Below are 135,142 nucleotides of genomic sequence, written 5' to 3'. Positions count from 1 at the left end.
TACTTTAAAAATCATCTAGTTTATGGATAAAGGTGTGAAGATAGGGACTCCCGTACCAATCTGCAATTGGGGCTTATCTCATCTAGGTTTAATAACTCGCGTATCTTTTACTACTCCTCAATGACTGTTGTTGTTGTTTGGGTTTTGACGTATTCGACCAGTAGGTCATACGCGTTCGCATAACTTGATTTTTCTGGGCCTTCTGCAATCACTAGCTTGCTTGGGTGTCACTTCGGTCAATATTCCCTGAATTCGTATATGTATCATTTATCTTACTATTGGTTGGGGGATATTCACCTGCAGCAATTGCCTGTGTTGAAAAACAAGAATCAAAATAACACGTTCAGGCTTTGTCATAATGCAGTTATAATACAAAACTTTTTTAAAATAGTGCGTTTGTACTTTATAACCTGTCGCATAATTCCAGGTATAAAAAGTAAACAAATAAAATACAAGTAAATAAGATAACTCTAAAATAAAAATATAGGAAGTGAAGCAAATACAGGTAAATAAAAAAAAATACTCTAAAATAAAGACATGTAGTGAGGGAAAAAATAGTCTTATAGGGAGTGTTGTCTATGTCTAAACCGATGCATGTGTTAAATGTTTCTTCTTCTTTGAATGCGTAAGGATTACGTAGACCAGAATCTAGAATTTTTTATGTTTATCCTTTCAAACAATGAACACTTATTCCCACCCCAGCGCTTCATCCCCAGTACTTGACTGTACCGTATTATATTTCTCTTCCTTTTCCTCTTATTCTTTATTTATTATTGCTCTGTTCGTTAACTTAAGTTTAAAAATGGGAAATAAATGTTAATCATTCATTCAGTAATATTTATAAAAAATATAATAATACTGAAGCAAACTTTTTATTATGGAAGTATAGAAACAGCAAGCGTCCTTTTTCTATCTGGCTTTTGTATAAAGCAATTCATTAATCAAATCAATTAGAAGTCGTTAAGGCAATGTGTTTTTACCAGCCGATTTGGTATACTCAAGTAACCGTATCAGTCTCTGTGAAACAAGTTAAAGTAGATGATCTTTTTTAGTGTTTTGTGTTTTTTTTTGCGGATTAAGCCGCCAAAACTAGCAATAAGTGAGGGTCAAGAGGTGAAGATTAGTAACGAGAAAATTGGTTCTATGGGCAGCTTTACTTATCAAAATAGTATTGTTATTAAAGATAGTGGGTGCAGTAAAGATGGTAAAAATAGAATAGCCGAGGCCCAAGGTGTTATTTAACAGTTAAAATAAAAAAATTGGAAGAAAAGGAAGATAATTCTGCGAACCAATAATAGAAAGTTAGAAGCTACAGCGATGATAGTGGTTAAGTGTGGGCACTCCGAAAAACGGAGGAGGATTTGCTAGGTTGTTTCCAGAGAAATTGTCTACAGATTGTTTTTGGTACCCAACTGACTGACCGTATTTTAAACAGTAAGCTGTGCAAAAAATGTGGTTCAATCCCACTTTCTAGGGATACCATGAGAGAACCGATGAGGTGGCTAAGACCTGTTTTGCGAATGAGGAATGACAGACTACCAAAAATTGTCTGTGTCCGGCAAAGGAATAGCAGGTTGTCCCCTAATGGGATAGGAGAATGTCATACGAACAATTTAAAGGAAATTGGAACTTCTTCGTAGGGTCTAAAGAGCTTTGAATATATTGGGGGCAGAGGAGGATCATGCATAGCTTTGTTGGCCTCAGTCGACTTGGTACTGCAGTAAGTTGTTGGTAGCAGTAGTTGTAGTAAGTGCAAAAAATTAATAATCAATTTTACAGATCTAAAACTAAAGTTATGGCCTTGTGTTTTGAGCAGCATTATTTTTACCGTGGTAAAATTCTTCACAATAAAATTCGTAGCCCACTCAATGCAAGGGTACATCTTACGTTTACCGTTCCATATTTTTGTTTTTGAGCGATTACTAAGGTCCCTGAACGATTACGTCACTGCCCCCAAGAAACGGTTTCTTGCAGTGTCTGAGGCATGCGAAAATGTTTTTAGCTCTGCTTCTACATTATCGTGGATTAACCCCCCATCTTGTGAAGCTTCGTGGGTATTTACCTGCTCGTGTTTTGAAATTTGTTCTTTATCATCTGGTATCTATTCAGCAAATTGATATATAAGGGATACTGCTTTAGAAAACTTCCCGTTAAAAATCTATTTTATATACACTAAATAAGCGAAAAAAAACCTAAGTGTTTGGTACCAACCTATATAGAAACAAGTTCAAAATATAAAAAATACAAGGATTTAAATTCCATCGAAGCCTAAAATTCAACTTCATAACCTTTGACTCAAACAGTGACTTCACATTGCTGAAAGTGTTTGTGTTAACGAACTTAACTAAGGTCCTTTCACACTAGAATATCCCCTTTTACGTGTTACACCTATTCTTCAGCATGCTAAATATAGTATACTAGGTTAGTTTGGAATAACAAGAATAACAGCCATTCAGAAGCAACTTGTTTAATGTATAGTGCATAAAATTTCAAGCGTTTCCTTTTAGATATTTTAATTACAAAGTATCAAGTATCAAGCTCATTGATACAAGCTCAAGTATCAAGCTCATGAGCTTGATTACAAAGTATCAAGCTCATCTCTCCCTTAAATTTTGTTTTTTAAAAATAGACAAATGTTTTTTCAGTAGCCTATGCAACAGTGGCGTAGTTTTGTCAAAATCCTGCGGGGGGGGGGGAGTTAAAGCCAATTTCCACTAATCAAGCGAAAATGACAGTAAAAACGAAAAATAAGGCACTTTATAGTGCTATAAACGTAAATGTGTACTAAAAAAACTCATCTGTTTCTGTTGATGCTTGAATTATGCAGGTTTATCTTAGTTTTGACAAGATTTTGAAAGAAACTAAATTTCAGCTGGGGGGGACTGGGGTCTGGGGGGCAAGTTGAGTTTCTCTGAGGGGCAGGTGCCCCCCTGCCCCATAGCTGCCCCCTGCTCTGAAACAAGAAACCGGATATTAGTCCTACGGAAGCCAAACGTGTACTAAATCAGAGAGAAGTTTTTTTCAAGCATCTACTATGCTGTTTGAATTAATCGAGACAACGAGGTTTTTCTTATCTAAGGTGTTTGCCATTACAAATGAAATTTCTAACATCCTCAAACCGGTTTTATTTTCCAAGTGGCTAGTTCCCTTGATTTACTCAATTGGTATTACCACTTCAGGTTTCAGAACTTCACTTTACTACTTCACTATCAATGCTTCACTTGGCCCTTTGTCAGAATCCAAGATTGCTTCAACCTTTTACGCATAAACATAGAATCAAGGTGGTTGATTGGCTTCACGCTTCATCTGAATCCTATTGAAGGCTTGTGGCATACCCTCAAGAAGTGTTTTGCTACAAAAAAAAAATATCACTACAAAAAAAAAATTGTAAAGTGTTATGCCATGTAAAGTATGTAAAGTCAAAAACTATCTGTGCTAAACTAGTGGTGTCAATGCCAAGCTTGAGGTTGTTACTGCTAAGGGAGGTCATGCTTTACAAGATATAGAGTTTCATCTATGTCAGGTTGCCATCCTCAAAAACATAATTTCCGGACCTTTCAATTACGTCGAACAAAAAGGCTATCTCAAAATTTTATTGGATGTTTTTGGGGAAATGATGTGCGTGGGAGGGGGGTAACTTGCCCCCTAATCACTTTCGACTATTAAAAAGGGCACTGGCCCTTTCAATTTTTAATCGAATGAGCCGTTTTGAAGTTTCTATGACAACAAACGATTATCTCGAAATTAAAATCAGATGCATTTCGGGAAAATACGAGATGTGTGAGGGGGGGAGCCGTATCCAGCCTTCGATCAATCTGAATCTTAAAAAGAGCACTAGAACTTCTGATTGCCATTCCAATGTGCCCCCTCCATAGGTTATACAATCACCCTTTCTATATATAACGTATATGCCCCCAAGGCATAACTTACAACCAACCACTTCTTAACATATTTAATTTTTAAATGCTTATTTTTTAGAACAACTTGTTTGTTTTTTATTTTTCCCAATTAATTTTTACAGCATAACATTTTTGAAAATCCGAAATACTTTGTTTTTTCTGAACATTTTTACATTTGCCATCGCAATTACAAGCAAAAATATCAAAAACAGAAACTGAAAATCACGCTTCAAACACGTCTCATTCGGTTAATAAATCTATTATCCTCACTTGATTCGACAACACTGTTTTCTGGCAACAATAAGACAAATGAGTCAAAATTGTCAGGGCTTAAATTTCAATTGTATAAACTATAATTTATCTACTTAGCACATTTTTAGGGGGAAATATGAAATTGCTGAAATGGACTTTCATACGAGTAGTATTAACTGGGGACTGAAATGGATTTAATTATAAGGTTTTATCATACCTGAGGTAAATTAAAGGCAATCATAATTTAGAATTTATCCCACAATAAAGAAACTGCACTGAACGTTTGAAAATGGGGACTGTTTTAACAACGTTTTTTCTTTCGGGATTATCATAATTCAATATGTACGGAATTCAACTGCGCGACAAGCGAAAGCTTTTTGCGTTGTAATAATAATAAATAAATAAATACTCTATTTGAAAATGCTCAAATAGTCATTTTTTAATGATAAAAATCTTAAATACCACTGAGTATTTTTGCCTTTAAAAAGTGTATTTATTGTTCTCTCCTCATAAGATAGATAGATAGATAATTTTATTCACCCACTCGATACAAAACCACAAATGGCACGAATGGAGTATAAAGAAGAAGAAAAAAAAAAAAAAAAAAAAAAAAAAATTAAATCCAAAAACAAAAAAAAACGTAAAGATACACCCCAAAAAAATAAAGAAATTATTAAAAAAACACACAACGGACTAATTGCAATTGCCAGACTACTAGGCCCAAGCGACCCCAAAAATTCAGAACGACGTTTCGTCACAGCAGCAATCGGATCTGTGATACCGAACCTTGCAGACATCTTGGAATTTTTAACCCACGGTGGGGTATTTAAAAGAAATTTTGCATATTTGTAAAAAAGTGATCGAAGGTTTCTTTTATCACTAACACTAAATATATGCCAAAACGGTGATAAAGCCAGAAAGTGTGGGATCACCAGTGCATTATATAGCCTAGCTCGAATTTGTCGATTATATTTCGCTTTAGTTGAAGATAGCGCCCCGTAAGCCTTACGTGCCTTTTCTGCGAAATTACTTATTTGGCGAGCACGTGTAGATGCCATGTTATGACCTATAGGCATTCCTAAGTACATTATGGAGTCAGACAGTGGAACCTCTTGAGCACCAAATTTGACAGCAAGATCTATACAATCTGCATTTCTCCTATTGAAAGCAACAATCTCGCTTTTACTTGCATTAAAAGATAGGCCAATCTCTCTATAAGCATCATCTAGAATCTGAAAATTTTATTCAATACGAGACAAACATCTACTTAAATTAAAAATATCATATGCGTAATTAAGTAATGTTACATCCAAACCTCGGAAAATGCAGCTCATTTGCACTAACTTTTGGGCCTCGAGAACACTATTATTATACAACCGGGGTGACGAAATTGCACCCTGCCTAATGCCCTTTCTAACCGTAATAGCTTTTGTTAATACAATCGGCCCGTTAGGAGACGGGACTTTAACTTGGACTCGAAGCTTCTTATACATATCCCGAAAAGGCAATATAACCGATCGGTCCACACCACGTTTATGAGCAGACACTAATAACTGGGGATGTATCCCAGAATCAAAAGCACGTCTAACATCGTGACTCGCTAGAATAAGGGATTCATTCAGTTCATCAGCTTCTATTAATATATTAGCAAGAATATAATGGACGTGCTCGCGACCAACACCTTTTTTAAATCCGAACTGATTATCGGGGGTAGAACATTGAAAAGCAATATGATCTATAACTAGCAATTCCATAAGCTTACATAAAACCGGCGAAACAGTTATAGGGCGGTAAGATACGCATTCAAACGGATTTTTCCCTTTTTTCAAAATAGGTGTAATTACTCCAGTACCAAAAACGTCGGGAACGAGACCAGAATTAAAGATAATTTGGAATAGAAGCTCTAAATGACTCAGGAGACCAGCAGTACCATGTACAAGATGCAACCCACACAACTTGTCGACACCTTTCGATTGTTTCTTTTTTAATTTTGAAATTGCACGAATCAGATTAGGAACAGTTACTATGTAGCCAACACCAGAACTAGGCAATTCCATGAACTTATCAAGTTCGACTTCATATTTATCTTCAAGATCTTGTTCGGGTGGAGAGAACTCAGAAGTAAAGTGGGACACCCAATCTTGCTCAGAGATCACAGGTTCGACACTATTCTGATCACCATTACGTTTAAGAAATCTCCACACAGCATTTGGATCATTACTTATCAATTGACTATGTTGATCGATCACTTCACATTTATGCTTAGACAAAATCTTAGCAAATCTGCGTTTGCTGAACAGCCGAACTTCATTTACAACACCTGATTTCGGACGACCACACTCGTTCCAGAGCCTAAGCCAAAATTTTGCACGACCACATGCTTCACTTAGAGCAGGGTTTTCGGACCACTTTGGAATTTCCGTTCCCACTCGGACTTTACGAATGGGGACCGCAGCGGCCTCGGCAGATAACAGTGCGTGAGATATTTCACTACAGTAGATGTTTAGTAGCAGCTGTTTCTCTTCATCTTGAATACATACACTCTGCTGTAGTAATTGGAACGGCACTTTAATCTTTGTGAGAATCTCATCCAATACGTAATGATAAGTAGCCAGGTCAATTTTACTCCAATTAGTTTTGATTTTCCACTTCTTTTCATTAGTTGGGGGGTTAGGAGAGGCAGGAATTACTCGAAAAGTGTTTATAATTGGAAAGTGATCAGACGCGCTTACGCTCAGATCTACGTGCGAATTGCCGCAAGCTGGAGATTGGATGGAACTTAACATGAAGTCGAGAGATGAAGTCGAGCCTGAATTATGGATATAAGTAAAACACAGATCATTGTTAGCAAGACGAAGACCGTCACAGGAAGATAGGAGGATCTGTGCTCGAGCGTTAGACTCATCAGTCAAGTCACAGTTCACGTCACCAGCGACTATACATACAAGGCCCTGGCTAGAACAGCTGCCCACCGAACTCGATAGCTTACTGCAGGCTTCACTAAATTTTTTTTCTGATTTACTGTCTCTGTAGTCTGTTGGCATGTACACAGAGTGGATAACAGTTTTGTGCACCTTAACAGCAACAAAAAAGTCTGAAGATTTATACAGAATGGGATTTAACCTGCTGCTAACAAGAATGGCGATTCCACCGGACGGCCTTCCCCTGCCCGATGACTTTGCAGGAGTAGCAAATACTTTGACGCCATCGTTTAGCTCAAGCAGACTAACGGCTTGATTCGAGAGGAAGTGTTCCTGCACACAGAGTACATCATTATAACATAACAATCCTTCTAACAGTGGCATTTTATCAACCACTCCACCATTTAAGTTCCATGAAACAACCCGTATAGAATCACCGATCATTGTTTAGAAATTAGCTTCTGAGCTACTGGACATTGGAAGCTGTAGCACGGGTGTCGAGAAGAACCACACAGAGCGCATTTGGGGGCATTTTGGCATGGATTGTCCCGAGAGCAGGAATGATCTCCACCGCACTTTGAACCTATCGGGTGATCTACACAAGATTTTGCTGCATGTCCGTAGGACTGACAGTTGTAGCACTGCATCGGTAAGAATTTAAATTCTGTAATGGGTAGTCGCTCGTAACCAAAAATGGGCGGAGAGTTCATTGCGATAAAGAGATGAGCTTTGCTTTCAAACTGTAATTTGAATGACCGAGTACTACCAATTTGTACGGCCTTAACACAGTTCGGTACAACTGAGCGCAGTTCGTCATCTGAAGTTTCAGTGGGAACGTGGCGGATTATTCCGAAGAAAGCGGGAGTTTTTACTTTAACACTTATAGTTGAGTCACTTTTACCCACTGCCTCAGCCAGGGACTCGGCAGCATTCTTGTTGTTCAAGACTACTCTCCATTCAGATTTCCTAGGTTTCAGCTCCACAATGTTCGAACTAGTATCACCACATACTCTGTCCAAATAGGATTTCCGAGCGCTAGGGTTCGAAAGATCTTTCGGGGGATTCTTCAAAACAACCGCATATGACAGTTTCGACATGATCGTGTTGGTTTCTGCCGCAGGCATAGCAGAGACAGAAGGAGAGGGATTAGAATCCACGTAACTATCGAACTTAGCACACAATTCGTTTACTTTCCGGGTTAGGGTAGCCGTCACTTCTCCCGGGATTATCGGAACTTCATCAGGTTCGAAAATCACAAACCGCGGCAACGAGATATTTTTATCTTCACAAACCCGAAATACTTTTAATATGTCCAGGATATCATCGGTGTTCTTCGATCGCGCAGTAACACGTGTGGTAATTCCTGCTAGGGGCCACAATAACTCCTTCGCCATTGCAATTGCGTCCTCTGAGAAAAACTCGACTGCTTTTTTCGCTATATCCTCCGAGCGATTACCAGCTTTTATCGCACGGAAAGCATAATTCAGTAACGCATTCCAAACCAATTTCTCATTACTCCCCATCGCTACAGCCACGTCACAATCCGTAATGCAAAATCAAAGTCCGAGGGGAGGAGCCAGTTCAATAAACTACGACGTAATACAGAGCTATTTAAGCTAATAAGCGAGGGAAGCGTAGTCTCTTGCTACCTGATCCCCGCAGTTTAAGGGAGTCACACTCCCGGCAGGTACAACGGCCCTTGCGACAAGAAACTCCCCTCTTCTGCTCGCTTATTAGTAAAATTTAATAATATGAACGCACTCTAGAATCCGCTATTAAGAATTATTATTAGTATTTCAAACTAAGTCACTGAATTAAATTCAAGCCCAAGCAGTGAATGAATGAATATCAATAATCAAGGTCAAGTTCAGGTCAATTCACCAAAAGTCGACTGTTATTTATTCCAAACTAAGTCACTGAATTAAATTCAAGTTCAAGCAGTGAATTAATGAACATCAAGAAACTAGGTCAAGTTCAAAGCAAATGAATTAATCCTGGTTGAGAGCACGCTTTAAAGTTCAAGAAATCCAAAAAAGATGTTTTCACTTGGGAGACTGAATCAAGACTGAAGTTTTCTTTTGGATTTATTTTATGCTTGAATAGAGCTTTCTGTGTGTAACTATTGTTATTACTATTCATTTGTTACACGTGAAAAAAAAAAAAATCAAAGGCTGTAAATGTATATAAAAAAAAGAAAAAAAGAAAAGAAAAAATTCACTACAGCAAAATCATACGAGTTCATGAGGAGTTACATTGCATCCATTTTAAACTGGCAAATCATCTTTTCACAGCTGGGTGCAATAGTTTAATACAGTACTTCATTGTGTAACGTTATTTATATGCCTCGAGAAAGACGCAAAACGAATTTGGCTTATATATAGAATGTGCTACTCGTGGTGTTGTTTTCTAGCGTAATGAAGGTTTTCTAAAAGGGAGCCAGATCTAGAAGATGGAGGACTGTAAGAGTATTAAATAGCGGATTAAGCAAGAAATAGTTAAAACGATTCTTGTTAAAAATGAGTGATCTGTACGACATCCGAAGACTACAACAGAAGTACTGTTTTACTCCAGAGTACTCTTTGGGTTTGTATTTATTATCAATGAAACCTCATTTTAATATCTGAAACAGTTTGCCACCTGCTAATCTTAAAACTTTAAGATATAATTCTACCCCATATAAACCATAGGTAATATAAAAACGTCCGACCAGTTAAGGGTTAAAATTAACATATATGAGCTGAACTAAAGTAATTGGAACACGTAGCTAATTTAAAACTGCTGTAAAACTACTCATAAAACTGTACGACATCCGAAGACTACAACAGAAGTCTTGAATCAGAGCTGACCATGTGCTCTTCAACCTGGACCCAATAGAAAAGTCCAGATATAATAGTAACTTGCGGGGTTTAATCATATTATTACCTATGTAGAAACAAAGCTACTTATTTTAGAGCCTTTGGTAAGAAGGAGCTCAGTTTCAGATTTATTAAATGAAAGTCTTGATTTTATTGTAGATCTGCAAATGATAAGTAGTTCTGCTGAAATACAGAATAGCTAATCGACTGTCCAAAGACATAACCGTGAATATCACTTTTTGACATTTTGAATTAGATATTGCCGGATACTATTACGACTACGCTCTTTCTACTGGTGCAGTCCAAATTTATCTATGGTGACTCTTCCTATAAGTCAGTTTTGTAAATCGTGGCAAAACTATGTATATATTGTCGACGACCTGCACCAAAACCGTGAATGTAGCCATAGAATCCATTTCATAACAGTGAATATATTTTCACCAATCATAAAGCCTCTAAAAATTACGATGTCATGCATTCACGGTTTTGTCTTGTAATATCCACAATTTATACCTAGTGATAGCGTTGAGTCTCAAAGAGAAACTGTGTGCCAAAAACTTTTCCTGTGTGCACTTGGGTACAAAATGACTCAGTGGTGCACGAACTGTAAAACGTTGTAGAGAAAGTTAAAAGTGAAGCCCCGACCATGACAAAAAACGCTGAATGGTGACATTACAGGTCAGGTATTGAAACCTTGCTGTGTGAAAGGCGCATATCAAATTCAAGAGTGCCCAAGGCTCTCTATGGTAAGAGGAAAGTATATGAACCGAGTAATAAAGAAAAAAAAATTGCGTTGACATGCAGAAAGTTCTACTCCTACCCATGACGCTACAGAAAAAGGACTGTTTTTTCACAAGTCGACTTGTTGTCTTCAACAAAACGTTTTCCATTTGAATCCAAAACCGAAAGAAAACTGTTTGCGTCGCTTGGCACGAAGGTGTTCAGAAACGTGACATTGACAATGTAGCAAGTGCATTCGTCAAGGTCATTGGGAAGTTCCCAGGTGTTGAAATGTATGAGTTCTGGACTGGCAACAGCACAGCTCAGAGTAAGAACTGTACCCTTTTCACAGCTCTTGCTTTACTTGTCAATGATCATGCCCACCCGGATTTGAAGTAAACTCCTCTCAAGTTTCTTACCAAAGACCATGCTCATACAGCTGCTAATGGTTTTTAATGAAATATCGAAGAAAAATATTATGTGCGGTTAGATCGATAGATGATTTTGAAAATGTTTGCACTGTTATCGAAGAATCATGACTCAAGGTAGAAGTACTACCAGTATAATTTGAAGATTTCTGAATATGGAAAAACGAAAAGTAGTTGGGCAAGCTCCTGTTCAAAGTAACTAATTCTGTGAAAGCTATTTTTTTCAGAGGGCATTTTTGTTGTTTTTTTTTAAACTTGTTTTCGGCAAATGAGTCTCACTCTAAGTGTGATTTCTTGAAGCAAAATGCGAAGAAATATGGGCCTTTACCTGAATGTACAAGCATGACCCGGGGTATTACAGTGGTGAAAAAGAAAAAAATTGTGGATACTCTTTTGCCGTATGCTCCACTTGAAAAGAGAGTTTTCTGGGATAACATATTGGGTAGTGTTGATTTTTGGGATTTGGCAAATGAAGAGAGTTACTACAATGAAATGTAATCAGCAATATGCCAAAGTAACCTTTACGTGCCAGTGAATTTGGTATATTTTCAAAGATTTAACTTTAAGTAGACTTTAAACTATAATTTTATCTTTCACATCACCGGTTCTTTCCTTCTATATTCAAATAATAAAACATCCATGGTTTTGCCATAGCTTCCCGAGGTAAACCCAGGGATCTTTCGTTTTCTCCGTTACATACACTGTTTTGATCCAACTTTCTTAGAAATTCCTCGGCAAAACCGTGAGTGTGATTCCTGTTTTTCTCAATAGCTCAGTGTGGGAGCAAATTTTCAACTTGAGAATAAAATAGAAAAATCAGGATTAAAACTACCAGCCTCATGGTTTAATTTATTTTTTCTTACAGATCGAATCAAGAAAACAGATGGGGTGACGTTTAGTTTTTGAAACTTCAAAACAGTTTTTTTAAAATACGCTTCTTAACGTAGGAATGCAAAGTGGTCTATGTTTTGTGAGTCACAAATCATTCAGCCGTCAGAAAAAAGTTAACTCTTAATTGGTCAGGTGGAGATATAAAATAACCTAAGCACTTTTTTTTCCAATCTATCTGTTAAACCCCTAATGCTACGCATTCAAGATCTCACATAATCTTTCACTACAGCATGTAATTCAACTCTTAGATAGTCATTTTTTAGCGTTTGGTATAAACAGAGGTAAGTTGGCTTTGAAATAATTTTTTACCCTACCCGACTACTAATGTAGGAGAATTATGGAAACTACCGTTGCCAAAATCATTAGAAAGAATATGTGGAAAGAAGCTAGGTCAACTAGAAAAGAAAAATTTGCAAAGCTACTTGACTACTCTGAGATTCCAGCATTTATAGGACTGCTTTACCCTGTTGGAATATTCAAAATGGCATGGAACGAGATTTATTTAGAGCAACAATAAGTGTGGAAAAGTTCTCATTCTCTGAAAGTTGTTTCCGATTTGATGACTTTCAGAATCAGTAGAGGTAGGATCTCTTGGTCTCCGTAAAAGATCTATATAATTACTCACCTTCAAAATACATAAACATCGATGAAATACTTGTTTTCTACAGAGATTCCTGTTTCTTCCATATTTACATTCCATCAAAACCAAATAAATACGGCACTAAATTTCAGCGTATAGCAGATGCAACAGCTTATTATTTATTTAACGTGTTCGTTTACTACGGTAGAAAAATGGAAATTTTCGGAGATTCATTCTATCTCTGCCAACGCGTACTACTCTGATACTAACTGAACCAATCTTTAATGATAGATGGAACGCAACTTGAGACAATCGGTGCTCCTTAATTTAACAGGTCGATGAACTACTGGAAATAAACACCGCTTACGCTGACACACTGTGGTAGAATAGCTTCCTAAAGTTTTATTTCAAAGAAAACCCGTCATTCTGGTTTTTAATCTTTGGATTCACAGCCAATATAAAAATAATGTCATGTGTCAAAGAAGAAAAGTACTATGCTACTCATTTTTTTGTGTTTGGTTCAGACACTAAAGACGACAACAAAGGAAAGCCTGAGATATTGGAGCTCTGTATTTCCACAGGAGTCGAGAGTCTGGACTAAAAGTGCACAAAATATTTAAGGTACATCAAAGTAAGCCATTGCCTCTGACAATCTTCTTTGCTAGGTTAGATATTGCTCGGTTGAAAGCTGGAATAGTCGTCAAAACTTTTAGAAAGATGTGATATAGTGAAGGAAAATTTTGATTAGTTTAGGCCTATCCCTCATCAAGCTACTCATGGGAGCCTGCATAACTGTCAATTTGCTGACCAAAAAACTTTGCTATCTAATCCATAAAAAGCTTGAAAATTCATCGGCTTTTAGTCCAGCTAGTACGTCATCAAAATTCGGTCGGAATTCCAAGCAATGTTTACTTTTTCCTTATGCAGTCGTTTGAAAAGTTCCGAGGATTTGCAGAATTTTCAAGAAAGTTTTTGCAAAGACTGTCTGGTGGAAAAAGTACTAAAGCTATATTTAGAAATTCTGTTTTACTCCAGAGTACTCTTTGGGTTTGTATTTATTATCAATGAAACCTCATTTTAATATCTGAAACAGTTTGCCACCTGCTAATCTTAAAACTTTAAGATATAATTCTACCCCATATAAACCATAGGTAATATAAAAACGTCCGACCAGTTAAGGGTTAAAATTAACATATATGAGCTGAACTAAAGTAATTGGAACACGTAGCTAATGCAAAACTACTGTAAAACTAAAACAGCCTGCTCCTACTCCTGGATATAGGCTTTTGAATTAAAAATCTGCATTTGTATCAATCTTTCCATGGTCTTGTTACAGCAAAGGGCACGGCTACTATATAGCTGCAAGTCAATGACAAAAATCTAAAGCGTAAAGGGCATTCTTTACTTGTAATTTGGCTGACTTTTCAATTGCTATTCTGCTGTTGTGCCGACAATGCTTATTAAAATTTATACATATTTATCTTATTTTATAAATTATTTTACTTAAAATTCGACGAAAGGTATTAAAAAGAGTAGATAAAACTAGAGTTGCAATTATTTTTTATAAAATAGTTTGTGTTCTTAAGATAATTTCACTTATAAACTCGTAAATATCGTTAAAAAAAAGAAAACTAGGATACGTCATTGAAAATATAATGGCCAGCAAAGTAGCCAAAGCTGCTGCTCAACAAGGTTAATATTTCCTTTTCCATTTGTTCAGGTAGTTTGTAAAAATTTGCATCTTTATAACCTCTGTTTGTGTAAACTTGTGTTTGGTGACAGTCAGAGTTCAATAAACAATAGCCTTACTAGGACATTCTCAATGCAATGCTTGAATAACTGAAAGTACATATTCACATGTCAAATTTAGTGCTTGCCTGGGTAAATGCCAAGCCTAGTGCATGGTAATTGACTATCTAGAAAGAAAGCATAGCAATAAAATCAAAACTCATAAAATTTAATAACCTAGGCTATAATTCTTAGATTCAGGTCTATCTGTTCCAGAAGTGGATTCCAAGGAGACAAAGCTTGTCAACTTTCTTTATAGCTTGTTCCAAGAATATGAAGTTGAGGTGCATATGTATGTGTGGTAGGCTAGGCTACTTTTGATTATGACATCATTACTTTACAGCTAATTTGACAGCATAGGCTATAGGCCTATATATATGCAAATCTTTAAATTAGCCAACCAGTATTATAAGCCTAGGGTAGGTGTGTAGTTGGACATAAGGAAACATGTAAAGAAAACAATTCTTACTCCATATTATACAGATTAATCGGGAAATTTCTTGGTGGCCCTATAATTTAGCTAGGATGAAAGTAAAAACATCATTTGATGCTCTTTCATAATTAAATAATTGCTTCTTTTGCAAATTGCATTTTGAGCCCTTAAAGGAACCCCAAAGGTATTTTATGTGAATTATGAAAGAGCATAAAAAAGATAGCCTATCAAATAAAGTTTTCACTTCCATCTCATCTAAATTAGGTAGGCTAAATTTTTTGTTATTCATATTATTGACTTATGAATAAAGTAAACATACCACTTGATGCCTTTTTTTATGCTCTTTCCCAATATAATAGCCTAATCATCTTTGTCAGAAATGAATTTTACCCCCACCCCTATATCACAGTTTATAGAATTAGCAGTATGATCATTCTCTATCTCACCCATTATAAAAACCCGGACAGGGGTGCGAGTGCTCCGGAGAACATTTTTGCTGATAGAAACATGTTAGACATGCTATACAGTTTCCGACTGTTTCCATCAAAGTGCATTGAAACAAATGGAAATAAAGCTAATGCAGAAACAGGCTAACCCTGAATTGGCATATATAGAGGGGGGCTGAAATTCATTTCCAATTGAAATGATTATTATATTTGTAATCAGCATAAAAAAAGGTATCAAATAGTGTATTCACTTTTGTCCTAACTCAATAATATGATTTGGTAGAACTTTACCTGTATTTGCACATTGAGGGGTGAGGGTAAATTGTATTTCTTATGTAAATGAGAGGTAAGTTTAAACTTTCCCTCATCCCCTAATGTGCAAATATATACCCTGAATTGTTATACATATATAGGGGTGGGGGTAAAATTCATTTCCGACAAAAATGATTATTATATTTGGAAAGAGCATAAAAAAAGGCATCTAATGGTATGTTTACTTTATTCATAAGTCAATAATATGAATAATGAAAAAATTACCCTAAATTATACGGCCCACCACAAATTTACCATGAACTTTTACCATAACTTCAAAGGTTGTGCCTGGTGGGTGGCTTTGTGATTCAGCCAGAACATGTGGTGTTGCATAGCAGCTGTCTTGGTTATGGGGTTAGGTGCAGAGGGGATTGTGGAGGAGACTCTGCCATGGCAGCATCTGCTATTGGGGTATTAAATCTTTTGGTGGGTGTTGTTGCAGCACAAGGTGGTGTTGGGAACTTTGTGGGACTTGATGGGGTGTTATGTGGATGTTTGATTCCTATTTGGGCTTGAGGAGATATGTGGGGTTGGTCTCCAGGCATGCTGGGTTCCAAGGATGTTGCTTCAAAATGCAGCTTGGTGGGCATACCTTGGTTTCTCTCTCTGATCTGTTGCTTGTTTCATCTGTAGATCTTTCCATTCTCTGTTTGAACAATGTAGGATCATGGCACATATTCATACTTTTCCAGTATCAGTGCTTTCTGCCACCAAGCATTGGGGTCAAGCTTTACCCAGACAGTCTGATCCTTGAGCAGTGGTTTTAGGTCCTTTGAGTGTCTATTATATGATTCACTTTGTAGTTTCTGTTGTCTTTGTCTGGCTTGTTGGAAAGATGAAGGTGGAACAACCTTGGAATCTAAGTGTTTGGGAAGAACTGGTAAGATGGATCTGAGTTGTTGGCTCATCAGTAACTGTGCTGGTGAGGCTAGCCCATCAACTGGCATGTTATGGTACTCCAGCATGGCCAAGTATGGATCAGACTGGTGTTCTACAGCTTTGGACATGATCCATTTTGCAGTCTGTACCACTTTTTTGCTAAATCCATTTGACTGTGGATAGTTTGGGCTTGATGTTTTGTGATCAATGCTCCATTTGTCTACAAATTTTCTGAATTCCTTTGGCAAAAACTGAGTCCTGTTGTCTGATATCAGTATTTTTGGGATTCCATGTCTGGGAAAGTGAGCCTTCAGTTTGGTGATCACTTGCTGTGATGTGCTAGTTGTTAACTTATTGACTTTGATGAACCTGGTGTAATAGTCAGCAGTGACTAAATACTGAGATCCCATGAATTTGAAAATATCAATTCCAACATGTTTGTATGGATGGGTGGGGATTTTGGATGTTATCATACTCTCTTTGGCTTGGTTTTGTGCCATAGTACAACAAGTATTACAGCTGCCAATCATGTTCTCAATGTTTTTTGTAATGTTTGGCCAGAACACTACTGTCCTGGCTTGTTCTTTGGTTTTGACTATTCCTAGATGGGAAGCATGTAGTTGGTTTTAAATGTCATTCTGAAGTGTTTCTGGGATTATAATTCTGTTGCCCTTCAGAATCACACCATCCATGTATGTTAGTTCATCTCTGTGATTTCAAAACTTGAGTATTACAGTGTTGCATTCATGGCGATGATTGGGCCATCCCTCAGCAATGGTCTGAACCAACACTTGTAGGTTTGGGTCTATCCATGTTTGCTCTATGATTTGTTTGATCTTGTTGTCACAAATCAGGACAGATTTGAGAAAACTCAGTACTGTAAATTCAGGGTCATGTACTGTAAATTCTGCAAATTCGTGTTTTGCTGACAACAGCTAGTTGGGCTCCTAACCCATGTTGAGAGGCATCTGCTATGAATTCCACATTTCTGCTCTTATGGTCAAAGTATGAAAGGTTCTTACAGATTGAGGCTTGGATTTGCTTACTTTCATTCTCATGCTGGTATGTCCAGTTGTAAGTCTTGGATTTAGACAGTTCACACAGAGAGTGGTTTAAAGTCAAGAGGTTTGTGATGTATCTTACTAAATAATTGTACATGCCAAGGAGCACCTGTAGCTGTTCGTGTGATTCTTGTGCTGGCATGTTCGCAATTGCATTTGTCTTCTCTGGATCTGCTTTGGTCCCTTCAGTGGTCAGCAAGTGATCAAAGTATGGAATGCTTACAGCATTAAAAATACATTTATCTCGGTTGAACCTTACTCCCTTTTCTCTGGCTCGTTGTAATACCAGCCTCAACTTGGCATCATGATCTTCTGTATTTGCTGCAGTTCCAGCAATATCATCTATTATTGAGTCCTTTGAAGACTTCTTCCATCTTCTGTTGGAACTCGTCCTGTGCTGACTTGACTCCAAGTGGATATTGCTACCAGCAATATCTGCCAAATGTAGTGCTAAAGGTGGTTAGTAGAGATGAACCCTCATCTAGCTCCATGGACCAGTATCCATGTCTTGCATCCAATTTGAAAAATGTATTAGTTCCTGAACATTTTGCTGCAACATCATCAAATGATGGTATTGGGTGGTAAGGATGATGCACCCATTTGTTTAGATCAATGGAATATAAACAAATCCTGAGAGATCCATTTGGTTTTTGGATGACTACAATTGAGTTCACCCATTCAGTTGGTGTAGTCGTCTTCTCAATGATGCCCTTGAGTTCCAGGCGATCAAGTTCTTCCTTGAGTTTTTCTTGCAGGGCAAATAGGACTCTTTTTGGTGGTTATACTGTCAGTACAGCTCCTTCTTTCAAGTGGATTTTACACTTTCTTGGGAGTTTTCCTACCCCTTCAAAAACATTTCCATATTCGTCAAGTATTCTGGCCGTTTTGGGTTTTACTGTGGGTGCAGGTTCTTTATGTACATTCAGACTGAATTTGATCAAGTTCATATACTGACTTGTCTTTCTGCTAAGGATTGGCTTGCAATCAGTGTTGACCACATGAAACTGGTGAACCTGTTTCTTGCATTCTTTGTAGCAGATGCATAGCTCTACAAGCCTCAAAACCATATATTGCTTATATAGCTGTCATTTGCCCTTGGGTTTCCTGTACAGATTCAATGGTGCAGCAAGTCTCTATTGCTCTGGCAAGGGTGAATGTCCCTCCTTCATTTAGCAATTTCCCTCTAATCCTGTCACTCCTAACCCCAAAGACAAGGCGTTCTCTTATTAGATCATCTCTACTAGTATCAAAGTCACAGTCATTAGCAATTCACTTGAGATCGGTTACATATTGTTTGATATTTTCATTACCCTGGTCTTGCTTGTGGAAAGTAAATCTTGTCACTATGGGGTTTGATATGGGTTCAACATGGGCTCCAAATTTATTAAGGTAAGTTTGAACCCTGCTTGTCTCAGCATTGGTTAGAGTCCATGTGCTGAAAATGTCTCTTCCTTTATCACCTACCCATATTAATAAATACAAGCATTGGACAGCCTGGGATTTGCCTTCCAGTGGTCCAGAGAACATTAATTCACAGTGTTGTCTGAACCTTTTCCAGGCCAATTTAAGGTTTGCTGATGCCCAGTCCAAAGACGGATGTGGTGTACTATCCATGATTACTGTTTTACTTCTAACACCATGCAATATCTTTGGTTTAGATTAATGATTTAATGGAAACCCAAGCAAGCACCTACAACAAAACGCATATATAAACACTCTAGCAATTGTAAGCACGGCACTAATTATATATAAGCAAGCAAGAAATTGCAAGCACCGGCAGTGCACTTATAAGTAGGGCGTCAGGCATAGCAGGTCAATATTCTTTAGGCCCCTTAAACTCTTAAGTTTAATACTGCACTCAACTGTTCCTGGAAAGTTTCTCTCAAATTCTCATCCTAGAGTCTACCAGCATTATAACTTCTCAGGAGGTAGTTATCCTTCCAAAATTTAAGCTTTAAGTTAACCCTAGACACTACTAGATGGTGCTTCACTTTTAACAGCACTCCTATATACCCTAGTATCTTGTATTGATCCTGCCAGCCTTTGGTTTACTATAACATAATAAATAAGGTTTGCTGTCTTACTGGCGTGTGAATATCATGTTAACTTATGGGCTATTTTATTATCAAACACTATATAAAACAAACATGTTGTCAGACTGAAGCAACTTATTGCTTCAGTCTGAGATTGCATTGTCATATCACCTCTGTATTTACTGTATGTCAGAGTTGGTAGCTTCAGGCTCTGCATTTGGAATCCATACTCTTTATCTTTGAGACCCTTTACGGATTTTGTTGGCCATCTTTGAACAGATTTGAGAGCCATCTGGTCTGTTTAATTAATTAGTGTGGCAGTGTACATTCCGTGCTCCAATTTAGGTCTCACTAGGCTTTTATAGAGTTTATTCACTATTGCTGTGGATCTACTAGGGATTGTGTGCTTGCTACTGCCAAGAGTCTGGTTAGCCCATGCTGCTGCAACATGGGCGTGGTGGTGAATTTGAGGTCTTTATCCACAACAATCTGTAAATCTCTATCTGAGGTACCCTTGAAAATCAGTTTTCTCACTGGAATTTGATAACATTGAATATTGCTATCATGGGTTATTTCTTCCAAAATGGAGAACCTTCCTCTTTTCAATGTTAGACTTGAGTCTCTATATATTGGCCCATTTGCAAAAGCAATCTAGGTCTGACATTATTTGGGTCAGGGTTGTTACTAGCCAAATTGTTTGGGGGGGGGGGGTGCTGAGCAAGAAATTTTACCAACTGGATGGTCATTTTTACTGACTGTTTTTGTCAAAAATCAGCCTAATGTCTGTTTTAAATGCAATACATAAAATCACTACACAAGTTGTTAAAACTGTTACCAACTGAGATCCAGATTTCAATATATATCATGTCACTATTTTAATGCTGTTTAATTTACCAAATAGAAAATTGTGGCACTATCTGTAAAATCATGGCAGGAGTCAGTAAAACTGCTGCATTTACTGACCAAGTTCAAAATTTCTGTAGATGACATGTCAGTATTTTTGTGGTATTTATTGAACTGAACAAAATTTTTAGCAGTGTTAGAAAAATCTTGGTTTTAAAGCACCATGATTTTACCAACTTCTTTTTTTTTGAGTGACCAAAAACAGAGACCCTTACATGACAGCCCTGATTGAGGCTACATCCTGCTGTCTGCCATTGGGACCAATAAGTTTTGAGTCATCAGCATATATGCTAAGTTTGTTTATTGAAAATTGTAGGTCCCAAAACAGTTCCTTGAGGTACCCCACTTCAGACATCTGCTATTTCAGAATAGAAAGCTGTACCACCTTCACAAAAAACTTTGACCTTCAAAGTCCACTACAACTTTCCAGTCCAATAGTATGACTTTGGTATCAATAGACTTTTGAAAGAGTCTTAAGAGTGGTAGTACTAATTAGGTATGAGCTTCTTTTAAGAGCCATGGATGATTGCCATCTGGCCCAACAGACTTATTTGGATTGACCTTCTTAAGCTGAGAATCAAACTCAGTCCTATCCACCATTATTGGAGACACTTAAGTGTTAATTATGTAGTGTGGTGGGGTTGAGAGGGGCAGTGTCTGCAGGTGTTAATACTGATGTAAACTGGTGATTCAAGGCATCCAGAACTTCTTGGGGTTGGTTTTTGAGGCTGCTGCAATGGCCTCCTCATAATTCTCTATCAAATTCCTGGATGGTCCTTGAACTTTGTTCCTTGCAGCTTTGAACTTATTTAGGTAGTCAGCCTTTTCTTTTCTGTTTCTTGTTCCTGGCAATTTTCATTTCTTTGGTCATAAAGGGGGAGAGTTTTTGGTTTATGTCTCCATGTGATAGTTGTGTTTTTTTTGTTTGTTTTTTTACAGTTTCCATCAACACATTTTTCATTGTCTCCCATGTCTTCTTCCTTCCTAAATTTGACAAATGACCAATCACACTGACTGAGTTCATGCCTGATTTGACTGTAGTTTGTATACACATATTTAGTTAGGTTTGATGTCTGTGGGTACAGTGGAAATTGGTGTTTTGTTTCAATGTGGTCACTATTTCCAAATAGGGGTTGTGAATTTATGTTAATGAGTGATAAAACAAGATCAAGGAGTAAAGGATTGTCTCCTTCTCACAATCTTGTTGGAAATGTCACTGCCTGGAATAGTGAGTGTTCCTCTAAGCATTACAGAAAAGACTGTGTTACCATATTACTTGTGTGGCCATATCCCTCAGCCCACTTAATAGCAGGTAAGTTAAAGTCACCAAATATGAATAAACTCTTATATTTTTGGGCAACGCTATCAATAGACCAATGAATAGCCAAGAGGGAGTCCTCTATACTTGTCAAAGTAGGACTCCTGTAAAGACAGCCAAGTACAATGGGACCCCCAGTTAGGTTAATATCTATATTTGTTCTACTGATGGCTCATAATATAACTTCAATTATGCCTACCTGGATCTTATTGCATACATATATGGCAATTCCTCTACCTCCATCCAAGGAAAGGCTGGTCATCAATATGTATCCTGAGATTTGTTTCTGGATTTCAGTCATGGGTAGGGAGGTTTGCTTTGGTTTGATTCCATAAGATGGATAAATATCTCCCTCATATGTAGAGAGGACGCATCTGATCTCCTGACATTTGAACATTACTGCAGTCACATTACTGTTGTTGTCAACATTACTAAAAATAACAGTAAGCACATCAATGTTCTTGCAATAGCTGCTGCCAGCATAAACACTAAGTCTGCAAGAAGACACAGAAGTCTCTTGGTTTGGCACACTACTATTATTACTTGTAAACACTAATTTGAAAAACATTACCATCTAACTGACTATTTACACTGGTTGCAATACAGGGTATATCATTTGCTGTTCCATTGCAGCTGGTTTTGCTGCCAGTTGACTGTTTTTTGGAACTATAGAGTTCCCACAGATAACCAAATCAGATTTGCCTGGTGTCTTGGAGACATCATTCTGGAACTGAATTGTACCTGATTGTATTCTTTTGTAAGGTTTTTGCAGAATCAATTTCCTAGTCTTGAAATCTGGGACAGAGAATAATATGGGAACAGGCTTTTCTTTGGCATTGGTGGTTGCAACTTGGCTTTGCTGACTGCTCAGACAATGGACATTAAAGATGCTTATGTTTGGGAGACCTTAATCTATCACAAGGTATCTTTTGATGTAAAGTTCATCACTTGTCTGAGGGGGGCCACCAAAAACAATGATATTTGTTCTTTTGATGCTGATGGTCTCTATCATCTGTAATCATCTGTTTAACTTTGGTTTCAAACTGTATCTCAAGATTGTTTTTCAACATTTGAATCTCTGAATCAACCAAATTCTGATTGCATTCTTGCCAAATGAGGGACACTGTTTAAGAGTTGTCAATCAGCTTTCAACATTACCAAAATGGTTGTTAATGTCAGTGGTTAGCTGTTCTTACAGTTAAGCAAAGGTTGGTTATTTATTAGTCCCTTTTTTGGGGCTCTGACAAGGTCTCTTTAGCAGCATTGTGTTACAGTTAAAATCTGTGGGAAGTGCAATGCACGAATCACCAGTCCAAATCAGCTATTTTGTTTTAGATGTATTGAATATGAGCATCCAGCCATCAGATCACTGTGTTTTTGAAAAGATCTGTCTGTTGTGGTAGGGAGGCTTTGATTGTTTGGGATGACTAAATGTGCTGTGGTATCATCAGCAAAGTCTTGCAGAGGGCTTGCAAGGTTATCTTCCATGTCATTGTTTAAAGAATGAAAATCATGTGTCCCAATATACTACCCTGGTGTACATCTGCTGGGTAAGGTTTATATTAACAGACTATTCAGATAGATAAGAAATAAATTTACCTCTACATTCAGAGTTTCATCTTGAATCCAAATTTAACATACATTTGCATCAGAAAAGAACTTTACCCACCCCCCTCTGCTAATGTGCAAATATATACTCTGAATTGGTATATATAGGAGTGGGGGTGAAGTTCATTTCCAATGCAATTGAATGTTAAATTTTGATCCATGATGCAATTCTGACAATAGGGGCAAGTTTATTTCTTAGCTACCTGAATAGTCTGCTAATATAAACCATGCCCCATCTGCCTCATTGGATATTTGTGGGAGATGAACCTGTCAAAAACAACCCACTGCAAAAAATTGGAAAGAAAGCTTTCAATCACCTTTAACTTATGTCCTCTGACACCATAAGCATGACGTTTCTTCATTAAGCCATGATGCCATACTCTGTCAAAAGCCATTGAAATGTCAAATGACAATAACCTGATGTCATATCCTTTTGCTGAAGGTTCAGTCCACTCCTGGTGCTGGGCCATTAAACAGTTAAGTATTGAAAGCTTATGGTGAAATTCATATTTGCAGTTACCTAAAAAATTCATTTGACTCCAGGTACTGATTGAGTGAATGATTTGAATCCTTTTTGTAAACTTAAAACCAATGCATGAGAGGAGCCTGATAGGCCTATATGAGCTGATATTCATTGAGTCACCTTTTGGTTTTGGTATAAGAATGACTTAGGCAGATTTCTGTATGCACAGAAAGGTTCCAAAGGAAAAACACAACCAGAAAAGTGATGTCAAAGGTTCAGTCAATTCAGCACTGCAGGTTTTCAAGAAAATCTTTGGACCCATGGATTTGGTCATAACAAAACTTTGAAGAATACAAAGGATCTTGGGAGTGGCATAGTTCACACAATCAAGGACAGTATTGGCTTGATCAGGGAAATTGAGAACTTCTTAACTATTATCTTCCAGATTTGAGAATTTGGCTAACACCTTGGAAAGAGCTTTGGTTTTTGCCTGCAGGTCTTGGTCAATAGTCTCTTCACTGATTTTTAGATAAGGAAATTGATCTCATTTAGATGAGAATAAGACCTCTTTGAGAACTCCATCAGTTTTTAGCAAAGGCATTTTGGAGTTTGGGATCAAATTTCTTTTTGTACTGAACCTGTGATTACTGAATGATCACCAGTTATTAGCAAAGGCATTTTGGAGCTTGGAAGCAAGTTTCTTTTTCTACTGAACCTGTGACTGCTGAATGATGTGAACAGTGTCTTTACAGGCTTTTATGAAATCAAGTTAATCGTTTGTGATTAACCTGTGATTGCTGAATGATCACCAGTTATTAGCAAAGGCATTTTGGAGATTGGAAGCAAGTTTCTTTTTCTACTGAAGCTGTGACTGCCGAATGATGTGAACAGTGTCTTTACAGGCTTTTATGAAATCAAGTTAATCGTTTGTGATTAACCTGTGATTGCTGAATGATCACCAGTTATTAGTAAAGGCATTTTGGAGCTTGGAAGCAAGTTTCCTTTTCTACTGAACCTGTGACTGCTGAATGATGTGAACATTGTCTTTACAGGCTTTTATGAAATCAAGTTAATCGTTTTTGCAGTGGACATTGAAACAAGGTCTGCCCTTGCTGGATACCTGGATCTGTTTTAATGAGATGCAACTTGCAATACAGTTGACTATTTTCTGCTGGGAGGTCCAGCTTTCTTGGGTACTTGCTGAAAAGTAAGTGTGTTTCTTAAGCCATCCCAAACTCCTGTTTTATATTGCCAGTTTTGTTGCTTGTGCTTTATTGGGGAGAATATAAAAATATCTGCATATAGTGATGGCAACATGGTTACTTGTGAAGGCATGAGTGTCAACCTTTAAAGAATCTAGGTGATCCATAAGGAATACATCTAGACAAGATGATCTGTTTAGACCATGGTAGGTATCAAATTCAAACAGTTTCTGAAGCCCATACAAAAGGGAAAGGTCATACGAGTCTGATGCCTCTTTATCAGTGTTTTTGCTATGGAGCCATATGCCATGACAGATGTTGAAACTCTGTGGAGGATAATGGCAGACCTGGCATGTTTATCCAAAATGTAATCAAGAGAAGTTACTGGGTAGCTACTAATCAGGTAGGTTGATGGGCTATATAGTCCCAATGACCAGTTACCTAATTGAAAGGGCCACCCTAACCCACAGAGCTTCTTTGCCTGCTGAGTTTGGTAGATTCAGACATGAACATGGTATATGATTCTGTATATAAACAGAAACATCTCCTCCTCCATATGTTGCACTGTTAGTGCAAAGAGATTGGTCTCAGTAATGCATACAATAGATGGTTTGGCTGAGTTCACCAAATATAGGAACTGGTCAAATTTGGTTCTAAGACCTTGTACATTGCAGTGGGCTACCAGAAGTGAGTCCAATTGGATTGTCTGTGGGCATGCAAAAGGTTATTGATCAGAGATCAGTTTGGTCTGTGGCTTGTTTGGATGAATTGTCACCAGGTAAAATACACCTTGTCAAAAGGTTAGCCCCAAAGGCAAAGAGATCCAAAGGCCAGTGCATTCCTTGGATGGAGTACCGGGCCAAAACATCTTTTGCTCATCCTCAGTATTGAAGGCAGTGCCCTGGCATAGGTTGGATCTATCAGTGGCGGATCCTGGGTGGGGGGCGCCCCCCCCCTAGCGTAGTCTAAAGTAGTGTAATTTACTTAATTAACTCAAGTTTGTGTTAATTAAAGATGCTCCTAATGCAAGTTTATCAGATCAACCTATTTTGCCCCCCCCCTAAAAAAATTCTGGATCTGTCCCTGCCAAGACACCAGGCAAAGCTGATTTGATTGTCTGTGGGAACTCTATAGTTCCAAAAACAGTCAACTGGCACCACAACCAGCTGCAATGGAACACAAAATGATATACCCTGTAGTGCAACCAGTGTAAATAGTCAGTTAAATGGTAATGTTTTTCAAAGTAGTGTTTACAAGTAATAATAGTAGTGTGGCAAACCAAGAGACTTTTGTGTCTTCTAGCAGACTTAGTGTTTATGCTGGCAGCAGCTATTGCAAGAACATTGATGGGCTTAATGTAATTTTTAGTAATGTTGACAACAACAGTAATGTGACTGCAGTAATGTTCAAATGTCAGGAGATCAGATATGTTCTCTGTGCAAATGAGGGAGATATTTATCCATCTTGTGGAATCAAACAAATGGAAACCATATTGGTGACCAGCATTTCCTTGGATGGAGGTAGAGGAATTGCCATATACATATGCAATCAGTGGCAGATCCAGGGGGCAAGGGCCCCCCCCTAGCATAGTCTAAAGTAGTGTAATTTACTTAATTAACTCAAGTTTGCATTATTTAAACTTGCTCCTAACGCAAGTTTATTGGATCAACCTGTTTTGCGCCCCCCCCTGATTTTTTTTCAGATCAACCTATTTTGCCCCCCTCCCCCCTAAAAAATCCTGGATCCGCCCCTGGGATCTATGATGGATTTGGAGCAGAGCATTTGCATGACACCCCCTGCCATTCAACTTGTGGACTAAGACTAGTATAAGCTGGGGCACCATGAACAGGTTTCTATTACATATATCTAGTAGTTTCTTTGACAGTCAAATCTCAAATATTGTCATCAAGGAAATGGTATAAGCTCTTGTACTCAGACATTTTGATCTAGTAAGTAAATTTATCAGGAGCACAATTTTTTCAACTTTTGCAACATCAGAATGAAAATTTTGAGATGTCAGCTTCTACAGCCTCATCATTTCCCTCTTCTTCATCCCTCTTCAGCCAATGTCAGGAGGGATATGGGACTATAATCATTTCAGTGGAGTCCTTGTTGTTGCCAGGCATATCTTGTTATGCAGCAAATAGCTTCCTGAATGTTTAACCTAATTTAGATTTAATCTGACAAGGAAAATATCTTTCAAGTTTATTCCAACCAAGTTTTTGCTTTTTGTTCTCAATTGGGAACTTGTTAGTAAATACACTGAGGTGTAGTTTTTTCATCTTAGAAAACTGAAAAACACTGTTCCATAATCCTACCTTTTAATGAACTGATTCTGCTGAAGAATATATGTTTGATGCTATTAGTTGAAACCATTGCTCTATTTTACCACAGAAGTGGAATCATCAAGTTTCTCAATCTCACCAGATAAACTTATTGTTTTTTATCCTTAATGTGAAAACTGAATCTTATGGTTGAGATTGTGCTCTTAATTATGAGACACTGGGTTTCTCAGCTATATAACAATGAGGTTGAAAAAAACTATGTCAAACTATTCCTAATTGGCAGCAGTGGGTGCTAATGGGCTAATTTGTATTTTAATGCCTTCTCAACTTCCCTTTCTTTCCTCTTATTATAATCTAATCAATCATTTAGATTTTTTTTTTTGTAGAAACCTCTTCTTTCTTCTACTGAGTTTATAGTGTTTTTGGCAATATTCCTAGCTGCATTCCTAACTTTCCTCTCAAAGAAATTTCTGCTACTTTGCTAACTCTTTTCCTAGTATTATTCCATCCATATTCTAAATTATCAGATTGTAATATCTCTGATTTTGTATCTAACTGTTCTTGGAAGTTTCTCTTAAATTCTCATCCTGGTGTAATGCAGCTTACCAAATGTATAGAAGCATATATCATAACAAAGAAACCCAGAACACAATCTGAAAATAAAGCAACTATAAGCAAAAGTGTAACAAATGAAGCAAATAAGCAATAAAGCTCATTTGAATATCACACTGGAGCCTATCAACATCACATCTGTCTGGATGGTAGTTATTCCTGCTGAAATTCAGTTTATTATCTGAAGTTAATCTGAAATTCAGATTAATTCTAGACACTACTAAATAATGATCTTAACATTTATTTTATTTGTTTTGTTGTTTTTTGCGGGACTGAATAACTTGTTCTTAGCTAGGTTGTTTATTATGGGTTGCTTTCTTGTTGCAATGGAGAGGATATTTAAAGAAAAATTAAACCATTTTGCTGTAAAACATACTTTTTTTTTGTTTTGAATCCCCGTCATTTACACCTGGATAAATCCTCTGATACTATCTTAACTATAAGATAGGTGAGTACAATACATAAAAAAACTTGACATTCTCTTTATTTTTAGGAAACTTCAAACAGACTTTGAGGAAATGGGTCTACAATACCATGGGCTTCCGTCAATATGGCCTTTGGCATGATGATTGCCTTTATGAAACAGAACATGTAAAAGAAGCCCTTAGGCGTCTCCCAACTCGTCTGCTTGATGAAAGACAATTTAGACAGCAAAGAGCAATGCAACTGTCTGTCTGCAAAGAAGTTCTTCCCAAAGAACAGTGGACTAAGTTTGAAGATGTAACCTTTTTTTTATACTCTAATTTGCAGCAGGAATTTTAGTTTGTGATTTATCTTAGAGGTCTTTTTGATCACTAAAATAAATTGTTTTGGGTTCTAAAAAAGAAGAAATATATGCTAGATATTTTTTATCATTCTTTGTTTAAGTGTATTGCTTTTTAGTAATGTCTTTTTAGACATTGTTTTGGTATAAATTTTGTAAATAAGTTTGGCAATGAGGCACTAAGAAGTAGCTTCTTAAATGAAATGGCTTGGGCATGCTCTACAGTTTGAAAAATAAATATATATATGTCTAGAATATTTCAGATGATTAAAAAAAAGTCTGGTTACTCCTTATTTGGTTAGGGTGGGCTATTTAGGATCAAAAATAACATAAAATCTTTCAATATTTCCTGGGAAATCAAGTTTATTATTTTGCCAAAATATCCAAAAGAATAGCACTGGCATATCAGAAAAAAAGAAGACATCACTGTGACATGTTATTATAATGTTTACATAAGTATGGCACAAAGGAACGATTGTATTGCACACTACAATTAGCCAGAGGGATCTTAAATTTTTGTTTTCTCCAGTTTGACCCCTGGGTGGGGCGTGGATTTTCAAGAGCTGGCATTAACTCTGGAAGGATGCTACGAAAAAGATCCGACGACAGGCAGGACCTTCCAAAAGTCATTAGCAACTCGTGTTGCCTGGCAGATAGTGTATTTAGGCCTACTGATGTCAGACTCCCTCAAAATAAACCAAAGTGAAATCTTAAACAGGGTGTGATAGGAGAGTGTCTACCAGTGTTGGCCCTCTGGTGTCTTACTGCTGCTAGAAGTGTATTGGTACAGCTGAATATTCAACAGACCTAAACCTGTACTAAATTAAACACTTAGAGCCAGAATGTGTTTTTTGCTTTGAATTTCAAATTTTGTTGACTAAATTTTGTGTTTTGGCTAGACTGAGAAGCCTCTGGCCTTCTATCAAAGGCTTTTCCTATGCCTCTGTCCCCAGTCTTTTAAAGTTATGTGGAAGGGAGGAAATCAATATATTTCATAATTTAGTAGAAATTTATTGTTTTAGTAGAAATTTGTAAGTATGCATGGGAATAAGGCACCAAAAGCAGTTCTCTAAATTAAATGGTTTGAACCCATTCAGATTAACTCAGGATTGAGCAAAGATATGAGTTTCAAAACACTTTCTTTGTGACTCATTTGTGCAGTAGGCTAAATCTTTGGTACTTATTAAGAAACCAGAAAACACGCAAGAGGTGAAGTTTCGTTAATGCTAATGAAATAAAGCAAAATAGGATGAAAATATAATAGTTTATGAACAAAATTGGGGTATATTTTTGCAAATTAGGAAGGGGGGAGGTAAAGCATAGCTTATATTAAATATATAACCTAACCTAGGTACCTTTATTGCCCCTTCAACCCCAAAAAACTAGAGTTTAAACATTTTTCACGGAATGAGCAATAACTCAAGGCAGTGGAAGCCTGCTTTTCATTAGGATTTTATTAGATTCTAGATGTAGTTCTTAGCGTTTTTTCTGGATTCTTAATAAGTTCCAAATCTTTTATTAAGGTTTAACTTTTATAATGCAGAGATTATAAAGGGTTTATAAGACGTAAATTATATGTTTTGTGTAACCAAATCTGTCACAGAAAAAAAACCATTAAGTCTTCATGTGATGGCAACAAAGCAAGAAAATATACGTTACAGCTTACTTATAAAACAAGTCTTGATGCATATATTAAATGGTAATCATAATTAATAAAAAAAATTGAAATGATTCACACAACAATTAAGCTTACATTCTACAGATATCTCTCTAGATTTTGAAAAAAATTTATGTTGTTTTTTTCTTTGGTATCTTCCTATAAATAATTGAAAAAACAAGAAAATTACCCCTCCCCTTTATTTAGAAATATATATCTTTGTTTCTCCCTACATTTCCAAGAATTGATGCCATTGTTCACTCTATAAATCACATTCAATGGCTTGGTTTTTGTTTTCTTCTTTCAATTTAAGCAGAAATACTGCTGATGTTTTAAATATATTCAAAATTCTGCAAGTACAGAAAATGTTGATGTCCCTTCCTTCTTTGAAATAGTTACTTTATTCTTCAAATAGGCAACACGCATATAAAATGTATATTTGTTAGCAATCAAGGAGTATTGGCAAACATAGTTTTATGACAGATAGGTTACTTGTCAAATCTTTGAGAGTGGTTTTTTTTTTTTTTTTTTTTTTTTTTTTTTTTTTTTTTTTTTTTTTTTTTAGGGAACTTAATATTTCTCACATAACCAATCAGGTTTTTCTTAGGCAGAGTTATTTGTCTTTTTCTTGTTAAAGTAGATTTTTTGCTCAGCATTAGTTAATCTGATTTAAAAGATTGGACTATTTATCTTCTCCGTAATTGGGAATAATGTAATATGCATGATGAAAAGGGTGGAAATCTTGTATTGGCTGCGCACAATCTTAGGAGAGCTTTTGACTCCAGCATACATGCGCAGCTCCTTTTAAGTGCTTCTCAGCATAGTCTGTCTAGGTCTATTGTAATAACACTTAGAGATCTTAAACATAAGTTAACAGTACAGATAAATTTTCCTAGATCATCCACTCCAACTAATAGGCCTGTAGTATTGATCCTTGTATAAAATGGTGCTGTTGAGATGCAGCTGACTGCATTACAAAGGTGTATGTTGTGTGGAATAGATATTACGCTGCTGAATTATACTGACAATATCTTGAGCCCTAGCAGATTGTTTTCCGAGGTTGAGGAAATTTTTCCTTGGCTGGCAAATGCATATTATATCACAAGATTGGTCTTTCGTTTAATTAGAGTAAAAGTGAAGTGCTTGCGTTTGACCTTTGTTCTCAACTCGTTTAGCTGTTGTTCATCATTTCGCAGGAAAAGGCCCATAAAATTAAAGACTCTTATTTATTTTTTTTATTTATTATTTTTTTCAACTGAACATTTAATAAATGATTTTAGAAGGCAATGTGATTAAGTCCATTCTCAAATAAAGTAAAGAATAATATTAACTCTCACAGACAGGAAAATGCCATAAAATTATAGGTCCATTATTTTTTAGGTTGTTTCCCTCTCCATGAAAAAATGCCATCTACCAATATAACCCTGCCCCCCAAACTTGATAACCTATTGGTTGGCAGTAACTTGTTGCTGAATCGTTTTTTACTTGCACGCCTTTATATTCTTTTTGTTATCCCACGCATCCTGTTGTTATCTCCCTTATGACCAATCCGATCAGACGGGGATGAAAGAGCTCTCTGTTCATGTTATTATAAGTATTGTAAGTACCTTTGTAATTTTGCAGCTTGGGCCAGAAATTCCAGAATAACTGCAAAATATGGAGCTAAAGATCCTCTTATTGCTATTATTGAAAGACAAAATAAATTTAGAAGTTTAGTTGATCTGAACCAGAATTATTACGTGTTATTTTTTAAACTGTATTTTAATTGTTTTTATTTTAGTTGTTTTGCTGGAAAATTTCGTTTTTCGTCGTTGTATTTGTTATTATGTGTTACATCATGTTTCTCTTTTCTTTTTCCTCTTTTTTCTTTATCTTCTTTTTTCTTTATTAATTATAGCTCTATTTGTTAACTCATGTTTAAAAACCGGAATTAAATCTCATTCCTTCGTTCAGCAATATGTTACAAAAAATAAACTAATGGTATTGAGACAATAACCTCTCTTTTTCTATTGGTTTTTATGCAGAGCAATTCATTAACTAAATCAATTAGGATTCGTTCAAGTAATGTTTTTTAGCCAGCTTTAAAAACAAATTGTGACACTCGAATAACCATATCAGTTGGTATGAAACATGTCAAGTTACATGATCTTTTTTTGTGTGCTATGACCAGTTTTTGCTTACCATTGCAGCCCTGTAATGTTACATCAGTATCAGCTTAAAAGACAAACTTAGTTTGGTGGAAAATTTAATTGAAATAGTCTGTGTATTTACACACTAGCCTATGTTACATCATTTATTTTGCATAATAATTTTTCTCACGTTCTTGTCCTATAATGAACCTCCCATTTTTTTTTCGTCTGACTTTACTGTGAAGGTAAGCTAAATGGTTACCAAAGGTGGGTCTATTTTGGAAGTGCCAGAATTAATTGCCTGAAGTTGCTGTGAAATTTTGAGCTTCATTCCTTAATTTATGCTTCTCAAATTGCAGATAGGATGGCCACTTCGTTAGAATCTTGCAATGAAGAACAACGAGCAGTGATATAAATTTGAAGTCGAAAGGTGTGCCAGGGACTGCGAACACCGTCGCTTGCTCTCTGACTCGTAATGGTGGATCAAGGTTTCGTCACCAATGGTGATTCCATCTAAGAAGTCGTCACTTTTGTCAGCTTTGTAACCAAATGATTTTTATGGATATCCAAGCGTCTTTGTTTATGGAACCCTTTGAGTTATTTTGGGACCCATCTTGTGCAGACTTTTATGGATTTTTTTTTTTTTTTGTAGACAGAACTATGAATAATTTCCAGACAATGTCTAACCATTTCACTTGCACTTTCATGCCAACATTTCCGCTGAATGTTGGCATCATATGTCACAGTAGATGGTCTTCGTTCGCGTATTGTGCCTAAAGCCTTTGATGAATTGTGGCCCTTGATGCACCTTCCGACCACAAAAACCGGATCACTGCTCGTTGTTCCTCATTAGTGCAAACTCTTAATGGGACGGAGGAGAAGCGTGCGTAACTATGTTGGCCTGTGAGGGATGAATTACGGAATAAGGGTCAAAGCTTCATGGCAGGACCACAACGTAACGATAAAATAAACGAAAACGAAGGTCAGCAGTAACAACGTAAAAAGAGTTAAGTCAACATAGCGAATAATTTTGACTTATCCTCGTACTAGGAGTTATAATAATAATGGCTTGTTTGTGGGCCTCTATGCGTACCGAAACACAGTAGAGGAGTATTTGAAAGGAACAACAAAAAAGAGATATGGCTAAAAGAAACTTATTTCTCTAAATTTCATAAACATTTAAATCATTTATCCAATCAATTCATCAAAAATCAGTCATTAGAGAAGACAAACCAACATACAATTAATAATTCTATTACATCAATCAGTAATCATACAAGATAACATTGAGAAATATCTGTTCTGGAACTTACATTTCCTTCCGCAGTTTGAGAACTTGTAATTTCAGTCTATTCTCTTTTCTAGGACATAAGGTATCTTACACCTTACCTTGAGGAAGTACTTCGAGAGAAGAAAGAAAAAGAAGAATGGGAACAAAAGTAGTAAAGATCAAGAGTCACTCTTTAGGGAATATTATCTTTTATGACGTTATTACAAATAAATATGTTTCATCGCGTTTGGGTACTGTTTAGAGACATTCTTTAATTCAAATGGTAATAAGTGGCAAATGATTACTGTAGGAAATTATCTAGGGTTTGGGGATAGTGCTGCCAAGAGCGTTGTTTTTACCAGAATAATAATGGACGTATTTCTCCTCCTCTTGGCTTGCTTTGTTTTATGTCTCATATTTTAATGTCTTCGTTGGAGTCCATGAATTAGCACCCAAGTAATCTTATGTTTAAAAAAAACAGATACAAGTTGAATTTTTAAAGCTAGATACAAAAAATAACGTGGCGGGATCTTAGCATAACATTACGGCTTTGTTGCAAAACATGTCTTTTAGTTGCAAATGTAAGAGAAAATATTCCTTTTAGAATATACAAGGTCGGTTGTTTTCTGCTGACTGTCAGGAATTTTGAATTCAAAATTTGAATTCTGTGGCTTACGGTAGTTGGTGTTAGTTTGTATGTTGTTGTTGTTTTCTCATGTTCGAGCATCATTATTTGCGCTTGAATAATTGATATTAATAAAAACCAAATTGAAATTTTAACCCAAAAATTATCCAAAACAGCTGTATGGCTCTTTTGAAAGCATAGATGTACTTGACTGAGAGATATCCTTCATGTACTTACCCAAGGCAGGAGGGGGGAGTACTAGTCTTACTATTACGCTGGCTGCGAGCCAATTAGCTAAGATTAATGATATAAAGATGCATACACAAACATTTCTTACTAAGATAGTCCTGGCTATGCATTACTTGTGTGAAATTAGGGCGTATGAAATTGCTACAAAGACGGTTGAAATTACTTGAAAGTGTTCAGGTACGGTAATTTAAAAACGTTCATGGGATATGTAGATTTGGTAATTCATAAGAACCTAGGACTGACATCGTTGAAAAGTAGAAGACTGGTAATTATCATTAGGTTTTGGGAAACGCCCTGAAGATCCCTTGGTTCTGTCTTGCAAGAGCAGGGTGTTCTGATGCCCTACGTGGGAATAAGAACGGTTTACGGTCAAGTACAATAAAGAGCTTAGTGGACGGTTTTGATCTAAGTTAGCTATGGAAAGATGATGTGGGTGTCGGTGTGATAGTGGGAAGACTGAAGGAAAGGCTACGGGGATAGGAGATTCAAACAAGGAGATGGCAAAAGCTTTGTTGCTAGATATGTGCGTACAGGTCAAAGAGGCGTCCGGGAAGAGATTTCTTGGTGAAAGAAAGAAGTATATGGCTGGGGTTATGCAGAAAAACATTCCTAACTTTTGCCCAATGTGTGGGAGAAAGCCTTTTTCATTTCTAGGGAGTGCAAAGGATTGAAAGATTAGGGGAAATGGTTTTTTGGGAATGTTTCCTTGATTGTAGTAATTGGAAAAGAAGAATGACAAAAAAATAATTTGGGGAAAATTCGAAAGCTGGAGAAATTCCTGAGACTAGGGCTGAACCATAGAGGTATTTTTTTTGGATTGCATTTATTTATTCATGTATTAGATATTAAGTTATGTCGTTTGTTGGTTGGTATCCCTCGTTTTATCACAGGCCTTGCTTACTTTCATAAAAATAAACTATTATTATTGTATTTCATGGTTCTTTGAATTAAAACAAGACAATAAAGTAAGATATATTTCTCAAAAATGACTACCAAAAGCCAGATGTACCACATTCACTCTTTAGATTCAATAAACACATCCGAAAAACAAATATAATAAAGCTTGACAGGGGAAAAGATATCAATATGGTTAACAGAAATGTCAGAAAGAACAAAAACTCGTAGAATTGAAAGGAAATAAACCGGATGAAAATACAAGAGAAACTTAATCTTGTGACAATGGAAAAGAATTAAGTAAAAGAAAAAAATTATACATAAAATGCTCAGGTTCTAAGGTAAAAAGGGAGGGAAACTCACTTATTTAACAGATAAACTATTAACGGGACGAAAGTTCCTTTAAATTTCTCAGTGGAAAATTTTATCTGGGTAAAAATAGGGCTGAACGAGGAAAGGGAGGGCAAGATAGATAAAACGCAAGGATTTTTTTACGGATGACTATATTGGCTATCCGAAGAAGGGAGATTTAAAGGACTTTGTGCTCGCTGAAGATAATTTTTACCAGGGGGCGTAGCTCCAGCATCTTTATTGGGGGGGGGGGGTGCGAAAGGGGTCTCTATCCGGATAGTCAAGAGGCATGGGCTGTATAATCATTTTGTTTTCCAAATTATTGGGGGGGGGGCACTGCTCCCTTCCCATCCCCCCTGAAATGACGCCCCTGATTCTTACGTATATCATATACGCTGCCAATGCCAAACATGACAGGCTAACTCAACAATCGGGCGCACAAACAGTGGCGTGATTTCGTCAAAATCGTGGTTGGGGAGGGGGGCAAAGTTGTAGCCAATTTTACCAAATCAAGTGAAAACTGAAAAATGAGCCGTATAGTACCATAAAGGTAAAGTATACTAAAGAAAACTGACTTGTTTCTGTGGATGCTTGAATTATGCAGGCTTATCTTAGTTTTGACATGTTTTTTGAAGAAGCTACATTTCAGTTAGAAGGGGGGGGGGGGGGCAAGCTGTGGTCCTGGAGCGGTAGATGTCGCCCCTCCCACTTCTCCATAGTAAATTACCCCCCTGTGTACAAATGTGAAGAAAATTGTCAAACAATGTGATTTAGGCTATTGAAATTTTGAGGAAAGTAAACGTTGAATTACCACGTTTTAAAGTATCATTAATATCGTAATCCCAGTTTAAATTGCTCGACAATAACACCCAGCATTATCACAGTACTAATTGTTATTTCAGGGGGGATTGGGCAGATTAAAGAAGGGGAGTTTTAAGGAAATTAATTCTTAACCTCTAAAGGATTGACTACTACTAATAACAACTCATTGCAGCACCAAGCGGCCTGAGGCACACACAGATACGCACGTTTACTCCTCCATCCTAATCTATTCGGAGCCTCTTTCTTTGCACCCTCCCAGGAAGTTCCCATTTCTGTTAAATCTTTCTTTACATCCTCCCACCCCAACCGCGGACGACCTGCTTTCCATTTAGCCCTAGACAGTTGGCCAAAAAGGACAATCTTTGGAATCTGCCATCCTTCATTCGCAGAACGTGCCCAAGCCATTTCAACCTTTCTCGCATTATAGACGTAGAGATAATCTAGTCCAGGAAAGTTTTTCCTCCCCATTTAATTTCGTGCTCTCCTATTGCCTTCTTGTGCTCCTTACGACGAAATCCATCAAAAGGATCCATGTAAAGGGGGATAGAACTCAATTCTGCTTAACTCCTGTTTTAATGCGAAACCAGCTACTAACCTCATTTCCCACCTTGACTGCGGCAGTATTATTCTCGTGCATAGCCCTAATCACTTTAATTTATTTGTCTGGTATACCATAAAAGGGTAAAACCTTCGCTAAAGCACTTTTATCAGCAGAATCGAACGCTTGCTCATAATCTATAAAACTGAGGACTAAAGGTGTTTGATGACTCAGGTACTTTTCAATTATTAAGCTAAGAGTGAAAATTTGGTCGGTATATCCTCTACCTTTCCTAAAACCGCACTGTTCTTCTCTTATAACTTTGTCAACAGGGACTCTCAGTCTAAAAAATGTAATATCACTAAATAATTTGCTACTTACAGAAACCAGGCTAATGCCTCCATAATTACCACATTCGTTTATCACCTTTCTTATACAGTGGTTTAATTAGATTTTCCTAAAATCACTAGGTGCTTGCCCTTTCTTAAAATCATATTTATAATGTTCAGTAACTTATTTCTAACCTCAGAGTCACCATATTTAAGAAACTCATTTACCACCTATCAGCACCTGGAGCTTTATTATTTTTTGATCCTTTTAGTACTGTCGCTAATTCTTCCTCACAAAATAAATCCCCCTTCACGTCAAAAGTACCTCAAACTTTTGCAGTTCCCTCTATATCTTTTTTTGCAACTCTGTCTGGATTTAGCACATTCTCAGAATGTTCGGCCTATCTTTCTTTAACTCTTTTCGTATCACTAATTGTGGCCCTGTTCTTATCTTTAACTTTGACAAGTCCGCATCGACAACTCTGTCTCAATTTATTTAAGAATATTCTACTACAGAGCTGACAAAATTCCATAATTATCTCAATTTTTTATACTCAAATACATATCGTTTTTCTGTTTTCATGTGCATTTTCAAAAACTTCGTCAGTAAAAAATTAAATAAACAAAGCAATGTCTTTGTACGCACATTGTTTTTTTCTTAGCAGTTTAATTTTGGTTATACAATATACCCAATGTCAAGTTCTTTTGATTCCTCCCTTCTCTTAGGCTTCCGAACTAAATTCCTCTGCACGTTTTGAGGAAACTTTAATCTTTAGCGTTACCTTCAATTACTCACGCCTAAAATGAGGTGGTTTGATGCTTAGTTCATAGATGGAGGTCGGGAAAATAGGTATGATTGTTGCTTTTCCGAAATTGCCCTATGGAGGCTGAAGCCCCTTCCCATTGCCACTCCCCATCAATCAAACGCGGGTGGTCTTAAAATGATCTATTGATGTATTTAGGAATAAGATCTCAGTAACCTGGCTGTTATAGGAATTCCTATCTTCCCTAAGTAGTCTTTTTACCTTTTTTCACTGAAGTTCTCAAATATTCCTTTTTGGACAAATATAAAAATTGATGGAAATCTAAAAAACTTTTGAGCTTTCAATGCATACACATAAATACTACCCTAAAATAAAAATCATTTAAAAAAGAGTTACATCTAAATCACGCTGTTTTCGCTTAAACGTGAAAAACAGCGAAAATCAGACTACATTTACCTTAAATAAAAAATTACCATTGATCAAGCTATTATACTTCTCATTTGATTCTACTTTTTCAATGTATTTTTGCTCTCTCCGGCTCTTTGGTTCTAGATAATTTATATTAAGAAACTAGTATTATAGACAATTTATTTCAATGAACTAGCATTATACGTAATTTAAACCATCGAAATAGCATTATAGATAATTTATATCGATGAACTAGTATTAATAATGAAGTCTCAAATTTGATTTGGCACTGTATTCAAAATACTTTTCATTTTATGAAGTTGTTTAAATACAAAATTCAAAAAAAGAAAATGTAGGTTCTTTAGAAGCCATGATTTTGGTATAAAAATTTGAATATTGACACTAAAAGTGACTAGACACAACCAATTTCTGCTATCGACTTGGATCCAAGTTCAAAGCTTTTTGAATTCTTGTTTGCTCGTGAACATCGGTCTGGCAGCTTTGTGCTGGCAGCCTGATGCGAAAAGCCGGCATCGTTTGCTCATCATATCATCTTGCCTTCTCATGGTTTGTTTACACATTGCGGAAATCCATGCGGAAATCCGTCCGTATCTGTTCGAACTACCGCTAAAATAACGCTGCGTTTTAAGGCAAAGAATTCAAATTATTACAACAGCATGACCTATGTTCTTACCTTCTTCTAAAAACTGTTGAACAATAGAGAGCCAAATGACACCGTTTTTCTTAGTTTTCTTATAGCCTGGGTGCGCAGGATCATAGAAGCTGGGCGTAGCCTTGAACCAAAGTTATAAGATCGTGTAGTTTTTGATAATCAATGCTCATGATTTTATTCATTTAAAAATCTTGCCAAGATTCCGTCCTGATTTGACCAAAACGTTGCGGAAAGCTAGAGATTTTTCTAGCACAAAAACGGACGGAATTTCCGCACGGATTGCTAAATCCGCATGAATTTCCGCAATGTGTAAACGAACCATCTTAGAGAGTTCTGAAACGGCAAATAATTTAATTTAAAATCATATGGATAAATAATGGATAGCAAAGGTGCTTTGCTTATTTTGCTCTGATAAATTCTAGATGCATGTGTGAAAATAGATATTTTTTAAACAAGCCAAGGTTTTCTATGTACGAAATTAGGTCTGTTGAGAAGGAAATATGTTAAGAAAACAACAAACACCTAGCCTACTGAAAAATTGTAGTTAATCCTTTCTAAAAGCCCTTTGTATAGGTCTAAATTAGAGACTATTGAGAAGGAAAAATGCTTAGAAAACAATTGCTACTTCATAATGCTCAAAATAATTACAGTTAACACACCTTGCATGCAGCTCTGCAGTAACATACCCTCCCCCTAATGTGAAAATATATAGCCTAGCCAAAATTAGGTATTCCCCATGAATTCTCCCAATGTGTTTCTCTTGTTTCAACCAGTGTACCTGTAAATTGAGTCAACTAGGATAAAACAAGAATCAGAAAAACAAGACTGGTAGCCTAGGTGGTGGAATGCATTTAGAAAATCTAATTTGAGCTATGTATTTGCACATTAGGGGGGAGTGGATTAAAGCATAGTGGGGTTGGATGTAAGATCTATTAGCTCTTATTATTCCGTATATTATGAAGTAGACCTAAGAATTGTTTTCTTAACATGTTTCCTTCTCAATAGCCCCTAATCTAGACCTATAGCCTACCAAGCCTTTCATAGTACTTTTTGTGCAACCCCCTAATGTGCAAATATATTCACCAAATTATATAACTCCCATGCATTTTGTCATATGTTACTGTTTTGTTTCCGCTTAATACCTACAAATCAAAGAAATATTGACAAAATCAAGATACAGGAAAGTACATACAAACAGGATTACCACTAAAGGCAAAAAAAGGAAATAATTATACAATTTTGCAATATAATATAAATAGAATTTTTATTATACAACAAAGGATACAGAAAATACAATTTAGTGATGAAAAACTTCAGTATGTATCAATAGGCCTATCTATCAAGCAAAGCAATGAAAGCCCTGTTTTCAGGCCCCCAACATCCAACATGGAGTTTGACATGAGTTGTGCAGGTTATTGCTTTGAATGCTGTGTTCAACATGGGTTTTGGTCTTATCTGAACCCATGTTCAACTATACTGTTCTAGCATGTTACATTTTTGAAAAACCCATGTTCAGCAAGCTTTAGAACTTGTAAGATGAAAACAATATAAAGTTTGGCTGGGTTAAACACAAAGAACCTGAAATTTTTTTTTGTCAAAACCACTCAAAACATGCTTCAAATTCAGTGCCTAAAACACAACTTAGGATTTTGGTATTTAGGCTAAGGCTACATCTAGTAACTGGTAGCAAATTGCACTTTATCAGACACTATTAGACACTAACACTATTTTCCCTCATTATATACTCCTCATTTAGTAAGGTCCAATAGAATGGAATGAATATTTTCATTTGAAAAAAAGATAGTATTTGAAAAAGACAGAACTTGCCTGTTGCCATGCTTTTAGGCACACAAACATCTACAGGAATGAGAGATCACACCAGTATCTCAATATTCTGACAGCTGTATGAAAATTTTTAACACTGGAAATTTTTGTTTTATGTAGAGGACATTTAAGGACAAGTATCACCCTTTTTTTTCTAATGTTAGGCTAATCAAATTCTAGTGCAAAAATGCATAAATGGAAAATACTGTGGTACTATCTATTGAATGTATTTTAAACCTATTCTTTAGGTGAATTTTTGCTTGCTATTTGTATTTACATGTTTAGGTAAGTTTATATGAACTACTGGTCTCTAGTGGTCTCCAGAACAAAGAAAAGTATTTGTCAAAACTCTTAAAAATGCCCCATTCACACAGATTTTGTCCACAGCACTAATTACAGTCCCCATTTTAAGTGTTCATTCCCACATACAGCAGATGTTTAGTCATGAAAGACAAAGGGAAATTAGTAAAAAAAAAAAAAAATCCTTGTCTAGCCTATGGTGTGTTTTATCATTATTTTTTACCCAAAGCTCCAAAAATGGCAGCTATTCAAAAAACTTTTGCCTTTAGCACCAGTTACAGTCCTTATTTTAAGCATGCATTTCAAATTACTACAGAGTATTAGGCAACAAGTGTCAGCCTTTTGTTTTAAGCCATGTCAATTTTTTAAGATTAAGAGTTTACTCTGTTCCCTCTCTCAGATTTAGATAAAATATTGGTCAGGTAATAACCTGAGCAGAAGACCCATACAGCCTTGGCTGCAACTGGTGTAGGATGTTATGTTTACAAATGTGCTTAGAAATAAGTATATTTAATCTAAATGAATATATTATCTTACATTGAAGCCACTTTTACCACTTAGAGTATCTTCTTTTTTTTTGTAGAAAAGTGAAAACAAAGGAAGTTTCTTCTTAGCAATAACTATTCACTAGCTGTATTACTGCTTAGAAGTAAGTCTGAAAAAGATCCTAAATAAGTACAGTCTAGCAAACATTCAGGTGTTAATTATGAAGGGATATCATTCTAACATTCTATCATTTTTTTTTATTGGCCAGAAAATCTGTCCTGGCTTAAATATAGAGGGATATCCAAACAACAGAATGTAGAGTTTCCAGAGTAATAACTCTCAAGCTAAGAGACTCAAACTCTACCAACCCCCCTATCCCAATATTCGTACCCCCTCCAAGGAAATAATACCTCTGATCTCCCCCAAAAAGGTATGGTGTGTACCCATCTATTTTTGCAAAACTGTGATGATTGTACAATTTACCTCTGGTAAATGCTTAAATTGCAGGTTTTTATGCAAAACATTCTAGAGTATTGCACTGACTACTTCTTCATAGACCATTATTATTTATATCTTATCTTATTTAGTGCAATTCTTATAGATTTGGAAGATATAGCTTCCAATGCTGATTTTTGGGATGAAGACCAAGGATCCTCATCAAAGCAAGCCTTCTCTACTGAAGTTACAGCAGTTATTGGTACAGCATCAACATCTGGGCATCAGTATCAAACAAGTGCTATTATTGTTAGCTCTAGACAGGTAAATTCTCTCTTTTTTTACATATAGAAACTGCTTTATTGCTAACTTTGATTAGGATAAATATGGAGATCAAGTAGTAAAAAAGTGGAAACCAACTTCATCTAACAAAAAGTGTATGTTCGTTTTTATTATTATGTAGTCTTCTATAATTCAACAGAATTAGTCCACCAAAATAATCCATATATAGGGGGATAGAAAACAACCCTGCTTAACACCCGATTTAATACGAAACCAGCTGCTAACCTCATTTCCTACCTTAACTGCAGCAGTGTTATTCTTGTATATAACATAAATCAATTTAATGTATTTGTCTGGTATACCCTACAAGGATAAAACCTTTACTAAAGCTCTTCTATCAACAGAATCGAAAGCTTGCTCATAATCTATAAATCTGAGGACCAAAGGTGTTTGATAACTCAGGCACTTTTCAATTATTAACCTAAGAGTGAAAATTTGGTCAACAGATCTTCTATCTTTTCTAAAACTGCACTGTTCTTCTCTTAAAACTTTGTCTACAGCATCTCTAAGTCTAAAAGGAATCATACTACTAAGTAATTTGCTACCTACAGAGACAGACAAATACCTCAATAGTTAACACACTCACTCTTATTACCTTTCTTATAAAATGGCTCAATTAAGGTTTTCCTAAAACTGTTAGGTACTTCCCCTTTTTCAAAAATCATATTCATAATTTTCAGTAGCTTATCTCTAACCTCAGAGGCACCATATTTAAGGAACTCATTTACCACCCTATCAGCACCTGGAGCTTTATTATTTTTTATTCCTTTTAGTACTGTCGCGAATTCTTCCTCACAAAGTAAATCTTCCTTCACATCAAAGGTATCACAAACTTTTTCATTTTCCTCTATATCTTTTCCTGCAACTCTATCTTGGTTTAGAAAATTCTCAAAATGTTCTGCCTATTTCTCTTTAGTTTTTTCCTTATCGCTAATTGCAGCCCCATTCCTATCTTTAACTGGGCCAAGTCCGGATTGACTACTCCCTCTCAATTTGTTAACATGCCAGTACAATATTTTACTGTTACGCCATCTAGCTGCATCTTCCAGATCCTTGGCAATTTTGTCTATGGCCTCTACTTCACACCTCCTTAGTTCATATTTTAATGCTTTCTCCACTTTCTTTACATTCCTTTTATTTTCATATGATCAGTCACTCAGATAATTCTTGTACAAGTCCTTTCTCCTTTCTATTAAACTATTAAACAGCGACTTGCACTCTATTTAAAAGCAAGTCTGGCATATTTGGTCACAATGACCTTCATCACGGTTGATTTTAGAATATGTTGAAAGAACTATTAATTATTTTCTTTCAGAGAGGCAATCCAGTACTACGGAGTATTAGAAGTGTGCCCTGGGAGTATGGTGATATAGTCCCTGACTATTTACTAGGCCAAACTACTTGTGCACTTTACCTTAGCCTCCGATACCATGAACTCAAACCAACTTACATCCATGAACGTTTGAAACAACTTGGGAAGCAATTCCAGTTGAGAGTCTTGCTTGTTCAAGTAAGTTTTTTTTTTTTTTGTAGAAAGCAATAAGATTTTTTTTTAGATATATACCAAAAGTTGAGGCGATGTTACCAGATGCCTGGTATAAGATAGCGTAGACAACGTCAAATAAAAAAGTACCTTTTGAAGAGAAAATTGTTACTGTTATCATAGGCAGCGCAATAGCGCTGCCTAAGTAAAGAGCAATGTGGGCACAATGTATTCTTTTTTTTTTTTTTTTTTTTTTTTTTTTTTTTTTTTTTTTAGACCAGGACACTTCATATAGAAGGAGTTGTAAAAAATTCGAAAGGTGCTCATTCGTTTGGAAATTGAAAGTGCTGGTGCACTTTTTAATTGTCGGAAATAATTGGAAAGTAAACAGCCCCCCCCCCCCCAAGCCTATCATTTCACCAAACACATACAATCAATATTTTGAGATAGCCATTTTGTTCAGCATAGTTGATAGGTCAGGAAATTATGTCTCTAAGAATAACACCCCCTCCCCCCCCCCACAGCCCTCAGGGCAAGGGTTGTAAGTTATGCCCTGGGGTTATATAAGGTTTGTATGGAAAGGGTTGTCGTATAATCTTCGTAGAGGACTCATTGGGCTGGTAATCAGAAGTTCTAGGGCCTTTTTTTAAGATTCAAAGGATGGAAGGGCAGCTACCCCCTTTTTTTGCTTTAGACCAGGGCACTTCTAATAGGAAAAATTATTGTAGAAGCTTCGAAAGGGAATCATTCGATTGGAAATTGTAACGTCTAGTGCCTTTTTAACAGCCGAAAGCGATTGGAGGGAAAAAAGCTCCCCCCCCTACGCCCATCGTTTTCCCAGATACATCCAATTAAAATTTTGAGATAGCCATTTTTTTCAGTGTAGTTGAAAGGTCCAGTAGTTATTTCTTTGTAGATGACAACCCCCCCCCCCCCATAGTTTTCAGGTTAAGGGTTGTAAAGTTATGCCCCGGGGTATATAACGGTTGTATGCAAAGGTTGGTCGTATAAACTTCGGATGGGGCTCATTGGATTGGAAATCAGAAGTTATAGTGCCTCTTTTGAGAGTCAAATTGTCGGAGGACAACTAGCCCCCCCCCCCTTTACGGTCTATTTTCCCAATATGCATCCGATAGAAATTTTGAGATAGCCATTTGTTCAAAAAAAAGTCCTAAGGTAACATTATAAGGCCTTTGCGGTTAGAGCCCGGCGCCACGCCGATGAGGGAAGACCGGCGGCGGCGGAGCCAAAAACAGCGCGCCGCACCGCCGGTAAGATGTCGGCGGCGTGCCGCCGGTAAGATGTCGGCGGCACGCCACCGGCGCGATCAATGTTGACCGCAAACATTAATGTTTTCATCAGTCTTTCTCAAATCACAGCTTAAGTTTACAACAGATTCGAGCCTATTCATGAGTTCAAAACTTCACAAGTCGCTGGCTGGAAACTGGTCTTCTTCGTTATTCATCAAGAGAAGTAGAAATCTGAATGAAACGAAATGGCTGTGGCGTTTCAGAACCCTTGCATGATAGTTGAAGTATCTATTAGCTATGTATTCTTAACACAAATAATTATCAAAATTGGTAGTTTTTTTCATCGAGCATTACTGCATACAAAACTTCAACTACCGTATCAAAGAATTCGTCAGTTATCTGGGTAAAAACTTTGAATATAAGTTTGAATTTAGAAGCTTAATTGTTTCATAATGCCCTTTGCCTATATCTGTTTTGTCACCTTTAAACAGTTGAAATGGGTGACTTTGATATTGATTGTTTATTTTGCTCTTTTGGATTCCAAAATAGCCTTCCTTGTATTAAAAACTGGATTTTAATAACAATTAAAAAAAATGCATTTTAAAGTTTTTTTGGCTTCTTTATGGAATATGTCATGTACGATAAGGCTGAACTGCTGATTCTTTTATATTGGTTTTGGCTGCTCATTTGGATATTATTCATTTTTTATTTTGGGAATTCATTCCAAATTATAAATTTATAAATACCTAATACCAGCTAAATTATAAACTGCATCGAAAAGGAGTAAATTTATCAAATTGAAAAATACATAATGAACATTTCACATGAGAACACATCAATTACACTGAAACAAAAAACACTTAATGGTTTATTCGGTATGAAGAAAAATGAAGTGCCAAATATTTTCTTAGGTAAAAAAGAAAAGCTCATCCGTTGTAAATGTAATTAAATGAAATATCCCCACCCAGGCTCAAAGCTTCTGCTATGGTCATATCAATGGAAAGCTCCCAAGAGTTTCTTTTTAAAATAGCTTTCAAGCGTAGTTAGGGGTATATAGCCTTTTTTGCTTTTCTTCAAAGCTTGGAAAAAAGTGTTCTAATGTTCCAAATGTTACATTTGTTATATTTGTGCATATTTTTGGTCATGACTCTAAACGAACAGAAATTACAATAAACAACCGAGTAAAACTCAAAACGAGCAAAAATTAACATCAGTAGGGCTGACAAACTCCATGCCTTTTCAAGACCGGAACATAATTTACATTTTTCGGAAAAAAAAAAAACAAAAAAAAACAAATGACCGTGGATTGCCAGTTTAATATAAATATACTGATACTTATTCTTTAAAGTTTTAATAATTTTTATTTATTAAAGTAAGAAAAAAGGGTAAACATTCTAAAAGTATTTTTTTTTTCAGTAAAGTACAAATTATGTTCTGGTCTTGAGAAGGCATGGAGGTTGTCAGCCCTACTCATGTTAATTTTTGCTCGTTTTGGGTTTTACTTGGTTGTTTATTGTAATTTCTGTTCGTTTTTAGTTTCATTTATCTATTGATAGTAATTTATGGTAGTTTTACGCTTGGAAGGTTATTGGACTTTATTTCTGCTCATTTTTGGCTTAATGGAACTCTTTACTTTTTTTTGAAAAACTTGCTTTGTGGAATTTTTTTTTTTTAAACTAATTACCTGTAAGGTCAATCAGCATTGAAAACAATCAACAATGAAACGGCCTATTATGACGAAACCAAAGACCATTTTTTAATTTGTTTTATTATTTTATTCGATCTGGCATCTTCAGACTGTTTTTCGAAATTTATTTTCGCAATAAACTTTTGCTATTAAGATTAATTGAAATATTATTCTGAAGTTGATTCTTGAATCAACTTCAAATGACAATTGTTCATCTCTTGACTTTTTTTTTCATAGGTTTCTAAATTTTTGGTTGATCCATTTTAGTTTCCTTCCTGTTTTAGATTGTTATAGTGTAGATGCTTCCTTTCTAAACGCTGAGGACGCCTTGTTGTCCACAAGCGGAAAATTTATTTTATTTTTCTTTCTTTTCTTCCTAGTGGCCATAGACAAGTCAAACTTTGGGCGGGACATGGTGTTTTTCTGAATAAAACGGCAAAAACTTGTATATGCTATTAATTTATTGTGGGGCCTCCAACCCCATCGCACCTCCTGGCTGAAGGGCCATTAAATGTATTTTTTATCATCGCGGATAGGGACTGTAAAGTCTAATGTCGTATTATTTACTATTTTTTTTTACCTTTTTATTATTTCTTTAAATCTAAATTCGTCTTCAATAAGGTATTAATAAGTCGGCAGTGAAAAGGAAATCTGATTGTTTAGATTGGTTTGATGGAAACTTACATAATTATATATTAACAAATAAGGAAAAATGTAGTTTCTGGTAGTATTGGGCACAAAAAAAAAGAAAAAAAAAAGTGGATGAAAATCAGAAAAAAAGAAGCTAAAAACATATGGTATCAAACTGCTTAAGAAGGTCTAGCTTTCCTTTAGAGGTATTGCTATCTTAGGTAATTAAGAAATCGTTAATGTTTGACTTTTTACAGACGAAATATGTTTCCAAATTTAACTAATAACTTTAACTTATTTATTTCCTTGGCTCAACGTGGCAACACTGACAAAAACATGTTGCACTGCCGTAAAAACGTCATATTTTTCGCCAAACAACCAAAAGAAAAGTTTTGAGAAATAGGGGTTTTAAGGCATGACCAGATTTAAAAAGGATCTGTCAGGGAGTGAAAACTGTTTTATTTTGAGTGTCCTTAGTGATTTAAGGATTATTGCGTAATTCACATTTAGTAAAAATGAAAGAATATGTTTTTAATTATAGATCGATGTGAAGGATCCGTATCCATCATTGAAAGAACTTACAAAGATATGCTTATTAACAGACTTGACATTAATGCCAGCTTGGTCTTTTGAAGAAGCTGGACAAATTTTGGAAACGTATAAAAGCTTTGAGTTTAAGCCTCCAGATATGATCATGGAAAAACTCGATTCAGATCCATATTCAAAGGCAAGTTAATCTATATTAATTTTGTTATTTATTATTCATAATCTCAGTTTTGAAAAATTCAAGACTTGACATGGACAAGTTTCTAACCGGTTAGGTCCTTCTAAGAGCGGTCCAGATTATAAGAAATGATTGATTGAAATCATCATTATTATTAGGAACGTTATTATTGGAAATGATTTATTCTAATGTTTACTTTATTAAAGTATTGATTTATTCTAAAAAAAACTCTTGTCTTTATGTGTTGTTGTTGTTATTGCTTCTAGGCTGCTTGCCTTTTTGACACGTCTAGGAAGAAAAATTTTCTATCTTTTGGGGGCTTTTTCGAAGAGTCTCGGCGCCATTTTTCATCTTGGTGGTCCTGTACTTTCCTCTTATCCAATCTTTTATTTCATCGTAACAAGAGCTTATGTATTTTTTAACAGATAAATACTGTTTGTATTTTGGATCAAATTTTGGGCTTGAAGATTTCAGCTTGTTTTGCCTGAAACGCTGTTTTCCAAAATGCGAATAAAAGTTGATGCGTATAGAAAAGAGAGGCGCATTAAAAAACAACTAGCAGATAAACTAATGATGGTTATGTGTTCTCTCTTCCATCTCTGATTGTGTAATTCAACTATCTTTGTTCAAATCATGATAGTTTTATGTCTTTAATAGCTATTTGTGGCTTTGATTTCCCAAGATAATAGCTAGCAAGCCCCTTTATTCCATTCCTATTAGAACTTGGACTTAATATTTTCTTCCAATTGTTCACTTGTTTTTAAGTGGTACCTAAATAGTGAAATTTTGCCCTGCAACAGGGTTTCTTTTTCGGGATGGTTCAACTACTGGAAAGGTCTTTTTGTGGGTATATTATTACTACCTCTACTTATGAAGTAATCAAGTGCCTCTCCCGTGCATCAGTTGGTAGCAAATATCTCTTCATTCTGTCCTGTCTTGATTGGAAGATCTGATGTCACCAATAGCTTGTAGGAGAGCATATAGAGAGTAGAGGAAACTTACAAGAGCGGAAACTAGCACTCCTGTCGAGAAAAACCATCAACGCCATCTAGCATTTGGAGTCTCTGTATTTTTCAAGCTTTGTAATCGTTGTTCTTACAGAAACTGAGATCAGACGCTTATTACTACACTATACCAATTACACCCATTAAATTAATGTTTCTTATTATTACACTGAACAAAATGTAAAGAACGCCAAACCGTAGATGGCATTGATGTTTTTTGTCGACACAAGCCGCCTTTTCCACTCTTATAAGTTAGCCATACTCTTTTGGACAGAATTGATCGTCGAGACCCAACTCCTGTACTGACAGCCTACTATCGTCTTGCAACTTGGATGTTGGTCCCATTTCATAGCCAGCACTTTGTCTGGACATCATGGAAATAGGTAATATAAATAGATATAAATGGTGCTTGAGGCCAAAATTACATATTTTTTTTTGGTACTTGTTCCTTCATTGCATGCTACCAGACCTACCAAACAGCCGGTGTCCAGCGGTTTTCATGAAGTATTTGCATCGTATAAGCTTTTTTGTCTGAAGAGAAGCAAAGTGTGAACCCCCAACCCTCGCCATGGCTTCTCTTAGGGGTCCTGCTGACCGCCACTGTCTTGAATAGTCATTAGGATTGCACCTTGCACGTGACACCTAACATCAGCTGTGTCACACCTTCAGTGGTTCTTTCTTAGCTATATGATTAAAAGAAAGCTCTATTGTCAGGTGCAGTTTAAATGTAACTCCTTTCTTTTTGCTCTTCAAATGTTTTCTTCTCTCCTGACTTTTTATTTTATGTACATCTATTTGTATGTTTACGACACTTTTCCTCAAACATTTTATGTTTATATCTTTTATGTGTGTGATCTATTGGTAATCATGACAGTTAGGCCTGTATATCCCAACTTAGAATAAAATGAGGATAATGTGGTGGTGACATGGTTGCAGGGCAGATATCCTCGCCACAATTCTTGTGGCGAGGATATCTAGTAGTAAAGACAGATGTATCAATATATGATTGAAGTCTGTAAATCATTAATTTGTTCAGTGCCTTTGTTCTAGAATAATGATTTTCTATTTTAGGCAGCCTTATGTTTTCCCAAAATTTTTGTTTTAGTATTTCATATTTTTTGGGTCCAACTTAGAATTGCCGAGGCTTTTGCATGAAGGGGGGGGTCGCTGAGATGTTTGTGCTGAAGAATAGTACTGCTTAAAGCTTTTTTTTAAACAAGTTGAAGAAAATACCCCAGTTGACTAACAGGGGGGTAATTTTGTCAAAATCCTTGAGGGGGGGGGGGCAAGCTGGAGCCAATTCCCAATCAAGTAAATATGACAATGAAAAAGAAAAATGAGCTGTACAGTATCATCAGAGCAATAATATACTAAAGAAAACTGGCCTGTTTCTCTGGATGCTTGAATTATGAAGGCTTATCTTAGTTCTGACGAAAATTTTTGGAGAAACTAAATTTCAGCTGAGGGTGTGAGGTCAGGAGGGGTAGTCCCCCCTGCCCCATAGCAAATTGCACCCCTGTTGACTAATATTTAAGGTTTTTTCTTTGTTTAGGATAAGAATCTATTCTTGAGTTGCCCTAGGTATGAAATTTTTTTTTGAAGTAAGGTAAAACTATTAACTTCAGTTAAATAAAATATGACTTGAGCAATTCAAATTTTAGTGAGATCTAATTTATATACGATAATTTATATACTTCAGCCTTTTATATACTAATTATATATTAATTAGTTATATACTAATTATATGCTTTTATATACCAATTATATATATATATATATATATATATATATATATATATATATATATATATATATATATATATATATATATATATATATATATATATATATATATATATTATATATAATTATATTATATATTTATATATAATATAATTATATATATATATATATTTATATATAATTATTTTATTTTATATATTTAATTATATACATTTATATACTAATTTATATACTTCAGCCTTTTCAATGTCGAGGGTAGTTGCACAGACGCCGGACTCTGAAACAGTCTTTTCAGGTTGTTTATATCAGAAAACAAACGCTTTGCTGCATAGTTTTTAGTATTAGTTTTGTTATCTGGCCCAATATATGTTTTTCAATACTAATATTGCGCACATAGAGGCTAGAGGTTTGCAGAGGTGTCAAGTAGAGGTTTACAATTTTTAGTCTACTAGGCTATATATATATATATATGTATATATATAATAAAAGCATAGTGTTTTGTTTCAGAAAAAACGGCCAGAATCTTGAGTTGACAATGCTGCAGTTAGCAGACTTTTCAAATTAAACAAGTGTTATTGTGAAAAATGTGTAAATTTCTTAGAAAAAGTAGAAAAACACTGAAATAAGCGGAAAAAAGCCTAGCTGTATGCGAGATTTGTCAACTATGTTTATTCGGCATATTATGAAGTAAGAGTTGTTTCCTTAACACTTTTTTCTCTATAGGTTCTTCTCTAGGCATATACCAAACTAATTGTATTTTCTTGCTGTAAAATTAAAACTGGTCTCGACACAATATTGTGTCCGTCAAGAATCACATCAAATCTTGAGAATCCAAAAAAAATCGAAAAATAGCTCTTATGCAAGTCTTTCTTCAGAATCGTCAGTTGAGGCTGGCTACTTAAGACAAATCTAATGTCTAAAAAATTAGATACGACATTATTAGGAAACCTTGTTAATATTCCGGTTATATATCTATAGTTTTTAGAGAAGTGGAGGTTGAAGCACTGACTTTTTTCTCAACCTATTAATGTAACGCCACATGATGGGTTCTGGCAGAGACTGCGGGTGCGTTTATAAGCTAATTATGCTTATTAATGATTAATTAATCAAAGAACTTTTTGCACAAAATAAGTTTCTCAAAAAAAAGTAAAGAATTCCATTAAACCAAAAATGAACAAAAATAGGATCAAATAATGTACCAAGCATACAACTACCACAAATCAGTATCAATAAATAAATGAACCCAAAAACAAACATAAATTAAAATAAGTCAAACTCAAAACGAGCAGAAATTAATCTGAGTAGAGTTCTAAACCCTATGCTTTATAAAAGACAGAATATAATTTGTACTTTACTGAAAAAAATTCAAATGAATTTACTAAAAATGTGCATTATCAGTTTAATATACATATGCTGATATTTTTTTCTTAAAATCTCAATTAATTTTTGGTTTCTTAAAGTTATAAAAGTGAAAACATTTAAAAGAATTTTTTGGTTTTGGGGTTTGGGGTGGTTTGTCATCCTCAAGATCATAATTTCCAGAACTTTCAACTACGTTGAAGGAAATGCCTATCTCAAAATTTTGATTGTATGTGTTTGGGAAAATGATGGGCGTGAGAGGGGTTAGTTGCCCTCCAATCACTATCGACTATTAAAAAGGCCATTAGCCCTTTTAATTCCAATCGAATGAGCCCTTTTTGAAGTTTCTATGAAAACACTTTCTATTAAAACCTTATATGCCCCCAGGGTATAACTTGCAACCCGGGCCCTGAGGGGTTTGGGGGGGGGGGGTTGTCATTCTCAAAGACCTAATTTCCAGAACTTTCAACTACGTTAAAAAAATGGCTATTTCAAATTTTGATTGTATGTGTTTGGGGATATGGTGGGCGTGAGAGTCGGGTTAGTTGCCCTCCAATTACTTTCAACTATTAGAAAGGGCACTAGCCCTTTGAATTTCCAATCGAATGAGCCTTTTTTGAAGTATCTATGACAACGATTTCTATAAAAACCTTATATGCCCCCATGGCATAACTTACAATTCTTGCCCTGAGGGTTTTGGGAGAGGAGGGGGTTGTCATCCATAAAGACCTAATTTCCAAAAGTTTCAACTTTGTTGAACAAAATGGCTATCTAAAAATTTTGATTGGATGTGTTTGGGGAAAAGGTGGGCGTGAGAGGGGGTTAGTTGCCCTCCAATCACTTTCGACTTTAAAAAAAGGGCACTAGCCCTTTTAATTTTCAATCGAATGAGCCCTTCTTCAAGTTTCTACTACAAAGCTTTCAATAAAAAACCTTATATGCCAGTTCATGTCATCCTTAAAGAACTAATTTCCAAAAGTTTCAACTACGTTGAACAAAATGGCTATCTAAAAATTTTGATTGAATGTGTTTGGGGAAATGGTGGGTGTGGAAGGGGTGTTAGTTGGCTTCCAATCACTTTCGGCTATTAAAAAGGGCACTAGCTATTTCCGTTTCCAATCGAATGAGCCCTTTTTGAAGTTTTTATGACAACGCTTTCTATAAAAACCTTATATGCCCCCAGGGCATAACTTACAACCCTTGCCCTGAGGGCTTTAGGGGGGGGGGTGTCATCCTCAAAGACCTAGTTTCCAGAACTTTCAACAACGTTGAACGAAATGGCTATCTAAAAATTTTGATTGGATGGGTTTTGAGCGGGGGGGGGGAGTTAGTTGCCCTCCAATCACTTTCAACTGTTAAAAAGGGCCCTATCCCTTTGAATTTCCAATCGAATGAGCTCTTTTTGAAGTTTCTACAACAAAGCTTTCTATAAAAACCTTATATGCCCCCAGGGCATAGCTTACAACCCCTACCTTGAGGGCTGTGGGGGGAGTGTCCTCCTCAAAAACATAATTTCTATTTCATCTGTTCAACTACGTTGAACAAAATGGCTATCTCAAAATTTTGATTGGATGTGTTTGGGGAAATGGTGGGCGTGGAGGGGGGGTTATTTGCCCTCCAATCACTTTCGACTTTTAAAAAGGGCACAAGCCATTCCAATTTACACTTGAATGAGCCCTTTTCGAAGTTTCTACGATAACTTCTTCGATACGAAGTGTCCTGGTTTAGAAAAAAAAACAATACATTGTGCCAACATTGTTCTTTACTTAGGCAGCACAATAGCGCTGCCTATGATTATTGCTAACTACTACTGCTACTAACAACTCACTGCACCACCAAGCCGGTGAGGCCAATGCAGCTACACACGCTGCTCCTCCTGCTTAATCTATTCATAGCCCCCCCTTTACAACCTCTCAAGAAGTTCAAATTTCCAGTGAGTCACTCCTTACCCCCTCCTATGCCATTCGGGGACCCCCTGCATTTTGTTTGCCCCTAGGTGGTTGACCGAAAAGGAAGATCCTTCATCCTTCATCCGCAGAATGTGTCCTAGCCATCTTAACCTCTCTCTCGCTATGGCCCCAGAAAACAAGATAGAAACCACATTTTTCGTACAGCCTACTGTTTGAAATACGGTCAGTCAGTCGGTCACCCAAATGAATCCGTAGACAATTCCTCTGGAAAACATTTAACAAATCCGTCCCCTTTTTTGAAGCGCCCATATTTCAGAACCATACTTAATCTCTGTCATCACTGTTGCTTCTAATATTGTAAACATTCTTCGCAGTCTTCCTGTACTTCGAAAAATTTTTCAACCATGAAAAAATACCCTGGGCCTTGACTGTTCTACTCTTAACATCCTTACTATATCCACCATGCTTACTAATTATACTACCTAGGCAAGTGAAGCTATCTACTTTATCGATCTTCTCGCTACCCAACATCTTCGCTTCACTTATACCCAGTCTAGTGACTTAGTTTTCTTAAAATTAATTTTCAGACCTGTTCTTGCGCCCTGAACTCTCAAAACCTCCAAACAATCATTCATTTTGCTAACATTTTTATCTAGGACACTCAAATAATCAGCATTATCTAATTCTAGGAGAATTTTACTTTCCCATTAGATTCCGTGCTCTCCCATAGCCTTTTTTCGTGCTCCTTAGGATAAAGTCAGAGCAATGCTATTCTCGTACCTAGCACTAATCACTTTAACGTATTTATTTGGTATACTGTATAAGGATAAGACTTAATATGTGGTCATTTTTTTGCTAGTCAGGGCACTAGACTATAATTTTCTTGAGGGCCGCCACTCCCCAAGGTCATTCTGCAGCGCCGTTTGTAATCACAGCTGTGGTTAGGCAAACTCGTGAAAGGTCCACCCTGACGCCACTATGAGGGCACGCAATCTGGATTTCCCCTTCCGTTATGAGATAAAGGAAGGAGTTTATGACAGAACGGAGGTCCAAAATCATCTCGCAACACCAGAACAGCTCCAACCTTTTTATACACAGCCTATCCTCGTCAGGGCATTCGTTAGGTGGAAGATCAGTATTCAACTAGATCACCTCTAGGAACTATTAGATTGCGATATTTACTTTTGACATTAATAACAGCGCTCCTGTATATCCTAGTATCTTGTATCGATCCTACCAATCTTCGCTTTACACTAACATAATCAATGATGGTCCGTCTTACCGTTATGTGAGTACCATGTTAAAATATGGGCCGTTTTGTGACCCATATTGTATCGGTATTGGTTATAGGTCCATCGTATTGGTACATTATAGGTACTGTAGTGGTTATAGGTATAGTCTTCATTTAGCCTTGAATGTGATAACACCTTTTTTGGATTTCATCAACTTGAAACTCGGTAGGATCCTAAATTAATTCAGTGACCGGAGTTAATTGTGTGGCAATTGTTTCCTAACATTTTATACGGATTAAAAATTTTGTAATCTACTGACATGTTATTTTAGGGACATTTATTTACACTTTACAAAAAAAGATTTGTGCTGATTTAAATTTTGCGCAACCATAATTGACAAGCAGAAGAGGGGCAGTAAACCCGTGGCAAGTGCCGTTGTACCTGCCGGGAGAGTCTCCCTTAAACTGCGGGGATAAGGTAACGGGGTATGACGCTTCCTTTGTCTTTCGGGGTGATACATGGATCGGTAATGACGGAAAATACAATAGTTTTAAGTTCGGTGTTGAACTTTATACAGAGGCATTTGGAAAAGAAAACGAATAAAGATATTTTTATCAGGCAATCGAAGTTTTTATGAAAGGAATCTTTGAAAGATGCTATTGATGGATGTAAAACAGTGCTCAACAAAGACAATAATCAGAGTCGTACGGGCTCTCACCCGGCTTCTGCCTTTTCTGGCGATATTTATGAGGTTATGTCAGAAAGGTTCGCAAATGAAGTTCCGACCCCTCGTTTTGCCATTCTCGACACAGCTGACGTTCCAACCATTCCTGAGGATGTAAGTACGATTATTGCCTCACGATTGAATAATTGTAAAGCGACACTAAGTTTCCTTGATGAGAAGCACGAAGCTTCTGCAGCACCCAACTCTGAGAGCAAGCCACCAAAGTGGCCATCTCTGCCTCGATCAAATGGGACTATCCCAGTTGTTTTGTCGAATCTGCCCGCGAGCTTGAGGGCTAATCCTGCCAAGCAAAAGGAGTTCTTGAGGAAAATTGGACCCGCTGATAAAATAGACAGAATCGAAGAGACAGGCTGTTTGTACATATGAAAGACGAAACATCCGCAAGTGTTGTCGCCTCGGGGTCCCAAGCTGAGCAAAATATCCATAGCCAGGTACTGCGCTCGGAAGATCTCTGGATCCTTTACATTGACAAAGATTATGACGTTTCAACTATTCCCAACATAATTAGCGGTATTTTCCAAGCCAAGCACCTTGGAAATTCCTCAGTTGTTCAGCTCACGTTCGCTACTAAGATTGACTTCGATCAGGCTCTCAAGTTTGGAATCAAAGTGGAATACACCATGTTTTCTGTGTCAAAGCCCCTTATAAAGCCGCTGCAGCGCTACAAATTTCAAGGTTTCGGTCATCGTGCAAACCAGTGTCAGAAGGACACTAAATGTAGAAAGTGTGCCGGTGATCATAGCAACTCCGAGTGCACCTCAGATGTGCTCAAGTGTGCCAACTGCGGATCCAACCATGCAAGGAACAGCTTTCGGTGCCTAAACCTAAAAAATGCAACTCGAGGTCCTATTCCAGACCAAGTTGCGCCGAATAACATAAATCGTAAACCGGCTAGATAAATAGCGAAGTACGTGTGTTCCGTCAAAACGTAAACGGTGCTAGAGAAAAATTAGACATACTTCAAAGAGTGTATGGTGCTTTCAATATAATTTGTATTAATGAGCATCTGCTTAATGAAGATAATAGCACAATACTGATTACTTCTTCTGATCATCAGTATTTTATCAACCCAGCTAAAAATACTGGGGGTTGACCCTAGAGGGGCTTAACGATAGCTGTTAGAAAAAAAGTATAATTATAATCTGTTTGAGTCTAATGATGTTTGTCTTGCGGTAGAATTTAGTGGTTTTATTGCTATTTGTGTTTATATGCCTATAAATTATAGAAATGACCGATCGAATCAGAAGTTTGCGCCTGCCTGCTCGTCATTGTCGAAACTACTTGAAAGAATAGCTCTTACCTGTAAATCTTGTGTTATTATGGGTGATTTTAATACGGACATTAATGATAATACCATTGGTCGCTCACAAATGTTCAATGCTACATTGCCGCAAAATTTCTATTGTCTACAGAAAAATAGATCGTTTACCTATGTACATAACAGTGATCTCGTCTGATCTCGTGATCACTTCTGATCTCGATTTCGTGTTTACTGATATGGGGGATCTCCAGCAGCAGATAGTTAATGTTTCTGACGACTTTCTTTTAAGTCACTATTCGCATCTTGAGTTTCATTTACCACTTAGTTCTTTTGAGACATATGCTCCCTTTAGACCCAAGTGGTTCACTAACAGAACTGGAGTCGTATTGATATATTTACTTACCAGATGCTACTTGATTCGTATTTAGATAAGATAAGGGTTCCGTTTCATTTGCTCTCGCGGGTAAAATCTGACCGGCTTCTCCATTTGAATTGTTATTTGCTTGAACTGGTGCATAGTATGAAAATGGCTGCATCTGTTGCAGTTCCGTCGGAAAAAATAAAGCTGAATACCCGTAAGAGAGGCTGGTCAGATTTTCCTGGTTTGAAGGTTGAAAAGTCTCGCCATCTGTTTTGGAGAACAAATTTGGGTTGATTTTGAAAGACCACGTTCAGGATGGGCTTTTAAAATTATGAAGTCAAGTAAACACCAATATCAAAAGGAGGTAAAATCTTGGAAAAGAAGTTGGGTTAAAGAGCTATCGCAGGAAATAAAAAATAATCCTCATCAGTTATAGCAAGAAATGTCTAAACTTACCCGCTCTTCTTCGTCGCCGCCTGATAGCATTGAAATAAATAGATGGTTTGATCAATTTTCTTCAATCTTTGCAGATGATTCTCCATTATTAGAAAGTAATTTCCGGGACATTCTGATGCAGCATTTTGATCGACTAAGCCAATACAGTAACTGGCTTACTATTACCCCGACGTGTGTTGAATCTTTTGTTCGTCCTCTTCCTTTAGGAAAATCACCTGGGGCAGATAGTATTCAGCCGGAACATCTGAGGTGTGGTACCCCTAAACTGTTTAGCCACATAGCTTTATTGTTTCAAGCAATAGTATCACAACAGTCTTTCCCACAATGTTTGTATCAGGGAGTCGTTACTTGCGTACACAAGAAGGGGAAAAACCCTAATGATTGTTCTTCGTATAGGCCCATCAGTATTTGTTCAGTTCTAGCAAAGTTACTAGATAAGATACTGTGCCTTATATTGGCCGCGAAAGTAGATTAGGGTGACGATCAGTTTAGTTTCCGGTCTCTGTGATCAGAATGCACATGTAGCTTATATTTCAATGGTTGAAAAGTTCACGAAACGAAAAACTCCATTATTCGTCTGCGCAATAGATATATCTACGGCGTTTGATTCTGGCTTACATTCACAAGCAGTCTTGTCACTACTAAGGGCAGAAGTTGATCCCTTTGTTTTTAATTGTCTTTGGCAATGGTATCGAAAATCTCAAGTAAGAATTCGGTCTGCCGGGCAGCTTTCTAGACCTATAGATATACGTGGGGGTGTTAAAGAAGGCTCAGTAATCAGCCCTGTGATATTTAACAATGCAATACGTTCTGCTACATAGAAGAATTTTTGATGGATGACAGAATTAATACTAATTACCTATATTACGGAGATATTTTACTTCTTATAATTAGTCATTTAGAATCTTTACAGAAAACTGTTTATTCCGTGTCGTCTGTCCTTGGATATACTGGACTCGCATTAGAACGGTCAAAGACTGAATCTTTCATCTTGAACGACGAAACGTTGCCCAAATCGTGCTGTTGATGTTTGCGGGAAGACAGTTCTCCAAAAGGATAAGTTTGAGTATCTTGGATTCCGGTATGGGAATTTTATCAAAGCTACTAAAAATCTAGTTATTGCAGTACCTAAAGAAAAACTGCGGAAATCTTACGGTATGCTAGCACGAACTAAAGGTCAATTTGACAAAATTACGCTCGGTTGTCTCCATAAGGCCATGTTCGCGCCATATGTGCTTATTTAACCCTTTATGGAATTGCTTTGGTAAAACCGAATGTAACCAAATTCGTTAAATTTTTTTTTGGTATTGCAAATATTCATTGGGAAATCCCATATGGTTAAGAAACTCTTATGTTTCGCAGAGGTACTATATTTTGAGAAAAGTAAGAAAATGGATGAGTTGTATACCCGTTTCAAAAGTCGAAATAGAACAATACTCGACGTTCCATTTGCTTGTCGTTTGTATTAAAATCGTCATTTTTATTTTGTTTCTTTTCTCTCTTTCATCGTAATTGCAGTTTAATTTTGTTTTGTAACGTTGTGTGATTTTTTCGTTATTTTTTTTCTTTCGTTTTTATAAGTCCTTCGAGCATTTACGTGTATTTGTATGAAGGGTTGAAATAAAATTATTATTATTATTATTGTTGTACCTACACAATTACAGCAGTCTATAACCGTTATTATTATAAGTAAAACCCATTTGGCTAGATAAAGCCAAATAAAAAGATATTCATAGAAAAGTGTGAACCCACAAGTGTGATATAATTCGTACAGGATAAGCAAAAATAAGAAATATTGTCTCTAATGACTACCCTGTAAGAAATTTCGGGTTTCGAAGGATGGTTCGTTTTGAAGGATTGACTTACGAGTTCCCTGTAACTAAATTTCACTAAAATGTGAGTAGGGTGTATCTATGGAATTTGCCCACTTTATGTTCCTTGGCAGCTTTCCAAGGCAGATTACCAGACTGGTTATTGCTATTGATATCACAGTTTGACGTGTTTGGGGAGATTACGTTCCTTGGCACCTTTTCAGAGCATGTACTTATGCAACCTGATTAATCATGCTTTTACAATCGGAATTCATTGATTGACATTTGCAAAAAAGGGGTAATTAGTGATTGGATAATTTTTTTAACATGGAATCTCTGAATAAAATATTTTTTGGAGCATGTACTTGACGATGGAGAAAAAGGGTTAAAGTGATTAGCAATTACGAGCGGGGATTCCCCGCTGTTTTTTTTTTATCGAAAACTAGAGATTGTCAAATTGCGTATTTAGGACTTGTTTTGATTGACATTTTTGCAAAAAGAGAAAAGTATTTCGCAAACTGGAAACTATGAACGATATTAATTAATGTTTTGAATAATAGGAGTGTGATTGATTCTAACTAGTGATTGGATAATTTTTTAACATGAAATCTCGGAATAAAACATTTTTGGGGGGAGATGGGTTGATTGCGTAATGTATAATACACAAGTGATTTTTGGACAGTGTTGTCAATTCAAAATAGAGTTTAACGTTATAGTATACTAAATAGTTCATACTAAGAGAGATGTAGATGGCAAGAAAAGAATTTTAATAATGAAATTCAGAACAAACCTTGGAAATGCTTGCAAATCAAGTAGTAAGGTGTATGTGAGTACGAACCATCAAGGATCATAAGCACCAACGACCCTAACCAGCAGAGACATCAACCCCCCAAAGGCCCCTTACCCCCAAACTCGAAGGGTGTCCCCTCCCTCCAACTTTTTGCTTTATTTCATTTTTTAAGGTTAATTTAGACGAGGTTACGTGCGCACACGTAACCTCGTCTAAATTAACCTTAAAAATGAAATAAAGCTATGTCGACTTTGCATGTCTCTCTCACTATGTAAGCTCCGTCGCGGTGTACCCTCCATGTCTTTCTTGTCAATTTTACCTTATTTAGATGACAAAAGATGTTGAAAATGCATTTAAAAAATGTTGATAAAGTATTTGTTCACTCTGATACTTAAATTATGTCAAATTTATCCCATGTATCCAAGAAATGGATGTTGATATGGAATTTAATCACTCTGATACTTAGATTTTATCAATTTTATCCGACATATCCCACAAAGGATGTTGATAATGAATTTAGTCACTCTGATACTTAGATTTTGTCAATTTTATCCGCTGTAACTGGCAAAGAATGTTGATATAAAAAAATATATTCACTCTAACACTTGGATTTTGTCAATTTTAATCTATGTATCCGAGAGAAGGATGTTGATGTAGAATTTAATCACTCTGATACTTAGATTTTGTCAATTGTATTCGAGAAATACGCTGAAGGATGTTGTTAAAGAATTTATTAATTGTGATATTTAAATTTTGTCAATTTTTATTCGATGTATCTGACAAAAGATGTTGATAACAAAAAATTATTCACTCTGTCACTTAGATTCTGTCAATTTTATTCGATGTATCTGGCAAAGGTTGTTGATAAAAAAAAATATTCACTTTGATACTTATATTATGTCAATTTTATCCTACATATCCGACAAAAGATATTGATAATGAATTTATTCCCTATGATACTTAGATTTGGTCAATTTTATCCTATGTATCTGCCAAAGGATGTTGATAAAAAAAAAATTATTCACTCTAACACTTAGAATTTGCCAATTTTATTCTATGTATCCGAGAAAAGTATGTTGATATAGAATTTAGTCACTCTGATATTTATATTTTGTCATTTTTATCCGACATGTCCGATAAAGGATATTGTTATAGCATTTATTCATTCTGAAATTTAGATTTTGTCAATTTTATCCGACATATCCGATAAAGGATGTTGTTAAAGCATTTATTCATTCTGAAATTTAGATTTTGTCAATATTATCCTGTGTGTCTGAGAAAAAGATGTTGATAAAAAAAATTTATTCACACTAATAATTAGAATCTGTCAATTTTATGCTATTTATCCGAGAGAAGGATGTGGATATCGAATTTAGTTTCTGATGCTTAGATTTTATCAATTTTATCCGAAATATCCGACAAAGGATGTTGTTAAAGCATTTATTTATTCTGAAATTTAGATTTTGTCAATTTTATTTGATGTATCTGACAAAAGATGTTGATAAAAAAAAATTTGTTCACTCTGACACTTATGTTTTATCAATTTTATTCGATGTATCTGACAAAGGATGTTGTTAAAAAAAATATTCACTCTGATACTTAGATTTTGTCAATTTTATCCGACATATCTGACAAAGGATGTTGATAATGAATTTATTCATTCTGAAATTCAAATTTTGTCAATTTTATCCGATGTATCTGCCAAAGGATGTTGAATAAAAAATTTATTCACTCTAACACCTAGAATTTGTCAATTTTATCCTATATATCTGAGAAAAGGATGTTGATATAGAATTTAGTCACTCTGATACTTATATTATGTCAATTTTATCTGACATATCCGATAATGGATGTTGTTAAAGCATTTATTCCTTCTGAAATTTAGATTTTGTCAATTTTGTTCGATGTATCTGACAAATGATGTTGAAAAAAAAAATTATTCACTCTGATACATAGATTTTGTCATTTTTATCCAACATATCCGACAAAGGATGTTGATAAAGAATTTGTTCATTCTGAAATTTAGATTTTGTCAATTTTATTTGATGTGTCTGATAAAAGGATGTTGATAAAAAAAAATTTATTCACACTGGCACTTAGATTTTGTCAATTTTATCCGATGTATCTGCCAAAGGATGTTGATAAAAAAAAATTATTAGCTCTAACACTTATAATTTTTCAATTTTATCCTATGTATCCGAGAAAAGGATATTGATATAGATTTTAATCACTCTGATACTTCGATTTTGTCAATTTTATCCGATGTATCTGCCAAAGGATGTTGATAAAAAAAAATTTATTTACTCTGACAATTATATTTTACCAATTTTATTCGGTATATCTGACAAAAGATGTTTATATAAAATTTCTTCATTCAGAGATTTAGATTTTATCAATTTTATCTGCTATATTTGATAAAGAATGTTGCTAAAGCATTTATTCATTCTGAAATCTAGATTTTGTCAATTTTATTTGATGTGTCCGACAAAAGGATGTTGATGAACAAAAATTTATTCACGCTGGCATTTAGATTTTGTCAATTTTATCCGATGTATCTACCAAAGGATGTTGATAAAAAAAATCTATTCGCTCTAACGCTTAGAATTTGTCAATTTTATCCTATATATCCGAGAAAAGGATATTGATATAGATTTTAAACACTCTTATGCTTCTATTTTGTAAATTTTATCCGATGTATTTGCCAAAGGATGTTGATAAAAAAAAATTTATTCGCTCTGACACTTATATTTTATCTATTTTATCCGGTATATTTGACAAAGGATGTTGATTTAAAATTTATTTATTCTGAAATTTAATTTTTATCAATTTTATCCGCAATATCCGATAAAGGATTTTTTTAAAGAATTTATTCATTCTGAAATCTATACTTAGTCTATTATATTTCATGTGTCGGAGAAAAGGATGTTGATAAAAATATTTATTCACCCTGACATTTACATTTTGTCCATTTTATGCAACGTATCCGACAAAAGGACGTTGATAATTAATTTACTCATTCTGAAATTTAGATTTTGTCAATTTTATTTGATGTATCTGACAAAGGATGTTGATAAAAAAATTTATTCACTCTGACACGTCAATTTTATCCAGTGTATCCTAGAAAATGATGTTGATAAAAAATTCAATCCCTCTGATACTTATATTTTGTCAATTTTATCCGACATATCCTACAAAATGATGTTGATAATTACTTTATTCATTATCAAATTTCGATTTTGTCAATTTTATTTGATGTATTTGACAAAGGATGTTGATAAAAAAATTTTATTCACACTGACACTTAGATTGTGTCAATTTTATCCTATGTATCCGAGAAAAGGATGTTTATATAGAATTTAATCACTCTGATACTTAGATTTTGTCAATTTTATCCGACATATCTGATAAAGGATGTTGTTAAAGCATTTAGTCGTTATTAAATTTGGATTTTGTTTATTATATATGATATATCAGACAAATGGTGTTCATATAAACATTTATTCACTCTTACAATTTTATTTTATTGATTTCATTCATTGTGTCTGGAAAAAGATGTTGATAAAAAACAATATTCTCTCCTATACTGGGATATTTTCATTTTTATCTGACATATCCGACAAAGGATGTTGATAATGAATTTATTCATTCTGAAATTAAGATTTTGTCAATTTTATTTGATGTATTTGACAAAGGATGTTGATAATGAATTTATTCACTCTGACACTTAACGGAAAATGGTATTCCAACTCTTACATTTAAAGGAAATGAATCGAAAATGAACTTTCTAAAATTAGGAGAAAATAACTGTGACAAAATAAACTACTACAAAACACTACTGAAATATTCCAACTCTTGCATTTCAACGAAAGAAATCCAAAAATTAACTTTTAACCATCAAGAAAATGTAACTGTGACAAGGTAAACAACTACAATACACTACTGAAATATTCCAACTCTTGCATTTCAACGAAATAAATCCGAAATGAACTTCGAAAAATCAAGAGAATATAACTGTGACAAGGTAAACCACGATAAAATACTACTGAAATATTCCAACTCTTGCATTTCAACGAAAGAAATCCAAAATGAGCTTTGAAACATCAAGAGAATGTAATTGTGAAAATGTAAGGCAAATAAAAACACTACTTAGATATTCTAACTTTTAAATTTAATTAAACAAATTTAAAAAGAACATTGAAAAATCAGGTGAATATAACTCTGACAAGGTAAACCATGACAACACACTACTGAAATATTCCAATTCTTCCATTTCAAGGAAAGAAATCCAAAATGATCTTTGAAAAATCAAGAGAATGTAACTGTGACAAGGTAAACCACAACAAAACACTACTGAAATATTTCAACTCTTTCATTCCAACGAAATAAATCCAAAATGAACTTCGAAAAATCAAGAGAATGTAACTGTGACAAGGTAAAGCACGATAATACACTATTGAAATATTCCAACTCTTGCATTTCAAGGAAAGAAATCCAAATTGAACTTTGAAAAATCAAGAGAATGTAACTGTGGCAAGGTAAAGCCCAACAAGACACTACTGAAATATTTCAACTCTTGCATTTCATGAAAGAAATTCAAAATTAACTTTGAAAAATCAGGAGAATGTAACTGTGACAATGTAAATCACAAGAAAATAAAACTGAAATATTCCAACTCTTGCATTTCTACAAAATAAATCCAAAATTAACTTTAAAAAATCAAGAGAATGTAACTGTGACAAGGTAAAGCACAACAAGACACTACTGAAATAATCCAACTCTTGCATTTCAATGAAAGAAATCCAAATTGAAATTTGAAAAACCAAGAGAATGAAACTGTGAAAATGAAAACAACTAAAACACGAAATTTAAATAGTCCAACTCGTTTATTTCATTTAGGAAATTATAAATGAAATTTGAAAAATAAAGAGAATCTAACTGTGATATGCTAAACCTCTAAGTAACACTACGGAAATATTTCAAATCTTTCATTTCAAGACAGAAATTTCAAATGAACTTTGAAAAATCAGGAGAATGTAACTGTGACAATGTAAAGCACAACAAAACAGTACTGAAATATTCCAACTCTTGCATTTCAATGAAAGAAATCAAAAAAGAACTTTGAAAAATCAAGAGAATGTAACTGTGACAATGTAAAGCACAACAAGACACTACTGAAATATTCCGACTCTTGCATTTCAAGGCAAGAAATCTATATTCAACTTCTAAAAATACATAGACTTTAACTGTTAAAATTTAAAAAACTACGCCAAACTATTGAAATATTCCATCTCTCTAATAACTTGTCGTAAGTTCGAAAATAGCAGCTAAGAGTCTTTTGCTTTTACTAATTGCAAATCAAAAAACGATACAATACAGATATGGATAAACAAATCTTTCGATTCACGACGGTCCATAAAAATTTAATTTGAAAAATAAGGTGAAAGTAATTGTGAGAATGTAAAGCACAACAAAACACTACTGAAACATTCCAACTCTTGCATTTCAAGGAAAGAAATCCAAAATGAACTTTTAAAAATCAAGAGAATGTAACTGTGACAAGGTAAAGCACAACAAGACACTACTGAAATATTCCAACTCTTGCATTTCAACGAAAGAAATTCAAAAGGAACTTTGAAAAACTAAGAGAATGTAACTGTGACAAGGTAAACCACGACAAAACACTACTGAAACATTCCAACTCTTGCATTTCACGAAAGAAATTTAAAATGAACTTTGAAAAATCAAGAGAATGTAACTGTGACAAGGTAAAGGACAACAAAACACTACTGTAATATTCCATCTCTTGCATTTAAACGAAAAAAAATCAAAATGAAATTTGAAAAATTAAGAGAATGTAACTGTGACAAGGTGAACCACGACAAACACTACTGAATTTAAGTTTGTTTCATCTCATTCGAAGACATGTAAAAAAAAAAGTTGAAAAAATATATCTTGTTAAAAAAAAATGGGGAGGGGGGGGGGGGCAAAAAGTTTGAGGGAGGGGGCACCCTTCGAGTTTGGGGGTAAGGGGCCTTTGGGGGGTTGATGTCTCTGCTGGTTATGGTCGTTGGTGCTTATGATCCTTGATGGTTCGTACTCACATACACCTTACTACTTGATTTGCAAGCATTTCTAAGGTTTGTTCTGAATTTCATTATTAAAATTCTTTTCTTGCCATCTACATCTCTCTTAGTATCAACTATTTAGTATACTATAACGTTAAACTCTATTTTTAATTGACAACACTGTCCAAACATCACTTGTGTATTATACAGTACACAATCAACCCATCTCCCCCCAAAAATATTTTATTCAGAGATTTCATGTTACAAAAATTTTCCAATCACTAATTAGAATCAATCACACTCCTATTATTCAAAACATTAATTAATATCGTTCATAGTGTCCAATTTGCGAATTCCTTATCCCTTTTTGCAAAAATGTCAATCAAAACAATTCCTAAATACGCAATTTGACAATCTCTAGTTCTCGATTAAAAAAAAAAACAGCGGGGAATCCCCGCTCGTAATTGCTAATCACTTTAACCCTTTTTCTCCATCGTCAAGTACATGCTCCAAAAAATATTTTATTCAGAGATTCCATGTTAAAAAAATTATCCAATCACTAATTACCCCTTTTTTGCAAATGTCAATCAATGAATTCCGATTGTAAAAGCGTGATTAATCACGTTGCACAAGTACATGCTCTGAAAAGGTACCAAGGAACGTAATCTCCCCAAACACGTCAAACTGTGATATCAATAGCAATAACCAGTCTGGTAATCTGCCTTGGAAAGCTGCCAAAGAACATAAAGTGGGCAAATTCCATAGATACACCCTACTAATGTGTCCATGTGACGACAGAGATATGCTATTTTGGCATTTCTCATTTAGTCGTAAGTTTGTAAACCACGCCCGATAGAAATCAACTGCTGTCTTTGGCATAAAGTATGCTTTTATTAAACAACTTGTGAAAAAAAAGTGCCCTTCTACTACATTTTAAGTTTCTTTTGTTAGCTTTAAATTACTATGTTTAATTATTTTTGAGAAATCATTACGTAAGGTTTTTTTGCGATGTAGCTGAAGTTCAAAACAGACAAAAAACACATGTCATATTTGTTACGGTACTTTTTTTTGCAACTTTTGTTACTGTTTTGTTTTCGTAACAGTCCCCCCCTCCCAAGCAAAATCTTGGATACTCCTTTGAGCGAATATATTGAATCGTTAATGAAATCTGCGGTTAGAAGAGAGGCAACAGTGATAATCACGAGTTCAAGCAGAAAACAGTACTGCTACTACTAACAACTCTCCGCAGCACCAAGCCGTCTGAGGCCAACACAGCTACGCACGCTTCTCCTCCATCCCAGTCTATTCAAAGTCTTGCTTTTTACGCCCTCCCTGGAAGTTCTCATTTACTTTAGATCTTTCTTTATGACATCCTCCCACCGCAACCGAGGACGACCTGCTTTCCGTTTAGCCCTAGACGGTTGGCCGAAATGGGCCACCATCGGCAATCTGTCATCCTTCATCCGCAGAACGTACCCTAGCCATCCCAACCTTTCTTTCATTATAGCCCTAGAAAGTGAGATTGAACCATACTTTTCGTACAGCCTACTGTTTGAAATACTATTGAGTCAGTCGGGTACCCAGAACAATCTGTAGGAAACTTCTCTGGTAAACAACTATCAAATCTTCATCCGCTTTTCGGAGCTCCCATGTTTCAGAGCCATATTTGACCACTGTCATCACTTTAGCTTCCAATATTCTAATGTTGGTTTGTAGACTTATATTCCTTTTCTTCAAAACTTTTTTTTAACTGTGAAAAAAACACCTAGAGCCTTGGCTATTCTACTGTTAATATTCACTGATCTCACTGTCTTTACTAATAATACTACCAAGGTAAGTGAAGCTGTCCACCTGATCAATCTTTTCATTATCCAACGTCACCTTTTCATGTTCACTTATTCCTAGCCTTAGTGACTTAGTCTTCTTAACATTAATTTTTAAACCCAATCTAGCACCCTGAACTTGCGAAACCTCTAAAAATTCTTTTATTTTGCTCACACTTTCATCTAGGATGCTTAAATCATCAGCATAACCTAAGTTCGGGATAGTTTATCCTCCCCATTTGATTCTTGGTCTCCCACTGCCGTTCCTAAGCTCCTTAAGACAAACTCTTTCAAAATGATCCATATGAAGAGGAATAGGGCAGACACGTACGCAGGACTTTGTTTCGGTGGGGGGGGGGGCAAATCCTTCAAAATAGAAGATAAATCGCACATTATATTACGTAACATCTACAAAAACCAAAAGCACATATCAAGAAATAGAGACTCACCCTATATTGCAAATTGCAACCTACGAGCAGAGCTAAGAGCAAACTTTTCAGAGTCTCATCTACAGATACAGAAACATCTCGATGGCCATTCAAAAGTGCCAAGCCAGTTAGTCAGCCTTCATCCATTCGGCTGCGGAGATAGGTTTTTAGCCTTTTCATTGAAGAAAATGACCTCTCAACACATGCTATAGAAGTGGGAATTACACAGAAAATGCGGAGTAGCATATGGACGTTGGAAAACATCCCTTGCTCACACTCAGCCAGGCTCTGCACTGCCGTCTTTGGAAAAAGACAGGAAGCTGCTTTCAGCCACTTAGCCCGCCATAGTTGAAGCTCAGCCTTCACAGCGGACTCCGAGCTTGATAGATCTGGGGCATATAACTTGATCAGTTCTTTAACATCGCCAATAGGCTCTTTTATGACAAAAGATGGCAGGATTCCACTGAGGCCTTTCAGAATAACTTTGTGCTTTGTGAATCGAGATTCGAGTGATTGAGATATGAGTTGGTCCACGAATGGGATGAAAAGGGAAACTCGATAGTAAAATTCTATATGCTTTTCTGCAGGAATATCATTTGGGATATTGACGACATTTTTCTTTCGTGGCATGGTAATGGTGATTTCCAGTTCTTGGCATATGCACGTGACTTCCGAAAACAGCTGACCGAAATACTCCTCCGCCTGATTTTGTGTATCTTGAAACATTTCTGTCACACTTTTGACACACTGAATGCACATAGCCATATCGATGTTTTCTGACTGCGGTAGCTTAGACAAATTCAGTGTATACCCCAGAAAAAAAATCCATCGCAATAAGGGTCACTATATAGTCCAAGCTCAGGATGTTATTGAACAGCCTTCTGGCTGTTCAATTCTGACGACGTCATGGAGTCCTCATTAGTCTCTATGTCTGCTAGGGCCATAAAGATCGGAACAACTAACTGCTTTGATATTTTTATCGCATCGTGTCTTTCGACCCATCGAGTTCCGCACACTCCTTTCAGATTGACTTGAGTGTAAGTTTTTAAGACAGCGCTTCGCTTGGTACTGAAGTGAAAGAATTAACTGTTTCACGAATAACCATCACAGAGTGCTTTATATCACGGATCTTGCTTGAGTCCGTCAATACCAAGTTCAAGGAGTAGGCGACACAGTAAACATACTTGGCGAGTGGATATTTGTTTGAGATAAGAGCCTGGGCTACAGACAAATGCCAACTCATGTTTGCAGCCCCATCATACCCTTGTCCCCTGCTTAGTTTCATATCGAGACCAAGTTTCTCCATTCGACTTAGGATAAATAGACCGAAACTTTCACCTCGCAAGTCTCCAACAACAGCAAACTCGATAAACTCTTCCCTGATCTGAAAATTTTCGCTGTCCAAAAATCGAAGCCCTAGAGCCATCGGTTTCTGCCTCGATATCTCGGTTGTTTCGTCCGCCAGGATGGTGAAAAAAGGTGACGAGTTCACTTGATCAACAATCTTTCCAGTAATGAGCTGTCCACAAATATTAACTTGTTCATTCTAAATTCTTGGGCTGCAGTTCTTGGCATTGCCCGCACTTTTCTCGAACACCTCTTTCATAATTGGATAGTCTTTCATCCGATAGCGTAGCAAGGTCCTAAAATTTCCATCGTTTTTTACAGGCTCTACAAAGGTCAATTTCTCCGAATCCTCGTCCCCACGCAGTTCAAATCCATGCCGTCCACACAACAGTATTGTTCTTATGATGAGACGAAGCCGTTTTCTGTTTATTTATATTTAATATCTTTTTTGAGTATTCAAGACTTACACTATAGAGGACTTTTGCCTGCTCACAGTTGCCATAAAATTTTCCCCCCAAACAACAGCGTCTTTATGGTAGGAGTTTGATTGATGTTTAGAAAAGTCTTCCAGGGCGTTTTTCCAATTCACTTGAGGCTCCATGACAAGCTGCCCTAATTTTTGGTGAGACCCCCTTCCGGCTTGATCACAAGCAAGCAAAGCACAATATTTGCAAACACCCTTTTTTCACTGAAGAAAATACTAGTCAAGCGTACTTATCCATCCAGCTAACTTGAAACTTCCTTTTTCTGAGCCTGTGACATGAACCGGGAAAGGATAGTCCTTGTTTGGTATGAAATGTCTTTTCAGTAAATTATGCTTTGTTTCATCGGAAACCGACCTCTTCTTTCAAAATAGGCTCCAATGTCAAGCTCAACGTATATTTCTTCACGTTTGACTGATACTACCTCAGCATTTGGTATTGATTCCTAAGCTGAAGTCGAAGGTTCAGTCGCAACGGGACTGAACCCGCTCAGAGTCAGACCTCACTAATTCGTCGTTTTTTATCCCAAAGCTGGAGACACTCTGTTATTATTTCGACATTTTCACACTTATCCTACCTTTAGCAGCACTTGGTTTTAGACTGTCAACTGAAAAAGGCTGGATTTAATTGATCAAACAGTTCGTGGTAACGAACTGTAAGTAAGGAGCGACCCGGCTCAATGGTAACCGAAACTCTAGAAAACGGGTTTTTGATACCAATAGATATATCAAAAGAATCAGATTTCAATGCTGATTTCAAACATATAACTTTCATCAAGTTTAGTGCTACCCATCAAAAGTTACGCGCCTGAGAAAATTTGGCTGATTTTCGAAAAAAGGGGGAAAGACCCCCTAAAAGCTATAGAACCTTAATGAAAATCACACCACCATATTCAGCGTATCAGAGAACCCGGCTGTAGAGGTTTCAATCTCCTATCTACAAAAATGTGGAATTTTGCAATTTTCGCCAGAAGAAAGATCACGGATGCGTGTTTATTTGTTTGTTTGTTTGTTTTTTTTTTCCCCAGGAGTGATCGTATCGACCCAGTGGCCCTAGAATATCGTGGGAGAGCTCATTTAAACGAAAATTAAAAGTTACAGCGCAGTTTTAAAGAGACCAAAAAAAATAGAAGGCAACTAGGCCCCATCATTTTTTTCCCAAAGTCACCCGGGACAAACTTTGAGATAACTATTTTGTTCAACATGGTCGAAAATATGATAAATATGTCTTTTAGGATGACTTAATCCCCCGAAGTCCCCAGGGGGAGGGCTAAAAGTTATGAACTTTACTCAATGTTAACATATAGTATTGGTTATTGGGAAGCATACAGACTTTTTGAGAGGAGATTTTTTCTGGTACGGGGGGGACGGCGCGGGTCGGGGGCTATATGGAAGGATCTTTCCATGAAGGAAGTTTTCATGGGGGAAGGGAAATTGCCATGAAGGGGGCGCCAGACTTGCCAGCATTATTTATTGGTTATTGGGAAGTATACAACCATTTTCAGGAAGGATTTTTCCTGGCGGGGGGGGGCGCGAGGCGGCGATGACTCTGGAATATATTTTCTTGGAGGATGTTTTTTTGGGGTAAGGGACATTTCTATGAAGGGGGCGCCGGATTTCCAAGCATTTTTTAAGAAACGATCAGAAGTTAAGTAAAAAAAAAAAGTTTTTTCAACTGAAATGTAAGAAGGAATATTAGAACTTAAAACGAACAAAAATTATAACGTATGTGAGGGGGTTCTCCCCCAAGTCAAAACCTTCCTCTTTACGCTACAGTTTTTTTTTATTGGTTTCAAAATATAGATATATTATAATTAAAAGGCCATTGTGTTTCAAGGGTTTGTGTATCAAAATTTTTTTTAACTTTTAACGTAAAGAGCGTGGTATTGACTAAGGGGAGAACCCCTTCATATAAGTAATAACATATACGTAATAAAAAAAAAAAATAAAAAAACAAGCGATACGGCTCAATAGTAATCGAAACTTTTAAAAACGAAATTTTGATGTCAATAAATGTATCAAAAGAATGTGTTTATAATGCTGATCCTAAATATATAAATTTTATTAAGTTTAGTATTACTCATCAAAGGCTACGAGCCTCAGAAAACTCACCTGATTTTTTAAAGAGGGGGAAACATCCCCTACAAGTGAAAGAATTTTAATGAAAATCACACCGTCAGATTCAGCGTATCAGAAAACCCTATTACATAGGTTTCAAGCTCATATCTGCAAAAATCTGCAACTTTGTATTTTTTGCCAGAAGAAAAATATACGAATATAGAAGTTAGTTACGTAAGTTAATTTGTAAAGACATCCATTTAGCAAAAGAAAAGTAAAATTTTTATGCAAATAAAAGCTGCATTAACTAAAAAACGATCAGAAATTAATAAAAAAAACAAGTTTTTTAAACTGAAAGTAAGGAGCGACATTAAAACTTAAAACGAACAGAAATTAGTCCGTATATGAAAGGGGCTGTCCCCTCCTCAACGCCTCGCTCTTTACGCTAAAGTTTTTTATTGTTTTAAAAAATAGAGTTGTGAGAAAGTCAATCTTTTTATTGTTTTAAAAAATAAAGTTGTGAGACAGAGTCAAACTTTAGCGTAAAGAGCGAGGCGTTGAGGAGGGGACAGCCCCTTTCATATACGGAATAATTCATATCATATTCGAACTATAGTTTAAAGAGCAGGGTATTGACTAGGGGGCGAACCCCCTAATATACGTGTTAAAAATTTATGAATATAGAAGTTCGTTACGTAAGTTAATTCTAAGTTACGTATATTTATTACTAATAAAAACGTTCGTAAATAAAATTAAACAAGTTTCGAAACAGCCATTTAACCAAATATAATATGCAAATTTTGTTTTAATTATTCATGTACGGTGAGCCAAAATCAAAACCTGCATTAATTCAAAAACGTTCAAAAATTAAATAAAAAAAACAAGTTTTTTAACTGAAAGTAAGGAACGACGTTAAAACTTAAAACGAACAGAAATTATTCCGTATATGAAGGGGGCTGTCCCCCTCCTCAACGCCTCGCTCTTTACGCTAAAGTTTTTTTATTGTTTAAAAAAATAGAGTTGTGAGAAAGTCAAACTTTAGCGTAAAGAGCGAGGCGTTGAGGAGGGGGACAGCCCCCTTCATATACGGAATAATTTCTGTTCGTTTTAAGTTTTAACGTCGTTCCTTACTTTCAGTTAAAAAACTTGTTTTTTTTATTTAATAGCTTTAAAAGATAACTGTTAGCTCAAAGATTGCTTGACAGAGGGTGACAAGTTGGACAGGAAATGTACTAACTATGCTGGTGACCCAATTGGGTAATTGCAGGCCGAAAAATCATCGAAAACGGTTAACACATTATGTCTAGATCAGTAATTGGCCACTATCCCTTATTAGCCACTATATTAGGAGGGGCGGAGGCTCCCCCCCTGCGAACGTCCCTGGGATAGAACACAACCATGCTTATCTCCTGATTCAATACAAACCAGCTGATACAAAACCAGGACCAAAGATGTCCTCAGAGGCCCAAACCTCCAGTTTAGGAGTCTAATCCTTTACCAGTTGAGCTAGGCGACCTTGTTTTGTTGGTTTTATACCTTTGATGTAATTATGCAGAAATCCTCTCAAACTTTTTGTATTGATGCTCAGCCCACCATGGACAAAGCCGTCAATTGGGGGAGGGGATTTGCTCCCAAATTTTAAAGAATACTTTTTTTTGCCATTTTGTTAAAAATGCCTTGATTTTGGTAAAATAAAAGCAGCAAAATTCCCAAGCCAGAAAGTGGTTCCCATAAAACTCAACCCAATTTCAACACAACCCTGTTCTATTCAGCCCATTCTCCGTTTAGCCCAACCCCCATTTAACTCAACCTCCATTGAAGTTACCCTCGTTGAACTCAAACTCCGTGAAATTCAACCCTCCTTCAACTCGACCCCCTTTTAGTTCAATCCTCATTTAACTCAACCCCCAGGAAAATCAACCCTCGTTTAACTCACCCCGATGCAACTCAATCCCCATTGCTGTTCGAGTTAAATGGATTTGAGTTTGACGAGGAGCTGAGTTGCACGGAGGTTGATTTAACTACAGTGGCGTCAATTCACGAAACTTTAGGGAGCAAAATGCATTGAGGAGGAGAGGGGGATATTTATCAATTTTGTTACTTGTTTAGAATCCAGTAAACACCCGAGAAAGACCGCATCAAAATCTCAAAGATGCTATGTGAAAAGCAGATTTTCGCTGCCTAGTGAGTTATTGCTTACTCCGTAACAAAGATTTTAATTTTAATTTTTTTTGGGTTGAAGGAGCAAAAAACGGCACCTAGGTTAGGTTACGTATTTAATATACGCTATGCTTTACTCCCCCCTCCCTAATATGTATTTATATAACCCAAATTTGTTTCTGAACTATTATATTTTTATCATACTTTGTTTTATTTCATTAGCATTAATCAAACTTCCCTTCTCGTGTGTTTACTGGATATTAAACAAGTACCTCGATTTTTTAATGGAAACACAAAAAAAAGGCATTTTCAATGAAAATACCCCAAAAACGAATTTTTCAAAATCTAGGTGTACACACGCCTTCCTCCTCCTCCCAATGGTTAAACGGGGTTTGAGTTGAACGATTGCTGGAGTTAAATGGATTGAGTTGAACTGGGTTGAGTCGAACGGGGGTTGAGTTTCAACCTTAAAAACCATTTCTGTCATTATTTTTGCATAGCGGCGTATCATCACCAAAGCTATTTAATTGCAATTGTTTTGACGTTGAAAGCTGGGTAGTACCGGACTCGTGCGCGGAGATAGTCTGCTCTGCGTACAAACCACACTCGTTCTTTTCCTAAAGCTATTTATTTTATTTAGTATTGTTTTGGTGCTCGTACTGTTCTGTGGTAAATTTAATATTTTGGTCTTTTAGATGATAGATGCCCTAACCTCTATAAAATCAGTGAATAAAACGGATGCAACGAATCTCTTATCCAATTTTGGAAGTTTTGTGAATGTTGTCAGTGCTAGTGAAGAAGATTTGGGCTTATGCCCAGGTGTAGGCCCACTAAAAGCCAGTCGGATTTACAGATTTCTAAATGAAAGTTTTAAGAAACATTAAATGTTGAAGTTAGTGAATTGGTGAGTTTCTAGTTTAATAAAATTTTGTATCTCTTATTTACAAATTGTTCGATTCTATAGTAGGCCTAGGCTAGGTTAAAATGGAGAAGAGTCACTTTGGTAATAGACTAAGCTAGGCTAGTTCAAAATTGGATAGAAGCCTAGGATGGGGGCAATTGAGAAGGAAACGTGTTAAGAAAACAATTCTTTCTTCATAATATGCAGAAAAATTGTACTTAAAATATTTTGAATGTGTTTCCACTATACTTTATACCCCACCCCTGTCCAATGCGCAAATATATCCTATAGCCCAAATTATGTGTTTCAACCAGTTATCTCTTCAGTCTGGAATTTATTCCCATGTGCGATTGAGTATGCACTTTACTAAAATACTGTTTGAAATAATAGCCTATTATAATAGCCTCGGCTAAGACAAACAGAATCAGAATTTCATCCTAAAGCAAAATATAGGCTAAGATTCATTTGCGTTGCAAATTTGCTTTACTCCCCCTCCTAATTTTATGTGTTATATTTTATTAAAAAGGTGAGGATAAATTAAATATGCCCCTCAAACGAATTTTATACTCTCGAATACAAGTTTTCATTAGTAACTGCCACTGTTAGTAGCCTAGTAACCGATCGTGACTCAACATTTGTAATACTTTTTTGGTACTTGGGCATTAGGCCTATATGGGCCTTTCTAAAAAGTCAAGTTTGGTTAATGCTAATGAAATTAAGTAAAATAGGATGAATATATAATAGTTTTATAAACAAATTTGGGCTATATATTTGCACATTAGGGGGGGGGGTAAGGGGTAAAGCATAGCATATATTAAATACGTAACCTAACCTAGGTACCTTTTTCGTCCCCTAAATCCCAAAAAACAGCAGTTTAAATATCGTATACGCAATGAGAACCACGCTATCATTTATTACTCTATAGCGGTTAATCCGTCAAAAACGGGTTTTTCGTGACTGGTTTCCTTGTAATTGCCCATATAGTGCCCAAGTACCACTTCTTCATATAAATTAGCCAGGAAGAAAATGAATACATCATTTGATGGCTTTTTTCATGCCCTTTCCGAATATAATAATCGCTTCTCGGACAAATCCTTTTTTTGAATCCTTACAGGGGCTCAAAGCAGCCCATAGTAACCAAGAGTTTAAAAATGTATTTCTAAAATAACTGTCTACTGAGGAAAAATTGCTATCTAAAGCTGATTTAAGGATGGCAATTATTATTTCAAATATTTTTAACAGTAAAATGTTATTTTGAAAACAGATTTGCAGGAATTTTTGAAAAGAGCCCGAAAGCCCTTGGATATAGCATCATTCAAAAAGGGTACTTACGTGTTATAGCGACCACACATCGTTCTTGATCTGTAATGAAACCAGTTTTCTGTATCTACTCGGAGATATCAGCATAGCCTGAGCGACAACGGTATCTATGCAGATATGTTTTAATTAAATATTTAATATATAGAGGTGGTTAAGTTAGATTTTTTGGTACTTTCCCATTATATGGGTACCTCTAAAAAGTCAACTTTGGTTAGTGCTAATGAAATAAAATAAAATAGGATGAATATATAATATTTTATGAACAAATTTGGGCTCTATATTTGCACATTAGGGGGGGGGGGGCAAAGCATTGCATATATTAAATACGTAATCTAACCTAACCTAGGCACCTTTTTCTCTCCCAAAACCCCAAAAAACAACAGGTTAAATATTGTAAATTTAATGAGAAACCACGCTCTTCGATCAATTTAGATAACAATTACACGCTTTACGAGTCTCCATCACTGCATTCATTCGACTGTCTAGCCGAGGTGCCCATATAGCCTAATGGGAAAGTACCGATTTTTCATATAATGCGTTCTGGGTGGCCTGCTTTCTATGATTCTATTGTAGTTTATATAATTTGTTACTAAAGTATTATATTTTCATCACATTTTGCTATATTTCATAATGATTAATGAACTTCACTTCTGTGGTGTGGTCGCTATAATACGTAAGTACCACAATAAGTAAACCACTGGAATCACCATTCTTGAACACCCTAAACAGGGAACTTGCAGCACCACCTTGAACTACAACAAAATCGCATTTTTGCATGGGTGATGTGTCTTTTTTTTTGCCTTTTTTTTCTTTGTTCCTTGCTGGACACTAAAACATCGATACTTATTTAGTAGCCAGGCAACACGCGAGACAGGCACTCGGGAAAAGCAAAGATCAAATAGGCATTACCGAGTAATTCTTATGAGACGCTGAATAAACACGGGGTTTCTTACTCCGGGAACTATATTTAAACTTTAGTTTTTTGGGGTTAAAGGGACAAAAAAGGTACCTAGGTTAGGTTACGTATTTAATATGTACTATAATTTACCCCTACCCCCCCCCCCCCCCATAATGTGCAAATATATAGCCCAAATTTGTTTCTAAACTATTACATTTTTATCATACTTTGTTTTATTTCATTAGAATTAACAAAACTTCACTTCTCGCGTGTTGCCCGGCTACTAAATAAGTAGCGAAACATCATAGCGAGTTAAGTACTTATCTGTTAGCCAGTACACACTAGAGAATTTGGATCTTTAAAATCAGATAATAATCGGTTTATTGCTGTTTGTATATGGAGACAATTAGCCTGGCTTCTGCTCAATGGAAAACTATATTGTAGCTATATTTTAATAAACATTTAATTAATAACTAATTTGTTTTATAATCCAACAAAATACAAAGCATGACGATGGAGTATAACAAAAAGAACGAAAATGAAACAACAAAAGAAAGCACGTACAAAAGCAAGAGCAAACACGTGCAAATTTTAAAACAAGAAATTCTTCCGGAGGTGGTTCGCGGGATATTTAGTTGGTACTTTGTTTTGGCTAGGTTAGGTTTGGTTTGGTTACAATTTGCATGCAGCCCCGCTATACTTAACCCCTTCCCCCCTAATGTGCAAATATACCCCCTAATGTGACGATTGGGAGACGATCTCCCAATCGTCTCAGTTGTTTCAACCTCGTTCCTGTAGATCCAAATTCTCGAGTGTGTACTGGCTAGCAGATTAGTACCGAGAGTTTATTTAAGGGCTCATGTAAAAGCTAATTTTTGTATCTAATTAGTTTGAAACTAATTTTTTAACTTAGCACCATAACCTAAAAACTATAGAGAAGGCAATCAGTTACCTTTTGATGCTCCATAAAGGGCTCAAAAAGAATTTGCCCCAGAAGCAATTATTATATTTGAATAGAGCATAAAAAAGGTATCAAGTGATGTATTTACTTTCTTCCTAGCTAAAATATATGAAGAAGTATATACATTTACCCAACAGTCCTGGTTATACGGTGTGTTTTCCTTTAAGCACGATATCAAGGAAAATCCCCTAAGTGTCTCCTTTCGTTTTTCTCTTCCTGTTCAGGTAACAGTACACTCTTCCCATAGTTACCTAACCAAACAAAAATGAGAAACTTTACCAAACCTGTTTTATATAGCATATGTGTTGTTGAGATACTTCATAAAATTAACACCTGAATTTGAGGGGTGAGTTTTGCATCTGTCATTTCCTCCTGTTTTAGTTGAATATTCATTTCCTTTTCTGGTAGCTTAGTTGGGCTTGTTATGCTTCAATTGAAAGATACTCATTTAATACCAGGAAATAAGGGGTTGTATATCCCATTATTTCTAGAACACAATGAAATGCAAGGTGTTCATTTGTGCATGTGGCGCACCTAGGATCCGGTCCTAGAGGAGGTCATTGACAATGCCGCCATTCAAAGTCAAAACACGAAAATTCCTATTGATCTCTCACATTTTGCAGCTTCTCAAATTTTGAAGTATTTTCTCTGAAATATTCAAGCAACTCAAATTGTCTGGTATGACAATCTTTGTTTAATCCTTGTCTCCATTTTAAAAATTTTTTATGTGCCCTTGCCGATATATCTTTTTTGAACCGTCAACATTGAATAGGGGATATTTTGGTCTTTTGGCCTTGTTAATTGGCTAAAAAAATTTTTTTCAAGAAAAATTTCTTTACGCGCCCTCGCCGGAGCCTTTTTTTAACCGTCAAAATTGGAAAGGGGATCTATTGGTTTCTTGACTTTGTTAATTGGCTAAGGAGGGTAGATTACTATGTTGATAATTCTTATCCTTTTCTCCATCTCCCCCTCCCAAAAGAAAATCTTCAGAGCACGCATGTTTCAGCAAGTTCTTATTATTTCCCCACAATTTCGTAGATTTTTCAAGCTATTAGCCTTTTTGCGTTCTAAAGATTTTTTGCCAACCTCCCAAATTAAATAATTGAATGTTTCTATGTTTTTAGTTACTATGAGAATGTTCGAACAACTACCATTTTCCTGTTGATCAAGGCTTCATTACTCTTGTTTATTTGAAAAATTATTTGAGCTATAAGTTCAAGTTTTTAATAAAAGATTTTTAAAGCTAGTTACGTACGCCTTCAAATGTACATCCAGTTTTGCGTAGCACTGTGTTTCCCCTTTCTCTATGCCTTTGGTGTCAGGAAGGTAGGCTATATTGTATGTAACCCGCTGAATGATTCCGGAGCAGAAAATCCCTCTTGAAATATGCACAAAGGATCTTCGGGAACTATTTAAGAATAGTGACGGTGAGATGTATGTTTTCTTATTCTAATATTCAGCCCTCTTGAAACTTGAAAAGCTGGAGATGGGAGGCGGTAGAAGGTTCGGTCCCATCGATGCACACAATTCCAACATTTAAGGAGATCTAATGCTAGTTTTTAGCTGTGTTTGTTGTATGTTCTGACCTGTGTTTTTTTTTTTTTTGCTTGAAACAAGAAGGAAATTTGCTTCTGTTGATTTGGTAATAGATTTTGAGATAATTTTATCTTGTCTCTTATCTCATCAATGGGTATTTTAAACCAAAATTAAGATTATTCAATGTGAAGGTAAACTGAACAACCAACCTTTATGCGGGGGGGGGGGGGTTAATCGCCTCCTTCTTCGTCTAAAACGAGAAAAATAATGGCCTAAATACGCACTTTTTTCATGTATCCTCCCCCTGTGGAGTTGAGGCTGTGTGTATCTATGCTCAGTGCTGACCCGCTACCTACCAATCTAAGATCCTCTTTCCCTAATAGTAGGCCTGATACTTGTCAATTATATCGACCACACTCAAGAAATTTGATCTGTTTAATCGAAGTAAAACCGGTTTCTCCGTCTGCATTCGGAGAATTAGGTTAGTCTCAGTGAGATAGACTACTATACAGGTATATTTAATTAAATGTATAATATATATAGAGCTGGTTGGGCATTTAATATAATGCGTTTTGGGCGGCCTGCTTTCCATAATTCTTTGTTATAGTTTCCATAATTTTGTTTCTAAAGTATTATATTTTCATAGTATTTTGGTAAATTTAATTAGGATGTCCCTAACTTCACTTCTTGGTGCGGTCGACAAGTACCGTAGGCCTATTGACTTCATTTGCCATATTATAGCTTTGTCTGTTCATTCATAGGAGGGAAAACCTTAAAAGTGGAAAGGATAGCTATACTGTTAACAAAGTGATATGAGCCTTTAGTCAGTTCCTTGACTTTATTACTGCTACTACTACTAACAACTCACTGCAACACCAAGCTATTTGAGGCCAACACAGCTACGCATTCTCCACTTCTACGCCAATATATTCAAATCCTTCCTCTTCATACCTTCTCACGAAGATATCATTTCCTTTAAATATTTCTTTATGACGTCCTCCCACCCCAGACAGGGACGAACTGCTTTCCGTTTAGGCTTAGACGGTTGGCCGAAAAGAACAATTTTCGCCAATCAGTCATCCTTCATCCACCCAACGTACCCTAGCCACCTCAACCTTTCTTTCATTATAGCCCTAGAGAGCTGTAATGAACCTCATTTTTCGTATAGCCTATTGTTTGAAATACGGTCAGTCAGCCGGGTACCCAGAACAATCCTTAAGCAATTTCTCTGGAAAACATCTAGCAAATCTTCATCCGCTTTTCGGAGTGTCCATGCTTCAGAGCCATATTTGACCACTGTCATCACTGTAGCTTCTAATATTCTAATCTTGGTTTGCAGACTTATCTTACTATTCTTCCAAACTTTTTTTTTAACTGTGAAAAAACACCCTGAGCCTTGGCTATTCTACCTTTAACATCTTCACTGCTCCCACCATCTTTACTAATAATACTACCAAGGTAAGTGAAGCTGTCCACCTGATCAATCTTTTGACCGCATTGAAAAGAAAACATTTCCCAAAGATTTGTTTGCCAAAAACTATATAGCTTCCATGAAAGATAGGAAATTACGTGAAGTTTTTTTTTCTGGGCGTCATGTTTGGGAAAGTTTCTGTCAACCTGGCCTTCAAAACAGATTTGGGTATGACTCTGCTCTATGAATGTAAAAAAAAGAGAACACTTACCTTTTCATCCGAGCAGATTAGTTTCAAAGTTAATGAATGCTTAAAGAATCATATTGCGATCACGAGTCTTTTATTACAAAACCAGTTTGAATGTTACCCATTGTGTTGATCTAGTATCGTCTTGCTGTTTAAGGCTCATTCATCAGAACATTATTTAACTCTGTATAGATATCATTCATCTTCTTTCAGCGGCCTTCAAATTATATCTATAAAATTTAAAACAAAATGTTGTTATTGAAGAGTAAACTGTCGCCTAGCTAAAGCATAAGACCATAAATTATGTGGTGGTTACGCCTTAAGGTCGCTACTGACATTTTCACACTTCTAAGGTAATAACAAAATCGTTTGCTAAGCTGTTTTCAAAGGGAGGGTCAGTGGGGTAGTCAAGGCCATATCCAGTATTTTTGTTCAGGGGGAGGGGGCTATATAAAAATTCTTTTAAAGATTAAACAATTGTTAATATGCATTGTTGTTACCGTACGTTTTTACGGGTCAGGAAAATATTTTGGGGAGTGGGGGAGGGTTCCAAACCCCCAACCCCCAGGATACGACCTTGAGGGTAGTATAGATAAGTAGGATTGAGGTTTGGATAATATCAGATATAACCTTTAGCAGCGACAAGACGAAGTAAGTAATCCTGTCTAGGGCTTGAGCCACAAAATAACAGAGAATTTACTTGTAAGAAATTATATGACTAAAAACCTTCCGTTTTTTACTGTCCTAGAATTGTCAAACAGTTCGTGGTAACGAACTGTAAGTAAGGAGCGGCTCAATAGTAACTGAAACTGTAAAGAACGGAATTTTGACACCAATAAATATATCAAAAGAATCGGAATCGGATTTTATACTGATTTCAAATATATAAGCTTCATCAAATTTAGTGCTACCCATCAAAAGTTACGAGCCTGAGAATATTTGCCTTATTTTCTGAAAAAGGGGGGAAACACCCCTTAAAAGTCATAGAGTCCTAATGAAAATCACACCATCAGATTCAGCATATCAGTAACCCCACTAGAGGTTTCAAGCTCCTATATGGAAAAATGTGGAATTTTGTATTTTTTACCAGAAGAGAAGTCACGGATGCGTGTTTATTTATTTATTTTTTTTTCTTCCCAGGGGTGATTGTGTCGACCCAGTGGTCTCAGAATCTGGCGAAAGGGCTCATTCGAACGGAAATTAAAAGTTTAGTGCTCTTTTTTTTACCAACCTGACCAAAAAAATTGGAGGGTAACTAGGCCCACTCCCGCTCATTTTTTCCCAAAGTCACCGGATCAAAATTTTGAGATAGCCATTTTGTTCCGCATTGTCGAAAAAATTAATAACTATGTCTTTAGGTGTAAAATGACCCCCCCACACCCGAGGGAAGGGCTGCAAGTTGTGAACTTAGCCCATTGTTTACACGTAGTATTTGTTATTGGGAAGTATACAGCCATTTTTGCTTTTTTTGGGGGGGGTTGTGCTCGGGATGGATTTCTAAGAGGAAAATCTTCCTTGGGGAAGGATTTATCTGGGGAGGGAATATTCTATGGGAAATGTTAACTAGGAGGGTTTTAACACAATTACAATTCAAAATCATTTTTATTTATATTACATTCTCTTTGCCAAATTTTTTATTTGGAGATGTTCCGGGGAATTATCCAGTTTTTTTCCCACGCGAATTGTTTTCTGGGAAATAATTTCCACGGAACGGGGCATTTCTGGAGTGATCGAGGGACTGATTAGAGATTAAAGTCTTATTCCAATGAAAAAATGCTGAGGAGAATTTTTAGGGTGAATCATCCACAAGCAATTTTACAGATAAGGGGTGCACTTTACGTTGGATAAAATTTCCACTGAGGAGTTTTCCGTGAGGGGGAGGGGTATATTTCATAGAGGGTGAGCCGGATTTACCGACATTATTTGAAAAACGAACAGAAATTATGCCATATATGAAAGGTTGCCCCCTCCTCAATACTTTATTCTTTACGGTAAAGTTTGACTGTTTAGGCCTATTAAAATTGAAACGCAGGGGCTGTTTAATTAGAACGGGAAGTTTTTAAAATTGTTAACAGCTTTAGCGTAAAGAGCAAGGTATTGAGGAGGGCGTGACCCTTCATATCCGAAACCTACCAAAATGAATATGCAAACTAGTCTTTAAATTTTTCATGCACGATGAGTGGAATTCAAAACTGCATTAGTTGAAAAACAGTCAGAAATAAAATAAATAAAAACTTTTTTTAGCTGAAAGTAAGGAGCGACATTAAAACTTAAAACGAACAGAAATTATTCCGTATATGAAAGGGACTGTCCCCTCCTCAACGCCTCGCTCTTTACGCTAAAGTTTGACGCTTTTTCATAACTCTACTTTTGAAAACAATAAAAAAAACTTACCGATAACCCTCTTCAAGCAGTTCGTGCGCAACAAAACTCTAGCATATGCTTCTTTAGGGTACAGCTCAAATGCTGTTCAAAGCATGTATCACTACTTCCACTTCTACTGAGCAATACTAACTTCATCTGGTCTTGAAAACTTCCACAGAGGCAGGCTTTTAGAGCTGCTTGCAGGACATGAGTAAGTTTTCAAATTCGTCAAAAAAAGGTTCCATCAGGATTTCAGAAAAGACTCGACTTGAACAACAGGTTTGGGCTAATGCAGGAAGGGCGATTTTTGTAGTGAGCAGTGTCAAACTCACTTTGAGGTAGAGCATCTCACTGAATGTAACTGAAACTGAAACTGAGGCACAAAAAGAAAGAGTTAAAGTCCATTTCACAAGTGCCAATTCAATCATGGTAATTCCTGTCATTCGCCGTCCTAGCTAAGTGGTTGGCGCGCGGATTGGGAATCCTTTGTCTAAAGGGCAAGGGTTCGATTCCTGGCACGGTCAGTTATTTAGTTTGGGACGGGGGTCAGTGGTGTGACTCTAAGCTCAGCCAGAGTCAACCCTGCTATAAATGGGTATCTGGAGAGATATGGAGAAGGTTTTGTGTAAGCAGGAAGGGTGTGCGAAAGCAAAGTATGGCTGGCTCCCAAGCCCCCATTCCATTCTGGCTGAAAGGCCACGAAACGGAGATCAGCACCGCCTGTTTATATCTTTGTAGCGGCTCCAGAAATTATGGGGTTTTGAGCATGCAAAGGAATTCTCAAACATTTCCAACCAGGGAAATGATGTAGCAAGTTTTTCCTTAAGATACTGAATATTCTCATCATTGGGTGTATCTTCTCTTGGGATTTTTTTCTCTTGGGTTCTTCAGGATGTCTTCAATTTCTTCATATTCAGTACTGTACGATAATCGTCTCGTACAATACAAAAATCTTCAAAAGCTCCCCAGTACAAAACAGATATAGCCTTGACAAATAAGGCATGAGCAGCGAAGGCTTTATGAAAACAGTTTTCCACTCATCACTTTCTTTGTGGTTCCTTCTAGTAGATTTTCAGTCTCATAAATCAGCTCTTCCTAAACAAGAGCAATTCATTATTTGCCCAATCGTACCCATAAAATTCATTAAAATATGAAGATCACCCATCCTGAGGACAACGTCAGAATATGCTGCCGAATTTTTCACGCTTAAGAACTTCGTATAGCCTACAGGCTTGTCGTATGTGACAGCATCATAATTCAGTCCGAGTTCTCTGGCAATTTTATGGGGGTCTTAATTGCTTCTTCCACGGCTGCTGAATTAGAGGAAGACTGGGGAACCTCTGGCTAGTACCTGATTTCGGTAATTGGAAAATAAGCCCTGTTGTTACTTGCAGCTAATAAAAAAATTGAAACCAAAAATATGTGTGAGATTCTGCTGACTAACTGGATACATTCATAAGCTGCATTTACAACACTACTAAGAATCCAGATTATGAAAAAAATTCCGAAATCGGAATTTTGATTAACTGACAAACTAACGAAGTCTGCGATTTGCTCATTTTTGGTTTAGATATATATTACTGAACATTTAGGTAAATATTGCTAAAATAAACTAAAACAGATTTGAAGATGACATGGAAGGGTTTCTATTTCATTTTTCTTTTTAATTCCATTGGCAGGTCTACTTGGGGATAAATTTCACACATAAACCTTACCGCCAGTAATTATATTTCTTGCATCAGGCTCTATTAAGGTAGCAACAGAATGCTCATTCATAGAAGCTATTGCATCGACGGAGTTTTTATATCAACCAAGTTAAGAAGATCAGGCGCATTCGTGCTGGATATATGCCTATGGATATATGTTGGATATATTCGATCTAAAACTGGCACTCCGCTTCTTCGCTTACAGTTAAAATACGATAAGGTTTAGAGAATTTCTGGATCACTCATTCTGAAGAACGATAAATTTCCTACCGAGTCCACTAATAAAAAAAAATACTTGTGTCTTATAGCCACCGCACTCAAGTTCTGTCGAGAAGTGAAGTTTGGTTAATGCTAATGAAATAAAACAAAATATGATGCAAATATAATACTTTATCAACAAGATTATGAAAACTACAACCAAGAATTATGGAAGGGGGCCACCCAGACCGCATTATATTAAATTCGTAACCTAACCTATCTAAAATACCAACTAAATTTTTAATTAAAATATAGCTACAATGTAGTTTCCCACCGAAAGCTAATATTGTCAGGTATAAAGACCATGAAAACCAGTTATTGTCCCATGTTCGCGATACAAGCTCTCGAGTGAGGTGGCTTTAAGACAAAAGTACCAAATAAACCGTATGCAGCCAAAATTTCAAGATGGATCAAGATTTTTTCCAAAATGCTATAAACTTCGTTATTTCTTGTCAATTTTTAAGGATTATAACTGAGCGCCAAAAAATAAAACCATCTTGTAAAAAGAGTATTGCATTTTATTGAATTTCCATTAGTTTGACCATTAGTTGAGCAATTTTGGAGTAGTTTGGGTTTCTTTATTGATTTTAAGACAATTTTTGTCATTTCAGATTGATTTTTAGGAAATTTGAGGAAATGGGATGTATCACTCATTTGTCGATTATATAACGTTGATTTTCATATTCAGCATCATCGATATCAGATTGCATTCTCAAACCTTTTGCTGCTTGCTGATCACCCAAAACTTTAAATATCAACATATATCTTGTGTATCTCCCTGACTATTAGATGACTTGATCTGTTCTTTGAGGTAGGCACGTGTACGGGGGATACGACCTTTGGACTACATTTGTTTTTTGTTTTCTCTCACCGCCTCTCAAAAGAGAAACAAATTGTGATATCTTATCAGAATTAAAAAATAATTGATGTGTTTATTTTATTCACACTTTGAGTTTATCTCTAATTCAGTTAGTCTACGCTTCTTTCAGAGAGTTTTCTTGTAGAAAAAGATGAAATGCGAGGTCTAATAAAATGTGTTTACGTGTGTCTCAATTTAAGCTTGATCTTTTTTCGAAAGAGAGTATGATCATTAGCGAAAAAAAAAGTTCTGTTTCGGCAGGGAATCAACTCATTTGGGGAGGGGGAGGGGCAACTATTAGATATATCTCTTTAAAAAATTATTTGGTAATGATGCTGTGAAAATGCTTGCATTTTGCAAGGAATCCCTGTGTGCATGCCGACAGAACAATTTTGAAACTATGTGGTTTAGAGATTCTAAAATGAATTTATAAGTTGGGGATATCCCTTTAACGAATTACGTGACAATCATAAAATACTGTAAAACCTTCAGATTTCTCGGGTGGTAGGAGTGAGGGCTCCATCGCCTTGGATATGAAGCTACGTACAAATTGTTATTCAATTTCGCTAACTTGCGCTTCTTCTTTATGTGAGACGAGCTGTGCTATAGTGTAAGGGTTCGTAAGCTTCCTAGTTTCGAGCCGAACAAACGTCTAACCTTCCTTGTGGAAAACTTCTTTTGGTTTAATATCAAAGTTTCGCAGACAAGTTTGGCTTGGGGCGGAAGGTACGAGTCAAATGAGTATCCGTGGACAGCCGAGGCCAGCAAGCTTGCAAAGTGGTCTCTCTGTTAGTCAGAAGAAGTTGTCTTGTATGTCTAAAATCAAATCGCCTCTTCTAAATCAAAAGTTATTTGTAACCCCTAGCCCCCACGTGCTGTATTTTACAGAAAAGGGCAAAACGATTTTACGAATTGCGGACGATCTTTTTACCAGCCTTTTTAGGGAAAGGCATAAATCCGCATGCGCTAAAATTTCAACGCATGCAAGAAAATGTGACCAGGAATAAAATGCATAGTTGAATGTTCAGTTGCTTATATGCTATAATCTGTAAATTACCATTCCTCTGCTTCTTCTTAGTTACAATAGAAGTTCAACAACAGCAAGTGGATTGAAACTCATTTTCTATAAGATAAGGTGAAAATAGTTGCAAAATTTATGAATTATATCCAGTGGTGGTTCTAGTCTCACTTGCGCCCGGGGCGAAATCTTGAGTAGCGCCCCTGACTCCCCGAACTTTTCAGGCCAAATTTTAACAAAATTATCATTTATTAACAAAATTTTTCATTGATTTAAACCTGACACTTCTTACTTTATATGGGAAAAAACAAAAATTTCCTATTCAATTTGCTCAAACTTACTACCAACTGCGCCTTCTGCATTATTTTAATAAAAAATAAAATTTCAAAGGTTACAAAATGATTATAAATTTTAGATTATTTATTTGTAATTTTGCGCCCCTAAAATTTCTGCACCCGGGGAAAGTGCTCGGTTCCTCCCTAACACCGCCTCTGATCATACGTGCGATTTTCTAAGCATTGTTTTTTTTTAGTTTTTTTTTCTGCAAAATAAATGCTTTGTTCGAATTGTGCTTTTTGCATTGCAGCATGTAGGATCCATGGGCAGGGGCGTCGTTTGGGGGAGGCAGTTGCCCTCCCCCCAATCAGTTGAAAAAAAAATATTATATATCCCATGCCCCGTGACTATCCAGATATGGACCCCTCTTGCCCCCCCCCCCCCCCAATAAAAATGCTGGAGATTCGCCCCTGTCTATGGGTAGAGGAAATTCTTTGCAATATTTTTGTGTGTTCTCATATATTTATCCAAGTTGATTTTGGGGATCCTTTATAGATTTAATACCTGAATAGATATCAGGTAATATAATGGTAGCAGTGATATTGATACAACGAGTAGGTAAGCATCCACCGCGTACCTCGTAAGAATGATGGAATTAGATCAAAATTGATATTGTCAAACCCAAAGAACCGGTTTTGCTCTTGCGTCAACTTCTTCAAACAACTGAAAAAAGACGTAAAAAGCGGAAGGAGCTCGCGGAGACATGCTATCTGTAGCCTATTGTAAATTGATTCTTCTTTAGGCTCAATCCAGACTTGCTCCCTCGTTTATAGGCCCATTCAAAAATAAGTATTTTTGCTCGAAAGCCGTTTCTGACAAGATTCAAATTCCTCTTCTGCAGCCAGGTTTCATGTCTACCCAGTGGAAAAAAAGTCTTTTAGATGATTATTTCGTTCGTTTCTACTTGAATTGCATCCGTAGTGTTTGCATTCATCAGAGGTGTTTTGTTTTCTAATTTCCTACCTGTACTTCCGTTTGAATGTAATGTAATTTTCTTTTACTTATTGTGTTGTATTTTTGTTTGTGTTTTTGTGTCTTTATTTTTTCCGTTATTCATTCCTCTATAAAAGCATTTTTAATGTTTGTAAAGAGGGTAAAATATCATTATTATGAAATATTGGAGTTAAAAATTCGTTTCATAGCCCAGAAAATGTGTTTTTAAAATAAATAAAGCCTCCTGCTTATGCACCCTGTTTTAGATATACATCGGGACTATATCTTTTTTTAAATAGGGAAACTTACGGAAGACCAATAATTTCGCTTTCAATCAGACATACCTGCAGATTTCATATGATAATATCATTTGGTCATTTTTGCTTGACAAATGATAGCGTCCTCTACAAGAACTTCCCTTAACTGTGAAGGAAAGTGAAATGGTACCTTATTCAGAAGCAGATGGGAAAGAGATAGATATAAATGTGCTGTAATCTACAAATTAGTGTTCCTTTTATTTGCTTTGACAGTTAGGCCTATAAGATAAGATTTATTCTTCATTAAAAATACACATACAATGATACATGTTATTATTCCCCCAAAGGCTCATTGGCCTGTAAAGAAGGGGAAAGACAAATGAGTTACTTACTCAGAGATGAAAAACAAAAGAAAATTTAAATGATCACTTACTCACAGACATGAGAGCAAAAGGAGAAGAAAAGAAAATATAGATAAAATAAAACTATAGGGAAACATAGAATAAATAAACTAAATTAATTAAGTAGATTAAATAGACTAAAAAAAATAATGATAAAAAATTATAATAATAAAAAAAAGAACAGATAAGAATAACTTCTACGAAGCCAAAGAATTTTTAACAATTTTTTTAAACGAACCAAATGAGTGGCACCTTCGAGCCGATTCAGGCAACTTATTCCAAACAATATGACACGCCATTAAAGGATTAAAATCTTGAACATGATTTGTCATATTGCGAAGATTATAATTATTATGATCAGAGGTAAAAGATAGCGGAATTTGATCTAGATCCGTGATTCCCAAAGTGGGACACAAGCCCCATGGGGTGGGGGCATGTTGATATTTAGGTGAGTCATCTGCTGGAAGAGCACCCTCCGGCTGACTATATTCTAGAGCTTAATTTGAAAAGAATGTCTCCATGTGAATGACGTCACATTCATATGTATTTAAAGAGCGAAAAATATACAGAATTTTATTCCAATGACGGCATGTATTATATAAAAAACAAAATGCAAATTTTCATTAGTAAAAAATATGACTAGAGAACGACTCGCAAAAAGATACCATGTTGATGGCCTTTTAGGTTTCCTTCAGGTTAATAACCGTAAAATAGTAAACAATGAAATTTAAATATCACAAGGGGGCATCCAAGTTTTAGAAACGCCGAGGTGGGGCATGACCCAAAATCGGTTGGGAACTACTGTCATCCCTGCACACAAGGGAGAAACGTAGGGAAGAAGTATCCCTCCTGATCGATTTTCCTCCTGTTTTCCTCATCGATTTCCCTCAGACAGGAGGGATCGATATCCCTCCTGTTTGAAGAAATTGATAGGCTCGGGTTGAACGGCTTGATCCTGTTATATTTCATCCCCTCCTCCCTCCACATACACAGAAGGATCTGGCCTGTGTCTATCTACGGACATGGGTCACAAAAATGCAAATATACAAAGAGAAAAAGCTGTTAAAATATTGACGACAGAAAGAAAATTTGAGATTAAATACGCCCGAGGCAATGAATATGCTCTGAGAAGGCATTGCCAAGCTTCCATGTTAACCCTCCTCTCATTTTTAACTCTTAGAAATTTGCCTACTTGACCTGCTGAAATTTTTACGAAACAACATTTTAGCTTAATTTTCAGTTATCAGTTTCTTGTTCTCTGGATTTAGTTATGAAAGTGCAATTCCTGATATTTGAGTCGGATTTTAAGCTGTAGTAATGTTTTTTTTTTTTTTTTTGTTTTTTTTTAATTTAAGAAATGTATCTGCAGATCTTTGAAACCCCATAAATTGGGATTGAGAAAAGTCGTAAAGCTTAAAATAGTTTTCTTGTACTTCATTTAAGCAGAGTTTTTACAAAGTTTCACTTTGTAACACAGAGTTTTAAAGGTCATCAAAGGTCATTGCCCTCTAGAGGGAGAAGGAATAGAGATGGGTACTTCAAAATACCTTCCAAGGACACATCTCAGTCTCTAAACCCATCCCTGAAAGTTTCATTTTCCTAACCTAATTCCTTTCCAAAAAAGCGAAAAGTAGCTTAACTAGAATTTTACCAAAAATTTTAACTGAATATTTTCCAAAAATTTTACCAAAAATTCTAACTGCATTGAAACCAAAAATTGAATTTTTTTTGTTATTTTTACTGGCTTTAAATTTCGTCTAAAAGAACTAATTGGTTTTTCTGATTTTTTTTATTGGCTCAAAATTTTACTTGGCAACACCGAGTAAAATAGGTGGTACTGTTTGGCTTCTCTTAGTGACAACGCTCAAGAATTACTGTGATCAACTAAGAAAACGTCGCAAAACAAAACAATGGGAATAAAGCACACTTCAATATGCAAATTTAGAATAGTAATATCCTAACTGATGCCACTCTTTTTGAGAGTCGCTCTCTAATGGAGACACCTGTCTCCAAGTATTCCGTCATTATGACCTCCCACGATTTGTCGTTCTTTGAATTTATTAGAATTTCAACTGAGTCCACTACAACAATAGTCTTTTTTGAAGACAATTTTTGTCAGTGTTTGCAAGTCCTGTCACCCATGAAAGTGAAAATAATTATTTGAGCATCGAAGCGATAGGCTGTAAAAGAAACTTTCGATTCATTTTCTGTGGCGTCAACTTTGATTTCTTTGTTGGCTCGTCATGGTTTCGTGAGCAGAATTAATTAGATAATTTGTATTTTGTAATACTATCAATCCAATATTCAAAACAGTATTAGCGTGGGCTTCTGAATTGCTGCTGCAGTGACCTTTGTGTCATTTGGGCATAACTTTCTGCGTATCAGAATACTACTGGCAGGCTTATCGAAAAGACGTGTGTGTTATTATCTGTTTTTCTTCCAATGATGGATCTCAAGGGAGGTACACACGTAAGGGCCCAAGCATCGTAGGGGGGAGGGGTCAGCTTCTGGATCTAGATCTAGGGGAAGCCTACTCTTTGTCATCTTGTGTACGTCTCGGAGCACCATTTGTTCCACCACACACTGCAAACTTCAACCACGGCATGCCTCTTCGTGCGGAGCTTGACAAACTTCGTGCCGCCCAGTTTAAACGATTCTGAAGGGGGTGACCCTTGCCATAATCTTCTACAAAACCTCAAAATCTTACCATATCCATTTTTCATATATCTCATAAATTGTTTGATTTGACGATTTTGACGATTTTCCATTACTCTCACCCCCCCCCCCAAAAAGAAAATCCTGTGCTTGCTTCTACATAATTTTTAGATCACACTACTTTTCCATTTATAAATAAGATGAAATGAAAAATGTATAAATGACCCGCAAAGGGCGGGCCTGGGGATCCGGCCTTCTAAAATTCTATATTTTCCTGAATTTAGGGGGCGTCTTATTCAAATTACGAAATAAATTAGTTTCTTAAAATTACCCTCCCCCCTTCGAAAAGACCAGGTGTAGTTGCCCTATGTCCTGTTATTTATATCCGTCGCGTTTTGTAAAAAGGGCCCAAGTCCATTTTTCTTAATTTTACAGGAGAACAAAATCAAAATAAAAACGCACATTCAAAAAATCTCTCACAAATCAGGATTTAACAATTTTGAAACTTTAAAGACTGATTTCTAGCTAAGTTTTCGATCGGAATTGACTGGAAATATCCAAATTCCTGAATTGTTCGTTATTCAGAAACTAAGGGACTTACTCTCTTTTGGAACAATTTATAACCCGGTTAGAATTAGAGATAAGCCCATTTTGAACAGGCCAATCGATAGGCCTCTTCGAGTTCTTTTCAGTCATATGCTGAACTCATTTTTCGAAGAAAAAGTGGACTTAGGCTCTTTTTGCAAAACACCACATTTATGTTCTAATGTAGTTTTATGTATATTTAAGTAAGGGCCTGTGCCAAGGAATTTAGATACCTGATGGCTGAACAGAAAAGGAGGTCGTCTCACCTGAAAACGATAATTAATTGATTATCTAATTGAAGTGTTGAATACTATAAAAGCAAGGTTTCCGTTAGATACGCTTTCTTAGTTTAGGAACGACAGTTAAGAAGTCAATTGACCTTATTTTCTTCAACTGAATACATGCCTTACTTACAAAACTGAATAAAGTACTAAATCCAAAGTATATTTTGATTGATTTTTTTGGATTGCTGAAAATACTGATTACCAAAGAACCCAGCTTATTTATACCAGGTAAGTGTTTTGTCCCTGTAAAAACACAGCAACTGAACCGTCGACTTGACGCCCTATGCGCCAGCAATGGCTCAGGTGGATCTTTATCCTTTTTTTAAGTGTTCAGAAGGGTGGCACCTCCCCATAAACACAAAGTTTTTATTATTTGTCGTCTGATTTCCTATATAATTTGCCCTTTTGTGCATTTTTTTATTTACGCCTCCTCAATAATGTTGTCTTTTCAAACAGTTCGTGGTAACGAACTGTAAGGAGCGACCAGGCTCAATAGTAACCGAAACTCTAAAAAGAATAAGATTTTAATGCTGATTTCAAATATATAAGTTTCATTAAGTTTAGTCCTACCCATAAAAAAAAATTAAACAACGTTCGAGAAAGCCATTTAACCAAATAAAAGTAAAATTAATATGCAAATTTTGTTTTAATTATTCATGTACGGTGAGCCAAAATCAAAACCTGTATTAATTAAAAAACGTTCAAAAAGTAAAAAAAACAAGCTTTTTTAACTGAAAGTAAGGAGCGACGTTAAAACTTAAAACGAACAGAAATTATTCCGTATATGAAAGGGGCTGTCCCTCCTCAACGCAACGCTCTTTACGCTAAAGTTTGACTTTCTCACAACTCTATTTTCTTTAAACAATAAAAAACTTTAGCGTAAAGAGCGAGGCGTTGGGGAGGGGACAGCCCCTTCCATATACGGAATAATTTCTGTTTGGTTTAAGTTTTAACGTCGCTCCTTACTTTCAGTTAAAAAAAAACTTGTTTTTTTCATTTAATAGAGTTGAAGTAGCGTAATGTGTTCGTGTCTGATTGCCATGTTTCTTTCATGTTAGGCCCGGTAGAATAGTGGCCATTTATCGTAAGCAATCTGCTATCAGTTGCATTTAATTCCTCCGCATCCTGCAAACAAGACAGATGTTCTAGCCAACTGGACCATAATAGTGTCTAGGAAAGCGAATAATTCACCAACCAGCCGAGCTGCAAACTGCTTTAGTTAGACGAAGTTCAGCCGCAGAGTAACAGAGCGTTTACTTACAAAAAATTTTGTGACCCATAAACTTTTTGTTTTTTTACTAGCTTAAAATTTGGCCCATCATTTGATTATAAACAACGGTTAATAAAAAGTCGGATTCTTCAGCTTCCCTTTCAGACACACGCTTGAAGATTAAATGTGATTCGCTACGTTACAAAATGAACCAATGAGGTTAAAGCACTTCTTTTAAGATGGTGGTATTGGAAAACAATTTCTATTTTTCTCTTTGGTCTATCATATTTTAATATGATATGAAACATTCGATTATCAAGACTTTTTTCATGATATGAAATGTGAGATTTCATATATAGTTTATTTCATATTTTAAGAGGATGGTGTAGGACAGTAATTTCTCTTCCGTTTATATCATAACTTCAAAGGAAAAAAATATGAAACCTCAAAATTGGACGTTGGAAGTTAGCCTTGAAAATGTGAGATATTTCATTGACTGGGAGGCACACTGGGAGGAGCCCCCCCCCCACCTAATTAGTCATGCTGAAGCCCCGCCCCTTGTCTTCCTATGTGCCTGGTTTCAGACAAATGGGTATGCAACAGAAAGTTTCTTAACGCCAATTTTAGACTTTTTTTTGGGGGGGGAAGGGTCTTTAACACGCAACCTGACGGTAAGGATCTTTTAGATAAGGTTTAAAACATCTTGCTGACAACTTTTGGGATATTGGAAGACAAATGTTGCCTGAAAGGGTAGTAATATGTTGGAATACAGGGCGCTTGAGTTGCATATTATATTGGGCGTTTGATTTGCATATTATTTGATGTAGGTTACCTTGTTAGCTGGTTGCAATGTTTTTCAGGGGAATTACATTCTAGTAAAAGACACTGTTTAAACCATGAAGTTTTTTTGCTTCAAAAATGCTCAAAAAGGAATGACTTTTGTTGCTGAAATAGGTTTCAGTGTAATGACCGATTTAGCAGTTAGAAAAACTAACCATAAAATGTCCGTTTACTCGTTATCACAGCAGACGATAGCGCAGTTGACATCTTAATTGTTTGTTGGACGAATTTGGTGGTAAACCGAAGTATTGAATGTCATTAATTAAAATTATTAACAATATTGCCAAAGTGTTGGAATTTGTGGCTTTATCCTGCTATCTTGGATTATACCTTTTATCAGTTTTTGTCTAAAACAAATGAATTTGTTCCCTTATCGTGTAGACGAGGTGATTTGCTTTTAATTGACCTCTCCTTATTTTGTTTTAATGTAGCTATAAAGAAAGGTATTTTTCAAAATATATGTGGGGGAGGGGAAAATTTTTGTTTTTTTTCGATTTTTTTTCACTGAAAACAAACGACATGTATTTTTCCAAATTTATTGGAAGGATCCCCCAACCCCTAGTGGCATCCCTGGTTCTCGTTAAGAGGAATTCAAATATCTAATGCTCACAAGACACTTGGGCCTTATCGCAGTAGGATCCCATTTGATGCCGCATTTACGTGGTGTATATCTATCAATTTTTTGGCTGATCAAAAGTAACGAAGCTATTAAGCTTTTAGGCAAAAATTTTCTCTCTGTGGGTGGCGGTGTTTAAAAATAACCGCATTTACTGACAGCATATAAGCAGCGAATTGGATTAGCAAGAAAAAACAGCAAGTTTCAATTTGCCTAAAAAATAAACATCAAGGTTTAATTTATCTAGTGCTAAATTTTCCAAAGTTCCTGAGAGCCCCTAAAAGTTTCATTTACTCAACTCAATGATTTTCAGAGTTAATAAGAGTTGTCGGGTATCAAAACAGCGCACGTTAAAAATAACGTTAATTTGTAAAAATAAACGTTGCTGAAATAATAACGTTAAAAATAGTCTTTCTTCCAAAAAGCCATTTGTAACTTTAGAATTCCACGTTATTCTTCATTAGTATCCTGAAAAATAGCTTGAGCTACTGAGGTTGCGGTACACTGTTTTTATACTGGAATTCTGTCTAACGAAATGTTTCTAAACTAGGCTGTTTTCAAGCCTCTTTCAGCAATTTGGTCATTATAACTAGAAATAAAAATAGCTAAATTAAAAAAAATACGGATTATTTTTAATCACATTAAATTTTGTTTCCGCATAAAATTGTTGATAATCTTGTGGCAAGACTACCCTTCTAAAGACACTCCCCTCTAGTAATAAGCCCTAAATTGGTTTATGTCAGATAGAAAGTAAGGGTTAATTATCATTTTTAGGACTAAGGTTAAATCCTAATCTGGAAAGTTTTCGGAATCCCTTTTGACCTGGGTTGATACACCCTTCATGAATCTTTTCGTTGGATCTTTCAATGAAGTTGACAATAAGTCATGTATGGTGAGAACCGAAGTGATACATGAACGGTTCGCTTGGACCGTACTTTATCGCAGATGCACAAAGAAGTCAGCAAGAGCCTGCGTACAGGATGTGAAGTAATCAACTTTCTGTTCAAGACACCCGTTTCCGAATGTCCTCCATTGACTGTCAGTCACAGTGGTGTTGCTATGTACTGTCGAAGCTGCCGTAAGCTCCGCAGTCTAATCCGAAAACTCCGTTGCAAAGTTTTTGCTCCTTGGTCTCAGATATGCGTGAAGATGGGGCTGGAATAGGCTTTTGTCAGGGATGCCAATTCACGAGAATGTAGGAGATGGTTAAAGATTTTTTTTTTTAAATTTTTCATTCAAAGCCTGGAGTTTTTTTTCTGTTTTTGAAATGACCCCCCCCCCCAAAAAAAAGGTATTTTTTGTGTTTCCAAACCCTCACCTCCATTGGCGTCCATGGTTCTTGTCTAAAGATATACTCTTCTTCTATAGGAGGGGATATTTGTTTTTGTAACGTATTGTTCGCAAGAAAGTCACACTTTTTTTTTTTTTTTTTTTTTTTTTTTTTAAATCTGGAGAGATGAATAACGCCTTTTGAAAACCTGATTGGTTGTTTTGAGAGGAATATTAGCCCATAAAAAGAACGAAAAATATACTTTTTTAACGAATTAAATAAAAAACCAGTTTTTTTTCTACTGAAAGTAAGGAGCAACATTAAAACTTAAAATGAACAGAAATTATTACGTATGTGAAGGCGATTGGAACCTCCTCAGCCCCTCGCTCTTTACGCTAAAGTTTTTTGCCACTTTAAAAAAAAGCTTCTCATTGTTCCAATTAAACGACCGCTGTGCTTCAAGAGCCATTCTTAAAGAATTGGACAAAGTTCAAACTTTAGCGTAAAGAGCGAGGTATTGAGGAGGGGGCAACCCTCTTCACACGCGTAATAATTTCTGTTCGTTTTAAATTTTAATGTAGCTCCTTATTTTCAGTCGCAACAACTTGTTTTTTCTATATATTTAATTTCTGATCGTTTTTTAAATAATGCCAGGAAATCTGGCCCCACCTCCAAGGAAAAATCCCCCTCTCCACGGAAATATCCTCTATAAAATTCAATTCCGGTGAAAATTTACCCCGGACAATTGCTCTTAACAACTCCACGCGTAAAACTGAGACTGAAAAGAGAAAGCAAGACATATAAAAAGAATTTTGTGCAGGAATTCTGGCACATTCCTTCAGTGTATAATTTCCACTGACAAGTTTACCCCCTGGAAACTTCCCTCTCCATGGAAAATTTTCCCGGGGAAAAACCTTCAGCCGAAAATTCGCCCCCACCCCCACCCAAAAATGTATGCATACTTCCCAATAACAAATACTATGCTTAAACAATGAGCAGATTTTATAACTTAAAGGCCATTCCCCTGGGGCTCTCGCGTTATGTTATATCCCAAGACATAGTTATTGGGCCTTTCAACTATGATGAACAAAATGGCTATCTCAAAATTTTGATCGGGCGATTTTGGGAAAAAAGGGGCAGTGAGGAGGCCTAGTTGCCATCCAATCTTTTTGGAAAAAGATCAAAAGACTTTTTAATTTCCGTTCGAATGAGCCCTCTCACGATGTTCTAGGACCAATGGGTCGACACGATCACCCCTGGAAAAAAAACAACAAAACAAACAAATAAACACGCACCCGTGATCTTTCTTCTGGCAAAAAATACAAAATTCCGCATTTTTGCAGATAGGAGCTTGAAACCTCTACAGTCAGGTTCTCTGATACGCTGAATCTGATGGTGTGATTTTCATTTGTCTATGAATTTTAGAGGGTGTTTCCCCCTTTTTTCGGAAATTAGGCAAATTTTATCAGGCTCATAGCCTTTGATGGGGTAAACTAAACTTAATGAAACTTATATGTTTGGAATCAGCATAATAATCAGACTCTTATGATATATCTATAGGTATCAAAATTCCGTTTTTTAGAGTTTCGGTTATTATTGAGCCGGGTCGCTCCTTGCTTACAGTTCGTTACCACGAAATGTTTGATTAACTTTGTTTCTCTGTGGCCAATCGAACTGAAACAGATGGAAAGAAGCAAAATGTCAAAAATATATTTCATGTATTTTTTTTGTAAATACCAATTTTTTTCCGGTTTGAACGGAGCCAATTGACGAAATCTGGACAAGTGGACTAGTTATCCGTTCAGCACGAAAATTTTCACTCAGAGAATGTATGTAACTCAATTTACCTTTTTTTGTCATTAGTCGCTTTATCACACGGATGAAATTATAAATGCTATTTGTTTAGGTCTAAGTTGGTGGTAGTGACTAGTAACGTTGAGTGACATCTGTTCTGCCGGAAGGTAGTTATTACCGTTTGTAATGAATTGCTTATATGTAATTATTTACCGGATATTAAGACTGACTTGTAACCTTATTACTCACTTAATCGGGTTTAAAAAGCTGGCTATAACAAATAGCCGAAAATAGCACTTGTAAGAGAAGTAGCATTGGTCCTAGACATGCCTCGCAAAAGGTGTGCTGGTTTTTAAGTCTCTTTTTGGATTGACCTGGAAAGATTTTATAACCCCTGCTCCCGTAAATTTTAGGCTGCGGGGAGCTGTGGTCCCAGAAACGACGGGTCAAGTAGCAAAAGGTTTGGTGGGCTGCCCTTTCTCAATTAATATGAATCTAAACAACTTGATCTAATTGGTTGTTTTCATAGAAATTGTACTTCACTTAAAGCAAACATAGATAAACTGAAGACATGGATGTATCCAGGGGAGGGGGTTCAGCGTTTGAATCCTCCCCCCTTGAAATCTTTCTCTGACTCTTAAAGACGGAACGAAAATTCTTAATTTTTTGGATGAGTTTTTTAAAGCTTATTTTGTAAATACTCCCACCCAACCCTCCTTAAAATACCCCCGAAAAAAGTTCTGGATATGCCCTTGACTGACAATGACTGAAATTTAGGCCTTTTTTTCAGTTTTGAAACACGGTCAATAGTTTTAAACACATCTTTTTGAAGTCAGACAGCTGAGAAAAGCAAATTTTTCCTTTGGAATGCGAAAAAAGTTTTGGGCGATATTTTATCATCAGCAAGGATACTATTTAAATAACAGTTTCATCTTGTAGGGCCTAAATTCAAGAGAAAAAAACTGGTGACTGTGTGAAAAATATAAGACATAGCGAGAAAAATCCTCTCCCTCGGCCCGCCAAGTCAGTTAAAGGTAAATGTGTTTTCCTGTGACAACTAATTTCTCATATGCATGTACATTGAGATTTGATTCGGAAGGGCCAAGTTCGTAACAAATCAGGCGATTTATATAAACAATTTAGAAACTGTTTTTAATGGTTTGATATCTCGGGGAGAATTGGGTCCAAGGACCTTTGCCACTCTCGGTTCGTGCCTGGTTTTCCATTTCAAATAGGAATTATTCAAGGCGGAAGCATACGAGGCAAGCTTGCAAGCTACAAGTCGTTTTTTTCCGCTAGAATCTCCTAAACTAGTTTAGTGTACTTGATGCACTCACTCCGTTAGCAGGGTTGCCACCGAGGTTACGTTCGTACCAAATTTGGTACGTTTTAAATAAAACGGTATGTTTTACGTTACGGTCCTAAAAACGTTACATTTTTGTTATGTTTTTGAATTGATGTTACAATTATGTTAGGCTTTTGAAGAATGAAGAAGTTTCACATTTTCTGAGTAATCCATGTTTTCCCCTGTGAAAAAATCCGCTATTCCCATTTTAATTGCACTGACATGAGTATCAATATTATTTCACATCGCGGCCATTTAATCTTATCAAACAATCACTCAGTTATTAGGATGAGAAAATACCCACTTCACTTACTCGCATAATTAGTTAAGATAACATTCTCTCTCATGAGCATAAGGTTATCATTTGTTTAGTGACAATAGTCAGTTAGTCACCTCACCAACTTTCAATTTCATCAGTTGAATTTGAATCTTGTTCCACATTGTTCTGTCAACAGTCATACTAAAATTATATGGAGAAGGAGCTAGTTTCATTAGTTAATGCTAATGAAATAAAAAAAAAATATGATTAAAATATAAAAGTTTAGAACCAACTTTGGGCTATATATTTGCACATTAGGGGGGTGGGGGTAAAGCAAAGTATATATTAAATACGTAACCTAATCTAGGTACGTTTCCCCCCTTAACTCCAAAAAACAATAGTTCAAATATTGTAAACGCAATGACAAACCATGCTTTGCGATCCGATTCTCTACTGACTGATACCCGTTTAACTAGTTTCCTTTAGCATCTATCTTGCGTGTGTATCAGCTAATTGACAAGTACCAATGACATAGGTATTATTCTTTCCGTAACAACCTCATCCCCCCCCCCCCCCTTCTGATTGGTTTGACATAATATCAGGTGATATACAAAAGTTGCTCTTTATATATGGGACTATGAACAGCTGGTATTGACAAAATATATGAAACTTTAAAAATGAGTCATTTTATGGTCATTTTAAGCATTGAGGAGGGGGGTGGGTTAGTTGAGCCGCAATTTTCAATTTTATGCTAAATTTTTTCCAAATATCATGGTCACTCTTTTGACATTATACCCCCTTCCCCATCTGTGGTGACATTCTTTCTCGTTACATTATTTCGTGTTCTTTCATATAGCAAAGTAAGAATTTTATTGGTTGATTTTTTTTTTAATATTTTCCTAGGGCTATATCCCGGACCATTAGGGAGGTGGGTGTATTTTCCGAAAAGAGGCTATGATGTTTGGAAATAGTATAAAATAAATAATTTAATGGTACTGCTTGTGTGTTTAGCATGTTTTCTTCAGAAAAGGACAATCACTAAATATTTGGTTAGACTAATGCCCATTTTTATGAAGAAGATAAAGAGTCTTGTATCTGTATAGGGTAGGCTTACAGTTTACTTAAAAACTGATTCATTGGGACCATGCAGGCTGGACTTGGGCCCCAACCCCCTGAAAACGTAAATTTCTCGGCATTTACTTAATAAATTATAGGTTTTTTACTATGCCCCTTAATTTTATTAATTATATCATTTCCAGTTAATTTTTATTTACTTATTGATCTTTTTATTCTATCATCCTTTTATTTCTTTTTCGCACATCTTTTTTTTTATTTGTGAAGTATTTTTCAACAACTTCCGAATGTTTAGCTAGTTCCCACTCTTATCAGTATAGCACAATGGTAAGAGCCCATGCCAAGGCTGTGTTAACTTAGGTTGTAATCTTGGATGAGACATTATGTTTTTTTTTAATTTTAAAATATTAAATATAGGCTAAGGGAAAATTCGGGGCAAAAAATCGATTCGTTTTTGCATAATTTAATAATTTTTATTTGTTTTCGTCATCTCATCGACTTTTTCCGTGTATGCATTTATAAACTAGATAAATTTGTTTATTTTGTTATTTAAAGACCAGTTACATTGGTACCGTCGTTTTTGTTTCTAATAATTTATTATTGAGAAAAAAAATTATCTCAGTGTTTTTTACTTTTTTAAATGAGTTTATTTTTTTTTATTTTTTTAAATCATCCTCCATAATTTCTATGTACGTGCCTGGACTTGTGAGACTCATCAAAACAGCAAAGCTTTAGGGTAACATTCTTGGGATTGAATTGTGTAAACTTTTCTTTTATTTCTTACGTTCTTTTAGTTGGGAGTTACACTTCTAATTACAAACGGAAAAATGCATATTATGCAAAATAACTGTTTTTTTGTATAGGAACTGAAGACAACGATTGAAATATTTTTTGTTCGATAAAATAAAAACAAAACAAAAACTCTATAGCACGGAATTGCTTAAATCATTATGTTGGAGCGATGCAAATTTGAAGCTAGAGGAGGTGAGACTAAGACCGAGCCAATCTAAAATATTAGACAGAAAGGGAGTGATTAAAATGATTTTTTGGGTCTTTTTAAGAAGCTGGATTTATTAAGATTGTTTTTATTGAAATTTAACAATAAATAAAATAAAAATATATAGTTGGTTTTCATTTTTTCTTCAAAACTCTAAACTATCACGTTCTTATTTAGTTGTCTTTTATTTTGTTGTTAGTACTCATAAAATATTTTCTCAAAACCAAAAAAAGTTCAATTAAAAAAAACAAAACACCGATACTAACTTTATTCGTCGGTGGGGTTATACCCGCAGCGGCGGGGGGGAGGGGGGTCTTTCTGTTGTACAGGTAAACTAGAAGCAGCACTTATAGCTGAATAAATAGGAATTTTCTGAAGGTAAAGAAGCATGAATTTGTATTATTGTATAATTTTTAGGCACCTTGTTGGAGGGACGATTTTTAATGAGATATAAATTTTTAATGAGATAATGAGATAAAATATATTTTTAAAATTATAAGGCAACAAATGTCCCCTCCCCTCTTTAAGTACCGCTCTTGATAGCGAAATTAAGGCACCCTGCCTTGAAAAGAGACTTTCCTATCCAAAGTTACGAAAAAGTTACGTTTTTAAGAGTTGGACGTTACGAAATTCTTTGGTCTGGTGGCAACCCTGTCCGTTAGCTGCTTTTAAAAACGCCTGTAAAAAGTGGAACTGCCGGCGACTTTCTACACGACTTGCCGGCTGCTGATTGAATTGGCTTGTATGCTAGCCAGGGGTACTCACGTTCGGCAGTGCGCAGGTTGCTATTAGCTTCGTTTTTTCAAGACCAAACCTTTAATAACAGTTTTTTTAATGACAAACAACGGCACGTGGTTTCCACACGCCAGCCAGTCGGCTATTGAACAAGCGAGAAATTTGTGTGTACTGGAGGACTAGCGTTCTCGTTAACTCTCTACAAGCCGCCTTATTTGCCTGCTAACTCGCCCCGTCTATTTAAGGCTTTACGTCGTTGAATCCTATGGTTAAACATTATTAGAGTTCTATATGACTGGCTTGCATTTCTCCAATCGTTTTGGAATGCATTGAGAATCTTTTTTTTTCTTTTTTTATACTTGCGTCGCCGTCAGAAAGCGGAGCAGTGTTGAGACCCCAATCCAGCATGAAGGGGCAAATAATTTTACTGCAAAGAATTTTACTTTATTAAGTTGCAACTTATTTGAAGTCAGAAATCATGAAATTATTTTATCATTCTTTGTACGGTCTTCTGTCACATGCGTTCATTTAATGAATATGCATTCCATTGTTTTATTTACATGAAAAGCTTCTATAATGAAAAAAAATAAAAAAAACTGTGGTAATAGATCACCCTTACGCATGATTTGGAATGCCTTACCTGTTAATGATACAAATACACATTTTTTTTCTATTGAACTTGCTCATAATGCGCATAGGAATTTAGCTTAAGAAGTGGGTGAAGCAAGTTTAAAAAAAAGATCAAACGAATTGGACGAATATATGAAAATGATGGGCCCATAAAAATTGTGAAATTCTTAATTCCTCTGAAACAACCCCATTCTGTCACGTGCCTGTTATCCAAAGATACTAATACTACTAACAAGTCACTGCAGCACCAAGTCGCCTGTGGCCAACTTAATTGCTCCCGCTCTTCTTCCTTCTCAGTATACTCAAAGCTTCACTGTTTATCCCCTCCCAAGAAGTTCCGGTTACCTTTAAATCCTTCCTTGCGACTTTTTCCCACCCCTTCGGGGTCAAAGTTTGGCCCAGATGGATAGCCGAGACGGAAGATATTTGGTAATCTTCATTTCTCATCTGCAGAGCGTGTCCTAGCCGGTGGCCGTACGCTAAGCTGAACGAAACGAGCGATGAAAGTGGCGTATAATGCAGAAGTACAAAAACTCCTTCCCCCTATTAAAAAATATAGCTTATATAAATATATAATATATAAAAAAATAATATATAATATATATAATTTATATATATATATATATATAATATAAAAATATATAATTTATATATATATAATATAAAAATATATAATATATAATAAAAAATAAAAATTAAAAAATAAAACTCAAGTAAAATTCTCAAATTTTGAGAGCCTTATTTTCCACGAGGGGATATTTTCGGGGGGGGGGGGTAGTTACCTTGGGGTATTTTCCGGGGGTTAAACTCCTAGACCCATTAGCAAACATGCATAAAGGGGAAACAAACATTTTACGACTATGACTATGACTGGTAGTCTGCATGGCTATGATTGGTAGTCTGTAGTTCAGTCTAAACCCAGGAACAGATTCAAGCAGGGAATTTCTATTATCCAACCTATAATTTCCTGTGTTTTCATTTGATTTAAGTTTTATTTCTAATTTTAAAGAAGTTCAAGATACCCTCTCCCCGAAACAAATCTCTATGAATACGTCTGTATGAAGTCCGTCGATACTAAGCCAGTTGAATAGGAAGCTTTAATGTCAAAAAAAAAAAAAAATAATAATAAATGGTTTCCAAAATGATCACTTGATTGTTATTGAAGTGTATTTAAGAGGGGCCAATAGGTTTGGAACCTTTTTCAAGTGCAGATCATACTATTAGTAAGTTGTGGTGTCACGTTACCTCAATCGTGAGCCAAAACTTGCTTTCTTGCTTAAGTTTTTTATTAGGCAAAGCTGGTAATAGGATATTGGATTTCACTTTGAGTGGTTTTTAAAATGAAACTGGAATCCAGATGACGCTGATTTGTCAAGTGTCTGAACTCTCCCCTTTTTATGATTAACGGTGGGTGGTTGAAAGCAGGGTTGTCATAATTTTAAATAAAAAGAATTTCCTGGTTTGTGGTCTTTAAAATAGAACTAGAGCACCCCGTATTTCAGGGTTTCTCCTATTCCTTTTATGGAGACGCATAAAACCTACACATAGTAAGGGCTATGGGAGCGCCAGATCCTTATAATTTGCCCAAAAGACCCGCTATTGGAAAAACAATAACAGGTCTAATTTAAATCCTTTCTTTTTCCCTACCCCCCCCCCTATTGATACCCAGGAAAAAATATCCTGATCTAAGGTTTGAACCTTTTTTGTACCTTTGCCGGAGCAAGTTATTTTAATTAACGATGATGTTACCGTGAATGTGCGAAATCTGGTTAATGTCGACATTCGCCGGTGATAGTCCGAGATTCCCCTTTCTCTCCTTGGATTCAATTAGCTTTGCGAGTCATCTTTTTCAGTCTTATTCAAGCCATGATGGTAAAAGTTAAAGTTAGGTTATATTATGTTAGTATAGGTTAGGTCAAATATGGTTATCAAACAGTTCGTGGTAACGAACTATAAGTAAGGAACGACCTGGCTCAATAGTAACTGAAACTCCAAAAAACGGAATTTTGATACCAGTAGATACATCAAAACAATTGAATTTTTATGCTGATTTCAAATATAGAAGTTTTATCAAATTGAATCTTGCCCATTAAAAGATACAAGCCTACAAAAATTTGCATTATTTTCGAAAAAAGGGGAATCGTCACGTAAAGAGGACATGATATTATTGACAATTAAACCATCAGATTCACAGTGTCAGAAAACCACATTGTAGATTTTTCTAACTCCTAATTCAAGAAATGTGGAATTTTGTATTTTTTGCCAGAAGAAAGATCACGGACGCGTCTTTATTAGTATTTCTTTGTTTGTTTTTTTTTCCTCCAGTGGTGATCGTATCAATCCAGTAGTCCTAGAATATCGTGAGAGGGCTCATTTGAACGGAAATTAAAAGTTCTAGTGCCCTTTTTAAGTGACCAAAAATATTGGACGGCAACTGGGCCCCCTCCCATGCTCATTTTTTTCCCGAAGTCACCCAATCAAAATTTTGAGATAGCGATTTCGTTCAGCATAGTCGAAAATGTAATAAATATGTCTTTGAGGATGACTTAATCCCCAACAGTTCCTGGGGGAAGGGTTGCAAGTTATGAACTTTGCCCATTTTTTACATATAGTACAGGGTATTGTTTACAGGGTAGTATACAGACGTTTTCAGGAGGGATTTTTTCTGGTGGGGGGGGGTAGGAGGAGGGGGTTACGTGGGAGTATCTTTCATCGGAGGATGTTTCCTTGGGGGAAGGGACATTTCTATGAAGGGGGTACCGGGTTTCCCAGCACTATTTAAAAAACGAAATTCGATTAAAATCACAAGTTTTGGAACTGAAAGTAAGGAGCAACGTTAAAACTTAAAACGAACAGAAATTATTATGTATGTTAAGGGTTTTGCCCCCCTAGTCCATACCTCGCTCTTTACGCTAAAGTCTTTTTTAGTACTTTCAAAAGAGCTATCTATTATAACTAAACGGCCTTTGTAACTCAGGGATATGTGATTCGAACAAAATTCGAAATTTATCGTGAAGAGCGAGATATTGACTAGGGGGAGAACCCCCTCATATACGTAATAACATATACGTAATAAAAACAATAAAAAAACAAGCGATACGGCTCAATAATAATTGAAACTTTAAAAAATGGAATTTTGATGTCAATATATGTGTCAAAAGAATGGGCTTATAATACTGGTTCTAAATATATAAATTTCATTAAGTTTAGTATTACTTATCAAAGGCTACGAGCCTGAGAAAATTTACCTGATTTTTGAAAAAAGGGAGAAAACACCCCCTGCAAGTGAAAGAATCAATGAAAATCACACCATCAGATTCAGCGTATCGAAAAACCCTATTAAATCTGTTTCAAGCTCATATCTGCAAAAATTTTCAAATTTGTATTTTTTGCCAGAAGAAAGATCACGGATGTATGTTCATTTTTATTTTATTTTTATTTTATTTTTTCAGGGGTAATCGTACCGACCCAGTGTCCTAGAACATCAAGAGAGGGCTCATTCAAATGGAAATTAAAAGTTATAGTGCCCCTTTTAAGTGACCAAAAACTCTGGAGGGCAACTAGGCCCCCTCCCACGCCCCTTTTTTCCCGATTTTGTCTGATCAAAATTTTGAGACAGACATTCTGTTCAGCATAGTTGAAAAACCCAGAGAATATACCTTTGAAGGTAACAAATTCCCCCTAGAGCCCTTGTGGAAAGGTCTTAAAGTTAAAAAATTTGTCAATTATGTACGTATAGTATTTGTTATTGGGACCTATGCATACATTTTTTTTAGGGGGGAGGGGGCGAATTTTCTGCTGTTATTTCCACAGGGAGAATTTTTCTTAGGGAGGGAAGTTTCCAGGGGGTAAAATTTTCGGGGGATATTTTACACTGGGTGAACTTGCTAGAATTCCAATACGAAATTCTTGTTATGTGTCTTGCTTTCCTTTTGCCGACTCATTTTTACGCGTGGACATGTTAAAGGTAATTGTATGGGGTAAATTATCACCGTGATTGATTTATCTAGAGAATATTTCTGTAGGGAGGTGGGGATCTTTCTGTGGAGGTGGAGCCAGATTTCCTGGCATTATTTCAAAAACCATCAGAAATTAAATGAAAAAAACAAATTTCTTCAACTGAAAGTGAGAAACATTATTAAAACTTATAACAAACAGAAATTATTATGTATGTGTGGAGGTTGCCTCCCCCCTTCAACACCTTACTCCTTACGCCGAAGGTTGAATTTTGTCCCAATTACATATTAACGACTCCTGAAACACAAGGGTTGTTTAATTAGAACAATCGGAAGTTTAGAACAATCTAAAAACTAGCGTGAAGAGCAAGGTGTTGTAGAAGGGCTTATCCACCTCTCATGCAGAAAAAAAAAAGATTAATGTCTTTCAAACACTTCGTGGTAACGAACTGTAAGTAAGCAGCGGCCCGACTCAATAGTAACCGAAACTCTAAAAAACTGAATTTTGATATATATATATATATATATATATATATATATATATATATATATATATATATATATATATATATATATATATATATATATATATATATATATCCTCAAAAAGAATGCCATTCCTTTCCCAAAGGTTCCAAATCCCAAAGTGATCCGTTGCATTTTATATATATATATATATATATATATATATATATATGTATATATACATGTATATATATATATATGCATATGTATATATATATACATATATATATATATATATATGTAATTTATGTGATCAGAGCTGACCTAATCCCCCACAGTCCCCGGGGGAAGGTCTGCAAGTTATGAACTTTGCCCAATGTTTACACGTAGTATTGGTTTCAGGGGGATTTTTTCTGGTAGTTGGGGGGGGGGGGTCGAGGGTTAGGCTACGTGGGATGATATTTCCATGGAGGAAGTTTTCATGGGGGAAGAGACATTCCTATGAAGAGGGTTCCGGATTTCCCAGCATTATTTAAAAAAAATGATCAGAAATTAAATAAAAAAAAAAATTCAACTTAAAGTAAGGAGCAATATCAAAACTTAAAACGAACACAAACTATTATGCATATGATTGGGTTTGCCCCCTAGTCATAACCTCGGTCTTAACGCTAAGGTTTTTTTGTAGTTTCATCAGAGCTATTTATTCTAATTAACGGCATTTGTGATTAAGGGATTATTCTTAAAGAATTGGAACAACATTTGAACTTCAGCGTAAATAGCGAGGTATTGACTAGGGGGCGAACCCCCTAATATACGTAATCAAAATATACGAATATAGAAGTTCGTTACGTAAGTTGCGTCAGATCAAAATTTTGAGAAAGCCATTTAGCCAAAAACAAATTAATATGCAAACTTCGTTTTAATTATTGATGTAGCCTACTATGAGTCAAAATCAAAGCTACATTGATTCAAAAACGTTCAGAAATTAAATACAAATACAAGTTTTTTAACTGAAAGTAAGGAGCGACATTAAAACTTAAAATGAGCAGAAATTATTTATGAAAGGGGCTGTCCCCTCCTCAACACCGCGCTCTTTACGCTAAAGTTTGACTATGTCTCACAACTTTATTTTTTAAAAAAATAAAAAACTTTAGCCTAAAGAGCGTGGCGTTGAGGAGGGGACAGCCCCTTTATATACGGAATAATTTCTGTTCTTTTTAAGTTTTAATGTCTTTCCTTACTTTCAGTTAAATCGCTTGTTTTTTATTTAATAACTATCAGAAATGGGTTGAAAACCGAACCTAAGCTAACCAAACCAAATCATACCTGTCATCAACAAATCTTGCATTAAATTGAACAAGTTAGATAATTTCGGAGACCACACTGCCTTTCCATGACGATAAATAAAAATTCAAATAGGGATAAAATCCTTTTAATAGACAGTGATAAATTTCACAAAAATACTAGATATTTCGATCACATATGCAGTGACCGTCATCAGTGGTAAAACTAAACATTTAGTTGTACTGACGCACCACAAGATAATTAACATAAATATTAATATTCTTTTTCTCCTCCAAAAAATATTGGTATGCTTTCTTCGCCACCTCCTTAACATATTTACAAACCTGAACGATTGCCTTTTCCAGTCGTTTGCAGGATCCCAGGGAATCCAAGGATATCACCCTGCAAGAAATATGTTATAAATGAGAAATCTACTGACCCTCTGCAAGAATGTTGGTCATATCCCCAACTCCTGAACTACATCTGGGGCAGGAGTAATCCGTGTCTGAAAATAGCCTATGCCTTCCATAAATCATTTTCTTTTTTTAATGATAGACAATGGGTCCCTCGAGTATGAAACCAAGTTCCTAAGGTTTCGGCCGGTAAATCTAGTTTAAAATGATATTCCAAACCAAAAACCTCTTTAACCTGGACATACAACTTCAGCGTCTTCGCTGCCTAGCTCCAAATCAGGATTCCCAGGTCTTCCATTCTTTTCCTTAACTGATCCTTAAACAATTAATCCCATACCCTCGTTCCAAATATATAATAGTCGTGCCCTATCTAATACAGCTTTTATTTGATACGGCCCAAGTCTTTCGATCATAGCATCTCCTAATAAGCCGTGTTTTTTTTAATTATCTAATGTCATTATTAGATTAATATTATTAATATTATCTCTAGTTACATTAGTCGATTGGCCTAATAAAAAAACTTAAGTTGTCTAAACTAAGTAAGCCTAAACTAAAACTAAATCCAAGTGGCCTAACTAAACTGCCCAACTGGTCCTAAAATCGCAATACCACTTTTCCAACTCTGAATGTGGCCCTGTGTTATTTTTTTGTCACATTTAAATGCATCTCTGTCCTAACTTTCTCAAGCCGGTCATAATAGGAAGCAGAACAGCATTTGTTGTTTGCTGAAACCTCTAAATAACATCCTAATAATAAAAAATAAATAAAAAAACCAGAAAATTTGGGTTTGAAAACGTCTAGAAGTGGGCTAATAAGTTTCTAAAATGTCACGTTGACAACAATAACGTGCAGTTAGCAGTCCTGGTCTACACTCCCCTTTTCTTGATTTATGACGGATGGGTGAGGACCTCGCTTTAATTAGGAGATGATTGAGATCCTTTCTTTGAGAGGGTTCATAGCTTTGTCCCGTATGTGTATAGTTTGGCATATTTTATGCCTTATGCCCATACATGCTTTATATCAGCCCTAGGGGGCTACACACCGCTTGTCGCAATATGTAAATGAATTCATGCCTCTAATTCTATCCCATACGGCTTTCTCCAAGCCTATTTTGCACCTAGTACCAATCCCCCTATAACGTACGTAATCTGGCTTTGAGCTAGTACCTTCTCCCGAGACACGTCCGTAGATTATTTATTTTTTTTTTGGGGGGGGGGGGTGGCAATAAAATAAAAATTTTAAATATCATATTGATAACTTCAGTAAGAATTTACCAGAAATTCGGAGAATTTAGGATTTCGAAAGGGAGTCGGACCCTAAGGCCCCTCTCCTTTGTACACCCCTGCTCCTCACCCTTCAAATCTCAAGTTTTCTTATGATTTTCCCAGAAATGTCCAGCAATTTTAGCACTGTTATTTTTTTCTATTTTTTAATCTGACTCCCTCCCGATGAAAATTTCTGTGCATCTGCCCGGGCCCAACCCTGCCTAAAGGGTAGAGCTGAGAGAGGAGGAGACCTAGTACTTAACCCTTCAGACCATCTTTTTTCAATCTTTTTCTTTTGTGACACAATGGATAGTCATGAAGCGGATATAGATCTTGTGATTACGGCTGGAGGGGGAGAGATCTGAATTAAATATAACTGCAGCGTTACATTTAATATTTATTACGGGGTTCGCAATGTCATGTGATAGATTGATACAAAACAATTTAGCATTGACATCAATTAGGGAAAGGCAGAGGGCTTGTCCCCTACATTTGATAAAGGGACAAATTTACCCCACCCTATATAATGAAAAAATGTATTTGCTCCCCCCTTATATATTGAAAGATTCATTTGCCCCCCTCCCAAAATGTTTGTAAATTGATGCCACTGCAATCTAGCCCCATAATATAGACCATTATCATTTTTCTTGCACTATTTCGCATTTTATAGCATGAGACAAATCTAATTACTAACTAAATACAAAGTAATCAAATATTTCATTATCAGATTTTTTTTCGATGAATTACTGAAACTACTTTGAAATGTGCTGTTGTGCTTTTGCTAATAAAATGAGAATATTGTTCCTAATAAAAATTTATTTATAAAATTATAATTTTATCAATAAAATGGGAATAGAAAGGAGAATACTTGAAAGATAAACAAAACATTAGGATTCATTGCAAGTTTGGGATTCAATGGCAAATAATCCTAATGGACTCTTCTATATATACTTTATCTAACGCGATTGGAGTTTTGCAGGGGATTTGTTTTGATTTTGGACGGGTAACTAAAGATATGGAAAATTTGTGAACCAAAAATAAGTTTGTTGGCTATGATTTACAGTTATTGGAATTAGCGGAAAAGATCCGCTTTCTTAGGAGTCCCTTTTTTTCTCTTGCAATTGCGTCCAAATCCGTGTGCTGATGCATTCACACAGGTCGGACCCGGGGGGGGGGAGGTAGATCTTTTTTCTCTTGAGGAGTGCCAAATTAGAAAAAAGTGCATATTTAGACCATAATTTATTTTATTCCTGGGAAAGAGAAGCTCCTTTGGAATAATCTCTTGAGAAGGAGGGATTTCTCTACTTATGTCCGGATACGGATGGACTAACATGCATCAGTTAGAATTCTGAATTCGTTCTTATAGGAACATATAGCTGCAAAGACTCCAAACTGGTTTGTCAGAAAATACCCTTTTTTCTGGCATATAAACATTACGAAATCATTCGTAAGCCCGATTTTGAAATATTAAAACCTCGTAACGCTTTCAAGCTTCTCAGAAGTCCGGTTGCGAGTAGTTAGTTTGTTCCATTTTACTAGCATGAAACTTAGGAGAAATACACTGTGTCTTTTCATGGCATAAGAGTTACTTGGGGGGCTTTCCATGCTCCGAAATCCATGAAAAAATGGGAAAAATATCTTGGAAATAGAATATAGATTTCTATTATCTTCCGTCTTGATCTTCACCTGGAAACTTGCTTTGGCTCATGGCTCCCCTTCCACAAAGAAGGACCAAAATTATGGCTCTTTTTTATGTATACCATTCACTGGGATATGCTATACTAAGTCGAATCAGTTATCTCTTTTATACGTAATTGGTTGAATGTCCCGCCCCAGTTTTATGTCCCCTTCCGCCCATCTCCCTGGCCAAATAATTTAGTTTGGGCTTGCTTAATTTTTTAAATACACTTTAGTTTGGGTTTAGTCCAACTGACTTAAAAAAAAACAAAAAAACAGGGTGGTAATCTAGGGAATTCGTAGAGCATTTCAGTTTTTAACATTTGGTAAATTTAACAGAATTTCCCCAATGATCACACAAACTTTTATGAAGCGCATGGATGGTAAAATAAATGAAAGACTCAGGTTAATTGATTTGGCTTCTGAATGCTCTTATATTAGGGTGTGTTACATAGAATGTGATTGTTACATTGGTCTACCTCGTTTCAATACTACAAAGGATCTTGCAAAAAGTTAATTAATAGTTAGTTGGCACATATCCAAGGAAATATATGTATAAAGAGTTCATTAGCGACATTTTTGCATTAATGTGTGACCTCTAGCTTCATTTACATCCTCTTCTTAAACAAGATGATCTTCCCACGGTAATAATACACAAACAATTGTAATTGGATTATGAAGTAGGTGAAAGTTTAACTTTATTAACCCGACACGCGGTATAGGTAGAGTTTTAATGAATTTCGTTAGTGTTTTATTGCATCTTGTTCAATGCTTAAGCATCCTCTACCTTCAAGATTGACTGTAGATGATTCACGAATATACAGGGGGAAAGCGCGAAGGGTTTTCAATTTTTAATGAATATTTATAGATATTTTTAAAATCTATGGGTTTAATTTTTTGAGTTTTTTCCTTTTTTTCGTTGAAAACACAAAAATAGTATTTTCTCGAAATCTAGGGGACAACAGTCACCCTTCTCGAATTGGCAGCCCTGGTCAATTCTTGAGGCTCATAGGCGCAAGTGAAGTTAGTTTTCATGGTCTGTTGGTAGAACCCTAACAGACTACAACAAAAATTGACACTTAGAGCTAAGATTGCATATATAAGGACTGTTCGGAAACTATACCCCGATTCGCTAAAAAACAGCCCACTAAAAAGAATTTACAACTGTAGCATAAATCATGAAATATGTGTAGTTGGTGTATCCCCCTCCCCCCCTGCACCTGGTTCTGTAATCAGGATTGATCTGAATGACACTCGAAGAAAAGTATGGATATATGGAACTTTAAATATACTTCATGAAGCTTCAAGCGCTCCTCCCCCTCCAAAAATTATATTTATCTTTCCATTGAATGTTATGCGCAACAGTTGTACTGCTATTCATCCAGGTATTCTCACATACAAATGAAGCCTTCAAATTTGGGTCCACAAGGACAAATCATTGACATGAACGGTTTATATTATCTTTTTTATTGAATTAACTATTGATGGCTTAAGATATAATTGGATTGTTAAAATTAATTTCCTTTTATTATTAATTGGATTCGTCAGATCTTCTTGGGCAAATCCCAAATGCCCTTCAGAAAGCACGTCAACTGAATTTCGCAGCAGCTGAACTTAGATGAATTAAGTTTTCGAATCCTTTGACCTGGAACTGAAGTCCTTACAGTAGTTTACGCTTTTAAAGCCTGCTTTGTGACCCCGACATAACCCTCTAATTTGAGGCTGAGGTCGCCTAGAAAAATCTAGGCTCTTTCCTTTATTTACCTTAAAATTATATTAAGAGTCGGTATAGTTAATTATAATTAGGAATTATGTAAGTTTAATCAGTATCATGACTAGAAAAGGCTGAAACCTAATAAAGAATAAATCATGACACATATTGGATTCAGCTAGCTGCCTGATTCTCTGAAGTTCGTCTCTTACTATTCCAAATAAGAAATAGCAATAGGCTTTTTCCTGTTTATAATTTTTATTAACCTAAAAGACTGGAAAGAATTAATGAAAATAGACTGATTGTTTCCCACATAAGGATATTATGTGTTGTATTATGTCTAACCATCCTTGGAGTGGCTTAGTTTTCCGAATTGTTTGGTTTGTTCGAGTTTTTGCCCGTATTTGCTCCTGTTTTTGTATATGCTTTTTTTGTTTCATTTTCTTTCTTTCTTTTATACTCCATCGTCATGCTTTGTATTTTTGATGGGTTATAGAATTTCAGAATTTTGATTTAATTATAAAATAATACAAATATAAGTTACAATTGAACTACAGTTATAAAAGGGGAAACATCTAAATTGTGTTTGTTTTCAGTAAAGTGCAAATGAAATTATGGCCTTTAGAATGTTAAAGGAGCGGTAGCCCAATTTGTGGCGACCTTTCTAAAAAGAGGGAACACAACTTAAAACGGAGAGGTAGCCAAAATTGGGACCACTTTTTGAAAATGGGGGAACACAGACCAACAAGGACGAGTGATTTTAAGAAATTGTGCCACCGAATTTACCATATAGAGAAATCTATGGTATAGGTTTCAAACCCTTATCTACAAAAATTTGGAATTTTGTTGTTTTTTTTTGGCAAGGATGGTCATGGGTGCGTGTTTATTTGTTTGTTTAATTTTTTTTGTTTTTTCTTTGTCTAAAGGTTGTGGTATTTAGCCAAAGAATATTGGAATAACAATCAATAGAAAGAAAATTGAACTTTTTTTAGTATAAAACTATGCTGATCCTTTATTTAATTATTTTTAAAAAAATTTTCCACAAGACAAGTTTTTCAAAGAAAAGTAAAGAGCTCCATTAAGTCAAGAATGAGCAAGATTAAAGTCAAATAATCTTTCAAACGCAAAACTACCACAAATCACTATCAATAAATAAATGAAACTGAAAACAAACAGAAATTGAATCAAATAGGCGAATCAAACTCAAAACGACCAAAAATTTAGCATGAGCACGACTGAATGACCCCAAGCCTTCTTAAGACCAAAGCACATTTTATAGTTTACTGAAAAACAAAGACAAAAAAACAATTGACCGTGGATAGTCGTTTTAATTTAAATACACTGATATTTATTTATTAAGGTTTTAATTTTTTTTTTTTTTTATGAAAGTAATAAAGGTGAAAACATTTAAAAAATATTTTGTTTTCAGTAAAGCGCAAATTGTGCTCTGGTCTTGAGGAGGCATGTGGGTTATTAGCCCATCAAACATATCCAATTTTGATTGGATGTTTTTGGAAATGGTGGGCGTGGGAGGGGGGTTAGTTGCCCTCCAATCACTTTCGCCTATTAAAAAGGGCACTAGCCCGTTCAATTTCCAATTGAGTAAGCTCTTTTCGAAGTTTCTACGACCGCAAATGGTCATCTCAAAATTTCTATCAGATACATTTCGAGAACATACGAGGTGTGTGTGTGTGGGGGGGGGGTATCCACCCTCTGATCACTCTGAATCTTGAAAAGGGAACTAGAACTTCTTGTTACCGATCCAGTGAGCCCCCTCCGAAGTTTATACGATCACCCTTTTTATATATACTTTATGTGCGCACAGGGCATAACTTACAACCCTTGCTTTTGAGGGCTGTGGGTGGGTGGGGTCATCATCCTCAAAGACATAATTTCTTGACCCTTCAATTACGTTAAACAAAACGGCTATCTCAAAATTTTGTCTGGATGTGTTTGGGGAAATGTTAGGGGTGGGAGGAGGATTAGTTATTATAGGATTATAGGATATATTATAGAGGATTAGTTATAGGGGTGGGAAGATTGACTATTAAAAGGGGTACTAACCCTTTCAATTTCCAATCGAATGAGCTCTTTTCGAAGTTTCTACGACAAAAAAACTGCCATATCAAAATTTCTATCACATGCATTTCGGGAAAGTACGAGATGTGGAGGGGGGAGGGTATCCACTCTCCGATCACTCTGAATGTTAAAAAGGGCGCTAGAACTTCTGATTAACAATCCAATGAGTCTCCTCCGAAGTTTATACGATCACCCTTTCTATGTATACCTTATATGCCCCAAGGGCATAGCTTACAACCCTTGCTCCGAGGGCTCTGGGGGGGGAGGCTGTTTCCATTCTCAAATACATGATCTCCGGTCCTTTCAATTACGTTCAACAAAATGGCCGTCTCAAAATTTTGATTGGATGTGTTTGTGGAAATGATGGCTGTGAGGGGTTAGTAACCATCCAATTACTTTCGACTATTAAAAAGGGCACAAGCTCTTTCAATTTTCAATCGAATGAGCTTTTTTCGAAGTTTATGCGACAACAAATGGCCATCTCAAAATTTTTATTAGATGCATTTTGGGAAAATACAAGATGTGTGGGGGGGGGGCTTAGCAACCCTCTGATCACTCTGAATCTTGAAAAGGGCACTAGAACATCTGATTTCCAATCAAATGAGACCATTCCGGAGTTTTTACGATCACTCTTTCTATAAATACCTCATATGCCCCCAGGGCATAACTTACAACACTGGCTATCTCAAAATTTTGATTGAATGTGTTTGGGCAAATGGTAGGCGCGGGAGTTAATTGCTCTGCAGTCACTTTTGACTGTTGGAAAGGGCATTAGCCATCTCAATTTCCAATCGAATGAGCTCTTCGAAGTTGCTAGGCCAACGAATGCCCATATTAAAATTTCTAACAGATGTATTTCGGGAAAATACGAGGTGTAGGGAGGGTGGATCGAGAAAATATGAGGTGTAGGGGGGTATCCACCCTCCGATCACTCTGAATCTCAAAAAGGGCACCAAAATTTCTGATGAGCAATCCAATGAGCCCCCTCCAAAGTTTATATGATAGGTTGTAGTGGGGTTGTCATCCTCAAATACATAATTTCCAGACCTTTCAACTACGTTGAACAAAATGGTTACCTCAAAACATTTTTTGGATGTATTTTGGGAAATGGTGGGCATGGGAGGGGGGTTAGTTGCCCTCCAATCATTTTCGACTATTAGAAAGGGCGCTAGCCCTTTCAATTTCCAATCGAATGAGCCCTTTTTGAAATTTCTACTACAACTCCTTCGATTCAAAGTGCCATCGTTTAAAAAAAAATAAACAAAATGAAATGAATGAATAAATAATACAGTGTGCCCACGTCGCTCTTTACTTAGGCAGCGCTATCGCTCTGATTCTATGGGCCGTGGTTTGTCTTTTACAAGATTGATGGGAAACATTTTTCAAAGAAAATTACTAACAGGAAAAAGCGGATGGCTTTTTCTTGTTTGGAATAGAAAGAGACAAACCTCAAAGAGTCTGGCAGCTACCTTCTATTCAAAAGACGATTTTATTATCTTAACTTTTACGTACTATGTGTCGTGGTTTGTTCTTTACTAGGTTTCAGCTATATCCGATGAAACTAGCAGAGGCCCCATTTATAATGAATCGTATTGATCCTTTATGTAATCATCGATGCAAAATATCATCATAATCAGCAATGTCCTTATTTTTCAAGTCAATAGATATTCCTTGTTGTTCAAGCCAAAGGGCTTTAGTTTTTTTATAGGGTTTTAGACAAGGCGGTTCTAATGATGTACTTTGTAGTCGTATGACCATGACCATGATAATACCATGATAACGATATGACCATGATAACGATGAAACTTTCATAATCCCCATTTATAGTTAACTATATCAACCCTTTATATAAATTCAGCCAAAAAAAAGTTTGGTTCCAGGACACAATTATAACTTTGAACCGAAAGATGAAATAAAATTATTTATTTAAAATCTTCAGGAATTATTCTAGTTTCCATTGAAGAATCAGATTTTCTATAAAAACCCTAAAAAAGTTACTGCATTTTATACAACTATATCTACATGCTTTTTATAATGTTAAAAATCCTATTTTAATCTTCGTATGGAAGATAATGCTAATAACATTTGCTACTTCAGGGTTATAGTAAAATGCAGTATTTCGTAAAAACTAGATTCTATTTTGAAAATTATTTCGTTTATTACAAAATATTTTTAAATACATCAATTTTCTTTAAATTGAACCATTAAACAGCTCTCTATGATTTTCCAGTGCCCCACTAGCTGCGGTGGAAAAACGGAAAAAAAGATGCCTTTGATGCAAAATATCGTAGTTCAAGCCACTTATCTTGTTTTTCAAGCCAACATATTTTCTTTGTTGTTCATGCCAAGAGACTGTTAGTTTCTTAAATAGGAGTTTTGAACAAGGTGGTTCTAATAGTGTACTTTGTGTTTCGATATGACACTATTTTTACGTGTTAATGGGTTATTGTATTTCTTTGTACGGAATGTGATAGTCTCTTACTAGGTTGCTAGCTACCGCTGCAGCCCGGATAAACAATAAGCTCAAACAAAACCCGATAATCCGCTACGTAGGCCGCTGTGAAGATAGAATTATTCGGGATTTTCTGCTCTTGATGTCCTGCAGATAGGCTCAAAGAGTATGAGTAACTTATAAGAGTGGAAACTGGCGCTAGTGTCATAAAAAAAACAACAATGCCATCTAGTGTTTGACGACCCTTGGCGTTTTTCAAGCTTTGTAAACGTTTTCTGTCAGGAACTGAGATCAGACACTTATTACTACACTAATTTTAACAATAATTATTCTTGTTATTACACTGGAAAAGGCTAAATGTTGCCAAACGCTAGATGATGCGGAGATCTTTTTTTATCCACGCTAGTGTCAGTTTTCACACTTGTAAGTTATCCATACTCTTTGGACTGGCTCTTGAAGCCAATCCATACGTGGTCGGCTTAATTGATGATATTTTCGTTGAATTACAAAGGACAGTGAAAATGATATATGATTTCTTGAATTGGTTTATTGGAAATGGAAACTTACACAACCATACTTATCTTAATAATTTAAGGAAAATTGTTAACTTAATTTTAATGGAAACGATCTTCATGTGCAGTTTTCGGCGTGGGTGTCAAATTTAAAATAAAGAAACGTGGGTGAAAAATCAATAAAAATAAAGTAAACACATATGGTACATAACTGCTTAAGAAGATCTAGCTTTCCTCTAAACCTGAAATTGTCTTTGGGAATCAACTAAATGTTAATATTTGAATTCTTAAGGATGAAAACCGTTGTCAAAATTAAAAGAATTAGTTTTGCGTGTTTATGTTCACACTTCCATCCGTGAAATGACGCGACAACCTCTAGCAACCGACATCATCAGAGTCAGAAGGTGGATATGTTTGGGACACGTCCTACGTATGGACGACCATAGACTCGCAGAAGCAGCTTTACACTGGCAACCGTCAGGAAATCGTAGGCGGGGAAGCCCCAGAAACACACTGCGCCGGACCTACCAGAGGGCTCAACGCAACCTGCACGCCTTCGTTCTACCAGAATGGGAGGACTTCACTGCAGTGGCAAGCCTCATGGAAGATTGGCGGCTCCTCCTTGATGCCTTGGGTGCCTCAGGAGGCAGAAGCGGAACGAAGGTCTAAGGTAATTTTCACACTTCAATGTGAAAACACTGACGAAAATATGGTACTGCCTTAAGAATTTATAAGCTCATATAATTTTGAAACCACCAAACGAAAAAAATCTTAGAAATTCGTTGGGGTCCGGGGGGATAAAAGATGTTTCTTTTTTTTATGTCCTTGGTACTGTAACGAAAGACTTTTAATCCGGATTGTTAAGACAAAAAAAACACAAAAAAAAACAACTAAACATCCGAGCCTGAAACAGCAGCTGATTTAATGCCAATAGTGTAATAGTAATTTAAGGTTTGGTATGTCCCTTTTCAAAATGTTGTTTACTATGTACTTTGTTGCTAAATGTGGGATTCTGTGTACTGTTCCAGTGGAGTTAATTCATCATAATTGTGACCCCTTTTCAATCACATTCTGATTGATTGTTGGGGTTTAGCATGAATCCGTCTGTAAAGGAAGTTCAAGAATCTGTAATTTCGCTAATCATTCAAGCGGCCTTTGTTTCCCATGGATTTAAGCTCGTCAGCCTGTGGTTTTTGTGCCGGGGCTAACTTATACAAGAGGAATAAGGAGTAGGAATCTATCTTAAAATTTCAAAGTTGCTGAAATTCTTCTTGGAAAAGTCAAAAACTGATGGCTGCAGAATGCAGCTTTTATATTTCCGACTCCTTAAAAAAACCTCCAATACCTTCCCGTAGAGTCAGACCTGTGGCTGCCCACAGGGGTGACAAGGGAATTGCTACGGGTGATCTCTTGAAATTCGGGCCTAAATTTAATGTGTTTTGAGGAATCAGATCTCTTTTCCTTGAGAATTGCCTTCCTTCTGCCTGAAAAGGTGGAATTGCATGTAATTCTGGGCCCTGGCTTATTGGAATTTTTTCACAATAACGATATATCAAGTAAAATTATTATCGGTTCCAATGTTCTTTTAGGTTAAACTTTTAGGGAATGTTAAGGAGAAATCAAAATACTTCACAACAAACTAAATCAAAAGACACTATGCGAATGTATGATGTAAAAAAGACGTATCTGCAATATCTAAGGAACGACAGAGGGTATTAAGTATAAACTTTCAGGAGGCGTTGCGAGGGATTTTTATCCAATCAAAAGACACTGTGTGCTTCCAGGTTGTCAAAAGGGCGTATCTGTAGTATCTCAATAATGGCTAAAAGATTAAGTTGAAACTTTTGGGGAATAGTGAAAGAAGTGTTGAACTAAATAGAAAGACGTTATGTGTATCCTGGTTGTCAGAAAGGTGTATCTGCTTTGTATCTGAAATATCTGAAGGCGTTGAGTTAAAACGTTCAGGGAATGTCGTTGGGGATGTTAAACTAAATAAAAAGACAGTATGGGTATCCAGATTGTCGAAAAAGAGTATCTGAAATATCCCTGGGAAGTCTAAGGGTGTTAAGTTGAGACTTTCATTACACGTTGAACTAAATCAAAAGAAACTATGCACATCAGGTTGTTAGAAAGGCGTATCTGCAATATCTCACGATCGTTCAAAGGTATTAAGTTGAAACTCTCAGGTCATTCTGAACTATTTCAGAATGACTAGGGTTTATCTGCGATATTTTGGGAACGGCTAAGGGTATTAAGTTCAAACTTTTTGGGAAACTTAACTGGGATGTTAAACTAAATCAGAATATACTTAAATGTATCCAGGTTGTTCAAAAGGGCGTATCTACAATTTCTCAGGAATGGTAAAGGGTGTATGTTCCCTCTGAAATAAGCTATTTTGTGAAAAGCATGCAGCCGCAGCTTTCACCAAAAGCACAAGATACTCACAAAAGGATGTCATTGAGTTCATTAGTCTCAGGTCTACTTTCTCAATTGGAGATCTTACGCCATTTCCTGAAAAAGGAAAAGTTACCATGCAATGCTCCTTTTTCCGTCCAAGCACAATTGCTACTTCTCTTTGCAAGTTATTTGAACTTTTATTCGTAGATGAGTTTGAGAAACTGTGTTGCAGTCCACCAAGATAATTCGGTTTCCAACGCGGTATTGGTTGTGCTGAAGCGCAAAAGTCATTGGATATGCACTCCTGGATGCACACAAATCAGGAGAAAGCCTAGCGATCGGGGGCTTAGACCTGCAGAGAGCGTTTGATTCATTGATTCCTGCGCTTATGTTGCTAAATTCAGCTAAAAGAGGAGTGAACTCAAATATCATCCAGGATTTCCATTATCTTTGCTCATGATTTCGCGTGTAAATAGAGCACTTTCCCAAGAAAGGTCTTTCACCAGCTCCTCAGTCAGCTTCGTTTCTATATCATAAAGATCACTACAACTAAGAAATTTCATACCCCAACTTCCTCCAACCATTCTATTGTTGGGCTCCAAAACAATTTTCCTTTATGATGCATTTTCAGTTCCATTGACATCTCCCTAGTATGCTATGCTGACGACACGCTGAATCTAAGCCGGACGCTTATACAGCCTTTCAGAAATATTCTCATGTCTGCAGTCCAATTATGAGAAAATCGGTCTGAGATTTAACTCCCAAAAGTCGGAAGTCTTGCTTTACAATTGAAAGAATGACCCCCCTACTAATGTCACACTAGGTGATTGCTCAGTAAAACCAGTTGATAAAATAGTCATGGGGCTGCCAATAGGTGCCTCATTACAGCATACCCGGTTTACAGCATACCCGCTCCCTCCTGATCTCACATCTTGAACGGCGAATTTCCAGCTCCTATGCTTTGATCGTTAAATCCACTATCAGATTTAACCGTCCACTACTGGCAAGTATTTACAACGCTACCGCTCTGCCACGTATGAAGTTGTTGTCCTTGTTGCTATTTTCGAAGAAGTTGTTGTTTCTGTTGTAATTTTTGAGTATGTTATCTTTCTGTTTCCTCTTTTCGTACTATTTTGTATACTATTTAAGAAGTTGTTGTTTTTGTTATTATTTTTTGGCATGTTTTCATTTTGTTTCTTCTCCTTGCAATATTTCGTCTGCTCTGTCATTGTACATTTATTGTATACGACGGGTTTTCAATATATTATTATTATTATTATTATTATTATTCACCGTTAAGTTGAAAATTTCAGGACATTTTGTACTGAATCAAAAGACGTTGTATGCATCTAGGGAACTCAAAAGGGTGTATTTGCAATATCTCATCAAGAGTTTAACAAATTTATTAAACAAAAGTATAAACAAGTCAGTAAGTTGAGGAAAAAGAGTTAAAAAGCAGAACTAATCCAAACATAAAGGAAGACAGATATAAATATACAATTCGAATATCCCATTCAGTTATTTCTGTGAAGCTGAAATCGTAACTCTAGCCTACACTCGCTAAAGTTCGTATTATTTAAAGTTAAGTTTATTGTCAAGTTCAATGTGTTATTCTGCCCGATTATTACCGTCATTTGTCCCTACTGGATTTAAATTTGTTGCGGATTTTCCCGGTGTGAGCACTATCCCTCCTTGTGATCCCTCCCTAGCTACGGCTAAGTTTGTGCCATTTCAAGAATGAAGTGTTAATAGCTGTGATGTGGATATTTACTTAATTAAACTGGTCTAAAGAAAAAAAAATGGTCTTTGGATTTTCACCTCTTGTATTTCACCTCTTTTTTTCACCTCTTATATTTAAATTATTTACCTAAATCAGACCGGGGGGGGGGTCTCTATCAATTCTGATTATCTAGCGATAGACTACCTTTTTCAATTTTAGGTACATGTTGTTGTGAATGTCCGAAATCTGGTTAACGTCGACATTAACCGGTGAATGTCCGAAATTTCTTTGTCTCTGCTTGGATTCAATTGGCTTTGCGAATCAGCTTTTTCAGTCTTATGCAAGCTTTGATGATAAAAGTTAAAGTTAGGTTAGGCTGGGTTAGGTTAAATTAGGTTATAAATCTCAGAAATGGGTTGAAAACCTAACCCAACCTAACGTGTCACCATCAAACCTTAGATAAAACTAAAAAAGTTGACTGGCAACGCTGACTACATGCGAGGAGAAAAATGGCTATTTCGGACATTCACCAGTGAATGTCAATTTCGGACATGGACGGTAATACAGACATACATATATGTATATATATATATATAGTACACCGCTAGCGCTTAAAAAGTTAATAATAAAAAAAAAAAATAGAAAAAAAGGGAAAGCCCTATTTTACACATATGCTCTTATACACACACACACACATATATATATATATATATATATATATATATATATATATATATATATATATATATATATATATATATATATATATATATATATATATATATATTAGCATATGTATAAAAAAGGGCTTTCTCTTTTTTTCAATTTTTTTTTATTAACCCTTTAAGCGCTAGCGGTGTACTAGAAGGTCGGAAAATAATGATTAGGATGTCGTTCAACATTCTTGCTGTTTATAAACCCATTATCGGAGCATCATAATAAAGTCCAATATGGCACAAAATTGGCCAGGGTTCGATTCCATGTTGAAGGAATTTTTTTTATATATTGACTTTAAATATAATATACATGCCTATACTATAGTTAAGTTGCCTATTCAAGTTAGTATAGGCAAGAGTTCGTCTCGTCCCTTATTATAACATCAAAAATGCAGTTTTTTTGTATAAAGCAATTCTATTTGTAAATTTTTTTGTTTTTTATATAACAATTCGTTACCACGAACTGTTTGAAAATGTATCATAATATTAGTTAATTTTTCTGTTACAAGGAGCTCTCGTTTTATCTTTATTATAATCACCTATTACGTCATATATGGTTATTACTGCGGCTACTGTAGAATGGTCACGAGTCTCCGATGGTAGAATGGTCACGAGTCTTCGATGGTAGAATGTAAGCATAGCTTGTACATGAAAATGCACTTTATTTTGGAAAGAAGTGATACTAGTTGCCCTCCAATTTTTTCGGTCACATAGAAAGGGCAATAGAACGTTTGATTTCCGTTCGAATGAGCCCTCTTGCGACATTTTAAGACCACTGGGTCAATACGACCGCCCCTGGGAAATAAAAATAAATAAACACGCATCCGTGATCTTTCTTCTTGCAAAAAATACAAAATTCCACATTTTAGCAGATAGGAGCTTGAAACCTCTACAGTAGGATTCTCTAATACGCTGAATCCGACGATACAATTCTAATTAAGATTCTATTACATTTAGGGGGTGTTTCCCCTTTTTTCGAAAATAAGGCAAATTTTCTAATACTCATAACTTTTGATAAGTTAAACTGCAGTTGATGAAAATTTTATTTTCGAAATCAGCATAAGAATTTGATTCTTTGGATGTATCTATTGGTATCAAAATTCCGTTTTTCAGAGTGTCGGTTACTATTGAGCCGGGTCGCCGCTTGCTTACAGTTCTTTACCACGACATGTTTGATTCTCATTGTCGCTTATCTTCTAACCGCTTATAATTTGCTGTCTTTTTATACTGTGGTCTTTTCAAAGATATTTGATTATTAAGGCAAGTCCAATTTCCAACAGCGATTTATACTAAGATTCAAACTTTTGGTTTTCTTTTTTATGGGTTTTGAATTGTTGTAATCCCTTGTTAAAATACATACAAATGTTTTTGCTATTTACTTAATTAAATGTCTTTTCATAGTGCAAAATTATTAAAAGATATTTGATTATTACAGTATGTCCGATTTCTAACAACGATTTCTACTAAGCTTCAAACTTTTGATTTATTTTTTAATGTTTTTGAATTGTTGTAATCCCTTGTTAAAATATATACAAGCATTTTTGCATGCCAGTTTTTTGCTCTTTACGCAATTAAATGTCTTCATACTGCCGTCTATTCAAAGATATTCGATTATTGCAGGAAATCCGATTTCTAACAAAGATTTCTACTAAGCTTCAAACCTTTGGTTTTATTTTTTAAGGTTTTTGAATTGTTGTGATCCCTTGTTAAAATATATACAAAGGTTTTTGCAATTACCCGTTTTTGCTCATTCCGCAATTTAATGCCTTTTGATACTGAGCTCCATTCAAAGATATTTGATTATTACAGCAAGTCCGATTTTCAGCAACGATTGCTACTAAGCTTTGAACTTTTGGCTTTGTTTCTAAAGGTCTTGGAACTGTTGTAATCCCTTGTCAAAATATATACAAATATTATTGCGATTACCAGTTTTTTTCGCTTTAAGCAATTTAATGTACCTCTCCATACATGAAAATCTTCAATTTTTCCACAGAAGTGTGACAGGTATGACAACGTCATTGCAATACTGATGTATATAAAAATGACGTCACTCCCATGAATAGTTTTTTTTCTCTCCAAAATTAAGGCTGTAAACGAATTTTCTTCTGACCTATCTAAATCGCTTTTTTAGGCCAGGATATATCATGATGCCATTTTCCCGAAAAAATATGGAGCCGTTTTGGAGAAAAAAGACATGCATACACAAATAAATAAATATACAATTATTACGTTTATAAAGATAGTATATATATATATATATATATATATATATATATATATATATATATATATATATATATATATATATATATATATATATATAACTATCTATCTATATATAGAAAGATAGATTTATATTCCCATATCTGATTTAAGGCCTGAGCTACTAAGATACACTGTTTTCGTTTTCTCCCTTCAAAAGTTTTTTATTTCCGTTGTTCTCACTTGGAAACATAGGAGGAAAATGAACGTTTTGTTGCCAAAATTGTCGCATCCATGCCTTCAAGGTATAAGGACTAATCCTTTGTCAATTAAGCGGTAATTATTAACGGTAAAAACCGTTGTTTTCTCTTATTAAACCTATCTTAACTTAAGATCTTTTAATTGCCGGAGCCGAAATAATATAAGCTAGTTATGTCTTTGTGACTTGTCAGTTCTTAATGTACTTTATTTTTCTTAGTGTGCTGGTAGGAATGTAAACATTAGCAATAGCAGCTGTAATGATCAAAGTATGTTTGAATATCATGTAGTTAACACAATACATCATGGCGTCCTTGACATAACTCTGCATCATTTAGCTAGTTACAAGGGAACATTAATTGGTGTATCTTTTTCTCGTTCTAATTACAATAAGCACCTTGTTGTTTTAACGCCTTCCAAACATGTAGGGTAGAAACATCGTTTTATTCCTAATTTATTTTATTCCTTTCAATAATTTGGATTTAAATTATGAGGCATTATGCTGATTATATCTAATAATGGAATACCTGGTAATTTTCTTTTTTATTGGGACGGTCCAGTTATTTTTTCATCGTAAAAAAAAGGTAACAGATCAGTGCTACACATGCAAAAAGGTCATTTTCTTTTTTTTTCAAGATGAAGGACAGTAATTTCTCTGTAAAAAGTTTTCGACCATGCTGGTTCCCAACGTACACTTCTAATTTTATAATTTTTTCCTTCGGTCCAGTTAGCTTTTCGTCTGTCAATCGTAAACTTTTTTTTTAACATATATGGTAAATATCGCAAACTTAAGTTATGACTGGCTCACAGTCTAAAAAATATTTGGGGCTCTGTCCTAGCCCTAGTCTGTTTTATAAATTGTCGGAATTAGAAGGGGACCAATACCACGGTTCGCCACAGCCTTTTAAACATTGTGTATATAATTCGCCTTTTTTTCAAAGTTACCCCACTCCTTTCCTGCAACTTGTACCTGTACAAGTGCCCACTGGCTGAAATGCAGTTATGATTAATATGAATAATCCGAAGTAAGGGATTTAATGAGGCTAAGTCCAAAATTAGCCATCCGCGTTTTTTGAAGAAACATTTTTTCGATCACATCGCTTTGCTTCAGGAGTCTAATGCCCCAAACCAAACTATAGACACACCTATGGGAAAAAAAATTACACCCGACTGCCGCCAGGAACGTGCGCAGTATTTTTTGGGAGGAGTGTCCAGTTTAAAACAAAACAAATTTCATTGGTAATTTGAGTAAGAAGTGCCCAGAAAATTTGAGATTTCTGTGTATGGGGGCTCCCCCACCGGTATACATTCCTGACTACTGCACCAGTAATGTATTGTGTGCGTAATTTTTATTTGGGCTATATTAAGCTTCTAAACGTAGCTGTTTGTGAGTTGTCAATCATAGTGAAGATTTAAGGCATATTCTTTGAAATTGGAGAAGATGATATCTTAGGAAAGTAGCTTTCTTTTCTGTATAATAAATATGACCCAAGAAACAGCTCAAACCAATCTTTTGTCATTCGATTTTCTGTTTCTGTAGTAACCTACGTGTATGACGCTAAAATGGATAATCGATAAGTGTTGACTTTTTTGACAAATGATCTTTCCTGAACTGAGTCCTCTTTAGTAGGCCACTGAACCGTTCTTACGTCACCTCCTCTATTCCAGCCTTCTCATGTGATAACACGGGTAACAGCAAAAAAATCGCCAGGGGTTTCTCATCTGATTTAGACTAATGTTATTATTCTCTGAATACAAATTTCGTATCCATTTTGCTCTATCAGGTCAACTTTTTGAGATACAGCCATAGGCATACCTGACGAGCTATGTGTATGCTAATATCAGGGGTTTTGAGTTCAATCATATTTTTCTTATTGCAACATTAGTTTATTTCTCTGAAGTATCTGCATACCTTTATGCGTGATTGCAAAGCTATTTAATTAACCCTTATCCAATCAAATAGATTCTACATTTCACTGCCTGACGTTAACCAGCATTTTTCTGTTTTTTTCACTTGATCGATATGGCGTCGGCGCGACAGTCATGCAGGAATGATCCTGATATTTTCTGCTATATCTGCATAGATTACACGCTGTCAGTGGACAGGAGAAACATCATAGGATTTGTAAAGTGTACCTACGAGGCTTACTTTGAAGTCAAACTGGGTGACCAAGATAAGTCCTGGGCACGGCATACGGTGTGCAAGACGTGTGTGGAATACCTTGAGCAGTGGACAAAGGGCGTGAAAACTTCACTGAAGGTTGAGATTCCAATGGTTTGGAAGGAGCCGTTAGACTATGCATCGGATTGTTGCTTCTGTGCCATCAATACTAATGGCATCAACCAGAAGAATTGACACAGCCTCCAGTACTCCGACCTTCCACCTGCCCACCGTCCAGTCGCTTATTGCGAAAAATTCCTATACCATCGTTCACAGAGCGTCCCGACAGTGACGGCAAGGTCACCAGTGCAGATGAGGGAGGACATACAGAAGAGGAGTATAATGCAAAATATAGTCTGCAACCGTTTTCACATTGTGAGCTTAATGATCTGGTTCGGGATCTCAGCTTGCCGAAGACATGCTTAAAGCTGTTGGCCCCCAGACTCAAAGAGAAAATCTATTTGGTGAGGACGCACATACCACTTTCTTTCGTAGAAGACATGAGGACTATATGGGGTACTTTTGCCACGAGTAAAACCTTGTGTACTGCCGATATGTCGCCAGTCTTCTTGGTAAACTCTTCGCTCCTCAATACGATTCGAGGGATTGACAATCCTTCATTGACAGCAACAAGCGCTATTTGAAGTGTGTGCTCCTCCACAACGGGAACCAATTTCCTTCAATCCCTCTTGTGCATTCCAAAACTCTCAAAGAAAAATATTAAGCAGGGAAGTACGTGCTTGAAAAAAAAACGATATGAGCATCACCAATGGATTATCAGTGTCTACTTCAAGACAATGCACTTTCTACTTGTCAGCAGTCCGGTCTCACGAAATAACCATGCTTTATATGTATGTGGAACATTTGAGACAGATCCCACTATTATTTAAAGAAAGGGTGACTGGTGCCAGAGCAGTTAGTAACTGGGGCGAGAAACATCATAAATAAATCTCGTGTTGGCTGGGAGAAGATATTGATAAGCGACGAGCAGGGAGAAAGGCTACACCATGGCATGCGCCAAATGAAGGAGAGGCACCAGGGAAGATGGGATGCAGTCATGATGGCGGACTACTGCTGGTCGCTAAAGATAGACAACTCAGCAGCTGCTAACACACGGGAATCGAAGAAATACCGATTTATGCTGTGAACTCTCAAATTTTGTTCACGCTCATTCTTTTATTACTATTATGAATTATGCTTATCAATTTTGATGGAGTAAATAAAAATTAAATTTGAAAATGTTGACGGTTATTTCTTGAGAAATATTGGGAAGAATCGTCAGGGGTTTTCTCAGCTGATGATCCGCAGAAATTTGTTTTTTTTACACAAAATAGATTTTTTTTTTAATTTCTGTAGGAAAAAGTTCTGACCTGGTTGAGAAAAACCAAGGTCATTTTTAGACTCGGAGCATCAAAATTAGGCTAATTCAGCTGGAAAACCCTGGACGATTTTCAAAAAATATTTTTGTTACCCTGTGTAAGTCGTGTCTTTTCTTATTTTGAAAGCAAACAACATAGCAATGAGATGAGAGAAGAAAAGCAAATGTAAATAGGTTGTAGTAGTAGGCTACGGTACCGTAGAATCTCGTCTATATCCTGTATACCAACAGGAAATTAAATTCAGCTTCTTATGTCATGTGGTTGTCATTACTTCCTCTGTGTTGGTAACCGGTCAGAAGCAATAATGCTGGTCAATAACCCTATACTATTTGATCAAATTCAACATTAACTTTCAAAATGTTTCACTATAAACTTCAATAGGTAGACAATATTAACCGCTAATCATTTCTCCAATAGCAGGATTAAAAGGAAGGAGAATAAGAGGGGTTGCTAAATTAGATTCCCATGTTGAAAGTTTGTTTCAATTCGATTGTTTTATTTTTGTGGCATATTTTTGCAAACTAATAACATTATTCCTTGTTTCTGGAGAGACAAATGGCACCGCCTCTTTATACCGGATTAAATAATGCTGAGCAACAAATCTAAAGAGATAAAGTAGTACAATTTCTTGAAAGACACTGAAAATTGAGTTTACTTGTATTTTTTTTTTAGAATTAAAATTGTATACTAAAATTTATTAATTTTATGGCCGGAGAAAGACTATTAGGAGCCTTATAAATTAGTTTCTTATTTTCTGTGAGCTACTAAAGGACTTGTGTGCTCCTGATCCGGTTTAGTTGCGTCAGTAGTAAAGATGGTGGGAGCGGTGAAGATGTTAAAAGTAGAATAGCCAAGTCTCAGGGTGTTTTTTCACAGTTAAAAAAAGTTTGGAAGAATAGGAAGATAAGCCTGCAAACCAATATTAGAAGCTACAGTGATGACAGTGGTCAAATATGGCTCTGAAACATGGACGCTCTGAAAAGCGGATGAAGATTTGCTAGAATTTTTTCCAGAGAAATTGCTTAAGGATTGTTCTGGGTACCCGGCTGACTGACCGTCTGTCAAACAACAGACTATACGAAAAATGTGCTTCAATTCTACCCTCTAGGGCTATGATGAATGAACGGTTGAGATGGCTAGGACACGTTGTGTGGGTGAAGGTGTGGGTGAAGATTGCCGAAGATTGCTCTTTTCGGCCAACCGTCTAGGGCTAAACGGAAAGCAGGTCGTCCTCGTCTGGGGTGGGAGGACGTCATAAAGAAAGATTTAAAGGAAATGGGAACTTCGTGGGCGGGTGTCTCCACCCCAATCTTTGAATAGATTGGGGTGGAGGAGGAGCGTGCGTAGCTGTGTTGGCCTCAGGCGGCTTGGTGCTGCGGTGAGTTGTTAGTAGTAGTAGTAGTAGTTCTGTGTTTTCAGTATAGCGCTAATTTTTCAAAATTCTACAAATATAGGAAAATGTTATGAGTCACTTGATTTGAACTAGTTTTAGATATATTTCCCATGAACTGCGAAGCAATAAGTTTTGTTTGTTTTAATTTACAACTTGGCTTTATACTTGGGACAAAAAAAACTTCGTTGTTTTAAATTGATATAATCTAAAACAAACTTGGTGCTGTCGTCCCAATCAATCCCCCCCCCCCTGTTGACAACATCAAAGCCACTTATGGTAATTTTTGTTGACTTTAAATTTGACTTCATTATTGGAGGTAGTTTCTGGTAGTTTTTTAATTGATGTATATATATATATATATATATATATATATATATATATATATATATATATATATATATATATATATATATATATATATATATATATATATATATATATATATAATTAAATGACGGATTTTTTTAAATGACGGTACAAAAAAAATAGTGTTCATTGGTCATGGGAAGGATAGCTATCTAAGGAAAAACTATCGTATCAGTTGCACTGGTTGGGGCAATAGTGGTAGGATAAGTTGTGTTGAACAAATTTTAGGTTTATATTCTATATGTTTCTTATTTAGATTCCGATAAAGATTTTCTTATAGAAAGCAATTGCTTCTGTTCTGATGAATTTCTTTTTACTTGGGATATTCTTTGAAAACTTAAACTTTTTTTATAGCTGGGCATCTCGCACCTCAGTATACCAAATTGCAATGCAATCGTGGTTAGATCCTAGTCATTGTCACCGATGCTCCTAAGTAGAGGAGGAGGCCTCTAGGCTTGGCTCCCTCGAACTCATGCATCTTACGAAAATCATCATCTCATGAAAATCTTACGATTTTTCCTTTTCTCGCACAAGTCACTTCATCTTACTGTTTTAACAGGTTCACGAAATATCCCCCTCTCCCTACTCGGAACGAAATCCATTGCAAATGCCTGGTTGAGGTTCAGCGTACTAGCCTAGAACAACGACCTAAGGACTCGATGTTGACGAGAAACAAGTTTGAATTCGGGATTCTAGTTTATAAACTTATTTCGTTTATTTTAGGTGACAATGACGCCCAATCTCTTTGAAGTGAACAGAAGTTACAAAATGTTGGCATTAGACACATTTAAATCAACTCGTTGGAAAGTGTTTTTCCTAACTTTGTGTTTGTGTGTAACTAATGTATATAGTTTAAACCTACCGCCAAGATTTGTGCTTCCTGCAGGACAAAATGAAATTGTATTACGGTTACGTGAAGGATTAGAAACTCCACCAGGTATGTAGAAATTTTATAATTTCCTGTTTGATAATCCAAAAGCAAATCGCGTTATCTCTGACATCAATTCACTGAAATTCCCGGGGGGGGGGGGATTATATTTTCAAAATCTAGGAGGGGGCTAATCTTGTCGTTTTTCAATGAAAATACCAAAAATATTTTACGAAAATACCACAAGAAATATCTCTAATAATTGGGAGGGGAGGCAAATGTGCCCTCCTCCAATCAACGCCGCTGCACATTATGAATGTTTTTTTTTCAGTTTTCATCTGATGTACCATAGATAATTAGTGAGCCTTAAGCATCGATTAGGGATTACAGTCAATGAATATTTCTTTGTAGTTTATTTTGTTTGAAACTCAGCACTTGCCATTAAGTTTCATTTAAAACACAGATGACGAGTAATAATTGGTAAATAATCTATAGACCCAAAACGACTTGATCCTTTGACTGTTTGATATTTCACACAAACAATCCAATTGGGTTGGATGGGTTGGATTATATTTAATCTGAATGCTTAAATTGGTTAAGTGAAAGCTTACG

The 135,142-nt window shown here is 36.0% G+C and overlaps 3 protein-coding genes across 3 annotated transcripts in view; all 3 read left to right on the top strand.

The window, feature by feature from the left end:
- The first annotated feature begins 14,092 nt into the window (after nt 1-14,092).
- LOC148940907 (cytochrome b-c1 complex subunit 7-like) lies at nt 14,093-33,954 on the top strand. Its single transcript, XM_089104946.1, has 3 exons — nt 14,093-14,238; nt 28,383-28,609; nt 33,804-33,954. The coding sequence occupies exons 1-3, from the start codon at nt 14,202-14,204 to the stop codon at nt 33,879-33,881; spliced, it is 342 nt and encodes a 113-aa protein (XP_088961072.1). The 5' UTR covers nt 14,093-14,201; the 3' UTR covers nt 33,882-33,954.
- Nucleotides 33,955-39,642: 5,688 nt separating this feature from the next.
- Ercc1 (DNA excision repair protein Ercc1) lies at nt 39,643-76,440 on the top strand. Its single transcript, XM_089105431.1, has 5 exons — nt 39,643-39,750; nt 42,573-42,730; nt 44,064-44,258; nt 48,340-48,525; nt 76,252-76,440. The coding sequence occupies exons 1-5, from the start codon at nt 39,738-39,740 to the stop codon at nt 76,438-76,440; spliced, it is 741 nt and encodes a 246-aa protein (XP_088961557.1). The 5' UTR covers nt 39,643-39,737.
- A 57,951-nt stretch (nt 76,441-134,391) lies between these two features.
- Cad88C (cadherin 88C) overlaps nt 134,392-135,142 on the top strand; it is a 99,310-nt gene continuing 98,559 nt past the window's right edge. The window contains exon 1 of the mRNA XM_089105430.1: nt 134,392-134,599. Coding sequence (XP_088961556.1) covers nt 134,392-134,599 — 208 coding nt within the window. The remainder of the gene's footprint in view (nt 134,600-135,142) is intronic.

Source organism: Artemia sp. Qi Xiang Cuo, chromosome 19, assembly GCF_049724085.1.
Source record: "Artemia sp. Qi Xiang Cuo chromosome 19, ASM4972408v1, whole genome shotgun sequence".
In the NCBI taxonomy this organism is placed as follows: domain Eukaryota; kingdom Metazoa; phylum Arthropoda; class Branchiopoda; order Anostraca; family Artemiidae; genus Artemia; species Artemia sp. Qi Xiang Cuo.
Note: the sequence above shows the minus strand (reverse complement) of the source record. Positions and strands in the feature narration are given on the sequence as shown.

What these genes read in the sequence shown, in the direction of transcription:
- Ercc1 (XM_089105431.1), top strand. An exon ending in TGAGAGTCTTGCTTGTTCAA is followed by an intron (nt 44,259 to 48,339) that starts GTAAGTTTTTTT and finishes TTTTAATTATAG; the next exon opens with ATCGATGTGAAGGATCCGTA. An exon ending in ATTCAGATCCATATTCAAAG is followed by an intron (nt 48,526 to 76,251) that starts GCAAGTTAATCT and finishes TTGGTCTTTTAG; the next exon opens with ATGATAGATGCCCTAACCTC.
- LOC148940907 (XM_089104946.1), top strand. Translation starts at nt 14,202, where the DNA reads ATGGCCAGCAAAGTAGCCAAAGCTGCTGCTCAACAAG. An exon ending in CAAAGCTGCTGCTCAACAAG is followed by an intron (nt 14,239 to 28,382) that starts GTTAATATTTCC and finishes CTTTATTTTTAG; the next exon opens with GAAACTTCAAACAGACTTTG. An exon ending in AGTGGACTAAGTTTGAAGAT is followed by an intron (nt 28,610 to 33,803) that starts GTAACCTTTTTT and finishes TCTCTTTTCTAG; the next exon opens with GACATAAGGTATCTTACACC.